Raw genomic sequence first — 144179 nt, forward strand, 5'->3', positions numbered from 1 at the left:
TTCATTGCTTATTTCCTGCAATCTGGCCCAGATGTGATAGCAACTTTAAAACAGGTTTGGGAATAAGCAATTGATATACATTTACAATGAACTTCTATTTCTACATATTATTTCTGGAGATTCCACTGTGGAATTATGAAAGTATACTGCAAATTACTATATTATTTTCTGTGGTAGGACGGGCATGCTTGTGAGTCTATTTCATTTACTGTAAGTCTTATTCACTTCTTCACTGAAAAAAATTAAGAACAAAATCTCTTTCGAAAAATTTAATGCTTTATACTCAGATTATATTATCACCTGTAACTGTTAACCATGAACAGAAGAATAAAATCAAGCGAAATGTTGATTCTAAAACGTGCAAAAAATAAATAAAAACAAGAAACAGGAAAAAAAAAAAACGCATTGGTATTTCACCACAGTGAGATATCACCTCATACCTGTTACAATGCCTATTACCAAAAAGACAGGAGATACGTGCTGGTGAGGATATGGAGAAAAGGAAACCCTCGTGCACTTTCAAAAACTTAAAATGGAATTACGTTACAATCCAACAATTCCATTTCTGAGAATCTATCTGAAGGAAATGAAAACACTATCTCAGAGATAATCTGCACTTCATGTACCTAGCTGTATTATTCACAAAATTTGAAAACAACCTGTCTCCATCCATGGATGAATTGATAAAGAAAATGTTACATCCTAAGTGAAATAAGCCAGTCACAAAAAGACAGGCACTATATGATCTTACTTGTACATGGAATCTAAAAAAAGCCACTCATAGAAATAGGGGCTCCCCAGGCTGCGCCAGTGAGAAAGAATTCGCCTGCCAATGCCGGAGACTAGGGTTTGATTGCTGAATTGGGAAGATCCCCTGGAGTAGGAAGTGGCACCCCACTCCAGTATCCTTGCCCAGAAAATTCCATGGACAGAGGAGCATGGTGGGCTCTAGTCCATGGGGATGCGGTGTCAGATACAACTAAGAGGCTGAGCACAAACACACACACAGAAATAAGACAGTAAACTTGTGGTTGCCAGGGGCTGAGGGGTGAGTGAAACAGGAGATGCTGATCTAAGTGTACAAACTTCCAATCATAAGATGACTACGTTCTAGGGATCTGATATATGGCATGGTAATTACAGTAAACAATACTGTATTGTATACTTGAAGGTTACCAAGGGAACAGATTTTAAATATTCTCACCACAAAAAAAGTCATTAAGTGAGGGATGTGTTCACTGATCTTATTATGGTAATCATTTTGCAACATACATGTATGTCAAGTCATCACACTGTACAACGTAATGATGCTACATGTCCATTATACCTCAAAAAACCTGGGAAGAGGGGAAGGTCTATGAATATCTATTAGAACTCAAAGCTCCAGGACAAAACCTATTTCCAGGGGTCACTATTAAGCCAGGAATCATGGAACAACTTAAAAATTGGCAAAACTCCCCTTAGGGGAAAGGGTAGCATGTTTATGCTACTATCTGGTCCTTTACTAATAGAAATTTCCAGAAAGAGGCATTTCTGATCCCAAAGGTGCACTCAATCTAATCATTAACACTGACCCTGAAGCTAACTTGAACTATCTCTAGGGTATAAGCTAAAGAAGACTGCATGCATACACAGTGAAGTTTACTCTTGTATAGGAAAGTAGGGAGGAGTGGAAGGGGGGTTTCAAAATCCCCACTATCAGAGTTTACATCCCTCAGCTCTTTTGCTATTACTTGACACAGATCTAAGAAAGGAACCCAAGGATGTGATGCAGAATGAGGTGGTTCTCAAATCCCAGTGAGTTTAAGAATTACCTGGAGAGGATGGTAAAAATGCACGAGCTCAGGCTACAGGGGTTGTGAACTCAACAAGGGGAGCCCAGGAATCTAAACTAAAAATCAAGCACTGGGTGCCTGGACCACACTCTGAGACAGACTGAGCAGGACACCATGACAACTCACCCACCCTCGCATCACAGATGAACAAAGCATTTGCTCTAAGACTAGCAGGTCCTCATTAGCAGGGGAGAGAGGCACTGTGGTCAATATGAATTAACTCTCTATAAGACTGGCCTGATTCAACAAGCAGCGTACAGTCAAGTACCCAGATACTTTGTCTGTGTGATGATGAGATTTAACTAGGAGTTGAATGATGCCGTTTTTCACTTTTCATCCAGATGTTGATTTTCCTGCGAAGGAGTAACTGAGTGCCCATGAGCAGAAGAGTGTTCATTTCCCTTGATTCTACACGCCACCATGGCAGGATGGTCTCAGAACAGGGCTGGAATCTAAACGGTTTTGCCGCTTTTACTAGAGGGGCCTTAGCTCTCAGAACTGCAGGAGAAGCAAAACTGAACGCAGGAAGCAGGACACAGGATCTTTACCATCGATTTCTCCCTCTGACCCCCGACTACACTTACCGCACCAAAGTAAGTTATTTCTTGCTTCAGAAGAGGATGCTGAGGATCAAACATACCTGTAGTAGCCCAGGAATGAGCTGCCTTATAGGAAATTCCATATTGCTGGCCATTGGAAAAAGAAGGCAAGGACTCTGATAATCTGTGGGCAAAATCAAACTGTCAGGATGTGGTATTTTAAGCTAAGTTTTCCTCAACCCAGGTCATTCAACCTGAAAATGTGACAGGTTTTATAGTTCTATCACCTCATATGGGATCTGTGATCACTCTTACTTGCTAGACAAATGTAGATAAACTTTTGAGATGGAGATACCTCTGAAAATCCAATTGTGTTAGGTAGGCTCTGACATTAGCCCATCACTACCATATAAAATTCCTGGACACATGTTTTTAGAATCAGGGGTTACATTATTCTCCTCTCTAGCCCTTTCTTCATTTATGTAAATAATAATATTTAAATATAACCTTAACCCAGAGGGGTAGGATGGGAAGGGGGGAGGGAGGCTCAAGAGGAAGGGGATACACACACACACACACACACACACACACACACACACACACAGAGACTGGTGTTGTGTACAGCCTAAACTAACACAATATCATAAGCCAATAATCCTCCAAATAAAAAAATAAATACAACCTTAACAACAAATCACACTTACTTCGAAACACCCTGGTATGAAATCATGTCAATTAAATACATATTAGTCCAACTAATATAAGGAGTTTTTCTCAATGATTTCTCATTCCCAAGGTGCCCAATAGAAATAAAAACGAGATTTTAAGTATCTTTTTTTCTCCTGAGACCCATGCAAGGATGGTGGGCAGGTGACCTTGGCTCCTGTTCCTCATTGAGGAAGCACCTCAGGCCAAGAGGATTTGCCCTTCTCCCTCCCAGACTGAAGATCCCTTCAAGACTTATTCTTGTTCGGGGAGCTCTCTCTCTCTGTACCCTTGTCAGGTAGAGGCTTTCATTTATTTTCTTATTTTCTTTCCCTTCCACATTCACAAGGTTCTGGTCTAACCTGGGCAGTCACCCTTCTTCTCCAGCACTCTGAAGAAAGGAAACAGTGAGAAAGCGGCTGGTGTGGGCACCGCTGTGTATGACTGTTTAAAAACTCACTTAGAAAAGTATCTGACCAGGTACAGCACCACCCAAACGCTTTTTAAATGAAGGGGGAAAGTCCTGGTTCCCACCGTTTTGTTGTGGTTATCTGCCAAACCAGAATGGCATCTTCTCTGGTGAGAATGAGGGAATTCACTTCCACAATCCTGGCTGCAAATAGGAGTATAGCCTGAACCTAAGAGGAGTAATCACTCTCCTTTACTGAGTACTTTCTCTACGTCAGGTACCACGCTATGCACTTTGCTTACTTTCCACACTGTAGATTGTTTCGTTTTTACTTTGTTTTTAATGAGATTCTCCATTATATAATCCCTGCTATCTTGGACTCGTGGGCAGATAACTTGGACAATAGTATACAAAGAGCATTCTCTTACACAGAGTAGGCACTCAGTAAGTATCTGTTGAAGAAACAAATGGATGGAGGAATTGAATTAACTCTCTTCTTGAACAATCAATTCTGTCTTTCTGAATGCAGCCTCAAAGCTTTGTCATTCATATTTCTCAAGCAGCGTCACGTTTAACTGACACCTTGATCCCTGCACTAGTAAGTAGCTTTTTTATCAAGTTTCTATTTTTAGAGATCCTCTTTTCATAGGCAGAAATGACATAAACCAAGATCATCTCCTTAGTTTATTTTTTTCTAGAGTCCTTAGCATGCTACATTAACCTGACAAAGCTTAATCTTGTGTTCTTTTCACAATATATTTCATGCAGTTCACAGCTGTGATTGGGTTTACATTGACATTACACATGTTTTGATTCAGCCATGTGGAAAGAATAATTCTTAATGGAGTCTGTCTCTGAAAACTGTCCAAGCTTAAATAAGCATGTGAGCAGTTCACTCTATTAAGTGCAGTCTCTCTTGAAAATGCAAGAAGGATTTTTACCATAGGAATATGAGGCCCCCATTTATAGTCCGTTTGCAATCAAACCACGTCTTTAGGTTTCATTATCCTGAGGAATCCTCTTTTACAGAATTGCTTTCAAGTACACTATGTTACTGAAGACTCCAGGTTGAGTCTAGGGGTGGGGCCGACCTTCGGCGTTATGTCCCCAAACACATCTTCCATGGGCCCGAGGCTTTCCCCAGACCATTCTTAGCATCAGACTCTCTCTGACAACCAACATTCAGCACTAAAGCCACAGAGCAAAGCTATTTGGCATTTTCCAGTGAAGTGCAAGAAATTAAATAAGTTACGTGTTTTATCGCTAAGGTCTAGAATCAAGCAGGGTCACTTTGTCACGCGGCAGGAGGAGGTGTGCACAGGCCGTGGCCTCTCCGCGGGGGAGGGGCGCAGGGTTCGAACGCGCAGACGACGTCACCGGGTCACCCCCCCGGGCGGCGCCTTAAGATGACGTGTTGAGTACCCGGGAGTCTGAGGAGTCAGACCTCTCGTCATAGTCGTCCTCGGCGTAAATGGGCTGCTTTGACACCATGGGACACCCGTCATCGGGGAGGGCGATCCGAGGGTCTTCGGGGGCGCGGGCGGGGAGGACGGGCGAGCTCCTGAAGACGCTGGTGGAGTTGGTGGGGAAGGGGCTGACGTACTGGGACCGCAGCTGGTACTGCTGCTGCAGCGTCATGGTGTTCCACAGCGTCACGTCGTTGGGCAAGAAGGGGCTCGACTGGTTTCTGGCCAGAGTATTCCTCAGCATCAGAGGGTACCGGGGCGGCTGGGGAAACGGGTGCTGCAGCGGCACGGCCAGGGGGTTGGCCACCACGTTGGTGGAGTCGGCAGAGAACCTCAGCGTGTCGGGGACTCTGAAGGCCGAGCCCACGGACCACTTGGACGAGGACAGGGGGTAGGAGCTCAAGGTGTGCTCGAAGAGGTGCCCGTTGGAGGGCAGCACCAGGCCCTCGGGCTCCCCGGCAGAAGTCCGCTCGGCGGCCGAGGAGGACGAGCGGCTGGACAGCAGGACCTCCACAGCGCTCACCAGGTCACCCCCGCAGCCCTTGAGGATCAACTCCAGCACCGCGGGCTTCTGGTGGGGGAATATCTTTTTCAACACTTCTAGGGGCGGTCTGTTGGCTTTCAAGCTGAAGGGCAGAGACACGGTCCCCGAGGGGCCCTCGATCAGGAGGTGGCTCTGCTCCCCGGGGTACTTGGGGCTGTCGGGCCGGCTCTCTGAGCTGGCTCCGTTCTTCTGGACCGTGAACCCCCCTTCGTCCACTGACACGATCTCGGGGCTCTCAGGTGTGAAGCAGCCCTTACTTTTGGCCACGTCTGGGGAGCTCCTCTGGTCCGTGTCTTTGTCGCTGAAAGTCTCAGCATTGTCAGCGGTGCTGCCGTCCCCAAGTCGTTCTTCTGTCAAATCTGAAAAGCAGAGAACAGCTGGTTGAATCCCCTCCTGGTGTGCAAAGAACACATGTGCTCAGGAGAGGGCCCTACCTGCCCTTTTTGCAAGGGGAACTGCTTCTCTGTGGGTTATAACATACTGCAAGCCGGAAAATTATCCAAACTACGTCAATAGCAAATGGCAAAAAATGAACAAACCCTGTAAGTAAGGATCTAGACACCAGAGTGATTTCTCAGAATGGGCTGTGCAGGAAAGCTTGCCTTCAACACAAGACAGTGAGGAAAGAACCACAACCAAAAACGATGTGGCTGTCTAGCAGTAACAGTCTAAATGCGGATCAGACTGGGGACAAACACCATCCAGGGACGAACAGAAAAATGAACTTGGGCTTGTTTTCTAGCTCCTCTTCTCTAAATGAGGGGGCTAGCGCCACCAAAGGACATCAACAGCTGCAATAGCTGGTGCATGACCCATACACCCAGGGGAAATTTTAATATTTTAAAACCATTTCCCTAGGCAGATTCTGTGTTATATGTGAACACACACACACATATATATGTGTTATATGTTATAAGTCATCAGTATGTTTCATCAGGATAGTAGAATAACAAGTCAATATGATTACCAGAGTGAAAGAAGCCTCCACACATGGAAACCTCTCTTAAAAGGCCACTCGAGGTCCCAGAAGACTTGGTTGCCTATAACCCGCACCAGAGGGGAAGCAACACCAGCTGTGAAACCTGGGTGTGGGACAAGATGCAGAGAGAGAGAAACAGAGGGCTGGAGAAGGCTTATGAAACTGCCTGGGAGGAAGACCTACCAATGAAACAGTGCATCCATAACTCCAGGACCTGGGGTGCAAGAAGACCCACCAATGAAACAGTGTGTCCATAACTCCAGGACCTGGGGTGCAAGAAGACCCACCAATGAAACAGTGTGTCCGTAACTCCAGGACCTGGGGTGCAAGAAGCATATAGGATGGACTTCAAGATACCTTCCTGAACTATATTTTTTTTTTTTAAAAAAGAGAGAAACAAAGCTTCCCAAATAAAGCAGAGCTTTGCTGTGAAGTAAACCAGTAAACCAGTTGTAAATCTAACATTTTGGTCTAAGACATCACTCACCGCCTGACGAGGGCTAGTATGACTGCTAAAGAGGCAGAAAGGAAGGAAGAAGAAAGACAGACTGGTTTGGTTGCAGAAGTAAGTTCTAAGAGACCTTTAGAATAAAGAAGCATATTCTTTATTAAGTTATATACAAGTGGATTTTTTATCTTTCTTAAAACACGTACTGGCTGTGTCTACTCAGAGCCAGCGTAACTGATCTGAAGATGGAAATTATTAATGACCCAATTGTCAGGATGTAAACAATCGGTTGGCCTGTGTTTTCCACTGCCCCTGCCTGAATAGCCTAATTGTCGCCTCCTCTCTGGGCACACCTGATGTTGTGTGGAGAGCCAACTGGTGAAATTTCATCAAAGCAGCATCTAAAATCCATCTCCTCCTATTTGTTGTTGTTTATTTTAAAAACCTTAAACAAAGACCCTTTTGTGAGCTTTTTTCTAATATGGGATGTACCTTAATTATAATTGAAAGACAAAACTTTGATTCTTTACAAACCAATAAATATGTCCTAAGCATAAATAAATAGTTCAAAAAAAATATCCTTAAACTACATCGGTGAAACGTTCAACTGTAAATCTGATACAAATTCATACCTATCCCAAATTTGCATTTAAACTGCTTCTTTTTCCAATACAAAATATCAGGTGTCAGTGTGGGGATCATCTTCAGTCAACAGGAATGAAGCCATTTTTGCTTTCTGTAACAATTCCGGGATATGCACAAGAGACCTTTTTGCAAGAGAAATATGACATATTCTCTTCAGCAGAATCCTAGGATTGGTGACCCAATTTTCATCTCCTGGGTTAATGTGGTAGTTGTCTTTGATCCCAAGGAGAAAAACAGCAACAGAAAAGCTTCCACAGGTTCATATTGTAAGCAGGTAGACTTGTCTAAAATTTCCTGACCCATGACCCTATACCTACCTCTTGGTGTTACTCTATCATTGAACACTTGACAATGAGCAGACAGTGACAGTATGTTAACTCAGCACTGAACTCAATGCACAATTGGATCTTGGCCTCTGCTCACTGAAGCTTAGGAAAACAAGTCAAATACTCTCCCGGGGGAAATATGGACATAAAGTAAGGCTTTAAACACTGTGCTTCTCTAAACAGTTTTCTTATTTAACTTTCATTATCTATTATTATCAGCATCAAGTACTTTTATCACTGTACCCTGCAAGATACCGAGGGCAGAAAACATCAGCAGATGTAAGACTGGTCCCTAACTTGTGGAATTTATTACCAAGTTGGGGAAATGAGATGCATGTGTGGGGAGAAAGCAAACACAGCCAGGGAAAAATTGCTAAGTGGCAAATATGCACACACGGAACATAAATGTTCACAGCAGCATTATCCACAAGAGACAAAAGTTGGAAGAAACCCAGCATCCATCAGTGATGGATGAACAGATAAACAAAACGTGGTCTATAGGTACAATCAAATATTATTCAGCGTCAAAAAGGAATGAAATTCTCACATATGCTACAATGTGGATGAATCACGAATATATGCTAAGTAAAATAAGGCAGACACAAAGGGAAAACCATTCTATGATACCATTTATATAACATACCTAGAACAGGCAAACTCACAGGGACAGAAAGGAAAACAGTATTGTCAGGGACTGGGGGAGGGAGTAACAGAGATATATTGTCTAAATGGTATTGAGTTTCAGTTAGGGATGATAAAAAGTTTTAAAAATGTAAAGTGGTGAGGGCTGCACAACATTATGAATGTGTTTAAAGTCACTATATTGCATCCCTAAAATGGGTTAAAATAGTAAAATTTATGTTATCTGTATTTTACTACAATGAAAAAGTGAAAGAAATATGATACACAGCGTTACAGCAATATAAGGGATGGTGAGATTGTTTTAAAGCAAGAAACAGCTGGCTCTTCTAGAAAAGAAAGGGTAACAACAAATTTTTTTAGAAAGCTCTAATTTTGATATTTCAATATTTTCAAAAGCATACTTTCAAAAGCAGTGTGTGAACCTAACTTCCCATTTTAAAAGGTAATTTTTCCCCCACCCTGGATCAGTTGCAGACACTGAAGACATTTGGAAAAATGTCTCTCAGTCTATCACCAAGTTCATTCTTCCACAGAATGCTTCAGACTACAGAAGAAGTGACTCAAACGGCAAATTTACCCAAAGGAGAACTAAGGAATAACATTCTGGCTAATTTGCCATATCTACCATTAAGAAAATATAGTAGTTTTTTCAAGACGGTAAAGGATGTACTGTTCCAAACAACTGGATATTGGATGGTAGGGTTATAAATCAGACAATACAAAATTTTATTTTTGAACCTATTTTCCTGATCTGCAGAACAGGCCACAGTGGAATCATCTCTGGTCGGCAGCTTGTCCACCAGTCATGAACCACTGGGTGGCATAAAGTCTCTTCTGCATTTTCTTGTGCCACCTTTTCTACCTGCCACTGTGACATCCCCAGTGCAGCAAGCGCTTGTGGTCACTTCTCAGAGAGTGATGTTGGATTGTACTGATTTGTCCACACTCTCTCTCTGCAGATTTCTGGGTTGATCTGCCTCTCTAAGGGGTGTGCAGGCTATGACCAAAAAGTGAGAAAATCTAACATTATGTCACAGGAATCAAATTTACAAATTCAGAACATTCCAACCAACCAAGTTCAGCCCAGTTTACACCATATCCAGTGGGAAGATAGAAGCTGTTGAAGGAAGCAGTGAGTGGAACACACCTATGCCCTCCACACACCTGAGCACCATGTAAAGTCCTGCTAAGAGGCGCTGGGTAAACAATCCCAGTCAACATCCAGGGATGCTGGGGTTTCAAAACTGGGCAAGGGAAGACTAGGCTCTCACCTTATACCAGGAATAACTCCTTACCCAGCAACAATGCCTCCAGGGCAGAATATACGATCCCTGCAAATTCATGGTATCAAGTGTTGGTGGTATTGTTATACCTAAACTACAAGTATTGTAAATTATTCCGTCATAAATACAGACTTTCACAAGTAATTATAGAGGGTGAATCTTGGGCCCAGTGATAAAGTGTAATTTAATAACAGGTGTTTCTTTATATCTCTAGATTTTTTTTTCCAAATGAACTTTATAAAATGCTCCTGTTGGTTTAAAATACAAAGACTTTCGAGATACAGAAATGTGAAACTGCCAAGTAGCTAAATGAAAAATGAAATACTCTCCAAATGTTTTAACCTCTTTCTTCTTGAAACTGACACCCTAATTTCTAGAACATTAAAGAGTAAGAATATATTTCAATTGATAATATTTTTACTCCTAATATACAGGCGCCAAAAACTGCTAGACTAAAAGTAGAAAGAAATCACTCATCTGCTATTGCAAACCGGTTATTGAAAGTGATACAATTTGCTATTTCTAAAGCTAAACATCTAGACATTTAAAAGTCTTCTAGATGTTCACACTTCAATTTCATATTTTTCATGATGCAGAAACACTCACAGCTATCCCTGAAATAAATTCTTCACAAGGGTAAAGATGTTTTTTGAAAGTAGATACTCAATTAAGAAGGAAATTTTTTCTCTGGAAAACAGTGCTACCAACTTCAACCAACTTCAAAAATATATCTGTGCCATAAGAAGCTACAAGACTTTAAGGACAGAAAATGAACACTCACACAAAAATGACTTCCAATCTAAAATTACAGTTTGCAAATTTAAACTTTCTTTAGTGGATTTTTTTTCATATGAAAATGCAACTTAAAAAAAAAAAACCCATGTATTTATTTCAGAGATTTTGAGAAAGTCTGTCACACATATGAAGCAGACACTGTGCTCAAGACACAGAAAAAATGAAAAACCCTCCTCACTGAAATGTAGGGGGTTTTAACCCATTCTATCCAATGATATCTACAAAAACAAAATATAGCATCCATCCAGAATTAAAAACAAAAAAACACTGGCATAGGGAGTGTTGCTTGCCAGTGCAGAAGTCACTGGATTTAATTTTTCTTCTGTTTGAAATCATGTCACGCATTTTGAAACATGGGATTGTGACGTCCTCATCTGTTCACTTGAGCTTTGAGGAACACACCTCTAAATAACTGTTTACTGATGGGTTGTTTTCAAAGCACACAAATCTCACAACAATGGCAGGGAAGAAGTCCTGGCTGGATGGGGCTTTCAAAAAAGACCACTGCCCAATCAGAAGTCAAACAGGAGACACGCTCTTTACATTTTCTGTTACCTTACACTAGAAGTGCTTAACCAATGGATAAGCCTAGCTTAACCAATGGATAAAAAGCCTAGCATACAGCAGGGGATGAATGTCAGTCTAAAATCTTTCCTCTTCTTCCTGAGGTGGGGGGGAAACCTATGAAAAGTAAATAGTCATGCTTTTTAAAATCATTGACAACACTGACTTAATAACATAGAAGAAATCAAGATGATTCCTGGGGACCAATACTCTGGCAGACATTGATATAGAAAGGGCTGGACTTAAGAAAGGATGATTTGCAACTGTGGACTTTGTAAATGCTGCAAAAACTTAGTTCTGACCTCTTTCTTGACTCTGAAAGGAATATTTTTCAAGAAGCAGGAGGGAAATTATCTATAAATATACAAGTATGTTTGGTACTTATAAAAATGCAGCTAGCTACTCATTCAGTTGTCTAACAAGTTTTAAATCTTTTACCATGTGCCCTTGCACTGTGCTAGGTGATTATACAGAGATGATCAAAGCGTTTACCTTGTGACCACTGAGAGGCTTACTGTTTACTAATGAACATTTTGCAAAATTTCCAAGTCACCTATGCAATGAGTCGTATTTACATTGAAACACAGCAGGTAACCCAAAGGCCAGCAGTTGGGCAGACTGCTGTATTCATGGGAGGGAATGTTGCTGTAAACAGTCATATAATGGCTACGAGTGGAACGTACACTGAACTACAACAAGTAATAATTACAGGTGGGGGGGCAGAACACTGATCTCAGCTTTGTAAAATGTATGTCTGCCTAGTCACTGGCATCAAAAGAGATTCGAGATGTGTTAGAAAACCAATGATTTGAATGCTAAGTTTTCCATAATATTGTCATTCAGCAGTTGATTGTGCTGATTTTCTTACAGTTGTTTAACTGTATAATAAGATATAAAAAATTAAAAATAAAGCCTGCCTAGTTATGGTTTAGTTTCCCCTCAGTTTCTTCAGAGGGCAGTGGTTTGCAGGGCTCAAACAAGAGGGTGACTCCCTAAAGCCACATGGGACTCTTGGACGCTATGTGACATGATCCCCAGGTGATGGGCCTGCAAGGGCCAGCGTTCCACTACTCGGGCCTCAAGCCCTGCCGGGAGAGGCCATGCAAACCCCAATGCAAGGCCCAACATGCCATCAGAGCCATATGCCACGAGACATGGTCCAGGACCTGAGTGACTACCTACTGAGGGGCCGCAACAGGTTCAAAAGCCAATGGAAGGAGAAAAGGAGGAGAGAAAGGGGAGGCAGGCAGGCAAGCAGGTTTTCACTGGATTCTGTGCAACATTTCCCAGAAGGGGCTCGGAGTCCTCCAGGCACGTTGATTTATGAAGACTTACTCCCTTTCCCTCTGTAAAGCTGTTAGCTGAAAGTGCTGACTGGCTGCAGTGAAGAATTTCTCATCAATGCTCTTTGATTGTATTTTGCAAACAAAATGCCTGTTGCTTGGTAACATTTCACTTGAGCCTGACCTTCCCCGAAAGCTATTGCTATCAGATTCGATTTACACTGTCCTCCTGTGATTACTGTAATCTTTTAAACTCCGGAGTTCATCCATCAGGGAAAAGAAAAGTTGGTTGTGTAAGTCGAGAACAGGACTATCCGCCAGATTTATAACCCAGAGGGGTGTGCTGTGTGGGGGGGAGAGGTTCTGTCCTGGAAGGCAGGGAAACTCTGGTTCTGAGATGTGGAAAATGCCCCCGGGTTCCCTCCTCCCGGTGCTCTGACCCACAAGATGGACACCAGCGCCTCTCTGAGCCTCTGGGGGGCAGTTTGGGCTCCCCGGGGAGAAAGGGGCCGGGAGACCAGCCAGAGCGAGGCCCACCCCGAGGGGCGCACAGAGGGCAATGGGGCTTGGTCCGCCTCCCAGGCTGGAGCTGCCAGATAAAATCGTCCGCAGGATGCCCAGTGGAATCTGCACTTAGGAAAAACAACAAAGAATGTTTTAGTAGAAGTTTGCCCTGTGCAGTATTTGACGTCCTATTTTTGTGTGTGTTTATTTGCAGGCTTTTTGCTAAATTTGGCACTCTACCGAAGCGGGCAGGCGGCAGGGAGGGCGCGGGGAGCGGGAGAGCAGAGAGGCGAGGCGAAGGTGAACCGGGAGGGCCAGGCGGGCCGGCGGGGCTGAGCGCCCACCGCTCCCGCAGAAGGAGCTGCGGAAGGAGGCAGCCTCGGCTGCGGTGCCCCGGACAGGGACAGGGTCCGAGGGGGAGAGGTCCAGGGCAGCCACACGCACGCGGCTGCCACGGCCGCTCTGGGGCTCCCGTCCGTCCCAGCTCCAGCCCCGGGGCCCCCACCAGTCACCCGCAGGTGCCGAGCTCAGCGCTCGGGCCGGGAGCCGAGGCGGCCGGGAGAGACGGGAGCGGAGAGCTGCCCGAAGCCGGCCACGGGTCAGGCTCGGAAGAAACCAATCAGCCTGGCGTCTTCCTTTTCGTTTGGTTGGTTTTCATGGCTTAAAACAAAACCCCTCGCCCCAAATCAAAACATATGAAGTAACCGGACCCTGTTTTAAGTTCGTAGGTACCCTTCATGAAAGACTGTGAGGTCTCCCACCACTTCTCCTGTGCTCCTGGTCACTGAGCATTTCCCACCCTGGCCTCTGCCCACACTCAGGATCCCTGCAGGTGTGTTTGTGTGTGTGTCTTTTTTTTTAATTAAAAGTAAAATTTTAAATTAGGAAGCTGACAAGACAGGACCTAATCAAGCTGGGACTGAAAAGCCCAGGGTAAGCTCCAAGATGTGAGAAAGTGCCGGCCAGGAGGTAAGATAAAATAAAGGCAGTTTTCTGAAATCTCCCAACTTCCCTCCCTACAGATCTCTTGTTCCACTTCTTTTCAGGAGAAATAAACAGGAAAGAAGATCCTACTTTCTTAACCCTGCTCTCTTACTCCTAATCAAATGTGATGCTTTCGATTTCTTTACCTTCAAGAAATTTTAAAACTTGCTCACACATTTCTTTTGATGGCAGATGTAAACCTAGCATGAGTCAATAGCCACAGACCTGTCCTCTCTAAGCCCAAGGAGACCCAGGACACTCTTCTGGAAGTAGAGGAGAACGCGGGGGGAGGGAGCCACACACAGGAATGTAACTTTAGCTTCCCACCTTGGTCGTGACCCTTAACTTTCCTGAGCTCTGGAGCCCAGTCCGAGAGGCAGGCTTGGCTGGTTGAAGCTGCTGACTCAGATACACTAAGAGCTGAAAGGTGTTCAAGCTTCCCAAGATATTTTCATGACGGGAAGGAGGAGGGGAGTGAGAAGGACTAAGAGGGAATGGGAGAGAAACGAATCAACAGGATAGATTTAAAGACGCTTAGACTAGAATTTTAGGTTTCATCAAAATCTACTAACTCCAGGCCAGTCATAGATGACAGTCAAGCAGCAGGGGAAATGTACTCTCAAAAAGGAAAAAAAAAATGCTCTAATCTATTGCTAAAAGTAATAATCTGAGAATATGAAATTTCTTCTTAAAACCATTGCCACTTTTAAAAAGATGTTAAACATGATACACCATTAGATAATATAATTCCTGTTCCTTTAAAGACTCTGAAGCATGATTTGAGAAATAAATTTCTTCCAGCTACAAAGCTGGGTTTTGGTATTAATGTTGCTCGCTGTACAAGGTGTTTTTTCTCCAGCAGTTGCCCAACAAACATTCCCTTCTCCAGGGCATGTGCTTTTCTTAAGGATCTCTGGAGAGGGGGAAAGATACCTGTGTGTCTGCACCTGCATTTGTAGCCAATAAAAAGAGACAATGTCTCCACAGCTATGTACTTGAACAAAATCTCCATAATCCCACAGAAACAAATCTCTATAAATCACCAGCAGATATTCATAGAATCCGAATGGTCTGCGGGGACTTCCCTGGTAGCTCAGCAGTAAAGAATCCACCTGCAGTACAGGAAACATGGGTCAGATCCCTGGGTCGGGAAGATCCCCTGGAGAAGGAAATGGCAACCCACTCCAGTATTCTTGCCTGGAAAATTCCATGGACAGAGGAGCCTGGTGGGCTGCAGTTCATGGGGTCGCAAGAGTCAGACAGGACTTAGCAACTAAACCACCACCACCCACCAGTGGTCTGTGAACTTACTATACATGTGGACCTACGATTCAAATAGTGCTTCACTTCCCTAGGTAGTGAGCTACTTGCCCAGGACCACATCTAACAGGCTTCTCAATACGCATGCTATGTTACATACAAATACATCCAAAAAACAACTGCAAACAAATACGTACAGCAACCAGTAGTCCCATCCAGGCAGTTTTCCCTAATTTAAATCCCAAATGGGCTTTCTCTGTATAAACCATTGCATAGAACTGATCCACTTGTACACCTTCCTTCCTAATGGAAAACAACTATCTAGTCCTTTTCTGCCCTCTCTCATCATCATCAGACTGGTGACTGGCTTTTTGTTGGTATTAAATGGAACTATGCGATCGAACCAATTGAAAGAAGAAAACAAAAGTTACATAAATAATATGTGCAAGGTACACAGCAGGACCAGTTGGAGGCTGAGCTGCTGGTCCCTGACAGTCTAGTCCCCCAAAGTCATCACTCCAACCTCTTCTTATGTCAAATCCTATTTTCCTTTGCAATTACTTGTTTTCAATTTGAAAGGCTCAGGCTCTCCTGGAACACTTGGTTCCCGGTGAAAGAGAAAGAGAGCCAGCGCAAAAAACCCAAGCTTGTATCTTTCTCCAGCTGCTGCTGCTGCTCTGCCTTTCTGCCTGCCCTCACTCCCCACCTCTCAGGGCTGTTTTTGGTTTGGAAGCTTTAGAAAAGGTGAACTTTGGCTATCCCAGAGAACAGGTGTGAAGAGCACAGGGTGTGAAAGGAACCCCCTCTTGGACAGGGACCCCAGAACCCAATGCACTATTATGGGGGTGCTGCCTGCACCATCACAAATGCTGCCTGAGTGTTGGGGGAAATGGAGACGGAGGAACTGGAAACGGGAAGGTTCAGAAAAGTCACTGGCATGGATCAACCTTGAGAACTGAGACAAAACTCACCTAGTTACCTGCCCTAATTTAACAGAGAAAAACAAAAAGAAGCTTCTCTCCCCTCCCCCCTGACTCCTCTATGGCAAACCTATAAAACATAAAGAGATCACACTGACAAAAGAGTCACCTGGAAGTGTGTGGACATACTCAGGAAAAGGCTTATATCCTACCTCGGATTAAACAGTCACAAAATCCACGTTCAGTGAACCCACTTCTGTCCTTAAAACACCCAGTTCTGCTCTTCACATGAGATGTTCTCAGAGGTCGGGTGTGCAGAGCATAACTGAGCAACAGGGCAGCAGAACTGAGCCTGCAGGGCAGCCCACCAGCTCATCCCCAAAGTGGCCTGTCCCCGGCTCCACCCAGCAGTCCAGCGCTCCAGAAAGCCTCTCTCCAGAAACCAGAAGTATTGCACTGGGGCGGGAGGGGCGCCATTAGGGGTAGGCAGAAGCTCTCCCATTAGTTCCACCCACAGGGCGGCTTTGGTCCTTCCAGGGTCTTCCACTTCTGAGTCCCAGCATACCTCTCAACCCTCTCCCTGAGAAGATGGGGATTCTTTCCTGTGCACGTCTGCCCCAGAGAAAGGGAATCACCAAACACCTGTCCACTGTATTCCAAGAGCTTAAAAACCAAAACAGCGCTTGGGCTGGGCAGGACAGTCGCAAGCTAGCAAGTCTCCAGGAGGAAAGGCCCCAGTGGGGTGTGCAAGGTTTTGGTGGCCTGAAGGAGAGAACCAGATAGAAAGGTGGGTAGGGGGATCTATGCAGCTCCAGGACTCAGGGCAGACCCCTGCTCTCTAGAACACAGCAGAGGAGGGGGAAGAGAAGAGAAGGAGGACCGGAGGAGGCCCAGCCCCCCCCCCCCCCCCCCCCCCCCCGCCCAAGAACTGGCGAAAGGGCTCTCCAGGCATGGCCTTCCTCACTGTAGGTCAGGTTTGGTCTTTCTTTAAAACCACAGACTGCAAAGGTCTGCCTGCAAAATGGTGTTACAGGACCTGAACTTCTGCAAAAGGAATTGGCTGGCTCTGGGTGCACCAGATTGAGTCCCCGCTAAAAGTTTTGGGAGTCTTTCTAGTCCCTTTCTACTATTGCTTCTAAACAGGGTTTCCTTCAACAAACTGCAAAAGGCTGGAGGCCACAGCAGACTACTAGAAAGTCTTCAGGTTCGCTCCAGTTACCGGGTGCCGAGAAAGAGAAAATAGCCCAGAGTAGGCCAAACCGTGGACCTGGGCTCCTTCTCTGCCCTCCCGTCCCAACCTCCAGATGCGAGGCCTCTCAAGCCCACAGTCGGAAAGCCTGGCGGTGTGTGCGCCCGCGTGGATTTTAATCTGGTCCTGTTTCGACATCTTTATCCACCTGTCCCCTTAAACTTAGAGAAGGCACTTGGCGAGCCCGAGGCGCCTTTCCCGAGGGCACCTGGGTTCTACCTCCTACCTCGCCGGGTCCAGACTGAACGCCGCTTCTGCCAGGGAGTAAGGACCGGCGTGGCTGGAGTTGGGGGAGAAGGTCGCGCCCAGCCCACTCCCGCCACACTCGCCTTCGGGCCTACCGGCCAAAGCCTCCAGAACTGCTTCCAAGTGTTTCCGCCCAGGCGCCAGCCCGGCCCGGCCCCGCCGCGGCTCTTACCTGGCTTGGCGAGCGGCGCCTGCAGCGCCCCGGGCGGGGGCTCGGCGGCCCAGCGCAGCGCGGCGGCCGCAGCCAACTCGGCGGCTGGGCGCGACGGCGGCTGAGACGGCTGGGAGGTCGGCGGCGGCTGCGGGGCGGCGGCCGCGTCTCCCGGCGGCGGGGGTCCCGGCAGGGCGCGCAGCGAGTCGGGGATGAGGCTCTCGAGGCTCTCGTTGGCCTGCTGCCTGCGCAGCGCCACCTGCGCCGCCATGACCCGCTGCCGCTCGATGATGAGGATGCACTTCTCGCAGGTGCAGTCTTTGAAGCGGCAGTAGCGCTTGTGGCCCTTGAGCCAGGACAGCACGCCGTGGTTGCGGCAGCGCGCGCACTTCGGCGTGCGCTGCAGGGGCGCCCGCGGCGGCTGCGACACCGGGCCGCCCATGTACAGGTAGGGGGAGCCGTAGCCGTTCATGCCCCGGGCCCCCGACAGAGCTGGCAAGCTGGCGGCGGGAGCCGGTACGGGGCCGCGGGACGGCGGGGCCGAGAGGCCCTCTCCAAAGCGGCCTCCGGGCGGCGCAGTCCTCGCTCCCGCAGTCCAGGCGGCCTCGAGCGCTTCGGAGGGGCTGGAGGGGCCGCGGCCGTCTTTACAGCTCCCGGCAGCGCTTCCCCAATCCCGAGTCGGCCGAGTCTCCGCCCGCCGCTCCTTTGGCCGGCACGTCCTCCCCGGCCGAGGCGCGGCGGCGCTGCCGGGAGCCGGCGGAAGCTCTAGCTAAGGTCTGAGGCGGCTCGTCTGCGGCTCCCGCGCGCACAGCGGCCGGCACGTCCTCCGCCGCCTCCCCCTCCTCCCTCCCCCGCCACCCCCACCTTCGGGGTCCGGGTCTCCTGGCACTCCACCCCACTCCACTCCACGCCTCCTTCCTCTCTGCCCGCGCCCCTCGAGTCCCTTGCTTCGCTCTCCTTGCTGCCTGCCGCCGGGCCACTCACGGGGGCGCTCACGGCCCCCTCCTCCAGGCTCCCCGCGCCTCCCCGACTGCACCGGAGGGACTGCAGCACTCGGGACGCGGCAGCGCCCGAGGGGCGGGGAAGGGAGGACCGGCGCGGAGGAGAGCGAGGGTGCCTCTGGGCGAGGCGGGTGGCAGCTCCCCTTCAACCCTCTTCCCTCCTCCCTCCAGGCCCGATTTGGCGGCACTCGGCCCAAGGCGGCTTTCATTCCCACACTGGGCCACAGACACACGGCCCGGGGAGAACCGGAACCTATCTGAGCGCTGCGGGTGCACTAGGGTCCCGGCGCGAGAAGGTTTTAAGTTGGGGGAAGGCAGGCCCTGCGGCCACAGGCTGGAGAAGTTAGGGGTAGGGCGTTGGAACTGGTTCGAGAAATGGGGGCTTTCTTGATTTCTTTTTGCAACATTTTTTTTTTCCTTTTGCCGCTGCAGAAGAAAATGCTTTTGAAAACTTGCTGGTCCAACGACGGCAACCCGTTTTGCAGGCTCCTCCCTCTGTGGCGCAGTTTACTTTTCTACACCTCCACGTTGGAATAAAAAATAGTCTCTGTGCTGAAAAGCCGGCAAGTGCTCTTTTGGAGTTAGTGTTTAAGCACTGGGTCTAAACTTTCAGAGAGCAACTGGAGGGGCCACGCTAGCGCCCCCAAAGTTACCGCATGTGATCTGCCCTCTGCCCAACGGCCTTTGAGAGAGCAAACGGGGGTCTCGCATCACCCCATTCAAATGCCCACGGACTCAGCAGTCTAGTTCTGAATAAGGGATGGGGCCATCCCCCCACCCCAGTGTCTTTGGGTACGGGTGGGTGGGAGAGGACCTTTGCACAAGATGACAGCATAAAACTTTGTTTAAAGTGATACTTGTGTGTATGGGTTTGGCCTAAAGCAGAATACCTCCACAAATGCACAGAGATGCTCCCCTGATGCGAGAAAACAAGAATAAAAAGCAGCGGTTCCTGCGGCGCAGGGTAGCACAATGGCTCAGAGCGAAGAGGGGAGATAGCAATCCTGGGGCCGTCAGTTGGCAGGCTACAGAGAGCGCACCCTTAATTCATCTCCTGGCGGTCTGCACGAATCCAACGCGAATCCGGAGCGTAGACCAGTCGACTGAAACGGTCAACCGGTCGGCGCCTCTCAGCTTTACTCTGCACTGCTCTGGAAGCAAACAAGCAACCCGAAAACGTCCGTGTGTGTGCTGTGAATTCAAGTACCATCAGGAGTTCCAGCAGCCAACCCTCCGCCTAAAAGGGCGATTCTGGGAGGGGAGTAGGTTAAAAAGCCAACCTGATTGTGTACGTTTCCCTTGGGGCCCTTGGCTGCCCCCCACCCTCCCCATTTCAGACCTGTGGACCTCGTGGGGCGCAGAAAGGAGCCCCCAGCAAGAGACTGCTAACCTTGGGAGGCTTGCCTCCAAAACTGCTTAGGGCACAGACTCCTTAGTCTTATTCCTAACCCCCACCATGTCATCAATGTCTCCTCCCAAACTTCCAGAAGAAAACAAGCCTTAAGGCACTAGAACTGGGAGGAACTTCCAGAAATTCTCAGGACTGGAGGCCTGGGTCACCCGCAGCGCCGTGGCCCAAGGCTTGGAAGTGGGAAGTTCACAGTGAGAGACACATAGAAGGCCTAGAATGACACTGAATCTGGGAACTTTTGCACTGAAATCTCTAAATCTCTTGGGAATGCAGAGACCACAAAGCCAGATTTCTCCCAGATTTGCTTCAAATAAATTGTCAGCAAAACCAGGAGTATAAGAAACCTGAGAGTAACGATTTTTTTTTTTTTTTTAAAGGAAAGCATCAGAGCTCAACACCAGGTTTGGGGGACATTTCCACAAGGCGACCCACTCTCCCTCAGTCACCTAGTCACCCTACCCCTTTGCCACTCAAACAGTCTTGCATTATTTGGTCCCCGGGGCCCCGTTTCACTCCAGTGCACATCGGGGGCTGAGACCTAAATACTCATTTGATATAGCGCAATAATCCTTTTCTCATATTTGATGGGAATGTTTTCCATATCCCAGTATTTGACAACATCTCCCTATAGGGACAGGTTTGTATTTATGTTGGTAAAATGTCCCCTGCCTCAAAGTCTATTGTAACCCAACACCTGACAACCCCGAGTCCCATTTCTGTTTGCAGAAAGGGTTTATTCAAGCACATAATGGGATCCCAGCAGAAAGCCTTTCAAAACAAGGGGCTATGGTAAACTTCACCACATGAACTCCGTTTCCAGGGCTATTAAGCTTTTAATTGGAAAATAGCAGAGGAAATTTCAAGGTGACTATAACGTGTTAGTAGTTAGTGTGGAGAAGAAAAGCCGGAGCGGGGATGAATGTAGAAAGCATATGGTCCGAATCACATTTAGGAGGAGCGGCCTGCCGCTTAGTAGAAGTAAGTCCCGGCGGCTTATATACTTATGGGAAAAAATCATCAAAGAAATTGGAAAGGCAGCAGGGAGGGTTACAAGTAAGTATAACCTCGCTAGACTGGATCCACTCAGTCCTGCTCTGGGTGGGTGTGGGTGCGCGCGCGCACGTGTTTAAACCACATTAACTGGGTAAAGGTGTGTGTGTGTGTGTGTGTGTGTGTGTGTGTGTGTGTGTGTGTGTGTGTGCGTGCGTGCGCGCGCAAGTGTTCAAACCACAATTAACTGGGTAACGCTGTGATAGGTATTAAAGGGTCAAAGGCTGTAAGACAAGTGTGCACGTGTGGTTCTTTCTCTTGGCGCACACACAAACTCAGGGTGTGTGTGTATCTAAAAGTTAAGAACGCAGGTGCCCGTGCTCAGAAGCTGAAGATGTCCTGACGGGAAGCTGCCCCTCACCGCGAGCAACACTTAATCAAAAGGACGGGTTCATATTGTCCCGGATGTATAAATACATCAGGAAATTTTCTGCTTTGCTGGATTCTCATGGAGAGGGAGGTCAAGGTTCTTATACAGCTGTTTAAACCTCGACCACGGTGACACTGAAGGCTGGCGCATGTAGAAAGCCTTTTTATGTTTTTATTTTTTAGGAAGCCCTTTTAAAGCAGGAAAACGAACTCCCTCTCCCCAAGCAAAAATTTTTCAGCTCTCGCCCTGTCCATGCCTCTCAGCATCCCTCATTGGCCAGCTTCAAAGGGGGGAAACAAATGTCCAGTGAGGCATTTGTTTCTAGCGGGGAAACCAGCAACCGTCTTCTTGAGGTGACACTGCTGCCCCGGTCTGCCACATTTGGGAGAAGCTCCTTTACACCCCATGGATCCCCGAAGTCACCCTCTGGGGCTCGACAGAGGGCAGAGGCCGTGCGACCAACGACTGATTGAACCTGCGCCTGACGGGCGGGGGACGCGGCTAAGCAGAAGGAAGATCCTGGACAGTCTCGTCCCACACCATTTTGGCATCAGGCTGCCTGAAGATCTCGGCGGCCAAAGCTTTTCGGAGCAAACGGGACCTAAAACGGCTTGCAACCCCGCCAGCCCCGTACGGACGCGGCTGCCTGGTCCTTCGTATTCTAGAACCCTGGAAACCAGCAGCTGCTCACGCCAAGGTCGCGCCTGCCCCCACCATCTAAGGCGGCTGTAGGGGTGTCGCTCCCGCACTGCAGCATCTGAGGCGCGGCGACACCCGCCGAGTGCTCCCCCTGGGCCAGGGCCGCGGGGCCCGAAGGCGCCCGGGGCTCCTGGGCAGAGTCGCACACACCCCGCAGGCAGCAGCAGGGCGTGTGGGGACCCGGGGCGGTCAGATCCCTACACCGTTTTAGAAGAGGGTCGCCTCAGCGGCCTGACGACCCCGTTTGCTTTCCGTGCCAAAGGAAAAGGAAAGCATGTACCCTCCGACAGAAACGAGGCAGCCCGGACTTCAACAGTTTTAAGACAGTCTTTCCTCTGCGACTCCAAAAACCAAAAAGGGTGGAGGAAATAATTTTTTAAGTAAGTTAGAGGAAACTTCAAGAAACAGGAGTTTCTTTTCCCCCGGAGTATTTGCTTTCGGGGCGCTAGTGCAATGCCCCAGGACAAGCCCCCTTTCCAGAACTCTCTGCCGACTCAGCCCCAGAAGCAAGCTCTGCGGGGTGATGCGAGAAGAGGTGAGGACTTCAGCGTTGAAGTCCCTTCTCGATTGGAGCGGCACGATAATAAACAGGGAGAAACAGCCGGCGCTGCCCGCATGTCAGGGAAAGCTGGGTACGAACGCCACGCACCGAGACCAGACCGTCAGAACAACAGCGCTGCAAGGCCGAGGCGCGGTGCGGGAACCGAAAAGCACCCCACCCCAAGCACCTAGGCCCAGACTGGCTCACCTAGCCCCCACCGAAGCCTCCAGGGCGGGGCGACTTCCGGAGCACGCGGGCCCCACCCACCTAACGCCCCGCCCACTCTCCCAGAACCCTCTCGCGCCGTCTGGGCCGCAGTTTAAAGCTGCTGCAAAGTTTGCAGGCCGTTTGGCCAGGGGTAGGGGAAGGCACTTAACGAACACTTGACTGAGTGAAGGCCTCGCTTTTCCCCGGTTGGGGGGGGGGGGGTAGGCGTCTTTAAAAGGCGAGAATAAAAGATTCACTGGCGACTGAGCTTACGCGTGTCTGGCGCGCAGCCAAGGTCTCAGGCCTTGTTCGAGTGCGTGTACGCAGAGGGAGCGAGCAGGACAGAAACCCACGCGTTTCCGGAGCAAACCTCCCAGAGGGGCGGCGGGCTGGCTGCGGCGACCCCAGCCGGCGGGGCGGATACTACCCAATGCCGGGAGCTAAGGAAAACCCTGCGCTCGACAGGCTGCCTTCTGGATTTCTTGTGACACGAAGCACGTTCTATAAAGCGTGCCAAGCGTGGTGCTAAGCGTCAGATGCGGGGTAGTCTACGTGTGCACTTGAAGCCAGTTCAGCACTGGTTTCCCGGAAGCGGGGAGAGGGCTCAATTTCTACGCCTGGGTCGGAATCTAGTTTCCACTAGGTGTCCGGGAGACGGCTATGGCTGGCTCCGTGCGTAGGCTTTGGGGGTGGGGGGGTCCCCGCTGCGGGTTCAAGCAGGGATAATGGCAGCGAGGAGGTCAGGGTCATCAAGAGCACCCTGGGCCCCGCAGGCCTCTATCCCTGAGACCCTAGTTCCGCAGCACACTAAGTGGAGTGAGAACCAGGGACACACTGGAGGGGGCGCGGGTCCCGGGAGTCGTGTGCTCCGGAAGGGAGGAAAAGTCGCTCCTCATCCCCACCCACTCGGGAGTCGCAGGCGGTCCTGAGGTGGTGCTCTGCCACCAACATTCAAAAAAGGAAGGCCTGGCAAGCCTGCCTCGGTTTCCCCGCACGGAAGACAGCGCCTGTAAGGGACAAGCACATAGCCCCCGGCACGCCCACACCTGCACACGCGGGGTTTGGGAGAGGCCGTGGCCTTGCTGTTATAGGTCTCCATTCAAGGGCGCAGAGCTGAGAAACTGATCGCCCCTCAAACGTGGTTATTAAAATACGGTTAAAATTCAGCAGCCCAGACATGCAGTCCGTCTGGGCCTGGCCCTTCTGGTGCTTTCCTCCCTAGCAGTCAAGAACAAGCCTCCAGGAGGAAACGTGAGGATCGCAGGTCCACTTCACCCTACCCGGTGCGGGAAGGAAGCCCCAGGTTCCTCTTTCATGGGGCTATCTGGGGAGAAGAGAGAAGCAGCCGAATTTCCTCGACTCCATCTGGACCCATCGCGGTCCTGGGGTGTGGTCCTCGCGCTAGGAGTGGCCCTTCCAAACCGGAGCCCGGCCCCGCAGGAGCACCCAGGTACTCAGGGCGTGCTCGACTAGGCTCTGAGCGCTGGCTAACGCGCTTATGCGGGCTCCGCCCGGCTTTTCAGAAGTGTTCGCATGTTCACCGCGAAGGGGTCTGTGATGGAAGAGGAAACACACACTCACACCCACCCACTGAGGGGGCCGTGCTGAACTTCATCAAAGTGAAGGGCGCTCAGTCGTGTCCGACTCTTTGCGACCCCATGGACTATACAGTCCATGGAATTCTCCAGGCCCGAATACTGGAGTGGGTAGCCTTTCCCTTCTCCAGGGGATCTTCCCAACCCAGGGGTCGAACCCAGGTCTCCCGCATTGCAGGCGGATTCTTTACCAGCTGAGCCATAAGGGAAGCCCATCAAAAACACCCGACAAAATAGTGTGTTGGATGGGGTCATCTATGGAGCAGACTAGATTCGCAGAAGCCAGGATTATTCAAATAAACGGAGTGGGTGTGGGCTGTGGGCAGGGAGTGCGAAGGTGAGCGAGGGATCTCCATCCCAAGAAGCCACCGTGAGCGCCGCGGAGGGGGCGCTGGGCGGCCCAGGCCTTCCCCGCGCCCCGCAGCCGCCGGCGTCGCCAATAGCTACAGCCGCAGCCGCCCCGAAGGGCACAGCCTGACAAGTGTGATAAAATGATCTTCCTTAACTAAACTCGTAAAGCACTGGGCAATAAAGCTCAATCTTCTGTAAAATCCAATTAAGTCATTATCTGACTGATTGTATCTTTAATTGAAAACAGAAGTGACAGTAAATTTCTGTGATATATCAGGATCAATCGATACCGCTGCAGGATTCGGCCCCAAGCAGTGATTTATAATGTCAACCCTATATAGGTAACTCCACATTATTCTCTCTAAAACCACTGGTGGATGAAATTAAGAGTAAGTGCATTTAATAAAAAACAAGATGGTCAGGTTATTGATTACAACAGATGGGGGTGAAATCAAATAGATGTTTTCAAAGCACAGAGCGAAGAAAATACAAGTAATTTCTTTTTTCCTGTTTAATACCGCTCGCCAAATATACACACGAGAAAATTCAGTCATCAATAACATTTTTATTTCAGGTACAGCTGCAACTACACACAACAATGAATTTTTTTTTAGACTAGTTTCATTTCAGGATGGCTTCTGTTACATAAGGAAGTACGCCACAAGCAATTTTTAACGAAATAATGAACTCAGAAGTCTGTAGTAACTTTTAAAGATGTACTTATTTTCAAGTCAGATTACAACCTAGGGTTACAAAATTATCTAGATTGCATCCATTTTTTTTGTAGTAGAATATGCATCATAAACTCAATCTAGAAGTAATATTCAAGAACTCTGCATTACTAGTTACTTTAAATTGTTCTGTTTCCAAATTATTCTTTACAGAAAAGGTAGCAATTCTTAAAAGTCACTAATTTTTTCTTCTGACTATACTTCAGTCATGTTTTGGATCTGAGGGCTTAGGGCAGGGCTAGGCTTTACCAACAGCAATATAAACACACAATATTCCTATTGACTAACCTGCAGATATCTAAAATAGTCTCTAACTCTGTCTGCTCTTTTCTTCTCACCAGTCAGGTACTTGGCTAAATTTATATTTTTTGCAACTTTATTAAAGTATTAAAATTCCAAAAAATATGTAAGGCACCTAAGATTTCATTTTAAAACTAAAAGTAGTATCTAATTTTGACACATTTAGATGCAAATGTACTGCTTAACTTGAGTGAATTACTGTATTTCTTGAAAACTACATGTAAACCAGTGTCATAAAAAAAGGAGGGATACTACTATTTAATATTTAACTGTGAGCAAAGCACTTAGTTGCTGCAGATGGTAGACACAGACCCTAAACTATTCCAAATGTGTTCCTAGTCTCTGGACTAAGCTCTAAGGAGTATGAACCAAACAACTTCTCAATCATTAAGTCTACAAGAGTAAAGACAAAATATTAACAACAAACCCTGTGTATAACGAAATAAACCTGCTACTCCAAAAGACCGGCCAAAGGCATCTCGGCTGCCGCTTACTCATCTTCCTCGATAATGGGAGTGACCGCGAAGTTGCTGGGCTCCGAGGCAGGCTCGCATTCGAGCACTCCCTTTGTGCTCTCATCACTAATGGGAGAGCTGCTGGAGAGGGAGATCAAGCCGGAATCTTGGCTGCTGGGTGGCGAGAATACTGGGAAGTGGGGGGAGAGAGAGAGAGAGAGAGAAAGGGAGAAGAGCGAGTTAGAAGTGGCTAGTCTCTACAACCAGTATACAATTAGGTTCCAACAAAGAGAAAGGTGCTCTGCAATTTCTGAGTTGGAAGTATTTATACAGACACTCATTAAAATCTCTAGCGCTTCTTTAGAATTAAAAAAATAAATAGCACTTCTGCACAGTATTATCTATGCAACTGTAGAGGTTAAGTTAGGCAGCAGAGATTAAATATTATGTTCATTAAAAACAAAAAACAGGCGGCTCACCCCTCTTTAGGGACACTGTTTCCAACCTACACAGAGCCCCTTCCCTTTATGTAAAGGATGCTAATAGAACTGGAGCCTTGTCAAATGATCCACCTAACAAATCTCCCCAAGCAAGACCCCACCCACGTATTCCACCATTTGACAGGTAACCCTAGTTTCTCAATGTATAGCAAGTGAAAGAGACAGCTTCTGAGAACTTTCCTATTATTTCTCTTGGATGGGGGGAGATAAGCACTCAGGGTAGGGTCAGCATACATAACTTTTAAAAAATAAAAAATAGTAAATGGGAAGGAAACTTTTTAGAAAAACATAAAAAGTAAAAGAAATTGAATTATACAACACTATACAGTAGTCAGGTAAAGATTTTAACAGCAAACCTATAAACATAAAGCCCCACAAGGAAACCAACATTAAATATGAAGGATGCTAAAGTAATAATGTGTTGAACAATTTTTGCAACCTTACAAGTCACAGTAGATACAAAATTTAAGCAAAAGGGTCTCTGACCTTCTTAACCTTATCTGAGCTTAGATCCACCCCCAGAACTCCCTTCCTGCCTGGTGTGAATGTAATTAAGGGGAAGCTGCAGTGGTAATTTCTCTCCTCATTAACTTCCTGATTGGTTTCAGCCTCAGGATTCTGCCGGGCAGTAGTTTGTCACCAATTCCAAATGGCCAATCGTTAATACTAATGTTTGTGTAACTAACTGCCAGCATCTGCCACGGCTTCTTGTACAACAATAATGGTGAAAGGGTACATTAGTGCTCCTGTGTTAATTCAGCTTGTGTTCATCAATAGGGAAATCTATGATGTAATTAGCAAAATGCATTGGGAGCTGAGTGCTGAAGTCATTTGTAGAGAACTAAATCATAGTAGAAGCTGTACTGGGTCCTGATGTGTTTGCCATCAATACTTATTATGTTTGGAATTTAATAAGGTATATTACCATGCTGAAAAGAGACCTTTTTACAAGAGAACACTATTTATGCTTGTTATGGGTTTGGAGAAGGTTTGCTGCAGCTAGTGGAACCACACAGAAATAAAAGAACAGAGCTGGGATTTAAGAAGTAGATCTTTTAACCACTGCACTGGACCAAATTATTTCAGAAAGTCCCATTCTTCTAATGTGACATATGGACAGACAGACAGATGGATAGTTTGGGATAGTTATGTCAATATCCAGTTACAAAACGAATGATCTGAAAACTTAATGAGTTAATAAATTTGAAAAACAAAGTAGGTAACTTCCTGACAAGCAATTTACTTTTGATAATGAGAGTATTTGTTTAGATTTAGTAAGTTAAATAAAAAGCAAGGGTATGAATCTGTTTTTTTTTAAAGAAAGCATTGATTGTTAAGGAGTACTTTACAGATGTCCACAAAAGTGTCCACATGCATATATAAATATATAATAGCAACCAAAAGAACTTGGAACTTAGGAAACCTGAAGTTTTCTTTTCTTGTTTTGCTATTCATAAAGGCTTCTTACTAAATTTGAACTGTTATATGGATTTAAATTTCCGTGCAAATCCAAGATAATCTCTGAATTGTGTTACATGCCCAAGGATGCTGTATCTACAGACAGCAGACTTTGCTCTGACATCCTGTCACTACACCCAGCCCTGGAGAGCCAGCTAAGGGCCAAGCAGAGTCTGTGAGTTAACCCGCCCACCCCCATCCTCACCTCAAGCCAGGAACAGAAGGCCCTCTGTATAAAGAGATGGGGAAGGGAATGAATGTTTTCTGACCACTTGTGCGTCACCTACTTCAACGAGTATGTAAATTTAACCCTCAACCCATCCACTCAGAGAAGTAGTCTGCCATTTACAAAGGGGCCCCTGTGGAAGCTGCCGTGGGCAGCCAACGCTGGTCAGCCCCACCTTCTGGCTTGTTCTCATCCATGCACCAGCCCACGCTTGGGTGCCATGTTTAGTCAGTGGCCACTGAAACTTCCTAATGTCTGTGTGAATTTGAGGAGGCAAAATAACTGACCCTTGTCAACTTAATTCAGAGGCTATAAAGAAACAGGTGAGCGTTCTCCAGACAAGTTCTGAGCCCTGCGACTGCCTTCCGCTACAGGTAACAGCAGCTCACCTAGGGATGCCTCCCACACCCTGACTCCCCAGTTCAGCCAACTTGGGCCTGGAAAAGGGAAGGGCGGGAATTCTGCAAAAGAAAGGGATTTGAGGATAGCCCCCTTTTGCTCTCACTTGCCCTGTGGATATTTTCTTGGAAAGCAGTCCTCTGACCTGGGGTTGTGAACATGTGCAGAATGTGTCACCTGTATAGACCAGGGAGGTTCCAAGTCTACTTAATGCGTGACTGCACTCCAGAGAAGATGCAAATAAATGAACTCAACCTGTTTTGGGAAATGTCTATATTTTTAAAGCTTTTCTCCTCTCAAACTTTAAATCCATGTTCATTTTACTTTTGTTGAAAGACTTAGCACTGTCTTTCAATGTTGAAGTTAAGGACAGTATCTGTTTGACTCATTTTGTATAGCACCTCATAAAAGTAGTTCCAAGTGCATCAAAGACTTATTAAGTATTTACCCTAGTGACTAATGTCCAAAATTTATTTTACTATCACCCTTAAATATAGTCCCTCAGGTACCCTCTTCATTTAAATGCCGCTTCATTAAACTTCATTGGGGCAAAGAACAATTGATCATTTTAAATCATTTTATACCAATTAAAAATTAAAAAGTCAACATTCTTTTTTGTGTGTTGATTCTAATGAGCCCTAAAGGTGGCTAATTTCAATTTAAAAGAAAAATGCTAATGCCTAGTGTCCATGTGACTGTGGGGAAGGCTATGCGGTTGGTAGCACTAGAAATTGGTTCAATCTTTCTGGACAGCAATCTAGTGACATGTAATAAGAACCGTAAAACTGTTCATACCCTCTGACCTGGTAATTCCACTCTGGGGAATAAACCCAAAGAAAGAAATAATTTGCCGGAGATGCTCAACACACCACTATTTGCATGAGTGAAGACGGGAGTGCTTTGCTTTGGGGGTGGGGATGGGGGTGGGGATGGGAGCAGGAAGCTCTCACAGGCAATAGACAAATCAGGATTGCACTACTCTGTAATCATCAGTGGGCTCCCAGCGTTTACAGAAACGGAAGAAACGACTTCTGGAGGCCAAAGTAGAGACTGAAAAGTAAGAAAACGGGCAAAGTGCCCATCTGATCTATTTTTCATGTCACAATGAAAGGTGGGTAAACCTCCGAGGCTGACCCTGGTATGAACCAGCAAGCCCAGTATCTGTTTTCTCTCAAGTAGCCTATTTGTCTACAAAAGCTAAACGGTCTTTCTTTATTACTTCAAAACAAACCTTACACATAATCACTCGCATCAATGCTGAGGGGGAAAAACAGATGATTTCCGTGATGTCACCTAATCACAGATATTCTTCTTGGAACATATTATAGACTACCCCCCCAAACCCACCTCTCTACAACAAAACCCAGTCTAACTGCTAAATCTTTTGACATTGCAAAGACCCTTGACTTTTAACTTGAATGATCTGTTGGGAATCAGTGGACTGGAATGAATAATTCTCTTCCAGTGAGGTGAAAAAACAGGACATTCATGCTAGAGGAAAAAAAAATTGTTCTTTCTCTATATGCTAAATACTAGTAAGCTCCCAGTAAGAAACCATTTTAAAAATAAAAATGCAAGTGGCATTCTTCAACTGTTAGTAACTCTTCACCTAGATGCTGACAGAAAAAAAACAAAAGTGCTGCCTCTTTGGTTTCCTCAAGTTTGCAGGCCTAAGAGTCTGATGAAAAGCTGATGAAAATGTCTTCAACAATGAATTCTTCCACTTCATGATAACCATGGTGTTTGGAAATAAAATCATGTCCAATCAATACCACTTAGCAGACATTTCATGTTTCACAAGAGGACTCTATTCCAGAGTAGAACTGCTGCCCTTCTCACTAACATTTAAAATAATTAGGATTATCTTAGCTGTCCGAAGCTTGGCAGGTTCAGCTTGTACTTTCAAACAGCATTAATTCTTGGCACTCAGAACAAGGGATAAAAGGTAAAGATATGAATAGAGATCTTTATTCCACCTGATCTATCAAGGATTAGCTCATTCTTTTCCAGTCCATGCCTGCACTCCAGTGAAGAGGAAGGCTAAGCTGTAACTGATGTAATTAGAAACCACAAGCTGAGAATAAAATAGCCCTTTATTAATCTCCCCCATTTACTATAAACTTACTAAAAAAATCATAATTGTACAGACAATTAAACGTGTTTTTTTTTCCTTCCAACTGTGTGTAATCAAAGAGTAGTGAGTGGTTATAGAGAGGGTGTTTTTAGGATGACCCTTTCCCTGAAAACATCATCTTAATTGTCCGTTCTAAAATCTAGCACCAGTGTTGAGAGGGGCCAGCTGGTCACGGTGCACAGTGCAGAGAGAAGTCAAGCATCGTAAAGGAAGCTCTGGTGGATGAATCAAGTGCATGACCACTGCTTCTCCTGGGTCCTGCTACCACTGCCTTGGCAAGCTCTAGAGAAAGCCATCTTTACAAATAAGGGAAGTGATAACAGAAAACACATATTTAACCATTATCAACACAGCCCCCTTACCAGCTACAGAGTTCAACTGAAATGCTCTGATTCTGTCTGTAAGTGAAAATCACTCAGTCGTGTCCAACTTTTTATGATCCCATGGACTATACAGTCCATGGAATTCTCCAGGCCAGAATACTGGAGTAGGCAGCCTTTCCCTTCTCCAGGGAATCTTCCCAACCCAGGGATCAAACTCAGGTCTCCCGCATCTCTGGCCCAGGGGAATCTCGCAAGGAGGGCAGCAGTGGGGGCAGGGGAGGAAGGCCTGGACCAGAGACGGTTCTGCCTGGGTCCCAAGTGAGCGGGATGGCTGTACCACATCCCTTCTCTTTTCCCTTTCCCCCTGTCCCCCCCATTTTTTGTCTGTAAGATAGCACACAAAAAGGGAAAAGAGAAGGGATGTGGTTCAGCCATCCTGCTGACCTGGGACCCAGGCAGAACCATCTCTGGTCCAGGCCTTCCTCCCCTGCCCCCACTGCTGCCCTCCTTGCGAGATCCCCCTGGACCAGTGCGGCAGCTGCCAGGACCCCACACTCCCTGTGTATTTCACAGAGGGGTCACCAAACCTACTCGAGTCTCAAAGCAAGCCCGTAAAAAAGCGCCATGTCTGTGCCAGTGGCCCTGCCCTGAGAGGGACTCACCCCTTAAGTACCTCCTCGATCGTCGCCTCCCCAGAAACCCCTTGCCCATGGCTGTGGTGACGCTCCTGGCTGCTCCCTCACCCCCAAAGTGGCACCGTGAATCATGGAGACTCTTCTCTCACGGACATTTCTTCCTGTGAGAGGTTAACTCACTATGGCTCGTGCAGCGGATGTGTCTCATCCAGGGAGGCAGTGACTGGGTGACACAAACAGTCCAAAGATTCAAAGATGCTCTGATTCACTGTGTTTTAACCAAAATACACTCTATTTCAAAACCTAAACAGAGTGTGGCTTCTTCTTCCCCTTCATGACAACATTCTGAGGTAAATCCTCACACAGGCTAATTCTGCTCTATTTTCCTCATCACTGAAATAAAGCCAACTTTGATGAAATCCCCTAAACTATTTGGACGATGGACTCAAACCTCAGTTTCCGCATCTCTAAGATGAGGCTAGTGACAGGTCGCTGTGGTAATGACTGAGTACACAGTAGTCTCCTTACTTCCTCCGTCTGCAGTCTCAGTCTCTGCGAACTAGATGACTCTTGCTTTTGAAGGAGCCACAATCCAATCAGGATTTAGTACAAGGTCTATTCCCTCCAGGCCACACTTAATGTCCCTTGAGAGAGCCAGGAACCAGTGATACAGTTACTTCATTTGGGGCCTACATGAAAGCCAGGGTCAAATCCAGGAGGCACACAACCTGGTCCTCCTTTGTCCAAAAGGTCCCTCATGATGTAAGTTCTGCCTTTTTCATTTTGAGCAGGGGTGAGAAGACAGCTGGTGTCAACTTAAAAACAAGCAGCAGAATGCCTGTGGACATGCTTTATAAACCATACCAAAACAGAGTCATTATTCAATAATCAAGTGAACCATTCCTTCAGAGAGCAGTATTTGAAGCAGGAAGAGTCTTCTTTCTGAGCTTACATTTGTCCTAAAAGATGAAAACCCCGGGAAGTAGTAGGCACAGGCATCAGTGCCCCAGAAGAAGTAGAGTTCTCACTGCCCCTCATCGACACCTGCTGGGAACCTGGAGCCCTGACCAGATGAGGCTTGCCGGGACCAGAAGCTTACCCTCGGTCACAAGGCAATACAGCAGGGCAGGGGGATGTGTGCGGGCTTGGGAGAGGGCCCATCTCTTACTAACTGAAAACCTGGGCCACGCGCCTTACCCTCTCTGGGCCTCTGTCTCCTCATCTGCAAAATGGGGACAGAGAAGAACACTTAGGAGGGTTCCACACCACACCACGCTGGGGCTCCACGAGGCCCACGTCACCACTGCACACCGCCGGACCAGAGTCATCCACACACGTGGCCCGCAGACGGCAGCACCTCCGCACTGGCTGCAGTCCGGATTAAGCCCTGTGCCTGGTGTCACTGCCCCGCCCTTGTCCTCCCCTCGCTGACCCATCGACACCCACCCGCCCTGCCCAGTCTTCCTTGAGAGCCTGTCGGTTCTGGTCCAGCTTCTCCTCTCTGAGGAAGCAGACTATTTCCCTGGCACAGATGTGGACTGAAAAGGCAGAGGGCTGAGGGGGTCCTTGCCCCCGGGCCCAGTCTTATTCATTCCAGAGGATCTGTTAGGCTGGGCTCAGCCCAGCTCCCAACGGTGGCCCCCTGAGAACCAGCGTGGAAGACCACAAGCTCCGCCATCAGACGTGGTGCCTCAGTAAACACTGCTGAGCCTCAATTTTTCACTGTAAAAGGAGGGTAACAGTATAGCTCAGAAAGTTGCTTTGAGGATCACAGAGATGAAAAATGACAAAATCATTTGTAAACGTGAAGGCTCTGCGCCCTGGCATGAGTCTGAGCACTTCCCTAAAGAAGGAGTGTGATTCAGTCTCCATCCTCCACTGCCGAAGACAGGACCAGCAAATTAGTAAGGTTTTATTAAACACCAGTTAGGAAAGAAAAAAAAAAAAGAAATAGTGTTAACGCAACTCAAACCTCCCTAGATGTTTTCAGACAAGTTGCAGTTTTAATGTTCAGAGAAGAATGACTTTTTACTTTATTAAGTAAAGTGAAGTCCTTATTTCATTCATCCTTCTTTACACACCAGAAGGCTGAAAGTGAGATGAATTCCAACTGAAACCTGAGCCTGTTAATTTGGGTTTTCCAGGGACTTCAGGTACACATTTCCTGAAGGAAGGAGACTTGACTGAACCAAGAGCAGGGGCAGGAGCCGGGGGAACCCCCTCTCAAGGCAAGAAAAAGTCTATGAGGCAGAACACTGGAACCCGCTCAGCTGAAATTCAGCCAAGAACAAGTCCGGTGCACTGCTTACAGCGCAGTGCACCCAGCAGGTGTTTAACAGCGGGTGAGTGAGTGAGAAAGACCACGGAATCTGGTCTTCACAAGGCACGCTGCCACCTTAAAACAGTGCTAACCACACACTGGCAGAGAGTGACGCAAGTCTGAAAACACTTTTGAAGATTTTACAGGACAAAGGCTTCGATTCTGTCCATATTTGCTGGACAGAGTCTGGGCACAGAGGTAGAGAAAAGCCGCAGCAAACACCCTGAGGCACAGTCTCAGCCAAGAGCCTGGCTCTCGGTGAGCCAGGACCTGATCCTTGCGGACTGAGAAATGCCTAGTCTACAGGAGACTGGGGCCACGATTGGGTGTTCATTCGAGCAATTGCATTTGAAAACAGAGTTTAAATATGTGTGTGACCTTCTCAGGGAGCAAGGCAGACCAGGTTAAAAGAGCCTCCACAAGTCATCTCTGGAGACTTCCCATTTGATTCCGGGAAAGCTGTTTACTCTGATAGAAAAGGCATCAAACCCACAAAGCAGGCTGCGGCGTTTGCCAGCCTAGAAACGAGGTCGGCTCTGTCCAGATATTGTGCAACAAGAAACATTTTTAAAGTAGCCTTGCTGAGAGCTTCCTTCACACCGACAAGAAAGAATCTCAGGTGCTTCAACCTTAGAAGGTAATAGATGATGGAAAAGTCAACCTTCATGGAACTCCTGTTAAGACTAAGAAAAAGGATGAAATTTTGGAGTCAACATCACTGTGAGGAGAGCCAAGCTTTGGTTGTATGGCTTTTAGGAACACTTTCATTTAAAAATATCTGGATATTTTGTGATTAAATGAATAGAGGAGAAAATTCATGAGCCATTTTTCAAGTAGAACTCTGCAGCTTATAATTTGAAAATAAATACTCTTTTCCAAATGACAGGCTAGTAGCAGGATAGAAGACTATGTCCAGTAAATACCTTCTTAAAAAAAAACAACAAATATAAAACTTCATCAACATTGGCTATTAATACTATGCCAACTTTCCCCTCCTCTTTCTAACTAGCATTATAGGAAATTTAAGATGAGTTATTATTAATACTTTTCTCTGATACAGAAGGAGGAAGCAAACATAAGGACACATTTAAACAAAACATACACCAGATGAAATCAATCAGGATAGAAAATTCCAGGCATTTTCAGACAGGAGGACACATGCCTACTCAGTCACACAGGTTATTTTACCTCCTAAAAAAAACAGAGCCACCATGGATGGATAAGGTAGTTCAGATTACAGGCTGAAGAAAACACTCTTTGAGAAAGGTTTGTGCTAAGGGTGAAGAGAAATAAGAACATATTAATAGTACAAGCTATGCTTCTCCTCAAGAGTATTGATACACTTTGCATAAGACCGCCATTGCTTAAAAAAAAGTTCATATATGTTCTTCTTAAAACTCTTCTCTGTTTGTTTAAAATACCTGTCAATTAGACCCCAAGAAAGGACTTCACCCCCTCAAGAGGTTTGATCTGTGAGTGATATAAGGCACTCAGGGAATGTGACTGTGCCCTCCCTTCTTCGATGCTTTATGATATTTTTGTTTCAGGAGAGAACAACTCACATTTTGACAAGTATTTTCCTTTTCCCCCTAACCACATCCTTTCTGAAGCCAAACTTGAGTATCGCCTTTTTTTCAGGGATTTCTCAGACTAACTCATGATCTCTGTGGGGGGAGAAGCTTCACTTAGGGCCTGCTGGCCCTGGTCAACCAAGCTCACTCTGAACCAAATGAAGGAAATAAAGGCGGCAGGTATTGATCAAAGCGTAAGACAACTTTTATTTAATTCTCCCTCCCACTAGTCAAAAAACTGGCCTTCCAGGATTTTGCTTTCTGTTTAAGAAAAGTATTTTTATGGTGATAAAATACACAACCATAAAACTTATCGTTTTAACCACTTGTAAGTGTACAGTTCAGTGGTATTAACTGTATTCACACTGTTGTACAACCAGCACCACCCTGCCACCTCCAGACTCTGTCATCTTTCCAGACTGAAACTCTCTGGCCATTACACAAGAGCTCCGCAATGCCTCTGCCCAGTCGCTGGTAACCACCTGGTAACTTTCCAGCGCTCTAAATCTGACTATTCTAGATACCTGTCTTTTGTCCCTGGCTTATTAAACTGAGCATAATGTCTCCAAGGTTCATGTACAGGCTGAATAATATTCCAGCCCAGGTACATGAATGGGATGAACAACCCATTCTTTGTTTACTTGAGCATTTCTCAGGGGATACTGGACTGTGTCTGCCTCTGGGCTCTTGTGGATAATCCTGGTGTGAACACTGCGTGTGTGCTCGGCTGTGTTTGACTCTACAATCCTACAGACTGTAGCCCACGAGGTTCCTGTCCATGGGATTTTCCTGGCAAGAATACGGGAGTGTGTTACCAGGGAATCTTCCCAACCCAGGGATGGGAACCCGTGTCTCCTGCACTGGCAGGTGGATTTTTTTTATCATTGTGCCACCTGGGAAACTGATGTTCAAATATCCGCTCAAGTCCCTCTTTTCACTTTGTTTGTAGATATGCCCAGAACTGGAATGGCTGGATCACATGTTAATTCTGTTTTTAAGTTTTTCAGGAACCACCAGACAGCTATCCGCAGCAGGGGCACCTTCGAGCAATGTATACAAGGGTTCCAATTCTCTACATCTTCAAGTCTTCAACAACATGGTATTTTTTTTTCTTTCTAAAATAATAGCCATCCGAATGGGTATAAAGTGTGCGGTTTTATATTTTTATCCTTTTATATTAATCCTTTACTCCATTTCTTCGCTCTTCTCCAACCCTGACCTACCACTCAGTCTCTGTTTTATTATCTCTGCCCACTACCCACCGGGTTACGCCTGGCCAACTGGTGGCTGCTTCATCCCCAGAAACACTCTGTCAAGGTCCCCCACAGCCTGCTGGCCCCACAGCCCATGGCTTGCTCCCCTCTTCGCCCAGGAGCCTGACATGCCTCTCCCCGCCGCCCCCCTCAGCTGTCCTGCAGGCTCTCTCCCCTCCCGGGCATCCTCCTCTCCAAGCCTGACCCTACATACACTCTCCAAGCTACTCCATTCGGTCCTCTGATCCACACAAGCTTTAAATATCACCTCCTTGCAAATGACTTCACAATTCATATCTCTTGCCTGTATTTCTCACTCAGAATTACTTCTGTATTTAAAATATTGTCTGAACATCTCTGCCTGGATTAGCTTCCTGCCATGTAAACTCACCTGTTTAGAGCTGAACCCACCATCCTGTCCTCTCTTGGGTCCTGAGCTGGCCCGCATCCTTGCAGCTCAGGTCCTATCTCAGAACCACCCCCGTCCATCTAAGCCACTGCTCGGTCCCGCTGCCGTGAACGGCACAGAGCCGTCCTGCCATCTCCCTCCCTCCCAGTCACCCTCACCTGCGGACATCTGTTTGCCCCGTCCACTCTCCTCTACTTCATTTTAATCCACCTGGGATGGCCAGTTAGTTATTCTTCCAGAAGCATGTCTCTCACCAGATGTTTTTTTACTGAATAAACACACTGGGAAGCTTCTGAGAAACTCAAACTCATTGGCCTGGCATTTGGGGAGCAACTTAATTTCTCAGTTCTCCCTGCAGGTAAGCCATGTCTCAGACTCGGCCCTGCTCTCAACCCTTGCAGACCTGGGTTCCCCACCTCAGACGCTCAGCTCACGGGGGCCCCACCACCTCCCCAGGCTCCACAGGTCAAAAGCCAACCTTCCCCGATCTCTCTGCACAGAAACAACTCCTTCCCCTAACACCCAGCAGGTTTTGCCTGAACCTCACTTGTGTCTGTCACTTTCACCTTCCTATCCTTTTCCGCCACTGACCTAACTCCTCCAAAGAACAGGGAAGAACATCATTATTTGTGGTCGAGGCCCTTTGACAGTCACCAGGTAAGAAGTCTTACCCCAGGTCAGTACTTAACAGTGTTGAGGAATGCAAGTCTCACTGGCCAAAGTCAGCTAAGCTGCTTCCTACACCCCAACCATCACAGCCAGCATGACAGATGAGTTTGTATAGAAAGAACTCTGGGGAGGCAGCTACAGGACAAGACAGAAGTGACAGGTGCCAGCCTGTGTCAAGGAAGAAGTGAGAGAAACCCAAAAGCAGGTGGGGAACCAGGAGAGCTGGGAGTAACAAAAATAGATCTCCGTGACAATGAACCTGAACCCTCAAGAAAGATTCAGCATCCTGAAGGTGAGAAAGAAGAGAATTTATTTTGTAAAAGTCCCTGTCATCAAAGGTTGAGAGGCAGAGAACTTTGGCAATCACAGGAGAAGTTATCAGTTGTTTGGAAAGTTCATTTATGCAAAACAGATCCTTTCTCAGTGATGGTGAGTTAATGTGACATTGTGAATCTATTCTAATACCCAGTCCTTGGACAGATGTAACTTTACTCTGGACACTAAGGACAGAAGCTGGAAGACTGAAAGGTATACAGACGTTTTATTTCCTCCATAACAAAAGCAGCTTATAAAAAACTATTACCTTAAAAATACGTAATACGGTGCCAATGGATAGATTTTGCATAGATTGCTTTCATTATTGTTGAGTGACTGATGACTGACTGAAGATGTGAGAACACAATAAAAAAGCTTGATTCAACAAACTGATACAGAACTCTGGCCCCAACAATAAGCCAATCCACATTCTTCTCAAGCATACCTGAAACATTAAAACAAAATGACCATGTACTGATCTACAAAGCCAAGTCTCCACAAATTTCAAAGATGTATATCTTTCAAACCTTCAAAGTCTCGGAGATTTAAGCCTGCAGTCTATCAGAGTAACTACTAAGAAAAAAAAAACCTTTCAGCTTTAAAAAATGATAAAGAAGAATATAAATTTCACTGACTCTGACTAACCAACAGGCCAGCATTTGGCCACAAAATAATTGATTTCACCCTTAATGCTACTGTTGAAGTATTTAAGTGCCTGGGCACTCACTCCAACCCCCACACTCCTCCTAGATCCCACATTCCAGTAGATCAGGTATTTTCACACTTGGTTCATCTTCAGTGGAGACTGTAATTAAATCTTTAATTTGAAAACAAGAGCGGAAGTCCAGCACTCACTGCATTATTGGCTGCCCTCAAAGCTTAGAGCAAAAAGCAATCAAATAACAAATGGTGATCTCAGCTCCTTCAAGTTCAAGGTACCAGCTTCAAGGTGCAAGCTTCAAGGTACCAGATCATCACAAAACTGACCAATTTACATGTGAAAATACCTTCCACAGTTATCTGCAAGCTTCCTGGGAATCAGAAACATTATTTAAATTATGCAAACTGTCAAGTTTATGTGCAGCCTAACCTTTTGATTACACCATAATTTTAAAGCATAAATTTCAGGACACGCTTTATTTCATATTCAAGGTGTAGGAAGAGACCTCTCAGGGAGCTGAGAACTCAGGAACACAGTGGCTACTGCTGGTCCTCTTTATGTCTTCATCTACCTCCAGAACTAGCTACCACTCTTCTTAAGCATTAAAGAAGGCAGTGTGGTGCTAACCAGTTATTTAATTCATGGAATATTTACTGAGCATCTGCTCTGTGCTACAGCCAGGAATAAAACAAGTCTCTGTTCTCATAAGAAAAAAACAGGGACACCTGTAATCAGAGACACTTGGGACCAGGTTCTGCTGGGTCACTTACTAGTGATGTGCCTATGGGTAATAATTTAACACTCTCAGTTTCAATTCTGGACATTCGTTAATATTAAAGGCTGTAGTAATTAAAACTATAATATATTCAATCTACACTATTCCTTTCTCTGCTTGTTGTCCCTTTCCATAATAAGGGAGCAGTTAATCAGTAAGTGCTTCACAGGTACAGCAGGGACCACCTGAAGCAAAATCAGGAAGAAGGTAAATTTTCTCTCAGTTGTTTTTGCCTGATCCTTCGTGCCTCCCTCACCTCTGATCACTTTTTCTTCTGTGCTTAGGTATCCGGGGCTCCCTGACCCTCTCCCCTGGTCTCCCTTTGGCCGACTGATACCCAACACCTCCCCCAGCTCCCTCCAGACACAGTTCTACTCTCTCAGTTTACTCCTTGGGGCTCTTGATGAAAGGCAAATGGCTAAACTAATTCACCCAAAAGGCGAACTCAGACTTCAGGCCCCAAGCTCCTGTTGGTATTCTCATTTCAAGGAGGTGGCTTCTAGACACTGCAGAGATGTCACCTTTTGGGGTAGAGCAAATTTCTAAAGTGTTGCCTATACCGCTCAGCATACAAAAGGTACTACTATTATGTGGGAGAATCCCACAATTTTACTTTTCCTATGTCAGGCTTCTACAATTTACAGAAAAGACGTATTCTTGCTGAGTAAGATTCTGGACCCACATTGGTCTGGGTCCCCATCCTATAATGAACTCACAGCTTTTCAAAGCATCTACCCATAAGAGAATCTCAAGCTAATAATCAGCTTCCCCTTCACTTGGTTCCCAGGAACTTAATTAGAATGGAGCCCTGTGGCTAACCAGAAAATAACTGGTATTTAAAGAACTGACATTACAAGATGATTATTTTCAGTTAACAGTAAGTCTCATGTTTTCTAGTGCTTCAGTGAGGCTCCAGAATTGTTCATGTTGGAGGAGAGGATAAAATGAACTTTTAATTATTTTCACTAGGAAATAATGCTAGTTGTAACACTGAACCTGATAAAATTGAAAGAAAAGAAAAATATACAAATATTAGCATTAGCTAATGAATGAGTCTGGTAGTTAAGGGAGAAATTTTTTATAGTGCTAAACCAAGGTCATCCATTTATTCAGAAAGTCCTTAGAACTGTCTGTGAAAAAGCAAACACTATCAGCTGCCACAGGCTCTAATTTGTTTTAATAAACACAGATTTGCTTTTATAGTCATAAAAAGTGATATGAAAAGACAAAAAGCAAAGATAAAAGGAAATCAAAGAAAACAGAGGCCCCTGCTGGGAGCATGGCTCTCTGCTCTTTCACTGTAGGAGTGAACTGCTTCCTCTAATGAGCGCAGGCTGGCGGACGCTGGGGTGATGAGACAGGACTCCGGAGGAAGGCTGGACTACCAGCCCCAGGCAGGAGCTGCTAAGTGCTGACTTAGGTGAGATGAGGCTCAGCCCACATTATTTATTAGCATAATTATTAATAATCATCACCATCATTCATTGAGCCCCTATCACGTTGCAGGCATCTTCACAAAAACCCTTTGGGGAGGTGGGTATTAACATCCTCATTTGACAGATTATAAACACTGAGGCTCAGAAAGGGCGATTAACATCCAAGGTCACACAAGCGCTGAGAGTCAGGGCCAGATTCTGTACTCAGGACTTGAACCTGCGTCTGTCCACCACGAGGCCACAGTCTGACAGGTGTGCTGGTTCGATTTTTCACTCAGCCCACTCTGCTGACATGACCCAGAGAGCCATGAGCCCTCCTCTTCACATTCACCAAGTTGCTGCCCAAGCTCCCCTCCAGAAAGCCAAGATTTTGCTGAAAAAGACAGTTTTGAAGCCCAAGCATCACCTGAGTTGCATGCTTGCCTTTTGCAGATGAATCCAGGAAAGCAGCTAACTAGTGGATCTTAGTGCCCACATCTTTTAAATCTACATTCCATCAAAAGAGGCTTCAGGGATCCAACTGTGCCTCAGTGAAGTCATGACTGGAGAAAGGTATCCATCTGCTATCAGATTCCAGGTGCTTCAGACAGTATAGTGGGTGTCACTGGGCAGAATCCTATATTCTCTTCAGAAGCAACCCCCTGCTGAAGAACCTTCTGAGCCCCGAAACGGCAGAGCACATAGGAGGGGTAGTCTCTCCTGGGTGAGCAGGGAGGCTGCCAGGGGCTGTGGAAGAGATGCTGACCCCTACCCAGAATCCCGAGCCCCTGGAAGGAGAGTAGGAAATGGAACCAGAGCATCTGCGAATGTCAGGGCAACCAGACACCAAGGTAGCAAAAAAAGGGGTATCAAAAAGTTCAGTCATGTCCGACAAAAGGGGGTCTGATTTTTCCCAGTTACATCGGCCTGAGGAGAAGAGAGGAGGCGGCCACGGGAGCCCCCGCCTAATGTAGAAATGATGCTTCCCTTCACTGATCTAACATAATGACGACGTGTTCTGCAAAGCCCACGTCTGGGGATGAAGTGCGGGGTGGGCATCAAGATGGACCCATCCCACAGGCCTCACCAAACACAAATGGACACGAGAGGGCGGACTTCCTGGCTGATCCGTGCAGGTGAGCTTTCAGAGTGCTAAGTAATTACCCAATTCCACCTCCTGTGACTTTCCATGAAAGCAGGATGGAGACAATAAAAAATGAACCAGTCAACCCAGCAGGCTCCCATACCTCCCGGTCAGCAGTATCAAGGGCTCCTGATACATCTAACAGAAATGCCGTGGGGCCTGACCAGGGCCACGAGCAGGAAAACCTATCCATCAGCAAGGCTAACACAGTCCAGTTTAGACTCAAATCTAAAACCAGAGTGTTAGGGGACAGTTTGCAGTAAGTACCGTAACACATTCTGTAGAATCGCTTGGATTCTACAGAATTTGTCTCTAAGACCACACCATCCCTTAGGCAAGTCGCACATGGGGCCTCAGTTTCCACATCTATAAAGTGAGGGAGTTGAGCTCAATGGCTTCAAAATGCTCTCTCAGAGCTAAAATTCTTTTGTTTTACAACTCCTGAAATCTTCATTTCTTTTAAGCTCTAAAAGTTTAAGTGCCTACTTAAAGTCAAAATTAATCAAGTACAAACCAGAACTAACTCAGCATCAAGTGATTACTCTTGAGAGAAGATGTGAAGACCTTCCTCTTCCTAGTAGAGACATTAACGTTTTCTCTGTCAATGTCACACTGAGCTTGTCCCAGTCCCCTGGATTCAGGCATTAAATAGGAGGCTCAAATTCTCTGTCTTCATGCTGCTGTAGAAGAGGGCTTCAGGTGGCACGTGACAACCTCTGCCTCACAGTCAATGGCTGACTGTGTTGGAAGACTTGGTGGAAATCAGATCATTTATCTAACTCTTCACAACGACTTTCCTAACACTATAATTTCATTGGTATCTCGACTGGCTTGGTCTATGAATCCAGTCCTTGGGAGACTGTCACTCACTGCTTTTTCGTGTAAATCTCAATAGTTGCCGGTATGATCACAGACCTGGACACATGCCCATTACGTGGTGAGGCCACATCTTCAATTCTTCCTACAATGAAGACTGCACAGCACATTTTTAGCCCCAGTGGAAATATAACTGTTCCCCAGGCTACGTCAACAAGAAAACAGGTGGAATTGCTTTCTCCTTTCTGTGTTGTGGCCTGTATTCTATCAGACTAGATCCTCTGGTAAGGAGAACACAGCTACAAGAGATGAAAATGCCTAGTCTGTCTGTCTATATAGGAGCTGTTTTCTAAAGTTATTTTTGAGTACTCTCTTTTAAATCTCTGACTTGAGTACTTTTTAGATGAACACAGTACAAAACATAGCCATATAGCAGGTCTAATCTTGATGGAAGTATAAACGGCTGATGGCAAACTAGTATGAAAGAAAAAAACTAGCTGTAGTGTAGTTATACTGTTCATATAAACCAATTTAAACTATTTTGATTTTTGAAAATCCTACTTTGCAAAAGATCTAAGTCACTGAAGAAATATGCTGTGGATGTCATTATTATTCCTTACTGGTTAAACACAGAGGGTCTTTATCAGAGGTCAGGACAATTCCTTAGGTTAAGTTAGCCATTTTTGGGTGTGTACTTTAGGCAAACAGTTTACTAAATTATCCTGTTCATGAGTAGTCATGCGCCTTCCAAAGTAAACAACTGACAACTAGAAAAAAATATACTACAACATCTATGTTTGAAACATAAAATAACAATATTTTATGACACATAGCTTGTTATTAAAAGTGTGTGATATTACAATAGAGGCACAAATATAGTATTTGGGATAAAGCCAAATTTAAAGCACTTCAACCACCAACATGCTTGAGTCAGGCTTGGCTCCCTGTATGCAAAAGAGGTGGTTACATATAAAAGAGTGACTTAAAAATCAGGGGACAAGAGTCTGTCCTTAAAATATGCCTGCCACCCAAGGACCAAAATATCTGAAATTCTACCATTAAATTGCATTCCTTCAGAATAAACCCTGATGTCCTTTTAAAATTCAAATACTCTGGAGGACTAAGACATAAAATCAATAATATTTTACCATGTTATTTATCAAATTCTTTTTTCTCAAAAAAGCAATGGATAAGAGTGGAGCAGGCTACCAGAAGTAAGAAAAAGTCCCACGTAAGTATGTGTACTTATCGTGAGGATACTGAAGGGGAAATGACAGAAGTCCAACATGACATCATTCTGTTTCTCTCCTGGAATTGGTCCTGCCTAGCGCACTTTCAACTGTAACCTTTCTAAGAATTTCAGCATGCTCAAACTCAATCATGCATGCCTGCTAAGCAGCTTCAGTTGTGTCCAACTCTCTGCGACCCTTTGGACTATAGCCAGCCAGGCTCCTCTGTCCATGGGATTCTCCAGGCAAGAATACTGGAGTGGGTTGCCATGCCCTCCTCCAAGGGATGGAGAGGCTCCTTACAGCTCCTGCATTGGCAAGCAAGTTCTTTACCACCAGCACCACCTGGGACAAACCCCTTTATACCTCATGTACAAGGGGGTGGGAGGAAGTGATAGATCTGAGTGTGAATCCTATGTATTTATTACACTATTTAGGGGAGTAACTTCTCTTAAGCCAGCTGGCTCTATTACCACAAATATCTACTTTTTCTGTGGGCCATGAAACAAACATGTAGAAATAAAGATTTTCAAAAATCTCTTTAAGAGCAGATTAAGTTATGTCAATCAAAATCTACACAGGAACAAATAAACTCATATGATGGTGATATGAAAGGAACAATAAAACAAACCAACCTTTAGAAAATCTAACCACGAAGACAAGAAAATAAGCATATAAAGAGAAAAGTATAACTATGAGAAAGTGGATATAACCACTAATAGAAGATGAGCAGAGGCGAGGTCAGGACTCAGGCGTCATGTAGTTCTTAGAGGAATGGGGTATCCCTGGGACCCTGGAGGTAGCCCTCGAATGCCGTGGCTTTCACCCAGTGAAGGGCAGAGTGGGTTAGAAGGGCCACCTGGAGTTGACAACTCCGCTACCCTAGCACCTCCCAGATCAGTAGTTGTCTTCAGGTCTAGAGTAACCTGAGATGGTTGCATGACATTGTGAATGCCCTTAATGCCACTGAATCCTACATTGTAAAATGTTTAAAGTGGCAAGCTTTGTTATTTGTGTTTAGCATAAAGGAAAAGTATAATAAAAATAAAAATTATGAGTGAGTCACTGAGACAGACATGATTAATGTGCCTGGCAAGCCCCATGGGAAAGGGAAGTCAAAGAAGACAAGAGCCCAACCAAAAAAAAAACAAAGAAAAGAAAATCCTGAGATAGTTCTTCCAACCAGTGTTAAAGGTGAAACAGATTTCATAATAGAGCCACCATGATCAAACCCAGTAACATCTGCATCCCAAGCACAGACTCTCAGACCTCTGGTCACTTTTAAGGTGCAGAAGCAATGAATACAGCCATGTCCACCATTTTCTCTCAGCTATCAGAACATATAAGTACCATGCAGCACAACTCCTTCATAAAGAAGCAGAGCCAAGGACTTCCCTGGTGGTCCAGCGGTTGAGACTCCACCTGCCAATGCAGGGGACACAGGTTCGATCCCTGGTTCAGGAACTAAGATCCCACATGCTGCAGAGCAACCATGCCCATGCACCACAAGCAACTGAAGCCCCGGCGCCTAAAGCCTGTGCTCCATAAAGAGAGTAGACTCCGCTCTCCGAAACTACAGAAGATCTATGTGCAGCTTCAAAGACCCAGTGGAGTCATAAGGAAAGAAGGAAGGAAGGAAGGAAGAAGAAAGAAGCAGAGCCAAGGAATTCAAAGAGACAAATACATGTTCCCAAATTTAGTTTCTTTGCTTAGAAACTTCTGGGGCAAGAAACCACACTCTCTTTTCAGAGCTCACTGCCTTTCTGGCACATTTTAAGTAGTGGTTGGAGACAACGTTAACACCCAGAGTTGGTCTGGAAAATAACTATGGAATAATTTCATTTATTGCATGCGGAGACTTCCTTAACTAACTATATACGGAATTTCTTCTCTGGTATGAATAACAGCAGCAAAATGTAATCCACAGGATTAAAAAATAAGCAAATCATTTGCCTCCATTTCCTAGAGACAATATTTGGTTTGATAAGTAAACAAAAAGTCATTTATACTCAGAAGACCACTTGGATGGATATAAGCAGTTCTGATTTACTCCACTGGGTCTGGAGGGGGTGCAATTTATTACACTCCACTTAGCGCTGTAACAACTGCTTTTCAAAAATCGACAGTGATTCATGAAAATGAACAGACGGACTCTCTTTGCAGCATAAACCCCAACAGCCTCAGGCAAGTGCTGAGAGAAATGTAGTACAAGGCGTGGTGGACCAATATGCGGAAGCGAGCAATTATGTCTGTATTTAACCCAATCTATTGCTCATCAGAAAAGCACTCAGCACGGGAATCAGACCCAGACAAACTGACAAGGCACACAGCCACTTAACTGTCCCCTCCAGCAATTACACTCTCTCAACCCAAGAGTGTGTCAAATTAAAACAACTACACATTGACTTTTTGCTTCTGTAAACATTAAGGGGTGATTGACAACTCCGGGCTGCAGCCAGCCAGTCTGGCATTCTCATTTGCCGTCTTTGCTTATTTATCTGCTCACAGCTCCAGAAGTGTTGCCTTAGGAATATTCCTATAGGACACAAAAGGATTCCATGGCTTTGCCACTGGGGCTCACTCAAAGAGGTTCTGCCATCTCTCACTGACAAGCAGCTTCAGAGGACCCCTTAAAACGGAGTATTTTAAAAATTAACATTTGTCTGTTCCTTTCTATTAGAAAAACTTTACTACCAAGCAGAAAAATGGAAAACCAGCCAGTTTTACGTGCATTTCTGCTCTCACAGCTTTACCCACTAGGGTCCTGATTGTGGAAGGATTCCCTTCCCTTGTTTTCCTATTCTTTATTTCAGCACTTTAAGGAGTGGGGGAAAAAGACAGTAGAAATAGGAGGGAGCGATAAGTAAACAAAAGTAAAAAATAACCCTAGGAAATCTGCTTACCACAGAGATCCACCCCCTGCCAAGGCAGGAGATGTCAGAGATGCTGTTTCGATCTCTGGGTCAGGAAGATCCCCTGAAGGAAGGCACAGTAACCCACTCCAGTATTCTTGCCTGGAGAATCTCACAGACAGAGGAGCTTGGCAAACGGACATGACTGAAGCAACTCTGCACACAGGCACGCGCAGAGATCCAGGTGGATCATCAACTGCCAACTGGAGGCCTGTGCTGTGCACTCATTATTCAATGCCTGCTCTTCTCTGATGATCACAGGAAAAAAGCCACAGGCAAGTGTCAAACTTTGACTCTTTCACCATTTTCCCCTTCTGCCTGGTTCAATGAGGAAAGGGCAAGCTTTTCGATAAATGGGGTTGGGACATCCACATGCAAAAGAATGAAGCTGGGCCCTTATCTTACACCATATATAAAAACTAACTCAAAGCAGGTCAAAACCCAGCTCTTAGAAGAAAACATCGTGGGAAAGCCTCATGACATTGGATTTGACAATGATTTACTGGTCATGACACTAAAAACACAGGCAACAAAAGGAAAAGTATGCAAACTGGACTTCGTCACAGTTACAAATCTGTGCATCAGAGTACATGAACAACAGAGAAAAAAGGCACCCCAAGAAATGGGAAACAGTATCTGAAAATGCTGTATCTGAGAAGGGATCAATGCCACTTTACCCTCCTGGTTTTAATGTAAGCAATCGTTGGCAAGGACCAAGCCTCACATGCTGCCCCATGACCGTGAGACAAGTTTTCCACCCTGGGCAAGTACTATCATTCCTGGTCTAAGACCAATCAGGTTCTAGTTTACTTCCAAGTTATTTAAAACAAAACAAAAAAAGCATGCACCACAATTAGACCCAAAGAACAACTAACACTTGATCAGAGTTCAGTCAGTCCCAGTCAATTATTTCCCCTCAACCTGACAGGCCACTTGAATAAGCACTGATGCGCCCACAAAAAGACTTCTAAAGTGTGTCTGATGAACTTGTGGTAGCTGTGTCACTATTCTATCTCAGGTTTAAAGGCTATGTCACCCCACCTCATCACTCTAAAAGTCCTAACAAAACAGCTTTCACCTGTCTGAGACAGCGTTGCCCAAGAGAACTCAGGATGAAACCGCTCTACTTCTGCCCTACCCAGCACGGCAGTCACCAGCCCCAGGGGGCTACTGAGCACCTGAGATGTGGCCGTGTGAGACAGGAAGCAGACTTTTAATTGATTTAAACACGAATAGGCCTAGGTGCCCAGGAGCTCCTGCATGAGCTGTGGCAGGTCTAAAGCGGCGGGCTGAAGACATGGGTTGCAATCCTGTGGGACAGTGTAAGGTTGAAAGTGAACCAGAGAGACACTGAGTCAGAGAGAAGACCTCCCAGCTTCACGGTCGGCTGCCACCTATGCTGTCTACACAGTGAGTCCTCTTCCCTAAAACAGGGTCACTGATATCTGCTCTACCAACTTGTGTTATCACAGAACGATATTTGGACTTGGTTCCTGTTGCCAGCACAGAGCCCGGAAAGTGAGAGTGAAAGCCAAAGTCACTCAGTTGTGTCCAACTCTTTGTGACCCCAGGGACTATACAGACCATGGAATTCTCCAGGCCAGAATATTGGAGTGGGTAGTCTTTCCCTTCTCCAGGGGATCTTCCCAACCCCGGGATTGAACCCGGGTCTCCTGCACTGCAGGTGTATTCTTAACCAGCTGAGCCACAAGGGAAGCCCAGGGATACTGGAGTGGGTAGCCTACCTCTTCTCCAGCGGATCTTGCTGACACAGGAATTGAACCTGGGTCTCCTGCACTGCAGGTGGATTCTTTACCAACTGAGCAAGCAGGGAAGCCCATAGAGCTCCAAAAACCCATGGAATTTCTGGAGTACCTAGGGTGATAGGGGCCTCTGTGTTCTAATGCGGTGACTCTTGGTGGGCTAGATGGTTTTAGGGTGGGGGCTACTCATAGACGCAGGGTGGGGGTTGAGCACCAGGAAGACCCAGCCCTGATGAGAAGCTTGGAATGTCCAGCCCTATCCCCCAACCTCCAGGGAGAGAGAGGGGCTGGAGATTGAGCTAATCGCTGATGGCCAATGATCTAACCACTCATTTGTAGTAATGAACCCTATTTCTAAAAAGCCCTCAGTGATTGGGCTTCTCAGAGCTTCCTGGCTAGTGAGCACATCAGGGTGCTGGGAGGGCTTAGAAGCTCCCCACCCTCTCCTCATATCTTACCTTAGGCATCCCTTCCACTGGCCATTCCTGAGTTATATCCTTTATAATAAACTCGTAATAGTAACAGTAAGTAAAGCATCCTCCAGAGTTCTGTGAGTCATTCTAGTGAATTATCAAATCCAAGGAGAGGTCGTGGGAACCCCCAGATTTGTAATGGCCCAGGCAGAACTGTGTGTAGCCTCAGCACCCCCTTTATGGCTGGCATCTGAAGTGGGGGCAGTCTTGTGAGACTGAGCCCGTAACCCATGGGGTCTCAGATAACTCCAGATACTCAGTATTAAAACTGGACTGAACGGTAGGACACCGAGTTTGTGTTAGAACTGGTGTCAAGGGAAAAAAGTCCTCTTATTACCTAAGAAGATTGTTGTTGAAATTAAACAAGATGATGTACATCAAAGTGCTTCATAAAGTAAGAGATTATTTTCTCTATTTGGCTGATCTGTAAGGGACATTAACTAAATCACAAATACTAACCTCAAGTTTACCATGAAGCAACCTTTGAACTGGTTCATAATAACATCAGGAAACAATGCAATACTTTCTCTTTCATTTCACTAGGCGGAAAGGCCCTAATTCTTATCCGCCTTATTTGCCAGGAAAAGTGGCAAAGAGTCTTATTTGTAGCTGTACATCAGGGTTTAATTGTTTAAAGTTACAGACCACTTCAAGGGCAAAAATTGCAAGGACTCACAAACTCTTTCCCCAAATTCAGAGGGAGAGAGAAAGAAGAAACAAGTAGGGAGGGATGAGGAAAGAAAAGCAACAATCTGGAAAAGAAGTGCTTTGGGGGAGTGGGGTGTGCCTGACTGTGGCATTTTACATCTCTAAAAACCTCTGTGCTTTGTGGACCCAGCTTGCAGATGAGGGCCTGCTACCAGCTGGGGTCAGCATGCTGGACAGCTTGGGAAGCTAGTGAACAGGCAGCCGATGCTGGACAGTCGGCAGTAAGACCAGACACGATCCTCTACTCAGTCTATACACACTGGCCCACCTGACGTCAGCATCGTTCTACTTCCCAGGAACCTCATCAAGAAGAGGAAGACGTTCAGAGACATTAAACCCTTCAACAGCGTTATGGACTGAACTTCGTGTCCCACCTCTTTATTAATAAGCTGAAGCCCTAGCATCCAATGTGACTGTATTTAGAGACAGGACCTTTAGGAACACAAATGCAGCTACACAGTAAGGCCTTAAGGGCAGGGCCCTAGCCTGACAGGACTAGTGTCCCTGTAAGAAGAGGACAAGAAGTCCGAGCTTGCTCTCTCTGTACACACAGAGGGAAGACCCAAGAAGAGGGGCCTCACCAGAAACCACCCTGAAGACACCCTGGCCTCAGACTTCCAAATCTCAGAACTGTGAATTTCCGTTTCTTAAGCCATCCAGTCCCATATCTTCTGTGTCAGCGACCCTAGCAGACTAGCGTAAATAGTATTAATACAAAACAGGAAAATCACACGACCTGGTGGGTTGGGTATGGGGAACCTAGGCACGCCAGTTACAGGTGTCATTTCATTTCATACACTAGGTTCTACTCATTATAGACATTCATGTGGTGAGTTGAAAGATGTTTAACAGAATGAGATAAACAGTTTAACAGAGTGATATAAAACAAGTATTTCCCCTTGAGAATCTTAGGGTTTAACAGTCTTGTCAGGACCTGCAATACTTTTGGAACTCAAAACAAACTAAGACTTTCCATATATTGAAACGTTATTTGGCTAGAAAAAGGAATGAAGCCTTGTTAAATGCCTCACTTTGAATGAACCTCAGAAACATTATGCCAAGTGAAAAAAGTCAAAGATAATAAGGCTACATATTATATAATTCCATTCATAAGAAATGTTCAGAAATAGGCAGATCTGTAGAGACAGAAAGTAGAATAATAGTATCAAGGGGCTGAGAGGGAAGTGGAAATGAGGAGTGACTCTATATGGAGATTCTTTGGAGGATGATGGAAATACTTAGGAATTAGACAGCGATGAGGGTTGTACAACTTCGTCAGTACTAAAGGTTACAGTGGAGTACAATATATTTAGTTCAGTTCAGCTGCTCAGCTGTGTCTGACTCTTTTCGACCCCATGGACTGCAGCATGCCAGGCTTCCCTGTCCATCACCAACTCCCGGAGTCTGCACAAACTCATGTCCAAAGAATTGGTGATGCCATCCAACCATCTCATCCTCTGCTGTCTCCTTCTCCTGCCTTCAATCTTTCCCAGCATCAGGGTCTTTTCCAGTGAGTCAGTTCTTCTCATCAGGTGGCCAAAGTATTGGAGCTTCAGCATCAGTCCTTCCAAAGAATATTCAGGACTGATTTCCTTTAGGATTGACTAGTTTGATCTCTTTGCAGTTCAAGGGACTCTCACAAGTCTTCTCCAACACCAAAGTTCAAAAGCATCAATTCTTTGGTGCTCAGCTTTCTCTATAGTCCAACTCTCACATTCATACATGACTACTGGAAAAACCATAGCTTTGATTAGACAGACCTTTGTCGGCAAAGTAATATCTCTGCTTTTTAATATGCTCTCTAGGTTGGTCATAGCTTTTTTTCCAAGGAGCAAGTTTTAATTTCATGACTGCAGCCACCATCTGCAGTGATTTTGGAGCTCAAGAATATGGCCTGTCACTGTTTCCACTGTTTCCCCATCTATTTGCCGTGAAGTAATGGGACCAGATGCCATGATCTTAGTTTTCTGAATGTTGAGTTTCAAGCCAGCTTTTTCACTCTCCTCTTTCACTTTCATCAAAAGGCTCTAAATTTAGTCCTTCTTCGCTTTCTGCCGTAAGGGTGGTATCATCTGCATATCTGAGGTTATTGATATTTCTCCTGGTAATCTTGATTCCAGCTTCTGCTTCATCCAGCCTGGCATTTCACATGATGTACTCTGCATATGTTAAATAAACAGGGTGACAATATACAGCCTTGACGTACTCCTTTTCCAATTTGGAACCAGTCTGTTGTTCCATGTCCAGTTCTAACTGTTGTTTCTTGACCTGCATACAGATTTCTCAGGAGGCAGGTCAGGTGGTCTGCTATTCCCATCTCGAAGAACTTTCCATACTTTGTTGTGATCCACACAGTCAAAGGCTTTGGGATAAGTCAATACAGCAGAAGTAGATGTTTTTCTGGAACTCTCTTGCTTTTTCTATGATCCAATGGATGTTGGCAATTTGATCTCTGGTTCCTCTGCCTTTTCTAAATTCATCTTGAACATCTGAAAGTTCTTGGTTCACGTACTGTTGAAGCCTGGCTTAGAGAATTTTGAGCATTATTTAGCTGGCATGTGAGATGAGTACAATTGTGCGGTAGTTTGAACATTCTTTTGCACTGCCTTTCTTTGGGACTGGAATGAAAACTGACCTTTTCCAGTCCTGTGGCCACTGCTGAGTTTTCCAAATTTGTTGGCATGTTGAGTGCAGCACTTTCACAGCATCATATTTTAGGATTTAAAATAACTCAGCTGGAATTCCATCACCTCCACTAGCTTTGTTTGTAGTGATGCTTCCTAAGGCCAACTTAACTTCACATTCCAGGATGTCTGGCTCTAGGTGAGTGATCACACCATCTTGGTTATCTGGGTCATTGATATCTTTTTTGTATAGTTTTCTGTGTATTCTTGCCACCTCTTCTTAATATCTTCTGCTTCTGTTAGATCCATATGGTTTCTGTCCTTTATTGTGCCCACCTCTGCATGAAATGTTCCTTGGTATCTCTTAATTTTCCTGAAAAGATCTCTAGTCTTTCTCATTCTGTTGTGTTCCTCTATTTCTTTGCATTGCTCACTTAAGGCTTTTTTATCTCCTTGCTATTCTTTGGAACTCTGCATTCAGACGGGCATATCTTTCATTTTCTCCTTTGCCATCCCACCTCTACAGTCACATAAGAAACAGGAAGCATGCCTGGCAAGGGCTGTGTACCTAGCACACCTATCCAGAGTCTGGTTGTGATCCTGGCTTCTTTAACTGGAGAAGGAAACGTTCTCTTAGGTTCACGGCAAAGTCATCAACCAAGTCTGGAAAATGCTCAACAGAGCATGGCACATGGCTTCTCCTTTGCACACCCTGCAGAGGCTCAGAGGCAAGACCGTTCTACTTTGGACACAAAGGCAAGGGCCTGTGTCCCCAAGATATGGGGACACTTAGGCATCACTGCAGCATGTTCTGGGCCATAGTTCATCTCCCGGGCATAATGCTAGGGCCACAAACACATAACTGGCACTCCATGAATCTACCACTTGATTACTGACTTGAGTCATTGGTTCACATCCTGGTGTGGTATGGGGAGGTCTCAATAAAAAGACAGGAGCTGGTTTTGTTCAAAACTCACTGCAATGTCCGGTAAAGATACAAGGGGCGAACTGAACCACATTCACAAAAACTATACATCTCCATCTTGAGTCTAAGCAGCAGTGGGCTCATTTTTATTTCCTCTTATATTAATGGAGCTAGCCTATGAAATATGATAGAAGAAACATCCAGACCTACAAATTAACTACACAGAGGAAGATACAATACAGTTAACATATGCAAAGAGAATTTATAATCCAGAAACTTTTCATGGAGAAACCAATAAAGAGCTTCAACCAAAATGGGAAAGCCTTCTGAGCATGATCAGCACTGCCTCTTGTACTATTTTTGTAGAGATGTAAATGAAACAACTCTTAAAACTGCTGAATATGCTTAGTGAAGTTACTGCTCTCCTCCGTCCACCATTCATTTCTGCCTTTTACCCCAGTGCTGGAAAATGGTGGTTCAGAGGGACTCAGGAGAAGCCCGAGATTGCCAGATTCAGACACAAATAATTTTTAGCATAATAAAATACTGCGGACATTTAATGAACATTAAAATAAACCACAGACATTACGTGACATTTCAGCTTAACTGGACACCTGTGTTAATCTTACAACCCTAATGACGCAAAGGCGTTGGGCTGACAAGCAACTGCGCTCTCCTTCCTCAGGCACCCTGGTCACTGGGGGGCTTCGGTCCCACCCCTCCCTCCAACAGCGTCCTGTGCCACTTCGGGAGGCTCAGATGGGGCACCGTTAATCCATCTCAAGTAAGACCCTGCAACCCAGAGGGAACACAGCCAGGAAGACGAGCGGAGGACACTGGTGGGAGGGCTACATTCACCTCTGCAGCCAGAATGGGGGGACCCCTGCCCTAAATCTGGGAAGTAGAAGGGGAGGCCCTGGATTCAGTGCAGTGCCAGGTGTGTGAAGGCCGCGCAATGGCTCTCCTGACAACCCTGCTACACTGAAGAGCAAAGTTAAAAATATGCGAGTTAAGAAGATGATCGTGGGACTGCAGGGCCTGCTGTTATCTCTGAATATTATTTTTTTATGGAGCTCATTTTTAATATTGGCGCTTTTAGGGTGAATGTAAATAAACCTGATCATGCCATAAATTCAGTGTGCTCTTTTATTTTGCTGATTTCAGCTAAAACACCATAAATCTCCTGGAAGCAGCATCTTTCAAGATAACAGAGGCAGCACTAGGATTTTGATACCCACTAAAAAATAATAAACAAGAAGCGGACTTCAGAGCCCTCCTCCAAGTGCATGTGCTCAGAGCGACAGGCTGGTCCTGTGTCGTTTCCTCTCTTCACCCCCTGCCAAGGGATCATTCCAGTGCCACCATAATCCCGGGAAAGAGGGGCCTTTTGTGTGTGTGTAAGAGAGAATGGAAAATATGACCACTTTACACACAGCAAAATGAAACCACCTCTATCATGAAATAACCATCTACTCTAGTTTCCCCCAAAGATTCTGCTGATGCCAATTTCAGTGAACAACAGTTGGAAGGGACATAAAAGCCGGTCACCATTCTTTATAGCAGAAGCCCAGTCGGAACCTGACCCCAGCATATACTGTATACCCATGTATACGTGCAAGATGGGAAGTATATGCCTATATATAAATATAAATACATATAAAGCTAACTTTCAGTGTTCGGAAAACAAAAGCTATCCCCATATAACAGCCAAATTCTGACATAACTCAATTTGGACACCTCATCTGGTGTGCACTGCACTCATTCGCAGTGTAAACCCCGCCGCGCCGGGCAATGATATACTGTAATGTCACATCGCAATCTGGATTTACTATAAAGGGCCGCTGACGAGCTTCAGAGCAGTAAACACTGCAGCGAGGTGTATTTCACAGTGAGCTGGTTTTTATGAAGAACACTTCACCGCCCAGGCACGGCACCTGGATGATGAATGGTGAAAGATGCATGACAAGCTTCATCATTGTTTGTAAATCTTAACTGTTCCTGCTCACTAACTCTGGAGGCAATTTTCAAAGACAGCGGCCGACAGAAGGACAGCACAGCTTTCCTGAAGGTTATTCAAGTTGTACTTGGCCTGGGCTGGGCCTCTGAGGAGCTGAGGAGGGAACATAAACTCCGGAGTTACTCCACACTGTGCCGGAGAAAAATTGCTGAGGCCCAGTGGAGTCAAATCAGATTCAAGTGAGGACATCTCACGCATGATCATGTAGGACACTCTGCCCAGAGCAGCTACTGTCCATCCAAGCTCACACCCATGTTAGCTCTGCTCTTCGGGATTTTTAAAGACAAGCGGTCACTGAATGAGTAACAGAATCAGCAAACTTGATGGGGTGTGATGTGCCCACAGATGGACGGGGTTCCCTGTACTGAGCAGGCAGGTAGGGGCCTGACGTCACATCTGCAGCCCATCAAGATAAAATGAGCCCTGAAAACATGGGCCAGCAGTGTCTAGTCATGTGTTCAATCTGCGGACATTTGGGAGTTCCTAAAACTGTGCCTTCCAGAGCTCTGCTCTGTGTTCCCTACTGACTGCAATCTTTAGCCCAGGAAGACCTCAGCAAAAGTGCCCTGTATTTAAAAGACAAACCAAAAATGTAAAATCCACTTAATGATAAGCCACTGACCGACTATGCAGAATATAAAGTACTGTTTCTCTCAAAAGTTATCTAAGGATGGGACTCCCTTGGCAGTCCAGTGGTTAAGGCACCTCACTTCCACTGCAGGGGCCATGGGTTTGACCCCTGGCCAGAGAACTAAGATCCCATTTGCCACGGGCACAGCCAAAGGGAAAAAAATTACCTGGGGAAAATCAACAAGCCTCTTATTCACACTAATTTTAAAATAATCATGTCCACGGAGGGGGGGGGGGGCGGACTTCTAAAAAGTCGTTTTCTATTTGCACTTTAAATTTTGAAGCTAATAACTAGCTATTTAATTTGGTAATGTTTGCCTTTTCAAATACTGCACTTTACTCTCTCCTGTTAAATAAAAAAACTCAAATATCACCACAAAAATCAAACATTGACTTTACCATGTTAGTCAAGAGATAAACATGTTTTGAAGTTTACAGTCGGCTTTAGAAATAGTAATGTAAATACCACACCTGATACCCTGTGAGTTTTCTAAGGCTGTTTTGGGGGTTTCTGACCAGCTCAGTCATCACTTTTCTCGGCTCTTCCACCTGCGGCGTGGAAATGAGGACCCCTTCTCCTCCCTACTTCACAGGCACTGACTCCATGTCTCGATGTCCTCATCTGCTGAATGGGGGTACGACGACGACCATGAGACTTAAACGCGTTATGCCCACAACACACACAGGGCATGGTGTCACAGACAGTGTGAGAGTTACATGCTTGTGAGCAAAGGAAAGAGGGAAGGAGAAACTACAGGATTCACCACCAGAAAGTGACCACGGAAGTGGGTCCGGGGGCTGAGCTCCTGTGTCTGCACCTCTTCCTCAGCACGGCAGACTGGCTCAGAGGTGACCCAGCACCCTGCCTGCAATTCCACCAGGCCTCTCTTAGCCTCGAGAGAGATGAAGCTTCCCTTGACATCTCACGCAGGGCTGTTATTAATCAAAAATCCATCATATTCAAAGATTAAAGTCTTCAAGATTCAAGCTTTCCAAAGGGAAGATTTTACATGATATAAGCCCAGGATATGTTGCAGCCTGGGGGGTTGCACCCCTTGTTTTTCCATGACCTATTTATTTCAGCAAGTGCTTTATCAGAATCCCCAACTCTGGGTCAGGGAGACACCTGCAGAAAGGACCCAGAGATCTGTTTCTCATTCATACAAGAAACCATGAAATTCCCGGGAGTTCTGAGAGCATGGCACTTTGGGAAGCACCTGGAGAAATACAAAGATGAATGAATTCACTCGCTCCCTGCCCGCCATGTGTGAGAATACATCCTGATAATTCCTGCTGAAGTGCTGCAGTGAGTGAACATCTTCCTTCATGAGCAAGTCTGACGCTCCTCAGTCTGACGTTGGGCCCTGGGAACTGCCTGCTATTTCTAGACTGGGGGTGGCCTTGTCAAAAGGAAGGAGGCTACACAGAATACACGGCAACATCCCGTCAGCGCTCTCTTGTCTCATGGAGGAAGGAAAAGAAGTCAGAAAAGACAGAAGGGAACTTGCTGGCTGCTCAGAGGTTAGGACTCTGCCCTCTCACTGAGAGCCTGCACAAGCCGTGCAGCCAAAGAAAAAAAAAGACAGAAGCCTGTGTGTCCCCTGACTGTTCTCACCTGCAAAACAGGGAGGCTCAACCTCATCATCTTTTGCTGAAATCCAACTCTGATGCGCAACATCAAGAAAGTCCGTCCTATGGAATGAAAGTTCAACCACTTCACGTTTAGTCACGACGACTTGTGGGGAAGGTAGCACATGCCATCAATGAAATCAGGCACTTCTAGATCTGGCCTACAAAACCGTCCGTGCTGAATGCACTCAGAAAATCCTAGTGGGGGACACGGAGGCCTCTGTGAGCTGTCCAGATACCACAAAGGAACATGAGGCCTTTACTCAGGAGGCCTTCTGTTGACCTTGGCCTTCTGACCTTTGGGTGAACTGTAAACGCTCTGCCCCTGTCCTCACAGAGCTGCTCATGTCCTATGTGTGTCCGAGGACTTTTACATAAACAGCTCGTTATAGAAAATAAGCACCTCAACTGTGTTTCTGTCTCCTAAAAAAAGCAGAGTTTGAATGTAAGGAAGGGTGGGTTTGCATAGGAGCCTGTCACTTCTTTGAACTGGGAGAGGCCAAAGACCCAGAAGAAATAGGATGCAACAATTCTGACTTTCAAACTTAGACTGTAAGATAAATAGACAAACATATCTAAGTATTTTCACCTTTACCATTTTAAATCTAAACCTCTTTGAAAATGCTGGCCAGCCACATATACTCTAAGAACTTATTCAAGCAGTCAATATGTAGAGAAAAATGCCAGTTTACAGATATGAAGGGGCTTCTCTGGTAAAGAACCTGCCTGCAATGCAGAAGACCTGGGTTCGATCCCTGGAGAAGGGAATGGCTACCCACTCCGGTATTCTGGCCTGGAGAATTCCATGGACAGAGGAGCCTGGCAGGCTATGGTCCATGGGGTCACAAAGAGTCAGACAGGACTGAGGACTAACACTTTCACATCTATGAAATGCCACCTACCTGCAGACATGTGTGCATCTATTAACACAGGAGTATTACTGTGGAAACTGCCTCTTTAGTCCAAGTTGAGAAAGGATCATTTCCAGAATGCTCCTACCACCACTTTCTAAACAACTTGCAGTTGTTACTCTGACCTGGCTACACTCATACATAAACAAACCAGCCCTACACCTGGACACTAGGTCAGTATTTTTCAAATTATCTACAAGGAGGGACCTGTTCTGTTGAAATCCTTTTTTCAGTTTCCAGTCTGCCACAATCTGATGCTTTTATAAAATACAATTAAAGTGAATTTCTAGAATCATAATGCAAAAAATGGAAAATAGTGTGTTATTTAGCTAGAGAAACTGGAACCCTCATATACTGTGGTGGGAATGTGAAGTGGTATTGCCACTGTAGCGAACAGTATGGAGGCTCTTCAAAAAATTAAACACAGAATTACCATATGATCCAGCAATGCCACTCCTGGGAATATATGCCCAAAAGAACTAAAAACAAATCTTCAAAGACTTGTATTGAATACTCATAGCGGTACTATTAACAACAGCCAAAAAAGGGTGGAAACAACTCAAATATCCATTAACAGATAAACAAAATACAGTATATCCATACATGTAATTAGGTTATACTAAGGAATGAAGTATTGATACATGCTACAACTTGTATGAGCTTTGAAAAAATTATGCTAAGTGAAAGAAGACAGTCCATAAGGCCACATATTACACGTCCATCTACACAAAACATCTAGAATAGGTAAATCCATTGAAACAAGAAAGCAGACTAGTGGTTAACAGGGACAGTGGAAGGGAGAAGACAGAGTGATGGCTTCACGGGTATGGGGTTTCCCTGTTGGGTGATTGAAATGACTTGAAACTAGACAGGAGAATATGGCCAATCCTGTGACCTACTAAATGCCACTGAAGTGTACGCTTTAAGATGGTTAGAGGTTAATTTTACGTCAGGAGGATTTTTCTTCAATGTAAAAATGAATTACTAGAAAAGTGAAAGGCAAAAACTGCCAGCCCCAGTTTTTTATTGTTCAATAGATAGAACAATTTGATTTGTCAAGCTGCTGTAAAGGTTTTGTTTACTCTTAATTCCTTCGCTGATCTCCTCTTAGACCAGTGACAAAACACGCCCAGCCCCTACCTTGGGACCGCTGCCCTACGACGGGGTGTCCTTGGGGATCCCCCCCAACCTTGCTTACTCAAGAGTCACTGCTATCATCCTGGACAGTTGTGGGGCCCCCCCACACACCCTACACCAGCTTATCTTTATAATAACCTCCTTCTTTAAAAAAGAAGAAAGGACTTTCCTTGAACGCACCACCTTCTCCAGGTACTGCTCCCCTCCCAGTAAGACTCCTTCCAGAGCGGTTTACACTCACTGCCCAGACGCTTCTCTCCCGTGTGTCCTTGAACACACAGTCAGGCTTTGGTCCCCACCTCCACAGCACACTGGCCACTTGTCAAGCCACTGATCATCCTGATCATTTCTACCTTTCAACAGCCCATGGTCAATTCCAGTCCTCCTCTCAACTTATCTACCATCATTATTTAGCTGGTTCACTGAAATGCTTTCTTTCCCTGCCTCCCAAGATACCTTCATCCTAACTCATGGTAGGAGAAGGTACCTACCTGACTCTACCCTCTACTGGTCCTGTTCATCTACTAAACCTCTCAATGTTGGGAGGCCTCAGAGCTCAATCCTCGGTCCTCTATTCTTTGTCTACACTCACTTCTCCAGGTGATCCTACCATATTAACTTCAAATACACCTACACACTGAACTCTCAAGTTTTATTTCCAGCAGTGATACCTGCCCTCGACCTCAGACTTCATTCATCCAACCCCTAACTTGATGATCCACTTGGATGAGTTACGTACATCTCACACTTGAGTGAAAGTCGCTCAGCTGTGTCCAACTCTTTTCGACCCCATGGAGCCTCCCAGGCTCCTCTTTCTGAGGGATTCTCTAGGCAAGAACACTGGAGTGGGTAGGCACTCCCTTCTCCAAGGGATCTTCCCGACCCAGGGATTAAACCCAGGTTTCCTGCACTGCAGGCAGATTTTTTTTTTTACCGTCTGAGCCACCAGGGAAATGCACTTAACATGTGCACAATTAACCTCCTAATTCCTGCAAATTTGTTTTTCCCATGAACTTCTTTACCTGAGTAAGTGGAAACCTCAAGTTCCTACTTGATCAGATCAAAAATTACAGAGTCATCCTTCACTTCTCCCTTTATGTCACATCCCAAATACATCACCAAATCTTTTGTTTCTATCTTCAAACTGTACCTAGAATTCAACCCTCCCACACTTCCACCCCAACTAAGCCACTGCCGACTTTTGCAAGAATTACTGCAAGAGCCTCCCAGCTGGTCTCCCTGCCTTTACCATGCATCCCTACAGTCTGTTCTTAAACAAGAGCCAGAGTGTTCTTTAAAAACCACAAGCAGACATGTCACCCCTTTGCTGCAAACCCTCCAGGGGCTTCCCATCTACTTGATATAAGCCCTGCAATGGCTCACGAAGGCTTACACACCAAGGCCTCACCATTTCTGACCTATGTCCTCATACCTCTCAGGACACAGAAGCAGACAGAATGGATCCTAGCTTTTGGCAAAGAAAAACATTAAACAGAAGCAACACAGCAAAAGTAAAACTTCCCCTGTAATTCCTTCCCTCTCTACCTTTCATTTTCATGTTACAATCATCAACACAAACCAAAAGAAAACCTTGAACTTGGACACATTTCTTTAGCTAGCAAAGAGAGGTTTAAACTTACCTTTAAAGAAACCAAAGAAAAATGGAGTTAGTGGATAAATTTATACTTAAGACTTTACAAACAAAACGTTAAATCTACTGAAAAAGCTGTTTTTCAAATTACTTATAAGTCCCCACATAGGATAACTGATATACTATTTACAAATCATCATTTGTTAATGCAACCCACCATAGGACCTCAACTCAAACCTGGTAGAACTGATAAATGTAACTGGTAATCAGCCAGCCTCTACCACCTTCTCACAAATGACTATCTTGCTGCCCCATCCCTGTCCCCACATCCTGTCACCAGCCTCACCCCACTCACCAGAGGGCATAAATGGCCCCGACTTGTACCTGTGCCGATGATAAAACTGATACCCCAGGAGATGATCCTGGGGTGTTTCTATTGATCCATGACTTTCTCCTTCCCCGCCCCTTCCCACGAGCTCTGTAAAAGTGTCACACAATGTAGAAACCCAAGACACCATATATTTGGAAGTTATAAAGCCATTATTTCTTTACAAAATAATCTGAGACTTGGATTTCCTATTAATTCATATTCTCCTTCTTCATGGCAATTTCAAAGCAGACATTGCTGAGATCCCACTGCATTTCTTCCTGGCTATTTCCCTCATGTCTGAAGCTTGCCCCTCTGATTAATTATCAGTGAGTTAGAGAAGGACCAGAAGGTTATGCCTGAGGTATCCTCACACCAGACTTTCAAATACACATATCGCCAGAAAAGTTCTAGGAAATTTTAGGTGTTATTGACCCAGTCTCTCACTATGGACACTAGGGTGGCTGATATTTTTTTTCCTTTTTTCCCCTGTAACCTCTCTCCTTCTGAGTCTCTTCCTTTTCTGTCATAAATTCAAATGTCTACTGTGCCTCTCCAAATTCCATCCTCTCTGCTCTAATAAATTTCCTCTTATCTTTTTGTCTTACTGCCTTGCTCTGAATTTACACCTCTGTCTCCAGAATGTCAGTGCTTCTAAAAATATTCCATTATTCCTAGAGCAAAGAGCTTGGGCAATTTCTTCTCGAAAGTAAGTTTCAGTCCTAATTTGCTATATGAACAAACATTTCTTTTAACTGCTTCATCCCGAAATTGTGCCCTGGCTTCTTGAGACAATGAATTAGGAATCTGACCTTTTGTTTTTGGATGGTGTCTTCTTAAAGACCAAGCTTACTTACAAATCATACTTACTACAAATCATATCCCTTTGTACACTCATTCCCTCAAACTTATGAATAACAAACAGACATCACAGCAGCTAAAAAGGTATGTAAGATGTTCCCTGTCCTTAAGGATCTTATAATTCAAATTACAGAATCAAACACAGTGTAAAAAGGACCACATGGGCAAATATTAAATAGCCTGAATATTTAAAAAACAGAATTGTGCTTGTTCACTCCTGAAAAAAAGTGACTATTAATAAACGTCAAAGAGTAATCAACAAAATGTGATTCAGTCTCTCCACAGTTCACACTGTCAGTCCCCCCAAACTATGTACTCCATACTAACAAAACCCTTTATTTTAGTATGGAAAATAAAGAGTAACTTTTCCAGTTTTTCTAGACTTCACTGTTCTGAATTTAGAAATCAAAGCATGGTTCTAATTTTCATTCTCTAAACACTCATTTAACAAAGAAGCCAGTTCTTAATAGAGAATCAAGCTATCCAGAAAACCAGCTTCTTTTGTCCAGTACAGAGTTAAGTTCTAATAGTGGGTTTCTCTCCCAATTCACTATTGCCCTGATTTCCTGAATTGTGACTGCTCCTTACTTTTCTAGATCAAAACATGATGCTGAAATACAAAGAACTTAAAAATAGGACCTGAACACAACAGCCATAAAAGATTTACCTATCATCACAATGTAAACACTGGGGAGAAAGTTAAAATTGAAGTTGAGGAATTGTGTATTTCAAAGTGCTCTGTCAGTTAAGCAGTCATTTTTTATTTCCAACCCATTATATCAGAGTTATTTGCATTGCTACTGCATAAACTCTGAGATCTATTGTATTCAAAAATGTTTTATTATGTTATTTCCTCCTGCAAAAGATGAATATACCTTCAACTTCACACTGGAAAAGTTTTGGAAAACTAGTCTTCAATACACAGAGATTCATTCCACCAAAAATATCAGGACTTAACCAAATTTAAAGGGCCTCTGATATTACATACTGATCCTCCAGAAAATATATTTGTGGCTTCTGATCGGAGTCTCTATATCTTATTCCTACCGCTCTGTATCCAGAAGAGAGAAACATGATACTGAGAATCAACCAAAGCAAAAATCATTCCATAACTAAGTACTTTAAAGCATACTTGTACAACCTTTCCAACTGCTGCTAATTGGTAAGCTGTCTGAGAGGACCAGAGACCCCGTGCTAGCAGGTATCCCCTCCACCTCAAATCCAGACCGTGTAACCAGGAACCTACCGCTCGCTTTGGCTTCCGAGTAAGACGGGCTGTCCTCAAAAGTGAAGATCTGGGACATGCTCTGGCCCAGGTAGGAAGGAGGCGGGTAGTAAGAATGCATCCTGTACTGGGAACTCATTGCGTGGCGGTTCTCCGGGTTTTTCATCTGCTTAAGAAAAAAAGAGGGAATATATTGAGACCACAGTTACATGTTACAAGAATTACCCAATTCTTTAAATTAACAGAATGATCTCTTAAAGTTAGAAGTGTCCTCACCCATGAATAAGTATGCTCCTCCAGTGCACAGACTCCAGTGCACTATTTCTAGTATCTAGAAATACTGGAATTGTGCAGCCTGAAGTGCCTTTTCTATCCCAGGGTCCCCTCAAAAGTACCCCTCTAATGCCAACTGGTCACAGGATGCTCCACTACTAAGTGCAAAAGAGAGCAGGGCAGTAAAGATCAGAGAGTGCTGTTTATGAACCAAGACAACCGCCTGTAACACTGACCGGCACGTCTGATCAGGAACAAGTTATTTAAAATGTGAAATAGTATTTCACTCCCTCACATGTCTCTTCGTGTGTAAAACTGGCATCTTACCCTTGATTAATCTTTCAGTGTTCACATCAAGAGAATTTAAAAAAAAAAACAAAAAACATGCACACCCCGTGTGAGAGTCAGCTGGTATCTTCAACATGAGGCCACACTGGACGCTGTCGCTCAGAGCCCATTCCCGCCTCCTCCTGTGCTCTCCTGTAGCAAAGAACCAAGTCTGGGATCTGAGGCTCTCAGGCTCTCCTGTCTCCAGGCTTCTGGAGGTGATCTGGATTCCACTAACAGGACATGAAATGAGATCTGGAAGGCAGAAGGGAGCCACATGCTGCTCTTCCGGCAGGAGTGGCAGCTGACACTCAGCTGACCCAATTTTTGCTGGCAATCAGACTATGCCTTGGGGACCTCAAGTAGCTTTTAGGTAAGGAGCAGTGCCTGTAGCATCCTGACCACTCATTCAAATCTAAGGAGATGGAACCGCCAGGCTTAACCAGGGTTCCCGCTCCCGCTTTTCTAGCTCTTCCTGGCCACTTTCACAAACACTAGAATTATTCTGAATCCTGCACGAACCTGGCTGGTACAGACAGTGAGCACTAACCGTGGGATCAGATCTACAGAGCAAGAACAGCCAGACCAATAGCTAGACTCTTATTACTTAGATTGCCTTTAAAAAACTAAATTCAGATGGCATTAACTTTATTTAAAAAGTCAACAATTTGCGACTGTTCAAGGATAGGCCAATTCTGTTTAAGAATTAAAAACTAATTTCAAAAATCATGTTTTTCAATCAGATCTTTATAAAGACAGATGATAAAGAAAATACTACTAACTTGACAGAACCTGGTAGGATAAAAGTAGGTACTGGGCTTCCTCAAGATTGTCTATGAATATCTAAATTCTGGACAATTTCCTATGTGATATAGGGCTATGTGTACGGCTGAACATTATGGCTTTGCTTGGTGGAAAGGCCTAACTCCCTGTGCTAATCTGAGAAATTTCAGGCATTCATTTTTGAGCCTCTCTACTGCTCCCCAGAGGATGTTGGCTCTAATATGGGTGGATTATTTCTTCTTGCAGAAGCAAAGACTCCACTCCACTTGATTATTTCCTCACAAGTGGAGTTCATCTGGCAAGTTCCCTTTATCCTTTCTAGTTTGCTTTTCTAATACACATAAAATGCCATTTCTTCCAACTCTATCACCTCATTTTCATTTTCTACCATTATATAAATCTTTCCTAAATAAGAGGACGGGCAAGCTGTACTTGGACTCAGTCATTAAAGGCAGACAGACAGTTTTTTCCCCTTTGGCTATTTCCAAGTCAGAAACCATTAAGGAGCCATGAAATAATTTAAAGTGAGGATCAATGGTCAGTTGACTGCACCGACACAGTTATCAATTAAGACTAGTGCTTCCCAGGGCGCTCTTAATGTGTATTCAAACAGCCTGGGGATTCTGTTAAAAAGTAGACTCTGACTCAGTAAGTGTGGGGTGGGGCCTCCCAGAGTGACGTGCTCTCAATCAGCATCTCAATCAGGAGATGCCAATTCTGCTCAAGGAACTAAAATAAAGGATCCTTTCTCTCCTGCTTGTAGCCCATAGGGGCTGTGACCAAAGGAAGACCAATGGTTTACAGCCATCAGCTTTCTACCTGAACTGAGGAAAGGCAGGATGATGTAAAAAGCATTTAAATTTTTTCATTCTTTTTCTTTTTATATATGAAATTCTCCAGAGCTAAAGGATGTCCTTCAGGGGTCTGCTGTCATCTACAATTGCTGCAGTGGGAGTAACAAACTCCAACACACCTTACATTAAAGAGCCACCTTTGCCTCTATAGCCCTCTGTCAAGTCACACACAGAGTCTAAGTAACGAACGCTGAGTTAGAAACAAGAGCAGACTCTTAAGTTCAGTGCCCTCATGTAACCCCTGCAGTCTCCCACTCTGGGTGGTGAGTCGGGCACCAGTTTCACAATATCTTACAGTCAGTTCTTCAGGGAAAATGATTTTCTGTTTTTCCCATGTACAAGAGAACTGACAGGGCTTCCCTGGTGGCTCAGTGGTAGAGAACCCGCCTGCCAATGCAGGAGACACGAGTTTGCTCCCTGATCGGGGGTGATCCCACAGGCGCTGGAGCAACCAAGCCGGTGCACAACTATTGAGCCTGTACTGTAGCGCCCACCTGCCACAAATGCTGAAGCCCCAGGGCCCATCCTCTGCAAGAAAAGCAGCCACCCGCAGTGAGAAGCCCAAGCACCACAACTAGAGAAAAGCCGAAGTGCAGCAACAAAGACCCAGCATAGCCAAAAAATAATAAATAAAATTATATATTAAAAAAACCCTGATGGGATTTGACCCTGAAGGCTCTGCAAAGTACCAAATCTTGTTCTTTTACTATGAATTTTATTGTAAAGCTTTTTTAAAAAGTTTTCACTAGAGCAGGAGTCAGCAAGTGTTTTCTGGTAAATGGCCAAAGAGTAAATATCTTCAGGCTTTGCAAGTTATGGGGGTCTCTAGAAAATCAGTAAATGAATGGGCATGGCTATGTTCCAGTAAAACTTTATTTACAGAAATGCACCCTAGTCCTCAACCTTCACTCCCACTAGAATTCAGGGAGGCTGAAGACCCAGCATCTAAGCCTTGGTTCCACCCCTAGAGCATCAGATTTCAATGGTCTGGGATGTGGCCTGGGCCCTGGGTTTTTTCAAAGCTCTCCAGGTAAATCCACTGTGACACCTGTGTTCTGGGATTACCTACGTATTTCCCCCACCCAGAGAAGTGTGAAATCCCCAGTATCAAGTAAAAACTACAAAAGGTTAAATCTGACAAACAGACTGACCAACTGCTGCCAATCCCAATGTCTATAATATTTGAAAAGAGATTCAGATAAACCATGGATTCTTTTTTTTTCCTTTCAACTAAATCTTTCCAGGAAACAAACACAATTTCAAAATCCATTCAGATGTCTGTTTTTCCTTAATTCCTTTTCTATGTTTTCAGAAAGCATCATATATATTACCATATGTAAAACACAAAGCTACTGGGAAGTTACTGTATAACATAGGGAGCTCAACTCAGTACTCGGTGACAACCTAGAGGGGTGGAATGGGACACAGGGGGTTCGGCGTGAACATGTGTACACTTAGGGCTGATTCATGATGCTGAAGGGCTGATTCATGATGCTGAATGGCAGAAGCCAACACAACACTGCAAAGCAATTATCTTTTGATTAAAAATAACTTTCAATGTAAAAAAACAAAAAAAGAAAGCATCAAATAACAAGGATTATTTGGAAATAGGTTTTGAACTCAGACTTTTGATTTTTCCAGTGAATTCCCAGAAAACTGAGCTATGAAAGACCTCAGCAAAAGAAGGAAAAGATACAAAGGGTCAGACTCCACCTGAGGTTATTAAAATGTGAACTTACTGAGGTCCCCAGTCACTTCACCTGCTCCTAGAGGAATAATCTACAAATAACCACCCACAAGCAAGAGAGCCGGTTCGATGCATTTTTAACTGCACACGTAAACCTCTGCAACATGAAATTAAAACTGAGTCGTGATTCACCCAGGAAGTCCAGAAAACAGCATGGAAAAATGCGATTTTAAACTCAAGATCACTTATTTCCTTCTTACTCCTTTAAAAAAAAAAAAATCACAGTGTGCAACTCTAAGTGAGAGACAAAAACAGGCAAATGAGGAAACCTCTGAAACGTCCTGTTTGACTTTAAACCCGCAGTACTCAGGTGGGGGCAACGTGTCCCCTGGGGACATTTAGCAACTTCTGGAGACACTCCTAATCGTCACACTGCGGGGAGGGTTGCCACTGGCCTCCAGTGAGCAGAGACCATCCTCTCGTGCACAGGGCAGCCTCACAGCACAGAACTGTCCAGCCACGTCGATAGCGCCAAGCTTGAGAAAACTTGTTTTAAACTAACCTAATACTACCCCCTTGTGCACAGATCCTCACCTCCAGCTAAAACAGCAAAGTTCTTCTCAAGGACACAAGGTGCTCACAAACAAAAGGCACTGTTCAGCTCTGCTGAAAGGATGCAATTTTTCTTTCGTTTATGCAATGACCCCTTGTTTCTCCTCAAGATTTTATTTTTTTATTCCTTTAAACAGACAAGCCAAGTAAAACCTAAAAGTCCTGGATTCCAGTGAATTATGGCTACTATTATTATTAGCATGTGGTAGCTGGCAAGCAACAGGCATGTTTTATAATCTTATTACCCACCCCAGGTCTCTGAACCAGAGTATGACCTACGGATAGGAGCTGGGCTGGTGGAGAACGTGCACGGTATTAGTATTAACCCGGAGGAAAACCTAAGAGCTTTGGGTTTTATTTTATTAAACTGTTGAGAACATACAGTTCAGTAAATCAGAACCATAGGTTTCCTTCTTATATACCTCAGTCACCCTTTTTCTAAATAATAACAATAAAACCCCAACAGAATGTAAAAATGTTAGACCCCACTTCCTTTAAAAAAAAATCCTAAATACTACTCACTGGTGGTCACTTCAAATAGGAAGAGTCTAGTCACACACTGAACCAAACACTCCATCCAGGGAATGACTAAAAGAGGTTCCTCGAGACCAAGTACTGGTCCAATTTATACCAAGCAGGGCTGAGCTGCATAGAATGAGTTGGTGAAGAAAGGGCATGGTCTTCGTAAGAAGAGGGACTATATAGGTTAATAATCCTAACAACTGCAAGGAGGGGGGTTCAAGATGGTGGGATATATGTACAGCCATGGATGAGTCATGTCAATGTATGACAAAAACCACCACAATATTGTAAAGTAATTAGCCTCCAATTAAAATAAATAAATTAATTCTAAAAAAAGAAAACAGGATTTTTATAGCATACAAAACTAAGATCCCAGCTCTGTAATTTTAAGATGCACAAATATGACCATATTTGCTTTAGTACTTTAATAGTCTCAAAGTGTTTATATAACATTTTAATTGTATGTGATCATCATTTTCCATTTAATGTGATATAGTAAATAAATAAATAAAAAGGATAATCCTAATTGCAAAACCTTTGCTTTTAAGACTAGAAAAATTCCTACAAAAGAAAGCTTCACACGCTGGAATTATAGGTCTTCTGGTGAGGTTAAGAGTGGAGGTTAGGGCTGACTTTTGCCCCCATTAAAGGATTTATTTTCTTTTAAGTAATCATTTATTTTTGGCTGTGTTGAGTCTTCATTGCTGTAAGGGCTCTTCTCTAGGTGCAGCTAATGGGGCCACTCTTTGTTGTAGGGCTTCTCATTGTGGCGGCTTCTCTTATTACAGAGCACAGGCTCTAGGGTGTGCGGGCTTCAGGCTGCAGAACGTGGCTCAGCAGGTGCAGTCCGTGGGCTCTAGAGAACAGACTCAATAGTTGTGATACACGTGCTCAGGTGCTCGTGGGGTCTTCCCGGATCCGAGACTGACCTGTGTCTCCTGCAATGGCAGGTGGATTCTATACTACTGAGCACCAGGGAAGCCCGGATTCCTTTAGTTTTAACAGAAGCTTCTTTTCAAACTATTTGAATGGGATGCCTGATCACACACTGAGTGTCCTCCTAGTCCAGGGACCTTACCTAGGCCAGGTGCTTCCCCTGAGAGGCAACTGCCCATCCACCTTCTTAAATAGGCACCTGATTTATCCTCTCGGACCCCACACATCATATCTGGAAGAAGTTATTTTTATATGATTGCTGTTATACACACAGTTCAGAGATTACTGAAATATCAACCAGCCCAGTGCTGAGTCAGCGCCACAAGCAGACTCCCCACAGCTACACTCTGTTCCTCCCTTCTTGCTTCCCTGGAGGTTAGTTCTCTCTCCTGACTTTATTAGGAGTTAACCTCCTCTGCAGGGCCCACCTCGCTTTCCCTAAGGTGCTACATTATGGAGTGCCTGGCACTTTCCTCCCTAAAGCCAGGAAGAGAAAAGCACAGGGAGACTGGCCTGTGAGGACTCAGGCCCCTGGCCTGGTGCACTTCTTCAAAGGGGGAAGGAGCTGTGTTTGAGGGTCAGCGCTTAGATACTGGACAACATAAGTACGGTTGTCCAGAAATGGAAGAGATGCTCTTCCTCCTGAGAGGAGATGGGAGGGGGAAAACGCAGAGAGGAAGCATGTGTATGGAGTATAGTAGAGAGGACAAATATGAAATGATAAATCTAAGGTGTTGAAAATATTGCCCAAAGTTTCAGACTTGCTAAAGCACATGACACATGACACATAGCTAAAGCTATGACACATGCTAAAACAAAACAAAACTTAAGTGGGTGAGCTCTTCAAAAAGGACAGATGAAAAGCAGCTAAATTCCAGGCAGGACTAATAACAGAGATTTTAAAACACTGTGTTGCTCAGTGGTTGTTTTCCCATCAGCATCAGTGGTACAGACAGAGCAGCTTACTCCCTTACACAGTGACCTTTCATGCGTGCGTGCTTAGTTGCTCAGTCGTGTCTGACTCTTTGCAACCCACGGACTGTAGCCCACCTGTAGCCACTGTCCGTGGGATTCTCCAGGCAAGAATACTGAAGGGGGTTGCCATGCCCTCCTCCAGCGGACCTTCCTGACCAAAGGATCAAACCCGCATCTCTCGCGCTTCCTGCACTGGCAGATGGGTTCTTTACCACTAGCGCAATGGGCCCCAAATAATTCAGCCGCTGCAATCAGCATATATATATTTTTGTATGTATTTGAAATTTAATGAAAATTAATGAAATAAAACAAAGTTAAACAAATGTGAGAATTCACTGCATACAATATGGAAAGAGCTATTTTATGAAATTTTAATTTTTGTGCTTGTATGTAGGTACAAATATATACTGGATCACAAGATAAAACATTTCTTACTGTGGATCTTGGTCTAAAATGTCTGAAAGACATTGGTGTAAGAATTAGGTGAAGGGAAATAAGGACCTTTAAAAACAGGTACATAGTAAGAAAAAACAAAACTCTGAAAACGGCTCCTTTTCCTGGAAACTGGAAGGGTTTTATGCATTTCCAGGGTTAACAAAAGAGAAGGGGGTTCATTTGGAACCAGCCTCTGGGACCAGCCCAGTGCTTTCCTCACTTTTCCTAAACCACAAACTTACACAGGATTTTCTAGCTCCTTTAGAGCTAGAAAACTTATATTTGTCTCATTCACAAATCGAAAACCACAAACCCTGACTTTCCAACCAAAGTCATACGGAGCCAGGCAGAAATGCAAGCATCGTTCACATAAAAGCCAACAGGAAACAGCTTCAGTGAAAGAGCTGGTTTGTATTTTTTAATTTCAGTTAATAACCATCAAGACACAGTACTCTCCACTTTCTCTAACATGCAAAAATCTGAGAGAATTACGTACGCCTCTGTAGACAGGCGGAGGGGCCTTAGGAATGGTGACATCCTTAATGAAACCTTCCAGAGAAATGTAACTGACCATATCTCACAGCTGGGGGGATGGGGTGGGATGGAAACCAGATACTTGAGTCCTCATAATGTAATCATCATGAACGCAGGAAAAAACTGCTCAGAGACATCAACAAACCTGGTTCCACTCACAAAGGGATTAGGCAGAGAAAGCAGCATGCAAGGCAAGTCGGCCTCGGAAGCATCTCTCTGCTAAACTAGGCCACCATTCCCAATCTAAACGAAGGCCTATTATAATATATAATCTATTATATATTTAAATATATTTAAGTTAGATATATATAATATACAATTATATAAACATTAAATTTTAAACACATATTAAATATACATTCAATATATTATATAATATGTAATTATAATTATATATCTATTAAATATATAACATATATAACATGTAATTATAATATATAATAGGCCTATAATATAATATATAATCTGCCTATTATAAAGGCCTACTCGCTGCCCTTGGCTTTTAATAATTCTTCATGTTTTCACTGCTCTAAGATCAAATATGAAACATTTTAAGAGGGAGTCAGTCTGAAAATGAGAAGAAAAAATTCCTGTAACCACAACATTTGGGAACTTTGATTTTAGAACCAGAAATATCAGAGACATCCATTTCTGTCCCCATCTTGATGGACAAATTTAATTAACCTTTGCTACTCTGTTCCAACCTACTGTTTTAGACAAAACTAGTGACCCACAGACAATATGTTACCATCAGAATTTCAATGGCGGCGACACCAAGAGATATAGCCCTATCAGCAGTATCGGGAAATAAGCCACTTGGATTAGCCGCGCCAAGAAATATGGATTATATTCACGTCACACATGAGCTGTCAGAAACATTAGGATACTTTTAGCATAAATCAGCAGTGTGAAGGGTATCTTATGAGCGCTGAACATGATAGACTGCTTGTAGGGCAAGGAGAGCCTGTCTGGGGCCACCTTCCAAGGGTGAGCACACGTGTGCCTGTCCTTAACCCGAACTGGCATAAAAAACTGGGACACAGGCTGGTGACCGCTGATGGGCACACCCGACTCATGGCGGGTCAGGGGTGCAGAAAGGCGCTTCCCACTCCAGACCCATGCTGGAAGCCCACCTCAGAGTGACCAAGAGTGTGTGTGAGAGAGAGTTAAACGTGGTTAATACTCTGAGTACTGGGATTCTCCTATAATCTAACGTGCCAAGTCTTTGGAAACATTACATAAGATGTTATATCTTATAATAGCTTACATCGTAAGATGTAATATAACCCCTCACGGTTTCATACCAGGAAAACCAAGCAATGTGCGCTGCCCCATGAGGAGGGTAGAGATATGAGGGCACATGTGCACTCAAGCCAGGCAAACCAGGGTTCCAACTCCAGCCCCCCACCTGCCAGCCTGTGACATGGCAGGTGACTTCACCTCCCTGAGCCTCTGTTTCTCCACCCACAAAGGGGGTGCCAGTCCCCGACTAGGCTGGGTCTCAGGGCCGAGTGCAGCAGCAGGGAAGAAGGGTCCGGCGCCTGGCCGGCCAGTCCAGTAACTGACCTGTCACACCCCCACCCACAGGCCTCCCGCTTTGGGGGCCTCAATGCAGGGCAGCGGTAAGATCCAAGGACCCCTTGTTTGGACCTTTTAGCACATAACTGACCCCTTCACAGGTAGGTCAGGGACCTAGTAAAAGAGAAGGAGACAGAAAATTCTGCCCATACATACTTCAAAAGTTACTTTAACTATATAAATGTTTGATATTTGAAAGAAAAATGTATTGTCTGAAATGTTTCTACTATTTTTAAATAGTATTTTAAAATATTTTACATTTTTTAAAGCTGAAAAACCAACAAGAAACTACACTGACACTATTAAATGGGGAGAGAGATAGAGACAGAGAAAACACGCCTTCCTATTTTTTAGTTGCATACCATTACCCAAGACGCAAAATTATTACATCTGCCTTCCCTCTCTCAACATTGGCTAAGAATCACCAAAAAGAGTGTTTTTGAAAAGAACTGTGATGAAAAAAGGAAGAAAAATGAAAACATAAAATGAAGAGATAATCCCTTGGTCTTTCTATGAAGCCTGCTCCCAGAAGGTTGTGCATCTCAAGGGAATGCCTCAGGGTCAGGGTCTCCCAAGGAGGGGGTGCTGAGAGCCACCTGTCCTGGGTACAGGCCGTAAGGGGGTACACTCTCTGCAGGGCACTTTTTACAACAGAACTAAGTCAACCTGCTTGGAATTATCATCAGGCAGGGGCATTTCTAAACAAGAGCAGGGATAAAGCACTTGTCCTCAGGCCGCCTCGCCCCACCACGGGCACAGCGCTGCACAGAGCCCACCTTTCCACAGGGCGGCACAGCCCCTGGGGATCTCCAGACTCTGACCACACAGTGACCAGAGGGTTGTGCGCATCCTTGCTCTCATCTACCCCCCGGGAGATGCATGGAAGGGACATGCAGTCAGGGTGGCATGGAGCCGGCACTCAACCAACCAATGATTGACACACAGAGGAATTCCTTATACACTCTCTGTAACAGGATGGAGATCTCTCATGACTATATTCCTTCTGTGTTCCTGATACTATATTCCTAATGTAGCTCCAAAAAGTAGGGCAAATCAGCCTCTATCATGCATTCCCTTGATTTTGGTCTTTATCCAACTGATGAGGGCCACTTACCAGGACACAGAAATATGGACTCCCAAAAAACAGAGGAGACTCACTCATGCACATATTAAAACTTTTTGAAAAGCACCTAATTTTATATCTTATTGACATCTACTTAGAAAAAAAGTAAGCTAAAAAGGCAAATGTAAATAGACGAGGTTTTGGCCACGAGCTCAACTAAATCAAATCTGAAAGCTTTTTAAAAACTGTGATCTAATTATATAATTTTCAAACAGATTACAGAATTCCCAAATGACTGTATTATTTACTAACCCAATGCTATTGTGTCAGAGATCAGACATAATCTCACAACAGACAGATGATGTCTTTCTTTCTGCCTCTAGTAAACTGTGGAGTAGTCCCTGGAATAGATGAGCCCTTTCCAGGGTTTTCCAACTCAGTTCAAATCAAACTGGACTCAAGTCAGAATGGAAGTGAAGCCGCAGGACGGCCCAGGATTTTCTGAGGTCTCTCAAAGGTTTCTAAGAATCCAAGGTCACCCTCCATCTGGATAACCTAGGATGCTACTGGACCGCCTCAGCCAGGCTGAGAAACAATCCCGTAAGCATGGCTAGGGCCCAGCTCCTCCCCGAGATCCTCTCTGACTCAGCGCTGCCTTGGAAAAGTGCCTGCCGTTTCCAGAGGCCAGTTCCATTTTCCTCTGTAATCCAGATGTTTTTAACCAAATACTCTGCGAAATAACTTTCCTGCTGCCGTGCTGCAGTGAGGGAACATTCTTCAGATCCATCTCTCACCATGAATGAGCTCAGCTTCTAAAATACCCACCAACCTCCCTCAGCTTTGGTTCCCGACCAAGAGCCAGCAGAAATACTGTCATCACCGACATCAGTTCTTACAACACTGGCCTTTCCAAAAAGCAAAAGCAAAGAACATCGTTCAACTTTCAAAACCTCTGCAAGAGAACCACCATTCCTTTCAGGAGAAGTGTGATGAAGACCAGGTGGTGCCTGTCATGATCATGCCTGGTACCTATCTAGAACGAGACAACACAGCAATTCCTCCGTGAAAACACACGTCAGCGAGAAGGTGGTTTAGAAACAGAAAGAGGACCGTTTCCAGACGTACGGGCCTGCTGCTGCCCGACACACGCCCTGGTTGACAGAAGGTCTTCTCTTGCAGGAGCAGGAACATGACGTCATAAAGGCCCAAGAAAGCTGGGTTTACTGTTTCTCCCTGAATGAGAAGAAATCTAATGAGGAATTGTTTCAGAAGAGAAAATAACAAATGTGGCTAAGACTAGACAGTCACTGAAGGGAAAGTTCATAGTAGAGGCAATGTGACCCCAAACTTGGGGAAGCCTGACATCGCCTCTTCACTAGCTTTATGCTTCCAGTGGTCTGAAATGACTTTTATGTTCAAACAGAAGATTCTCCAAGGCTGGTCTTCTGAACTAGGAAGCCCAAGCCCTGTGTCCCCAGGGTCCCAGAAAGCAGGATCTACTTGAGGTGCACGTGAGGAGAGTCTGACAAAATGCTGGACTAAGATGAGGGCACTCACAGGGCCGAGATAGAGAGACAGGACAAGGTCTGGAAGGAGGCTGAGACAACCGCCACAGACAGCATGCGGAAGGCCCTGAAGAACTCTGCTGCTGTCGTGACACAATGCCGGTACACGGCTTCCAGACTCTCTCTGGACTTCAGACCAGCACAACTTTTTAAAACGGGGGTGGCAAAGGCAGGGGTAGAGCCTCCAGTTTCTTATATTGCTGAGGAAGGACATTTACAGGGGGGAAAAAAAAGGAATCCTTATTACATTTAAAAAAAAAAGTTGGAATGTGAGGGTCTCAATAACAACAATTGAAATAATTTAGCTGTTAGAGAAACCCCCGTTGTCTCAGTTTTCCTCATTTCTTTGTAAACCAGCAAAGGCAACAGCCTCCATTCAAGACAGTGAACCACAAAATACATTTCCAGTAAAATAAAGAACAAGCTGACATCAGTTGTCCACCAATGGTGTCTAAACTGAATAATGCACTAAGAACATAAATTACATCTGGAGGTATTTAGCGGGAAGAAAAATGCCAGTACCAATATTTTTCTACAAAATGACTGTCTAATCTAGAAATCCTAAAATAAGCACCTATAAAATTATTAGAATTACAGAGTTCACACAAGTGGCCTGATACAAACTAAACACACCACATCAGCAGAGTATCAACAGAAATGTATGTCTCTGTAATCCCCCTTTAAGAATCAAATTAGGGTAGTTAGCTCTAATAGCCCAAGGCAAATACCACATCTAATTCCCTTTTCCTGAGGAAAGAAATTACATGCTTTAACTGAAAGTGGTCGTACGGATTCCTCTTCCGTGTGCTTGAAAACTGTGTTTTCTTTCCAGAAGAAAAAGACTGTGAGTGTCTGCTCACCAACAAATAGTGGCCAAATCCCGCTTCGCTCTAAGAAGAGAAGCCAGGGAAGTGGGTGATGTGACTGGAGTGGAAGCCCAGAGGATCACAGGCGTGTCTGCAGAGAGAGCACCTCACCCAGAGCAAGAAGGTCCAGGATTGAGGTTGTGTTCCTCAGGGAGCCAATTCCTCTTTCTTAGCCAGTCAACCAGGAGTCTGATGTGACCAGATGCACATTATCCCGGGGGCCTGATAGTGCAACTTATAGGTCTGAGGTGGGCATACAACTGATCTGAATTCTCCTATTTCATCTTCACAAATGAAGTAGATTTTGCATTCTACTACCTTCTCCTTGATATACTGTTGTTGTAAGTTTAGAAATTTCAAAAAATAATGGCTTAATTAATGGCTAATTATAATTGTCTCCTTGGGAACGGGAGCCAGGTTTAAGCCTTGGCTTGCTATCCCTCACCCCCACCTCTGGCCCTCCTGGGGGACCCCGAGGGCACAGAAGTGGAGGTGCTGCAACTGTGCCCACAATGCACATGCTCCAGAAGCATTCTTTGAGCCGACAGGTTGTTCTAATGTTGAACCACACTAATAAAAAGGGGAGGCAGTGTGAAAACCAGGGCCCCCCGGCAGGCTGCTGGGTACAGGATGGCGAACACAGCAGGCGGGCAGCAGTCAAAAAAGGCGCCTTTTCTATTGAACAGTCTTTCAGACTCTGTGGGAGAGGGTGAGGGCCGGATGATATGGGAGAATGGCATTGAAACATGTGTATTATCATATGTGAAATGAATCACCAGTCCAGGTTCGATGCATGACACAGGGTGTTCGGGGCTGGTGCGCTGGGATGACCCAGAGGGATGGGATGGCGGGGGGGGGGGAGGGGGGGTCAGGATGGGGACACATGTACACCCATGGCAGATTCAAGTCAGTGTATGGCAAAACCAGTACAATGTTGTAAAGTAAAATTTAAAAAAAAAAAAAAAAAAAGTGCCTTTTACAAGTGCCCTGCTGGGTCCTCCGGCCCATAGCAGGCAAGTGCTGAAGGGCCATCCCGGTAAAGCCCACAAAGGGGCGCCTTTCTCTGTGCACCAAGGCCTAGCCGTCCGCTTGATCTCCTGTCTGCCTGTATCTGTTTCAAACTCAGGGCTACAGAGATGATTCCCCATTCTCATATACCAGGTGGTAACAGCCTTTCCCCAAGACTTACTTTTCGACTTTTTGTCCACTTGGTTCAGCAGTAGATCCCTGACAAAGAGTGGGACCTCAATACATCATTATTTCATAATCGAATGCATTCCGGTGAGGAGGATAATCATAAACAGATGATCGCATCTTAAGACTGAGCCCCAAAGAACCACCAGAAGGAAGGAGTCACCTCTGCTGCCATGTGACCACACCCCAACTGTTCCTGGAACCGGAGTCTCCACCTCTGGTGGTACAAGCTTCTGAAAAGCTAATCCAGCGGGTGCTGGCCATGGGGACTGGAAGGAGAGCCCAGATACAGCTCAGAGTCCTCCCATATTTATTTCTGCTCCCGTGATATGCACCTCTCCTTTGTCAACCTGGTACAACATGTTTATTTAAAAGGTAATGTTGCCGTGGAGGAGTGCACCAGGCAATAAACAGCTTTTGCAGGCAATTAAATGCAGCAGTGAAATTGAGCTGCTGGTCAGTGGAACCAGCCATTCATCGTGAGTTTGTTCCAGTGTCACAAATGTTATTCCTGTTTCACAAGAGGACAGGAACCCGTGATTGGGCCACAAATCTCCAGAGGCTGGAGGCAGACCCGAAGAGATTAAAGCAGCTCTCGGTATGAGTGCAGGGCATCATCAGGGAAGAGTCCTGGGATGTTGGCCCCGGAGAATGCTCCAGCTTTTTTTAAAATAGGCTTTTCACTGAGTAGGTGTTCAATAATTACTTGTGACTTGCATGACTTTATAGGGAGACTTATAGGAAGTCTCAGCTCTACAATGAAAAGTCAATGATTTCTTTTCATAAACAATTCAGGACCCTCCCCACTAATTTCTAAGTCTGGCTTTAGAAAATTATGACAATCTCCACTAGAATCGATCTTTTCTAGGAACCAGAAAGGAGCTCTTTGTTCTGAAAACATTTCACACTGTTCCCAACAAACACACTGATACACAAAGGAGCAAGGGAAGGAAGATGACATCAAAGTTACCGCTGCGGTGAAGAGTGAGGAGGGAAGTCTGATCTTAGCAAGAGTCAAGACAGTATATGGTGGAGATGTTGCTGAAGCTTCAGGCCCTTCAGGTGGAGCCAGGGTCAGACCAAGGGGGAAGGTCCAGTGAGGGAGACCGGCTCAGTGCCCTCCCGGCGCAGCTGCGGGACGCCTTCCACAAGGGAGACAGGAAAGCATGGCTGCAGAGACGGGAGGACCGCTGCGCCCTCTCTCCTCCGGGGAAGCTTCCGCCAGGAACGGGCAAGGCACTGTCCACGGAGCAGAGCCAGGGCGCCCTCCTGACGCCCTCCTCTGCCAGCCAGGTGGGCAGAGGCCCTGCCCCAGATCACCGTTCCCCATGCCCCTGCCATAGTGGCTTGGTGAACAAGTGAGCGGTTCACTTCCGAGCCCTTAAACATTGGCTGTAAGTATTATTGCTAGGTGTTTCTATTCAATTACTGCTTCCTTATAATATATGTGGGGCTTCGCTGGCGGCTCAGCAGTGAAGAACTGGCCTACAGTGCAAGAGACCACCTGCAATGCAGGAGATGCAGGTTTGATCCCTCAGTCGAGAAGATGCCCTGGAGAAGGAAGTGGCAACCCACTCCAGTATTTTTGCCTGGAGAATCCCATGGACAGAGGAGTCTGGAGGGCTACAGTCCATGGTGTCGTAAAGAGTCAGACACGATTTAACGACTAAACAACAAACAAATCTGTTTAGAAACTAAACAAATAAGATACTTCTTTCTCCTTTCTTAGAACAGCATCTCTAACAGAAATCAACCTAAAACGTGTCCCAAATCATAAAACCCAACTGGCACTTTGAAAGGCCTGCAGGACTCCAGCCTGCGGATTATAAATCACTGAATTTCCTTTACACTCACATCAGCTGTAAATTCCAATACCTTTTTTAAAAGTATGATGCTAAAAGTAAAACTCATGAAAAACTTACAAAAATGAGTAGCCCAAAGGATTAAAGCTGACGCATGACTATTATAAGGAAGTCAGATCCATAAAGCCAGTGGGAGAGCCCAAAAAAGAGGTGAAGTGAGTATCAACTTCTCCACACCAACGTGCATTTTTTAGAAGTGGGAATAAAAAGGTCAAAGACTTCCCCTCAACTCCCCAAATACGTATACCTGAGTGTGCTGGAATCAATGTGGAAACCCACACACAGCAAACGCGCCCAAAATGAGAACAATTCTCGCACAATTGGTATTCTACAAGTGGAGGGGATTTGGAGGCACTGATTCTAAGTGCTTATGCGTGCACATTCTCACAACATGCTAATCCAGCCTGGGAATGCTATGCTTTCCAGGCCTTGAATGTGCCGCTGACAAACCAGCATGAGAGAAGTGGTGAAAACTGAGAAGCGGAACAGCGCTGAATAAATGTCCCCTGATAATGCAAAATGCTTTGTTTTACCCCAAATACTGAAAGCTCTTGATTGCACACTATTTCAGAAACACATACGTAGTGTATGAAAGACTGACTTCCATTCCCAGATACAAATGCTCTCCAGGTGGCCCAGCACAGCAGGGACCTAGTTCTTCTCTCAGCTTTCTTCCGTGCAAACACACAGATCACTTTGCATCTCCCTTCCAGGGTGCAAACGCCACCTCGGTTACTCCACCCAGAAGGCTGAGTCCAGCATTCTCTAAGCTGCTCTCCACAGTGAGGGCGAGGCTGGAGGAGGTGAGGCCTCACACACAAGCCACTTCCGAAACTGATTCTGGCCCCTGGGTGTTTACACAAAGTGACACTCAAGTATGAGAAAGTAAAATTTCAAAATGCAATCAAATATATGCATATCTTTTTTTTACAATTCCTTTCAGTCAATGTCTGCGGTTAAATGGTGTAATGGGTAGAGTGAAAACTTTCTACACGTTTTGCATAATGGCGCACACGTGTGCTGGTTTGGGTATATGTGCATGTGTGCGGTTTCAAACATCCAGTAACCTCTCTGGGTAACAACCTACCTGCCACTGGTTTCCTGCCTGGCCAGGCATATAGGGCGCCGGGAGGCTCCGGAGGCTGTTCTTCACAGGGGAGCCCCCAAGGGGGTTTCCCACGTCCCCGGCAGAGGAGTCAGCAGCCAAGGCCACGGAGTACTGCGGGTAGTTGTAGAGATTGTTGTAGTAGGGAAACAGAGACGGCTGGTAGAAGCTGCCGTAGTAGGTGGGGTCGGAAACGAGCTCAGGTGTGTTCTCCACATGCCCTCTGCTGGTGACAGCAGGAATATCCTGGATGACCATCCGTCCCTCTGGAAAGAACGAACACGACGACATGGTATCAGTTTCAGGACCACAAAATTCTACCTGTACACCTTGACAACATACGGCCTCCGTCCTCAAGATCCACAGAGCTTCAGAGCAAGGCTCCGGAATGTGCTGAGTGCCCTGTGGCCAGAAAAGAGCAGAGTTTCGAAGGCTGGAGTAATGGGGGCAGCACAGCCGACAGACACTGGTGATTATTTTTACAGAGAACGTCAAAAATATTTTAGGCAGGGGTCATTTTAATTACGTAAAGCCTGACCACGTTTAACTTCTACAGAGAAATCTCCTACCCTAATGTCAAGAAATCAGAGATCAAATCTAGCTAAGTTGGCTATCTGCAAGTCTTAGAGCAAAATTAATTGTACATAACTTTAAATAATAATAAAATCTAGATGCCTTTTCTATGTGTCTGTCCACGCCAGTATGTCTGAAGGCAAAGCAAGAGGCTAAGAGTTTAAGCAAACATTGGTTTCTTTCATCTCCTTCCAACTGATCATTCTTTATCCTTCCTGAGTCTGGATAATGGTATAGACCTGGGAGACAAACTTCTGTAAAAGGTCAGTTAGCGTCTATATTAGACCTTGTGGACATTCTGTTGTGGAACATACAGGCTGCTGGGTGCTTGCATTGCAATAAAATTTTATTCACAAATACAGGGAACAGGCCCAAGTGACCCACAGGTTGAAGTTTGCAGCACAGGGTCTAGATGTTAAACCGTCAACTCCAATCAACAACTGAATGGACTCCTAAGTCATCTTTCCAACGACTTTTTGTTAAACAATGTTCTAAGAGTTGGCCAGGTGCCTTAGATGGCTACAGGGAATTAGGATGCCCCTGCCCACATGGAATCCACAGTTTAGGATAAATGATGGGATTACAAACTATAACAAGGACTCTCATGCAGAAATACCTATGAACATTTATGCAATCTCAAAGGCTAGAAAGATGACACACAGCCTAGAAAGGAATTATAGAGACTGCCATTAAATAAAAACATAAGTTGCACCTGAGTTTCACTTTAAAAGAGGAGCGGGGGACTTCCCTGGGTGGCCCAGTGGCTAAGATCCACACTCGCAATGCAGGGGACATGGGTTTGATCCCTGGTCAGGGAACAAGATCCCACATGCCACAACTAAGAGTTTGAATGCCATAACTAAAGATTTCATATGCTGCAAATAAAAGATTCCATGTGTCATAACTATTATCTGGCTGCTACTGCTACTGCCAAGTCTCTTTAGACGTGTCTGACTCTGTGCGACCCCAAAGACGGCAGCCCACCAGGTTCTGCCGTCCCTGGGATTCTCCAGGCAAGAACACTGGAGTGGGTTGCCATTTCCTTCTCCAATGCATGAAAATGAAAAGAGAAAGTGAAGTCACTCAGTTGTGTCCAACTCTTAGCGACCCCATGGACTGCAGCCTACCAGGCTTCTCTGTCCATGGGATTTTCCAGGCAAGAGTACTAGAGTGGGGTGCCATTGCCTTCTCATCTGGCACATCCAAATAAATAAACAGAGGAGCAGAAAATAGGTGAAAATGAGAAAAACAGGCTTTCCTGGTGGCTCAGTGATAAAGAATTACCTGCCAATGCAGAAGACATGGGTTTGATCGCTGGGTCGGGAAGATCCCCTGGAGGAGGAACTGGCAACCTGATTCAGTATTCTTGCCTGGGAAATCCCATGGACAGAGGAGCCTGGCGGCTACAGTCCATGGTGTCTCTGAGCCGGACATGACTGAGCATGAGCAGAAGAAAAAGAGAAAACCTAAGACAGGGCAGCGAGGACGCAGGGATGGACGCAGGGAACTGGGGGACTCTGCGGTGATGGACCGGCCCTTGGGGTGAAGAATTGGGTGAGAAAAGATCAATAGAGGGCCAGGGTGACAGGCGGGCTGTAGACAGGCGAGGGGGAACCTGAGGTGGCTCACTCAGCTCTCGCCAGGGTGCGGTGGAAACCACTGAGGGCTTCTGAGCAAAGGAGCACACAGCTGCACCTTGGGGTGATTCAGCTGGGGAGCAGTTCTCAAGACAAGTGAGGGAAGGCAGGTCAGAGGCAGGAGAGCCAGCAGGGAGCCGCTGAAGCAGTCAGGGAGAGACACAGCCGTCTGCAAATAACAGCGGGGAAGGCTGTGCCAGGGACACGGGGCAGGGGGGCGGGGAACGCAACAGAACTCAGGACCCAGGGGCGTCAGGAACTGAGACGCAGGAGAAGAGGAAGAGCAGGAGACCTAGGCGGCAGCGGAGACCAAGGGTAAGTTCTGCTTCATCACGGGGCCCAAAGGGCACACACATGGGGAGATGAGTGAGGCTGAGAAACTTGGCACTTGGCACTCACGGGGAGAGGTTGAGATTCGGGAGTCACCGCCCTGAGATGCGGACTGCATCTGGGGAGAGCAGGAGGAAGGTGTAGGGAAGAGTATGTTACAAAAGGAGAAAAGAGCACCCAGGCCAGAAGCCCGAAGACAGAGCAGAGAATGTAATGTCACAGATGACAAAGTCGACAGGGACCAGAGAGGGCAGGCCACAGCGTCCACCGCTGCTAAGAGATCAAGCAAAATTAGTTCTGGAAAAGATCCACAGACGGCTGGGCCTTTAGGGCCTTGCGGTTTTAGCACAGTGAGAGAAGATGCCTGCGAGAGATAAAGAGCAAGTAGGCTCTGTGAATGTGGTGACGAGCCTTCGCTCTGGTGAGAAGGGATACCCAGCGAGCGGCACCCCCCACCACCCCTCGCTCGCCGTGCATCCTCGAACTGAGCACACGGCCAGATACATGAGGGTAAGAATCTGCAGCAAGGATCAATGAACAGGTTTTTCTCCAAGTAGCCTAGCATCAAAACAAATATGAGAAAAGACCAGAAGCTCCAAGGAGTAGTAAGCTGTTATTTCATTTTTAAAACAGAGAGAAGGGTTGAGCACATGCCGGCAGGGGGAAGCTCATGAAGAGAAATTCCCAAGACTAGTAATACATGGTCCACAGCAGGTGCTCAGAGCGGGTCGTCCGGCTGAACGTGGGGAAGGCATGACTAAACGTGCACTCTCTGGAAGGTTCGGGAGAGAGCTACAACAAAATGTATTTTTACAGCCTCAATTTACAGTTAGCACTGAAGTCTCTTCTCTGCTAGGACACCAAACTTGTCCACTGCAGGCTCCTGGCGATGCCTCGTCAGGGCTACCATCTTACAACATCTATTGCCTTCCTCCTGCTTCATCCTCCCAACTAAGGAGATGAGAGGCTCCAATCCCATTATTCTACTCCATTCTGGAGAAGGCACGTGCCCTTCCCACCTCCTGAACTTCCCTCGGTCCTTTCTCTTACTTTAAACACAGTTTAGTGGCAAATATGTGGTTTTCAGTATCTAGTTCTTCTGCTTTCAATGTCACGTCTTTACTGTTGAACTTCATTGTTAAAATCAATACAAGTTTGGCCAAAAATGGTCAACTATATGGTTACTTTAAAAAAAGGAATGAATGACCTTCTTACTATCCAGTCATAAGCATTAGTGGGATACTCATACACAATTTCATAGGATTTAGGAAGGCGTTTCAGATGCTCATCCCTGTCTCTGGAGTTAAAAGCACTGGGTACCCCCCGGGCCTGCCCTTGAAAACTAAAGCTTCTTCATAAAGAAAACAAAATATAACAGGAAGTAAAGAATTAAACAGAAATCCAAAGACACCAGCATTCTCGAATCAGGGCACAGGTTCAAGAGTTTCTACATCATAACCCTACTCAGGACCTTTAATCAGGCCTCAGTTTATCCAGCAACAAAATGTTGTCAGTAATAATCCTCAAGGTAACAAGAATGGCTTCAATAAACTTCAGACAAAACCTCAAATAAAATGCTACATCAGATCAAAGAAAGGATTTGTTTTGCTACAGACAACAGTAATTCATTGAAACGCCATCACCTTTCCACTTACCATATTTTATTCCCTCTCGCAAAGTATATTGAGCTTTAAGAATAAATTAAGACATACGTTGGAAAACTTTTGATTCATACCAATATTCACATAATAAAAATGACTTGAGCTTTATAAGAGTAAATGCCTAAAAATTTTAGACTTAAAATGTTTAAATGCTCCTAAAAAGTGACCTTTTAAAAAGCACTGGGAAAGGGCACCCACCCCAGGGACATGAGGAACTACCAAATTCTGTGTTTTATAAACCCCCAAATTGTACTTTAAAGATTCAAATTAAAACTTTACTTTAAACAACAGCTTCATGCTTCTCAGCCTTGATGTGCCCATTACCAGTAGGTGGGCATTTCCCAGGGCTGCAATAAACACCCAGGAAACTCCAAGTGTCTAATCCAGTGGTGCTCAGCGGCACAGGCACCACCTGGGAACTTATAGAGAACATTCTCAGAACCACCCTAGACCCACAGAATCAGAAATACTGAGGGCTGGCCAAGCACCTGAGTTTTAACAAAGACTTCAATAGGTTCTGATACACTCAAAAGCTCAAGAACCACTGGTCTCACGATTCAAAGCAACTGCTCCATAAATTATCCTAAAAAAACCAGTGACTCCTGACTGAATTATTTTGACAGTGCTGACTGGCTATCAAATGAGAGCAATTAATTCCACTGAACGGAGAAGTTGGGCTACTACAGAAATCACTGCAGAGCTTGGATCACAAGCTGTAGGTGCTCTGTGGATACTGCTGCCAGATGGGTCTAACTTTCATGGCCCACACCAGGGCTTTGACAAACTATACTATTCTTCATCAGGCTTCTGGATTATCAAGAGGAGCAGGTAGTGCAGAAATCATTTATTTTTGACCTTAAGGTGTAGGCTGGTACTTAATTTGATTTTTTTCATTAGTCATCACATAACCACCATGTCCAGGTGTTGCAAAAGGCACAAAGAAATACTCAAAATGCTTCATTTCTTCTTAAGAGTGAGTTATCTATTTGGGAAAGTTATGTGTTAAGACCAACAATCCTACAAACCAATAATCCAATGGCCACAATGACAGTATAGGCAGACGTCACCATCAGCAAAGATGGAGGTGATTCAGAGATGGTGGGGGCAGGGAGGCAATCAAGAGAGAACAGTGTCAACATGATCATGAAAGAGGAAAAGGACAAGACATGTCCTTTTCCAGGGACACTGAGCAGATAAGCCTGGCTGGAGCGCAGAGTTCATGTCAGGGGACAAGAGATGCTGAGGCTGGAAAGTTACTTAGGGACAAACTGTGGAAGGCCTTGTCTGTGAATCCAGACAAGGGCTTCTGATCGCCCCTCAAGTTCCAGGGAGTCGATGAGTTTTCAGAGCAAGCTGTGCTTAGTCGTTCAGTCCTGTCTAACTCTTTGCAACCCCATGGGCTGGAGGCCACCAGGCTCCTCTGTCCATGAAATTCTCCATGCAAGAATACTTCCATGGGTTGCCTCTAAGGAGTGGGTTGCCATGCCCTCCTCCAGGGGATCTTCCCAACACAGGGATCAGAACCCAGGTCTCCTGCATTGCGGGTGGATACTTTACCATCAGAGCCACAAGGGAAGCCCTTTTAGAGCAAGGGAGTAACATAAAAATGTTTTAGGAAAGTTACTCTGGTCCAAGAACCAAAGATGAATTCAAAACAAGGAGGTAAAAGAACAGACTAGGCTAGAACAGTCTCCTCTGTGTATGTATGTGTACATGGTCTATAGACCAAAATGGCTAAGACTCTTTAAACACTGCAGACTTGAAGAGGTAACTAAAAGGCTGCAGAGGGAAGCTGCAGTAACAGGAAAAAGGAACCACATGAAGAACACTGGCACGTCTGCTGTTGTGGGAACACCCTTCAAACCACCCTGTCACACTACTAACCACCTGTCACCCAGGGACCAGAGATGCCCCCAGATCCCCTTTCAGATCCTCGCTCCACTGCGGAGTGGTCATGCTTTACTCACTCCAGCCCAAGGAGGAACGTGCAGCCCTCACCCAGGGTAAGGATGCAAACAGGATATGCCATCTCTCCAACCTGGGTTACAGCAGAGTTCTCCAGAGTTACCGGAAACAGCCCTTCACCACTGAGGTGTCTTCCAAGTCACACTAGTGAGTCAGGCTAAGTGTCATTAGTAATTGATGATAAACATGAAAGACCTCCAATTCATAAGCCACAAAATGCATAAATGAAGCATACAAAATTTGAAATGGTACATATGTGTACAAATGTATGTGTATATATATTCAAAAAGCGGTGTTCCTTGCACAAACTCCCAACAGGCTACTCCTATTTTCCAAATCTCAGAAAGAAATAAAAAGAGCAGTAAACGTTGACAGCTGGCTCCATACACCTGAGCTGAATGCACTCATCTGTATCAAGCCCCCTGACTGCACTGGAAGCTGCATGGCCACTATGACTAACTGGGAAGACCAGAGCAGTATACTGAGAAGGAAACACCTGAGTCTGCTGAAAACTCTTAAGCTGGATCTCCCTCTTCGTTATTCTAGAATACAAACTGGCCAAGGTGACTTACCAAGTATATTCATAATAGAGAACACAGTGGCCTTGCTCCAAGCAAACAGGGTCGTTTCCTTAACCAGTCGTGCTTTATAGGAATTATCAACCCCTATGTCTTCTGCCAAGATGCAAACAGAAGCATGAAGCCAGTTGTCTTAAGTGCTGTTACTTATGACTGGGAGAGTACTCATGTGTGCTGTAACGAAGAAAGATCAGGAGGTGTGGATTCTACAGCTAGAAAAGCAAGCAGGCCTGGTGAAGCATGTCTTCTGGAAAAATGACCAGCAGCAATCGGCCAACAGAGACGCTGCAGACACGCCGCCTACAGACCTGATGTCTTCTCACTGCAGTGCTCCGATTTACAGCGCTGTATATTTATCTACCATCCACACATCCAGTTCTTTGATAAGGCTTCCCATTCCCACTGCTACTTTTTTTTTTTTTTGCACTAACATATGCAGCGTGAAATATGATTCACTCCTTCCTGAAAGATCAATACCTACACATGATAAATACCCTTATCGATCCTGCAGTATTATATGCTGGTCTCCGGGCCCATGGCATATTAATGGTAGTTAACCAGTAATTCATTTTAAGGTGTGTGAAGGCTTTCTCTCCCGCTCTTGGCTAGTGTCGAGATTCCCAGAGTTGTTGCACTTTGAGTCCTTTATGTTCAAATCTGGAGCCATACTCCCTTTTCAATGACAAAACCAAACCCCACCGTTTTCTATATGAAAGATCACACAGGAAACTAAAATTTATGATTCATAGCCATCTCACATAAGCAGTGGATTTATGTACCCTGGGTTTTATTTTTCTTTACAATCCCACCCCTTGTGTGGTGCTTGTCCTACTGAGCGTCTGGTTTTAAGAGCTACCAGCCAGGCAGAATTGTACACTGCCAAGTCTGAGATTTCAAAATTATCTGCCAGCCACTATCATGTGCTAAATGGTAGGAAGGTGCAGCAGAAGTACAAGCTGTTGCTCCATTTTTTTTTCTTTTTAAGGAACATTAGGTCTTAAGAAAAGACAAAGCTGTTTGATGACATGTCATAGGATCTGGAGGAGACAGCGGGGTGCCACTTGCTGGAACGTGGAACAACTGTGCAGCCCCATTAACTGTAGCCCTCCAGGCTCCTCTGTCCATGATATTTTCCAGGCAGGAATACTGGAGTGGGTAGCCATTTCCTCCTCCAGGGGATCTTCCCAACCCAGGGATCAAACCTATGTCTCCTGCATCTCCTGTACTGATAAGTGGATTCTTTACCACTGAGCCACCTGGGTCCTCAGCTCCCTGTTTTAGCAGTCTTTTCCACAAGGCAACCCAATGTCCACACTAATCAGCTCCTAACATTGCTATACAGGGAAGAAAAGTCAGTGAGCTGATGCCTGGGCCCTCCGAAAGTGAAAGTTGCTCAGTCGTGTCAGACTCTTTGCAACCCCTTGGACTAACCAGTCCATGGAATTCTCCAGGCCAAAGTACTGGAGTGGGTAGCCTTTCCCTTCTCCAGGGGATCTTTCCAACCCAGGGATCGAACCCTGGTCTTCAGCATTGCAGGCGGATTCTCTACCAGCTGAGCCACAAGAGAAGGCCTGGGGCCTCTGAGCACTCATCCAACTCCAAGAAAGAAAGCTCACAACCCAATCAAGGGAATGGGTGGGTTTTCTGAGCTAAAGCAGAGCTGGTGCAGAAGCCTGATGACTGAGACGGCAGTAGGCCTACTGTTCACACTATTTAGTGGTGACCGTGACGGTGGACAAGGGGCATCACCACACCCGGCACCTTCCCCAGCCACTCATGTTCAGAGCAGTAAATTTACTGAGCACCTGTGTGTGTGAGGCAACCTGCCCAGTGCTTTGAGAGACAAAGGATCTAGTCTTTGATGCTGCGGAGCCCTGCCGTAAGAGGAGGTTCCAAGACACACACACAGGAGAGACTGACCAAGGCTCTGGGAAGGCACCACAACTGTGTGGCCAGGAGGGCGAGATGAAATCCAGCCTTCAAAACACAAGTTCTGCCGATGCTGGCTCACTAACAGCACTCTTGTCCACAGGACAGGGAAGATGCTACAGCCCACTTCTCTCCCAAGGAATTTTTCTTTTTTTTTGGTCATTTGGTCCTGGAGTAATCTGTCAAGGTCACTTTTCTTTGTAGGGTGAAGGCGTTGCATAATAAAGTGAACCTGAAGTTGGTCTTTGAAGCCAGGAGCAGGCTTGGTTCAAAGGCCTGTGAAATGTCAATGTCAATGTGGGATGCAAAGGTGCAAAGGGATCTGTGGGGGAAAACCGGGAGGGGACTGTTGGTCAGGATCAGATCAAAGGAGCCAAGGGGGAGAGTGGGGAGAGAGAGGCTACAAAGGAGGGGGGGATTCTGCTTCCAAGAGGGCGAACACATGTGAAACACGCCTGAGGCCGCTGGGGCCACCGAGAAGCTCTGTGAGGAGCACGCACATCCACTGTGTGCAGGAGCTCTCGGAGTGCTGGGCGGGGAGGCCCAGAACCTAAGCAACAGCCCACCCTGTCCTCCGGGAGTTTCCTCTCTGTGTGCAGAAGAGTGCAAGGCAGAGCTTCAGAGATCAGAGGTTTCCATGGTAGAAGGCACTTTTAAACAAAGGAGGAGTGTGTGAAGGTCAGAGAAAGGAAACACGGCCCCGAAAGCGTCTGGGGTGTCAGGGCAGTCTGAGGAGCACAGGGTCCCAACAGGACAAGAACGAGGGTGCTGCCGGAACAGCACAGACTCCTGTAACTGAACACTCAGCGGAGCTCAGATTCTCCTCCCAGGAAACGTCCTAACTGGATCTGAAAAGACGGACACGTCGAGTGTGGGCCTCTGTGGTCCTCGGGAGCAGCTGCTGGCGCGGCGGCAGCCCCCACCTCTCACTCCGGCACCTGCCAGCTCTCCCAGTCACGGTTTCTGCTCCCTGTTCCCTGCCTCCGCCCCTCTGCGGGGTGCTGCAGGAGCCCCTGGACGCCCCGGGAGATGGTTCACCCTGCAGGGGAGTCAGATATGGAGGAAATGCCATGTCTCTGGGACAAATGTCCTCTGGCCATGAAAATGTCTCCTGGCCATGACAGCCTATGTCACGGCCAAGAAAGAGGTGGTCTCTCTGCAGGCCAGACAGCCTGAGGCTCTGTCCGCACCACCGGACACACCAGAGGTGGCGGTAGGACCACAAACGGGCCAGCGGCAGGGCTCCTGCGGGAGTGGAGGAGGGAGGAAGAGGGAAGATGCCCAGTGAGTTTCCTCTCCACCCAGGTCTCTATTCTTAGAGCTATCTTACAAGGAATCCCTTTCTCCAGTCTTTTTAATATTTCTCACACTGAGAAAATTTTGAATCAGGAGGGTTTTTGACTGACCATGTCTGCATATTTAGGTCTCCACAGAAGAGGTCTGCTCTGAACTGTATCCCAACAGTTTAAAATGCAGGAGCTTCACAAATCAGGGTCTTTTTTTCGGTAGGAAAGGTGCGCAACAGCGGGGTATCAGTTTTTCAGTTTGCTCAAGGTCAGTCTCTTTCAGATTTGGGATTCAGACTCTGCTCTTATAACTTTTCTTTAAAAATAAGACTGTATATGCTTGTCTGTGCTCCTGTAGGTCCCCGGTGGCAGTCGGAAGGGACAACCTGGACTCTTAGGCAAATATGAAGAAACACAAAGCCAGGTTATGTCTGCTATCGTGTCACACAGCTTTCAGTCAACCCCAGACTTTACCCAGGGTCAATTCATCATCCCTGGTTTTCAGTCAGGTACTTGTCCTACAGAATGTTTCAAGTCATCAGAAACAGCGCCTTAACCAATTGCTAAGAAGAACTGGGCCCCAGGAACAGAATCTGCCTCCAAACCAGCAGCTCTTACCTGGGGCTGCACAGGGCAGGTGGAAGGGTAAAAACCTCAGGACCAGGCCACACCCCCAGGCCGGGCACCCAGGCATCAGAGCCCCAAGCTGACGGCAGCACCGGCAGGCGGTAACTGCCTTCAAACCCATCGGGGGTGGCTGTTTTAGTGCCAAGGGTTCCCATCCTCACACCTACAGTGGCAGCTTCAAAAACACAGTTGAGGTGCCCTGCCCACGCCTCCTTTTCAAGGATCCATGACGTCAAAAGTATTTCCACAATAATGTAAAGCTATTACTGGCCTTTTTTACCGTGCTGACAGTTGCACTGATGATGCAGAAGCAACGGTGGGGAAAACCCTGGTTTATTAGCAGTAATCAAGGTAGTCCCACCAAGCTGTGCTGAGTCACTGTAAAGTACTTTAAAATTATTATGTCAATTTTGCTTAAGATGCCCTTGATGAAGCAGGAAAAAACTGATTAAATCTCTACCTTTGAGGGCATCTTCTTCATGTAGTGTGACCAGGTGGGAAGGACTCATAAAGCACTTCTCCTGTTTGGCAATGATGCTGTCCTTGGAAAAGGGTCTGTGCAGATGTTTGAAAGAAGAGCCATGCTCACTGCTTTTTTTTTTTTAATGAAACATCATTTACTTGGAAGAAGGACTGAAGACAAACTACGGTTCCTGAGACTTGGGTATTTGGCAGAGATTTTCTTTAAAATGGAAAAAAGTGAGCCTATCACTTCAAGGAAAACAACTGGCAGTATTTACTGCCAAAATGTTGAGTTTTCAAGTAAAACTCAGAACTTTGGAACACTTATATCCAACATTTTCCACTGACAGCTTCCCAAACTTAAAGGCTCTTTTGACAAAAATCAACAGTAATATTTAATGAGTGGGATTTTCTGATACTTTGCAAGAAAAATGTCAACATTTGGGAGAGCTGTATAATTCAGTGAACTAATATTTTCCAAATGACCAATGCATGACACTACAAAATAATGCATGGTTGACATATCCATTTACAGTGTAAGATGGATTTTAATTTAACTGAGTACAGAAAACTCATTAGCATGGCTTCAGATCTACTACACTGCAACTAATCTTTTAAGAAACTGTCACTTGTCAAGTTTTGGTCTAGTATCAAAGAATAGTCACAGTCTTCTTAAAAGGTTATTCAAACACTTTTCTCCCTTTTCCAACTATTTATCTATGTGAAGCTGAACTGTCCTAATGTATTTCGATCAAAACAACAGATTGAACTAAATACATATGGCAATCCAGCTGTGTTCTATTAATAAGCCAGACACATAAAAGATATTTGTAAAAATGTGAACAAGACCACCCTCCCTCACTAATCTGCTTTGAAAAATAGTTATTTTTCATTAAAATGTTACTTACATTAATTTTAAAAGAATTAACAAATGTATTCTTGGTTTTTCAGTTTTAGTTTCTAATTCAATAAATATCAATAGATATAATCCACATAAACAAAACCTCTTTGAATGTCCTTGAGAATTTGTTAAGAGTCTAAGAATTTTGAGAACCTCCATATCACAGGAGGCTGGATTTCAGAGCAACTGGAATCAGTGTCTCCTCCTGAGCGGCTTAGTTAGCAGTCAGGAGGCAGGAAAGGCCCGACTGGGCACACCTGACTTTACACCTTCACAGGGGATATTTCTCTGAGTGACAGCCGTTCACCACCACGCGGGGCAGCGGGCAGCAGGGCTTTGGACTGAGAGCACCAAACCAGGCTCTCGGGTCCAACTCTTGATCAGATCTGGAATCCACAACCTGGGACCCTGGATCAGTTATTTAGTCTATACGAAACACATAACGTGGGTGAACACTGCTACTTACACCACAGAGTGCAGAGAAAGGCTCAGTGCTTGATGAATGTTGACTGCTGTTGTTACCACAATCACAACACACGGAGAGCATCTCTCGGCCACCAAGCAAGAGAGTCAGGACGTAGTCTGCCCGAGAAAAGCACCCTTGCTCTCAACGCTCACCTTCAGGGACCCCAGGAGGGCCGGGCTGCACCCAGCGGGGCTTCCTGAGCGCGAATGAACTTGGAAAGGAGCAGAGTCCTGGGCTCCCGGCCCTTCCTGAGGTCAGACAGTAGCCTTGAGTGCAGTCAGTGTGGTATCACTCCCCTGAGTCATAATCAGGAAACGTGGGACAGCCTGTTTCTCCCACAAGGCAGTCATGACAGGGCTATATCACACGTCAGACACAAACCTGGCACCTGGAAAGCAAACAACCCCTCCACTTGTGTACCTGCCACAAGCGGGCAGCATCTCTACTGGATGAGACAGAATCAGCAGGTGCAGAACTGCTGACCTGCCTTCCCTTCTGCCAGTCCCCATCTCCTCGTTATCGAATTCTGCTTTTGAGAAGCTTAGTAACTACCTTGCTTCCCTTAAATGAGACGGGGATTTTATTTCTTTGGGGGGGACTGCTGCTGTTCCGGGGCTGAACTTTTAGCTCGCTATAAAGTTAATGTGCTATTCAATGTTCATTCCAGGCAAGGCTGTGGGGCTGTGTATTCTCTGCCACCCCCAGAAGGCCATTATCTGTAATTGCCCATTACCATAAGTAATTATTTCTTCTGGCATGGTCTACGACCTCCAGGGCGGCATGCGGGTAGAGTTAACTGCTCCCTCTTACCAAATCTGTGAAGGAACCTTTACTGACCCTCCGTACACTGAATGGTATACTTCAAAGCTGACATAAGACCCTTTTACAGGCAACTTATCTCAAATCACGAACATTCAGATCCCCTCCAGATGTCCCTTTCCCACCTCCAAGGAGTTTTCCTTCCCCTCAAATAACAAGAAAATAAAGCACAATCAACTCTTCATTATGTGGGGGCTGATAACCCAAACTGGGAATTATCTAGAGTCCTTTATCCTCCCTTCTTTTGGATTTGGCTGCTTAATTGTACCATGCTTTTTAAAGACTACTGGGAGAAGGTGAAGATAGTGGAGGGGAGAGAGAGAGAGAGTGAAACCTAAAATTTTAATTCAATATATATGTCCCCACTTCTAGTGATTTTTGAGTAGGAGGAGGAACTATGTTCAAATCAGTGATTAAGACAAGATTTGGGGATTCCAGGTGCATTTAAAGTATTAATTCTAGAACTGACATTTGGTGACACAGCCCAAAATGTCACCTTATATTTACCTCACTTTTCAACATTAGCAGGGAAAGAGGAGAGGGGTGGGGTACTACTGACTGTCCACGCAGATGCCAAAATACTCAGCCATCCCTGGCATTTCTGTGTCTTTGCTGCTGCATCACTCAGGTGTGAGAGTGTGAGATGTACTCTCAGCTGTTATAACTTTCATGCACAAAAAGCTAGGAAGGAAGCCACCCCATCTTTGTATGGTCACTAACTGCAACTGCATCCAAAACCATCCACAGAATCTCCATAACAGATACAACCCTTCACGTGTGCTGTTCTGATTTTCATTCTGTCTTTCCTTCCTTTTGAATAAAACTCCTCTGAAATAGAAAGAGACTCTAAAAATAAACATTTGTCCAACCTTTCAGCCATGAGTTTTACCAAAGCCAGGTAGGGGAACCACAGAGAATTAAACCTAACATTTTGCAGCAAATCCGACACCAGGGAAGGTATAGAAAGGAAATGTTATCCTCCATTTTGATCCCTGGAGAAGCTTAAGTGGCAAGTCTAAGGATGTGTATGTAGTTGACAGCAGGACTCCATCTGACACCTCATAATTCACCACCAGGCTGTGTCACTGAGGGAAAAGGAAGCCATTTAGATGTGACCAATGAATACCTTCAGCTAAGACATCTGTTGCTACTGACCATTTCCTGAAGAAAAATACAAAGGACCACTAACTATTCACATGCTGGTCTGAAGGTGCAGCAAACACCAAAGTCAAGACAGACTCCACAGACAGAGGTCAGGGAGAGGTCAGGCCGGGCAGGGGCCGAGACTGATGACTTGGTCCAAGGGCACGTCACAGCCCAAACCCCTGACCTGTGGCTCTTCTGACTCATCCCTAGAGCAGCCTGCGCCAGCCCTGGGTCCTGGTTCAGCTCTACTGCTGTGGCCTCGTGGCCAGCTGCTGCCAACACAACCGTGTGGAGCTGATCTCAAACCACGTACGCAAGTTACTACATACCGAGTAAAGTGACTGCCCCCAAGCTCTGCCGTCTCTTCACAGTTAACTGCTCCACCAAACACGTTATGGCCACAGGGATAAGAAGGCACAGCAAAGTGTCACACTTGTGATGGCTCCTGGTCCTCGTGTAGGGACCAGGACCCGAGTCCCCAGGCTCTGTATAGTCAGAGAAAACTCTGCCAACCGGTCTCCCAAGTGAGACTTCAACTCTGACAGTGCCTTTCCTTTCTGAGCAGTGACAGTCAGAAACCCGTGGCTTTTGAGACTGGTAGAAGCAACAGCTGAAGGGCCATGAGGGCTCTGAAAACTTGGGATATATACATACGTGTGTGCCATACATAGTATATATACATGTGTGTGTCCACATACACGTGTACATCTATGTTTCAACCAACATCCTAACTGCAAAGAAAATCAAATCTCAGCTGAAATAAATGATTACTAATAGCCAATCTGGGCCTGTCAACTAAAATGTTATCATGACGACTAAGAGACAGGGTGACTAAACCGGCTGTATCAGTGACCAGCTTCGTACAACTACAGTCACCCTGGCGTCATGCACATCTTCACCTTCCAGACCCAGGACCTGTGTTGTGCAGATTTTGTCCCTCTGGGTCTCTGGAACTCTAACATGCTCTCAGAAACTGCATTACATAGAAAGGTCACCAGTATCAAAACCATTTGGCAACTCTCCAAATAAACACAGAAGCAGGAACTCTCTGCGTGGGTACAGCCTATGGCATGGTAGGAGGACTACATAAACTCTAAAACAGGGGGCCCGTATCTGCAGCAAAGCAGCCAACTCTGTGGGCGGCACCGGGTATCATCGGAGGCTGCATCAACCATCAGCCTCACTCGTGCCTCTCAAGGCTTATTCCATCACAAAAACAATACCAGACTGACAAGCCAGGGAATAAAGATGTCTTCTACTCAACAATAAAGCAAGAGCAATTATCTGAACCCAGCCAACAAAAAGCACATACTCCTGTGCACACACCAGTTTTGAGATGAAATTGTCTGCCCCCACTCCCCACACCCAGAAAGGAGACAACAACACAGGCAGAGCCTGGAGACTCACCTGAGGCTTGTCTTCTGTCCCTGGACTAGACCCAGCCCAGAAGTGGCAGTAAAGCTGACCTGAGCAGGAACTACAGGGCTGGCACTGAAAGGATTTGAAAGCTAAAGAGCTGAACTTACTGAAAAGACCACTGCGGATGCTGTCATGGAAAGGACTCACCAAAACATCAACCCCAGGGGAGACAACAGAGCTGCTCTTTCATACAAATTGAGCAGTCACAGTCATTTGTTCCAGAGGCCAACTTGTGAGGGAAAGCTCTCAAAAACTCCAAAGTGGCATGCATTCATTCTATACCAACTGGGTGCTTTTTGTCATAACATTACCATATCCAGGTAACTCACCTTAGGTTCAGGTGAGTCTGAAACAAGGAAGCCCAACAACTACTCAAAATGTGTAGGACTTCATTTATTGCAAGTCAAAATACAGACTGCAGATATGCATTAATAACGAAAATAAAAAATATGTAGACAAGGGGGGAAGACAAATAGTACAACAGGAATACGACACCCTAAGAAAAACTAAGAAAATAATAAGCGACAGATTATTAAATTTGCAGGGACTGAAAACACCAAAATAGGGAGGAGAAACAAAGTCACTGCAGATTAAATATGGAGAGCTTTAAGCCAATTATAAAAGATCAAAGAGAACAAGAGAGGGGAGGAGTAGCTTTACAAGTAACCGAGATAGGAGACCTTGGGAGAAATATGACCAGGGTAAAATCATTACAGTTTACAGTGAAAGTCATCTAGGGATGGCTCCAGAGAGAAATTCACTAGAGGCACTCCTGCGAGAACAGCATGGGGACAGCAAGCAAAGAGCTCTTTATTTTCCTAAGGCACGCAACTCCAGAGGCTTGTTTCTTTCTGTGCAGACCATGACCAGGTCTGGCAAGGTGAAGAATGCCACTGAAAAATGCTGTTGACTTGAGCCGTATCCTGGATTCCACACCATCCATCTGTGGCTAGGAGCCTCTGTGTGGTCTGCAGTCCATGGCCCCATGGGCCGAACAGAGGCAACTGCTGTGGAATTAGCAGAAAGTGTATCTCTGAAACTCACTTGACACTTTATCACCCGCCAAAAAATCTGATCTGCCCCCTTTGAATAAGGTCAACTTCTCCCAAAGTCTCAACGCTTATTAATTATCCTAGATTTTAACCAAGAACAGCAGAGTCAAGAAAAGAGCTGCTAACGCCAATGATGTTATTTTTAACTGTAAAGTCTCACTGGTGGAATAATCTGTCATTTACATACATTTTCAGTGGTTACCAGCAAAAACTCGATGAGGCTGCCACCTGGAAAGAGTTGCCTATGCTGAGAAAGGTGCCCTATACACGGAGGAACACGGAGTCCCGAGTAAACGCAGGTCTTCAGTCCAGGTCTAGTGTCTTCTTGCACTGATGGGAAAAACTAGCTCTTCACCCTGATTCTGAGTAGTTGATTCTGTGTATTTTTGTTTGTTTGTTTAGCAAATATACTAGATGCTATATAATATCACAGTCAGAAAGCCAAGAACATACACAGTACTGACAAGGAATGACCACTACGACTCGCATTTAAGATCAGGGGTAATGCCCGATTTATCAAATTTTCTTTCTTACCAGAGATTCCACACATTACCATATAATTGTGAGGTTGGTTAAAGCCTATGGTATAACTAAAAATACAAAATGAGAAAATGTAGTATATTAATAATGTAGCACTTACTGAGAAAATAAATCTCAAGACAAATAAAAAGAGAAGAGAGAAGCTCTGGACATCAACTATTTTGCTTACCATTGTACCTGGATATAAACTACTCACCTAGCTTAGTAAACTGGCTTCCTAGTGGGTCCCAAACTACTATCATGACCAGAGTAAGGGAGCTCAGTACAGGCCATGAGCATAGGCTGCGAGTCAGACTCAGGCTGGAATCCCAACTCCACTACTTAAAATATGTGTGATCTTAAGCATGGTATTGAATCTGTTTCTTTATAAGTAGAAAAAATAGTTCCTATTTTACACAGTTGTTGTAGAGATTAAATGAGAATATAAATAACAAAGCAGCTAAGACCATACCTGGCATGAGGCAGACACTCAGTAAATGAGGGCTCATAGTACTGTAATCATTATTGTCTCCTTTGAAAACATGATGCCAAAGAGTTGGGAATTCAACAGATTACACACCCAGGCGGCAAAGGATAAAGCACTGCCCGTTCTCTCCCTTTAGACTCAGGAATCAGAACACATTATTCACAGTCGTGAACGGATCCTCAGTTTGAGAAACACCCCTTATTCCTGCCATGCCAGCTCCTGGCAACACAAACTAATGTGACAATTACATCTCTTTGCATAATCACCCTTTCTACGCTCTGCTTCTTCAGTCCTACCCAATTCTCCCCTGCTCCTAGATGCAAGCTTTTGCTGCCTGTCAAACTCCTCTCCGTTGCTGTAAATAATCTCGCTCCCTCTTTTATATTACCTTTCAAATATTTATAGACTGTTATTCTCCTTCTCTCCAAGCCATACATCATTTTTGTTGCCCTTCCCCTGGATTCTCTCTAGTTTATCTACATCTTTTAGGAAAAAAAACAAACCCCAGGTGCTTCATGATGCAAACAGCACACCCGAAGCTAACTACCCTGAGCCAATAAGGCCCCTTTTCAAAAGTCACCAGAAAATTCTTTGATGTGCTTCTTCTTCCTTTTCCCCTGCAACTCCTGATTCCATCTCTCAGATAAAAACATGGGGGCGCGCGACAGGGAGGGGACTACCACCCTCATCCGGTGGATGTCGGGGCTCCACGAGGCAACAGCGACAGGGTGGGGTGCCCTAGGACAGCTGCAGACACACGCAAACTTGTCAACGAGAAATCATGCATAGTACATGTCGCTCCTACTTGTGAATTCCTTCCTCATCCACTGCGTTAGAAATGAAGGTGTCAGAATCCTGTCCTTGGGACTCCTCTTCCCTCCCCGGCCAGGTCTGTACCAACGTGCCTGCTTCTTCCTTCGACAGGCAGGGTCCAAGGTCTGAATCATGTTACTTCTGTCCAAACTGAGAGGGGCTGCAAGACAGAGAAGGTGCTCTACCTGCTTTGCTGAAGGCAACTTCCTTCCACTCAAGTCCTGGGTAACGGTGTGGTTCTCCAACACTCCCTGCTCCCTTTAAAAAGGGTGAGAGATGGCTAACACTAAAGACATGTGTCAGTACAACTAAGAAGACAAAAAGAAAAAGGCAAAGCCAAGAAAAGGAGGGGAACGCTTACTCACACTTCACTGTGTGAGCATTAAGATGGATGAGTCTCAGAGACTCCGGGTTGCTGGTGTACGGGCTGGGCTGGAGGAACTGTGAGGGTTTATATACGCCTCACCCAGAGACACAACTGGCATGTCAGCTCATGGAGCTAGGTTTTTGAAGGAAAACACACACACACACACACACACACACACACACACACACCAGTTTATGGCACACACACACACCAGTTTATGGCACACACACACACACACACACACACACACACACACACACACACACACACACACACACACACACACACACACACACACACACACCAGTTTATGGCTATGGGGTGGATCATATCCGGCCTCATTCCTCTGCTCCTCATTCTAGTATCTGAAACTTGGGTTTGATGGCCTGTTTCTGTACTCTGTTGTGGTTTACAAAGTTTTACATTAAAATCTTAGTTGAGCACCACACTGATTCTGTGAGATAAACTGGGAGGCATTATTATTAATATTTTATCTATTTCACAAATGAGAAAACAGACTACTCTGAGAAATAAATGAACTGCTCAAAATCAAAAAAGGTTGTGTAACAGGCAAGTCTTTGAACCCCAGATCTTATGTTCTTTCTCAATATAGAGCTTCCTCCCCAGGTATCAATATAATTATCCAGATAAAAGCAAAACTCTGTTTCTAGGTATCTTCTTCTTGAAGACCTTTGATCAAGCCTCTACTACCACATACCATTCTCTTAGAGGGAAATTTGACACTAACAGACTGGTTAATCTATTAACTAATCTGACACTAATCTGGAAATTGGTAAGTAACAATCAGCCCTCACCCTGGGAGAAGCACAACCCCGAACATATATCAATCAAATAAGCAGTAAAATCATTTTGAAAGAGTCTATGGGTAACATGGACTCTAATTTCATGTAACATTGGTAAGGATAAGATTAGTCTCCAGCAGCCTGGATTATCTGACTAGACAAGTGTATCCCATTCCGCAGTCATGGCTGTGCTGCCTTATTATACACCGGACAGTAATATTGGAATCTGTAGACCACAGCTCCAGACATGAATGTAAAATGGTTTAATCACTGGACCCCTTAGCTTAACTTGAGCTCTGCCCATGCTTACACTGAAATGAGGGTATTAACAGAAGTTGGAAGAGTGTGAAGAACATGTCAAATGAATCTGCTCCACCATGAGGACATTTCTATTTGGCTCTGGTCTGCTGATGGGGAACCAGACCGAGCCACAGGCTCCTCCACTCGTCCACAGAGTGAAGTGACCAGGGCCAATCCTCAGGCTCCTGGCCTCTTTGGCCTGCCCCTAGCCGTCTCAGCTAGTCTTCTGGCTTGAAACACCAAATAGTGTGTGTGGGAGGAGGGATTGCAACTGATAGCACAAAGGGCCAATTCCATAATAAATGAGGAACTCTCAGATAAGAAATTCAATACAGAAATGGACAAAGGACACACAGATGGCTCACAGAAAAAATACAAATGATCTTGTAACATACGGAAAAATGTTCAGTCTCACTAACAAAGGAAAGGGGAAATATAGACTATATCAACTATATTCGTTTTCTATTGCTGTGTGACAAACTGCCTCAAATTTAGCAGCTTAAAACAATGCAAATGCATTATTCTTACAGTTTTCTGGGACCATAGTTTGACCCAGGTCTCTCCAGGCTGAAATCAAGGTGTTAACAGGTCTGTATTTGTTTTTGTATGCACGAGTCAGAATGCTGGAAGAATTCAGTTCCCTGTGGTTGCAGGACTGAAGTCCTGTTTTCTACCCTGGCTGTCAGCTAAGGGCTGTTCCAAGATTCAAGAGAACTCCTGAAATCTTTGCCAGCAACACTGGTCAAGTCTTTTCCTGACTTTGAAACCTCCTGGCATCCTCCGTTGTGGCATCTCTGGTGCAGCCAGGAAAGGTTCTCCACTTCCAAGGATTCAGGCATTAGAATGGGCCCACCTGGAATCTTGGGGTCACCACCCCACTTGCAGACCCATGAATTAATCATATCTGCAAAGTCCCTTTTGCTCTGAAGGTAACATCTTCACCAGCCCCCGGGACAAGGGTGAGGACCTCTCTGGGGGGCCACTATTCTTCTGACCACCCCACGTGTACCAAACTTTCAGACTAGTAAAACCCCATGGGACCTAGCACCGCCAATGCCATGGCAGCTACTCTCTGGAGGGACTGCTGTGGGCGACATCTACCAAAATTAGATGTAAACTTGCCCTCAAAACAGTCCTCCTGTCATTTCTTTCCGGCTCCACGGTCACCACCTGGTGCAAGCGGCACCCCTTTGCCTGGGTAACTGCACAATCTTCGTGTGCTCCCCCTTCAAACTACACTCCGCACGGCAGCAGAGACCTCTGCAGAGAGTAAACCAGATCACAGTACTCATGGCTGCAACACTCCCATGACTTCCCATGGCACTCACCGTAAAATCTCAACTCCTTCTGTGGCCTCCAAGGGCTGGCGAGTTGTGGCCCCCGGCTACATCGCCCTGGCTCTCAGCACTGAGCACACCAGCCTGCATCCTGCTCTAGGAGCCGCCTCACCCTGCAGTGCCTCCTGCCTGGAGGGCTCCTCCTCCGAACCTTGACCACAGAGGCTCACTGTCACTCAGGAGGAGCTCAGATTTAATCTCCTTCGGGGGGCCCTCTTTCCCTAACCACCCTGTCAATGCCATGACCCCTGCAGACACATGCATCCCATCACTCTGTCTGTCTCCACAGTGCTCACACTTTCTGAAAGCATCTTGCCCACTCACTGGTGTACTTGTTTATCCACTATCTCCCCTGCTAGACGTGCAAGATCCCCAAGAGACAGATGTTTTAGGCACTGATGTATACCCCGGGCCTAGAAAAGGGTCTGACCCAATGCAGTCACATAATGAATATTTGTTGAATAAATGAAAAATGAAACAGGTGGAAGAAAAGGAAAAAGGGAGGGAAGGACTCTGGCCTAAACAGTCGATTTATCAGCAAAGATGAATTCAACTCAGTTTAGCAAACATTCACTAGTGTTAGATGGATCCAATCTGCTTCCCAGAATTACTGCGTATACTGTATTCTGGATAAACCCTCAACTGCAGGACCAGAGCAAAGGGTGATGCAAAAATAGGGAGTAGCTTTATAAATGCTGAAATCAATACCAAGTCAGCTGGGAGCATATACCGGACTGAGCTGACTCTGGGTGTCTGAAGCATATTTGAGAACTCTCACTGCCAATAAACATCAGAAAATATGCTATTACTTGAATACTGAATTGGCACTTCCTTCTGACAACAAACCAGATACTTATAGCTTATTTTAAGAGTTTCTTGTGCATTTTTTTCTGAAAAGTATGCTCAGTGGTATTGTACACTAAGACAGGATGTGATTGTAAACTCCACCAACAGACATAAGAGACCAGAGGAGACTGTTTGAAATACAATTTGGTTCAGCAAATTTGGTCATCACATTGAATTTTTTTATAAGTTGAAAAGTCACTTTTAGATTGAGACAGAAATTCAGACACACACTTACAGAGTTGCTTGGGACCATTGCCAAAGGAACCATGACTAGTCAAGAACCAGTGAGACAGCAGCCAGAGACCCCAGGGGCCCACGGGCTTCACAGCACTTCACGGAGCATTTCTAGGCTCAGAGTCCAGATCACCTTGCAGAGGTACAGAATTCACAGTATCGCGCATCAGGCCTTTCTCTAGTTCCCCTTCCCTACTGGCCTCAGCCCTCTGAGAAACTTTCCTAGAGTTTAAAAGTCTTCATTACCCCCAGAGGCACAGATTAGACTGGTGTATGGACTTCCCCGGTGGCTCAGCTGGTAAAGAATCCACCTGCAATGCAGAAGACCCCGGTTCGATCCCTGGGTTGGGAAGATCCCTTGGAGGAGGGCATGGCAACCCACTCCAGTATTCTCGCCTGGAAAATCCCCATGGACAGAGGAGCCTGGTGGGCTACAACCCATGGAATTGCAAACAGTCGGACACCACTGAGCAATTAAGCGTAGCATATGAACAGGGACAGAAGTCAGCAATAAAGCAAAAACTGCAGACCTGGGAGGAGGGAGAAAGGAAAGAACAGATTTTGACAAGATAAAAGCAATCATCTCATATGAGTCTACAGGTGATTCCAAAGGCCAAGAAAGCCAAGCTAACAAAAGAGGCTGTGTTCAGCAAAAAGGCCATGAGAGAGAGAACACGGAGCTCTCACTCTGAAGATTTAGACTTTCAGTTTGGGAAGATAAATCCTAGAGAAGGATGGCGAGGATGGCTGCATAACAATGTGAATACACTTAATGCCACTGAACTGTACACTTAAAAACAGTTAAAATGGTCAATGTTATGTTACGTATATTTTGCCACAATAAAATCTTTCAAAAATAAATTAGCTAGTAAAACAATAGATGAGACAGAAAGGCATTCACAAGATCCAAAGAGCAGCATGTGGCTGAGGGGGTGGTCAATGGACAGGATCCCTGAACCAGCAAATAACCAGGAACCCAAGAGTCAAGGACTCGGGGGGACACTGTGGAGCAGACAGGAGAAAGAGCTGACACAGATGAGCTTTCTGACATTCCAAAAGTCTCCTATGGGAGCAAATGCAAGGCTGCACTGCACTACAGCAATACCTTGCGTTACCCCTTATGAAAGTTTTCCAACGCTATCAACAGCTATGACAACCTATGAACGACCCTCTTCTCATTGGTAACGTGCAGAACAGCTCTCTGTTCTCCCCAGCTCTCGGATTTCTCTTCTGCTTTCCACAGGAGTGATGGCAATCTTCCACTTTTAGAAACCCAAAGATAAAAATTATTCTTGCTAAGTTTCTAGGGCAATAGAATTCCCTCTCCCTTGTTCTGGGGAAATGCTTGTCACCCAAGGTCTAGAAAGTTGCTTAAACCCTTCAGAAACAAACCAATGTTTCTATCAGCCGATAATACAACAAAGAAAACCTGTCACTGGGTTCTTCTGTGGTTTAATCCCTCAAACACTATTCCTTTCACTATAAAATATATGTGATAATGAGGGAAGAGGAAATTTTTTAAAGGCAATATTAACATATTAATATTTCTAGTGATAATAAGATGCAATCCCAGAGAATCCTCCATGATCTAAACTTCTGGTCACCAAAGACCCATTGACTGGGTTTTGTATCTTTGTAGTTTCTGCCAGGATGAAGGCATGCTACCTTTTCATTTTAAAAAACTTTAGCATGAATTTTCTGAGGCTCTCACACACTGCTGGTGGGAATGTAGTACAACAGTGCAGCCTCTTTGGAAAACACTCTGACAATCCCTCAAAAGGTTAAACATAGTGTTACCGTGTGTGTGTGTGTGCTAAGTCACTTCAGTCGTGTCTGACTCTTTGTGACCCTATGGACTGTAGCCTGACAGGCACCTCTGTCCATGGGATTCTCCAGGCCAGAATATTGGAGTGGGTTGCCATTTCCTCCTCCAGGGGATCTTCCCGACCCAGGGATCGAACCCACTTCTCTTATGTATCCTGCACTGGCAGGCAGATTCTGTACCACTAGCACCACTTGGGAAGTGTTACCATATGCCTCAGAAAACTGTGCTCTTTTGAATATACTCAAGAGAATGAAATATATATTAATACAAAACTGACACCAAAATGTTATGGAAGCATTGCTCATAATAGCCAAAAAGTGTAAGCAACCCAAAAGTCCATCATCTGATGAATTTAAAAACTCACCATATCCATACAGTGGAATATTACTGAGTTTTTAAAAAGGAATAATAAATAATAATACAGGCCACAATAGGGGTAAATCTTGCAAACATCAGGCTAAGTGAAAAAAGTCCCCTATGACCCCAATGTAGGAGCAGATGGAGATGACTACTAATGGGTAGAGTTTCTTTTAGGAGATGAAAATGCTCCACAATTAGATTACAGGGATGGTTGCACAGCTCTGTGAATTTACTTAAAAAAAAAAAAAAGAACCGAATTTTACACTTTAAACAGACAAAGTGTACAGAATATGAATTATACCTTAGGCTGTTAAACTAATTTGAATTTTTAGGCATTTAAAAAATCAGAAACACTTAAAAATATCACCAAAATTGCAGATTGATCAGTGATTTTACTCTGTATCTGTAGGTGGGTTCATCACTAACACAGTGTTTTAAAACAAAATTTCAAATTTAACTGTCATTATTAATTTATTCAGCAAAACTTTACTAATCATGTACTACAAAGCCAGGTACTGTAATATGCATATAAGTTACATGATAAATAAAATGCAATCCCTGCCCTTAAGATTACACTTTCACTATGGAGACAGAAGTGCAAACCAGTCACACGCTTCTTTTGACTTTTACATATGCTATTATAAAACTAATTTGTTAAAAAATTAAAAAAAACTAATTTGTTATTGTATTGTTATTGTACAGGAAAATATAGTCATTATTTTACAATAACTTTAAATGGAGTATGATCTATTAAAATATTGAATCACCATGTTGTACACCTGAAACTAGTAATACTGTTAAGTCAACTATACTTCGATTAAAACTAATTTATAACTTTAAACCCTGTATTTACCTTTTTTGATGGCTCCAAATTTTCATTCTAGCCAAGGTAGACCAGTAGGCTACTTCCTATGTATTTTGTTATCAATTTCTTTATAGAAATACTGTCTATGGAGAATTTCTATCAGGTCAATTAACTGCTATATTTGACATGTAAATAGAGACTGCCCTTAGAATGAATAAAACTGATTGAGATGCTATTTAAAACACTAGGCTATCAAAATGATCAGTACAATTAATCTTCAGGGTTTTCTTTCATTCAAGTCTCCTATTCTTACTTCAGTTTGAGGAGATTCATTTCATTAAACATCCTGGGAATTTCTTTGACTCTGAAAATAAAATTGGGGAATACTTTTATCTGAAGGCCTTTTTAAACCCAATTTCCACATCTTCCATTCTACTTGAAATTGAGTTCTGTCTAAAATCAAATGGAGCTCATCTCATGTAAGTGGCCAGAATCCTAGAAATATTGGCTCTCAAGCTAATTTGGGTAAAATGTTTTGGTTTTTCATATGAAATGCTTCTTTCTGTGCAACATGGAAAAGTGTGAAGAGAAAAACTGAAATAGTTTAAATAACTCCATAGAAGATTTTTAGAGCAGCAAAACTGCTTGGTATGATACTATAATAATGGATACACACCATCATGTATTCACAGAATGTACAACATCAAAAGTTAACCCTACTGTACACTATGGACTCTGGGTGATGGTGGCATGTCTGTGTCGGTCATCAGTCATAACAAATGTACTTCTGGTGGGGGATGCTGATAATGGGGGCAGGGGATCTCTGGGCAATCTCCATACCGTCCTCTAAATTTTGTTGTAAATCTGTAACTTCTCTAATGAATAAAGTTTATTTTTAAAGAAACTTAAATAACTCAACATCTTTAATTGTTAGTTCATGAGTCCTTTCTCACTGGCAAAAACCTGCATGGGGACATTATTCCATTTTAAAACTACCACACTGCATGTCTGTACAGCATTTGAGCCCTTAGAAAGTACACAACCAGGAAGGCCTGTGCTGCCTACCGAATGAGTTCTTTCTCTGTGCTGAAGTGGAATTACTCCTAGCTAAGGAAGAGCAGTGAAGGAGGGTGTCCCGTCATTATCAGACGCAGACCTGGCTGACCTAACAGGGGAAAGGCGAGTGAAAGCCACAGGTCACAGGCCCTGGGCAGTGGGGGAAGGCCTGACATGCAGGAGGTGGCTCAATACGGGGGAGTGTGAATGCGAGTGTGTGTGCAAGCCCAGGGTGCTCCAGAAGGGAGGGCCCCAGGAGATAACATTCAGGTTCTCACTTACAAAGGACACGTGTGCCAAACCAAATTCTCCACAATGCAGCCCTTCATCTGACAGCTCTGCACAGAAGAGCCGAGAATTATGGAGACTTTAGCATGAGCTCTAGGTGAAATGGCTTTCTACTTGCTGCACAGGAGGCTAAGGAAAAGCAAAATACAGTTATGAAATAAAACAGGAAGGAGCCCACATGTCAAAGAAGGGGAATGCTTACAAGATTTTTTTTCAAGTCAGCTGATAACTTTCAAAATATATATATTAACATATATTATGCTCATGAGATATTTTTCAAGTCAGTTGAACTTTATATATATATATAAACTTTATCTACAAAGTTGATAACTTTATATATATATATGTGTGTGTATGTATATATATAGCTAAAATTTAAAAAGTAAAACCATAGAAATAATGCTGAAGTTGTTATTAACTCATGGTCATTTATAACCAAAATTGCTCACCTTTTTTTCTGGATACCTCCAAAATGGCTGGGAAGAATCATTTGTTAACTGATAGTACACCTATTAGCATATCTGATCCTGTTAATATAAAAGATAGCAAGAACAGTGCATTTCTTCAAAACGTTGTTCCTTCACCGTGTTACCCACAATCATAGAATATTTTATATCCATTGATGGAGGAATCATCCAGCAGTGTTTTGATCTAGCTTAGCCAATCTTCAGCTAAGGATCGCAGAAACTGTGCTAAGTTAACTTACTCAGGGGGATCAGCTCTCCAATAGATGAAACGACAATTCAGCAAATTCAATTTCCTTCACAGTGGCCTCAGGATTCAGCCAATAATCTTGGCAATAATTCTTGGGCACTTTCAGGAGCCAAAAGGAGATAACTAAGAAGCCTCAAGGACATAAACATCTACTGGATTTCACTAAGCCACTGCCCCTGCAGACACTCAACATCATGTATTAGAAAGAGAAAGTGAGCAACTTGCCCCCTCGTGGGAGCCAGTTGGAGGGCTGCACTGTTCCATGACAACTACAACTTTCACCTTCCACAAAATAACTGCAAACCCTAGCCTTCCACATTGATATAATGGAATACCAGGCCATTAAAAAGTTACATGGTTTTAAATAAAAAAAAGAAAAAAACTACACACGAGCGGGAGCAATATACTCCCGCTATATTAAATATAAACATTATATATATATACACACACACACGAAGACAATAAACAGACAAATAAAGCTTACACATGTAATTCTGGGGTAACAAACAGAAGACCCACAAGTTGGGGATTGGAACGTAGTCGTTGAGTGTGTTTTTGTACTCGATAAATGTTTACCAACTCCTGCATAAAGTTAAATGCTATTTTAAAGAAATTCTTACCTCTAGAGATGTAATACTAGTTACATGTTTGTCAGTAGCACACTGGGGTAGGAAGTGGGACACCCCACGTGCTACATAAAACTTAAGGAACATCCTTCAACCTGTCTCATCTGCTTCACTCTCTCCCCCTCTCTTCCCCCTTCCCTCCCTCCCTTCACTGCCTTGTCTCTCTCTATATATATAGTTTAATTCTACTGGCATTTCTGCTTTTCTCTTGCTCATGTTCCAGTTCAGAAGTTCACAATCCCAACTCAAGGGCTTTGGTGGAAGTCCTGTGAGTGATGATGATGGATGAGGCTCCTGCCCTGCCAGGATGAGCTAGGCTGGTTTGGGAGGGCCCATCTTCCCAGACGGGCAAAGCCTCCTGCCCTCAGCTGAGCCCGGGGCACCACACACCACTGGCTTCCACACACCCTCCCTTGGAGCGTTGGTTCAAGACTCTGAAATGACTCCAAGGTCCATCAGCTCCAGGAGTGAAGAAGGGAATCTGGTCACATCCTCCTTGACCCTGAACCTTCTGTCATGCTCCTCTGCTGCTCGTATTTGTAACTTTCCCTATCACCGCTCTGAAATCCCCTGCAAGAACTTCTTGGTCATTGTGAACTCCATCTAGCCTGAAATCCTTCAAGGCTTCACCATGTTGGCATGTAAAATCAAACTCTGATGCCCCTTTCCATTAAGTGCAATGTGGGATACAGCAGGGAAAGCCAAGTTCACCCCTGGTTCCCAGCGAAAGGCCCAGGACTGATGCTGATCCATCACGGGCCTGTCCCTGTGTCTCTCCCCGTGAACACCACTGGCTGCAGCTTTCTGTGCCAGCCAAGAATGGTGCTGCCTCTGACATGCTTCCATTTACCCATAAGCTCTAAATCCCGTCTGAGGATTAAACCATAAACTCTAATCACAACTGTCCGTTTTCCAAGAAAACACAGCAGCTATTCCCACAGCCTCCCCTTCACAGGCAGGAGGCAAATCCATGGACTCTGAGATGGGACAGACCTGGACTGAATCCCAGCTCAGCTCAGCTTTATTCTGGGGCAGTTTCCTTACCACCGGTTTCCCTTATCTGTAAATAGGAATAATAATTCCTACTTCATAAGATGTTTCTGAACATCAAATGAGCTACTCCCCTCTCTACTCCTCTGGCACCCCCACCACCATCCCCGTAACAGACCTCCAGCTGAATCCACCAGGTCTGCCCTGACCTGATATTATCTTCTGGTAATTAGATACAGCTTAAAATCCCAAAGTGCGAGAATCATATTTCTGATAGATATACCCCTTCCTTCTTATGAAAAGTAAAGTTCTGAAACTGCTATAAATGTATTTTATGCACGACCAAGCTAATACAAGAAAATAATACCATTCCCTTTGTTAGCTAGAGATTCTGTAGCCCCAGGCACACACCCAGGGACAGGGACGCAGACACACCTACCTGCAGCAGGTAACGTAACTGTCTCTCACCTGTCTTCTTTGGTGCCCTCTAATCTTCTTCCTTATAATAATCAAGACTCTGAGGATCTTAAAAGGCCTCAAAGAGCTCATCCCTCATTTCGGGGAAGAGGAAACAAGACCACCAGAGGGCTTAAGTGACTTGTCCAAAGCTGCACAGCCAGTTAATGACAACTAGGCAGCTGACAACTTTAGCCCAGTGATTAAGCACAGCAAACTAACTCATGAAAAGCTTACTTAAAACTTACTCCAAGGTTACATTTCATGGTGCCTTAGAAGGCTCAAGATTCTGTGAATCTCAACGTGTATGTTTAGTCTTATATATGTCTTAATATTTGCCAAAGGGATGTCACAGATCCTAGTTTGGGGAGTTTCTTAGAGCCCCTGTATTCTAGACCAATGCCATTAAATGGAACTTAGTGAGAAATGGAAGCGCACACTATCCAATATGGCCTGCTTTAACTACATATGTGCCAGTTGAACATCTGAAATATGACTAACGCAACGGAGGAACTAACTGTTTAAAATTTTTAATTTTATTTTCACTGTGTAAAATACATGCAACATAAAAACAAACATCTCAACCACCTTTAAGAGCACAGTTCAGTGATACTAACTACATTCATGATGTATTGCGACCATCACCATCATCCATCTCCATAGCTCTTCCCATCTCCTAAAACTGAAACCCTATACTCATTAAACAATAACCCTCTATTCCTCTTTCCCCCCAGCCTACGACAGCCACCAATCCACCTTCTGTCTCTATTATTTTGACTACTTCAAGTATATAAATGGAATCATACAGTATTTGTCTTTTTGTGACTGGTTTATTTCACCTAGCATAAAGTCCTCAAGGTTCATCCGTGCTGTAGCATGTGTCAAAATTTCCTTCCTTTTCAGGCTAGTTTTTTTTTTTTTAACCACATTTTGCTCTTCCATTCATCTGTGAGTGGACACCTGAGGTGCTTCCACATCTTAGCTATTATGCATAACGCTGCTATAAACATGGATGTAGAAATACCTCTTTAAGATGCTGTTTTCAATTCTTTTCAGTATACATTCAGAAGTGGACTTGCTGGATCATGTGATAATTCTGTTTTTAACTTCTGAGAAACCACCATACTGTTTTCCATAGCAGCTGTACCGTTTTACAGTCCTACGAACTGTGCACAAAAGTTCCAATTTTTCCACATCTTCACCAATACTGTTATTTTCTGGTTTTTTGATGGCAAGCATCCTAACTGGTGTGAGGTGGTATCTCACTATAATTTCGATTTGCATTTCCCTAATGACTAATTCTATCAAGCAACTTTCCTTGAGCTTTCTACCACTTGTATATCTTCTCTGGATAAAAGTTTTAATTTTACTTTACTGTAATTAAATTTAAGTAGCCCAATGAGGCTAGGGGCTTCCATGTCGGACAGTGCAGCTCTAGAGCACCATGATTCTCGAGGTCACTTACACATCCAGTGCAGTAAGCACCGTGAGATTTGGAGGTAGATGGATCAGTTCAGATACTTTCTAGTTTGACAGATATAGCCAGTCACTAAAACTTTTTATACCTCAATTTTCACAAAGTATAAAACAGAATTAACACCTCCTTCTCCTAAGAATGAAATGAATCAGCATACATCTATAGCCCCTGATACAATCTTAGCGCATGACAGAGAATTTAAGCCAATGAGACATGTCTTGCCTCAATTCCAGTGTCCACTGAAACTCAGAACTTAGAATCTGGTTTTTTTAGATATGCTCCCCAAGTGGACTGCAATCCTTCCCAGAGAAAGGACTTTCAAGCTTTAGGAAACAAGGATCTTTGGCTCCCACCAGGAGGATCCCGTGAATGGAAGGGCTGACTGAGATGAATTCTGGACTAACTTCTCTGGCATTCTGTGATTTTTGACTCTGTCCATATTCAGCCTTGGCAAAAAAACAACAGCAAAGTGACGCTGTCTAACTTCTGGTTCTAGGATTCGGACCCACCTTCTTTGTGAGGCAGCCAAAACAGACCTTCAGAGGGAGGATCTTTTCAGAAACTCTCTAAGCTCTGCATGCGCTTTGGGGCTCAGAACCAGCCCAAGTCTCTGTCTTTGTGGCCACACCCTTCCTCCCTCCAGCTGGCCCACAGGCTTACCTGAAGCTGCCGTGGTGGGGGTGCTGGCCGGAGGCGGCTGCGAGGAGCTGCTGCTCTCAGTCATCAGGCACGGGTTGCTGCCGCTGTTCTCTCTCTTGACCATCAGCTCAGCCGAGCTGGGCAGCGGGATGGGGTGACTGATCCCCAGTTCCTCTTCCTGGGCCTGCTGCCGTCTCAGGGCCACCTGGAAGCAAAGGGCAATGGGTCACCCTCCAGCACCCCAGAATCACTCCTACAGCTTTGCCAAAACCACTAAAGCCCCACCCATCCCAAACAGCTCTATCCATTACCTCCAGGGAGAAGGTCTGAGAATCCCTCATTTCTTTTTTTTTTCCCCCTCATTTCTTTTCATAGCCACCCAGGTAACTCTGATGTGCAGCCAAAGCTGAAAAATGGTTGAGAATCAGAGGTCCTTTAGAGCTTTGAGTGAGTGCTCAAAAATCTTTCAATAAACAAATGTGTATGTAGACTAGAAGGAAAGATTGGAGGAGAAAGAGCTGCAGAGTCAGCAGAGGAATTCAACGTGAAGAGCAGAAGTCAGCACTGACAGATTAGGAAGGAAGGAGAATGGGATCACTTCCACAAAAACGTAAAAGGCCGCTCTATTAGGAACCACGAGCAGACCAGCGAGATACAGTTAAGATTAGGTTAGACTAGATCCCAAGGTGCTCACTGTTTAAAAGGAGAGACAGGAAGCAAACACGCAACTACAACTCAAGACAAACCATGACCCACCACGGGACAGGCACAGAAGGGCTCTGAGTGCGAGGATGGGCGGAGGTGGTCCTGCAACAGGGCGGTGAAGAGCAGCACGAGTGAAGCCTGACAGGCAAGGATGAAGAGGCAGAACTCCCTGCAACATGGGAGCAGGGTGGACTGTGACGGCAGGGGCTGCTCAGGAAACCCACAGAGCCCTGTTCTGTGGGGTGGGGGGATCGTGGAGGGAAGGAACGGGGGCAAGGCGGCTGCAATATGGTGTTGAAGTCCCTGGAAAAAGAGGTGGAGGTGGAGATGGAGAGAAAAGGAGAAAGCAGGTGTGATATTCCCCCGTGGGGGCTGGAAAGGACCCAGCATACCTAAAACACTCCTCATGGTCCCTCTTCTTTTAAATAATAGGGAAAGGTTGAAAAGTTGTGTACAAAAAAAAAAATTGCATTTTTGTTTACAAGTAACAAAAAAAAAGAGGTGGACTTTCTGTTGAAACTGACCACTGGTGATAATGGAACAAGAAAGGGCAGCACCTGTACCTCAGAGGCTGAAATAGAAGCCAAAAAGTTGAGATCAAAATCGTGAACCAGAAGCATAACTACAATTTACAGGCTGTTTTAGGAAAACTGTAATCTAAATTTAGAAACATGATTAACTTGGAAGTAATTTTACTCCTAACAAGAGGAGTCTTCAACACTTAAAAAAAAAATATTTGAATAATCAATTAAGATTAAATAATTAAGTTTAATTCTTGAATTTTCTATTATTAACCAACAAAGTATTAGAAACAGAAATATTAGAATATCAGAAACAGAATATTTAGAAACAGAATATTAAGGATTTGACCACAAATGTTTAAAATACCCATGGACTTGTGAAGTATGTCAATGCAACAAAAAAGTGCACTTCAGGCCCTGGTTTACACAAATCTCACATATGCACACAACATACAGACTATTATATAGTCCATAAACTAAAAACACTTTTACAAAGACCTCTCCAGGGCTCTTAGGAAATACTATTTAAATAGGGAATGTGAGGCAATTGATTTAAAATGCAATTATTTTAGGGTCTTATTTACGATCAATTTCAAGTTATTTTAGAATGACTAAAAATGGCTGTTACATGGTTGTTTAAAGGATTTCACTCAGCACAGCACAAACCTTCTGGTGTGGAAAATACTGAAGTTTTATACTATTAAAATAATTTTGAGTTCCTTTTGTTTTTAACATAGTGAACAGCCTCCTTACAAATTAGCACTCCTACTAATACAGCTTATTCAAACTTAATGGCCCTTCTTGGATGCATATTTTTCTTACATTTTGAGAAAAATCCCCCTCCCAAGCATACTCTCCACACTAAATATTAAAGCCAGCAGCTAAATATTCAGAAAAAAATTTCTACCTACAAAAACAATTAAATGTCATAGGTTTTTTTTTTCCAGTAAGTTCACTGTGATGCATTTAAATGCTATATTCAGAGTATTCTTTTCATCCACTATAGATTAAGCTAAAAACCAATTAAAAAAACAAGTAAAACAACCTGTATTTCCATGACTACCCTCACAGTCTGTTAAGACCGAATCTATTTTTAAACTTTTTTTTTAAAAATGGGTGTATATAAAAAGTATAATCTCCAAGAATGTGAAGTCCTGTTCAAGGCTCTTACTGATATCATTTTCAGTGGAGGATATTTACCCGTTCCTAACCAAAAGGAGCAAGTCGTTAGTAAACATTTCTTTGTAATATTTCATTGTAAATAACCTGTTGTAAAAAGGATGGAACAACTTTTAGCTGGAAAGAATTTGTATTATTCTCTTCTAAAAATTCTTTTAGGATACCAACGATTTTATTTCTGTTAAGGTACTAAAGTACTGCCCTGCTTGGGACGCTTTTTAAAAAACCAACACACCAGGAACAGCAGACAAAACCTCAAATGCTTGCATTTTCTCCTCTCCGTGGATGTTTAAAATTCTTAAGTGTGTTTTAAAACACACTCAAAGTAACCTGTACTTGAATATCTTCGGGCGAGACAGCGAACTTTAAAGCGCAAATGAAATTTCCCTAGTGCTCAAAATGGCTGAGCCAGGATGCGCCGCCGCGAGTATGAAAAAGAGCGCGAAGCGCACAGCCGGGACCACGCCGCGCCGGCGTCCGTTAGGGAGACTTTTCCAGAAAAGCGGAGTCTCCCGCCGCGACGCTTTATCCGCAGACGCTGCGGCCGGCCGGGTCTCTGCTTCCCCCGAACCCAGCACCCCGAGAAGGCACCGTCCAACACCCCCCGCCCCCAATTATAAGGGCGCCTCCCTGCTCGGGGCGGAGTCAGGGACCCGAGGGGGAAAGCCCCCAACTCCGCTCAGAGTGAGGTCGGATGCCCACGGCTCCCCGAAGGGGCGAACACCGCAACTCGCTGCTGGAGGCGGGGTCAGAAATCCCGGGGACCCTTTCCCCAGCAGCGCGAACCCCGCAGCTCCCTGCTGGAGGATGAGTTTAGGGGTCCCGGGGACTCCCAAGCAGAGCGAACCCTGCAACTCTCAGCTAGCTCTGAAAGAGGAAGTCAGAGGATCCCCGAAGGGGCGAACCCCACAATTCCCGCTGGGTCAAGGATCCGGAGCTTCGGGAGCCGAGTGAACCCCGCACCTCCCCGGCTCCGCCTGCGGCATCGGAGACGAGTCCAGGCCCTCGGAGCGCGCCGTCGGCGGGTGACTAGGACCCCCGGCCCCGAGTGCGCAGTGGCTGTCGGCAAGAACCGCCACCTTCCTTCCGAACCCGCGCCCCACGTGGCGCCCCCGGGACCCGAGGGGCTTTACTCGAAAAATTCGGGGCTGAAGCCCGGTTCCGGACGCCCGCACTCACCTGCGCGGCCATCACGCGTTGTCTCTCTGCGATCAGGTTGCATTTCTTGCACTGGCAGTCCCGCCACATGCAGAAACGCTTGTGGCCCTTGAGCGGCGACGCGTAGCCGTGGTTGCGGCACCGCGCGCACTTGGGCAGCCGCGGAGACTTCTTGCTCGAGACGGCGCCCGCGCCCGACGCTCCGGAGCCGGAGCCGCCGCCGCCACCGCCACCGCCGCCGCCGCCAGCGGTCCCGGGCGGCGTCCCGGCCGCTTTGCCGAAGCCCCCGGGCTTGCCCTGCGGTGGTGCCCCCGGGGTGTGCGGGGCCTCCGACGGTGCGGCATCATCGTTGGGCATGGTGCCCCAAGGAGTAGCGCAGACTCTCTGGTAGCTGCAAGGGGGGCACCCGGCCGACGGCGAGGCTGGCGAGGAGGCGGCGCAGGACGCGTACGTTCTGCAGCGGGAGGTGCAGCTGGACTGGCGAGGTCTGGACTCGCAACGCCCAGAGAGGTGGGGGGTTGTGCCCTCTTTTTACGCGCTCGCGCGCGCGCGGTACAGAACTTTTAGATACTTTTCAGAACGTTCCCGGGACTGCCTGGGCGGGAGAGAGCGCTAGGGAGCGCCGTCACGCCCACCCACCCTCAATTCTCGCCCCTGTGTTCCCTCTGCGTGCAAGCTTGCAGAGGCTGCAAACACCGAGGGCATTGCTGGAGGGCTGCTGTGAGCGCACACCTGGAGCAGAGGCGCTCCCCGGGGCGCCCGGGCCGGCTGCCAGAACACGCTGCACGAGGGAGCTGGGCTCCAGCTCGGCAAGGTAGCTGTGCAGGCTGATGGGAGGAGGTGCAGACCCCGCTCTGGGATCCTCCCGCTCCCTTCCCCCCAGTGACGCCCTTCTGCAAGTTCCATAGGACCGACTTTGGCAGAGGCCAGCTCAGAAAGCAGTTTCTTCCTCATTTAAGATAAGTCTGAGGCTGAAGGCCTGAACAAAGAGAAGCCTCTGCCCTTATATCAGCAAATAAGACCCACAGTGGGAGAGTGGGTCCATGGGCACCCCAGATTGGACCTGTTCTCCAGTTGCCTCTTCCTGCACCTGTGTTCACTTGCTCAAGAGATTTCCACCTGCTGGCTGCATATGACTTTCAAATCTAGAGTTCTAGTCCTTACTTTTCTCTTCAGTGGCTTACAGCTTCTTGCCTTTGAAGCAGCTTCACTTAGGATCTGCAGGCACTGGAAATTCGGTCTTTTAATAACCTCTGTTGGGGTTGCAGGGGACAGAGATGAACACATTTGTCAAAATTCATTCCACACTTAAGATCTGTGCATTTTAATTATACCTCCAAAAAACCCAAATCCTCTTACAGCCTTCCCCTCACTGCCACTCCGCACCATTCTTGTCTTCCTCTCTGCACTTGCACAGCAAATCCAACTCATTCTTCCTGCACACCCAAGTGTCCCTCTCAGGCCAGCCCTCCTCATGTCTGAATCTCTGCAGTAGCATCTAGCTGGTCTCACTGTTTCTTAGTCTTCCAGTATATTCCATATTCCAGGCACACAGCAGTTGGCTCCTGAAATGGTTTTGTATTGTTCTCCACATGAAAAAAGAAGCTAAGGACCCGAGGCTGCATCTTAAAGGACTTCGAAAGATCTCCCTCTGCATTTTTCAGCCTCATATATTGAGTAGTTTACCTGTCAACTTAGAGGAGTTTTTTGTTGATTTTTACGCACCCTTTTTGTTCAGTGCCATGTCTCTAACCTTGGGATGGCCATTGTCCAGTCAGGGGTTGGGGTGGGAATTGGGGGCTGCGCTTATATCTCTCCCCTGCTTGCCTTGCTTTTCCCCAGTGTTAGTACTCTAGTTCCAAATTCTTGGCCGTAACAGTAGGAGTTAGGTCCCCAAAGGATCCTGCCATCCCACATGACTTCTCATCAAAATGTTTGTCTATTGACCCCCTCTTTTAGCAGATTAGGCTTCCCTGATAGCTCAGTTGGTAAAGAATCTGCCTATAATGCAGGAGACCCCCGTTAGATTCCTGGGTCGGGAAGATCCCCTGGAGAAGGGATAGGTTACCCACTCCAGTATTCTTGGGCTTCCCTTGTGGCTCAGCTGCAAGAATCTGCCTGCAATGTGGGAGACCTGGGTTTGATCCCTGGGTTGGGAAGGTCCTCTGGAGAAGGGAAAGGCTACCCACTCCAGTATTCTGTCCTGAAGAATTCCATGGACTATATAGTCCATGGGGTCGCAAGGCATTGGACTCGACTAAGCAACTTTCACTTTTTAGCAGATTAGCATTTTCAGCCCTGAGCTCTGAAATCTAGCCTGCCTTTCCCATACTTATTCTGAGGCCCCTCTCACAGGCTCTTTCCCTCAGCCTGGATTTTCTCCATTAGTTTCCTCACTCTGAAAATTATTTCCTAAAGAAGCATCTAGCTTTACACGATACCTCATATCCTACCCATCAAGCCAGCAAAACTTTACTTAGGACAGGGGCCAGGATGCAACCATTCGTCTCAATCTGGAGCTTGTTAAATGATAACCACTATTTTGTTCAGGAATATCCATCAGACTTTCATTAAAACACACATACCAATTACTGTTATCTACTATTTACTTTTCTTTTTCCATATTTCCATTTTAATACATTACCCAAAGCTGCATCACTCTCAAGGCCAAGTCCAGTTCCAGAGAATGAAGTCAATGCCAGAAGCAGCAGCTGTCAAATCCCAAATTACAGGGGAACACATGTTTCTTTCTTCTTTTTTTTTTTTTTCACATGTTTCTTACGAGCATCCCCTCACTAGAGTCTGTGGTGGAGGGACTTAAGCCTCCTACAGGAAATTTGGGGCTAGGAAACTGTGTGACCAAGATATTAAACATAAAATGTGGTGATGAAGTTAATAACCTAATAAAGTTTCTATTCACAAACCACAGAGAAGGTACCAGACAAAAGACAATACAAAAGGACAATGGGAAGACCTCAAGGATGAACAGAGTTGTCCTGAATATTTTGAATAGTTTGGCCCTGTTGTCTCCTTTCTTCCTTCTCTTCTTTCCAAAACAAAACTCTGAAGTATAATGGTGCAGGTCTGTACCCATCTGCAGATTTACTGAAGTGCAGATTTACTGAGGTAGAAAGACGTCCAGGGCATACTGATAAGTGGGAGGAAGAAGGGAGTTCAATTCTAAAACATGGCAGGGTTAGGCAAAGACTTCTTAGATATGATGCCAAAAACACAAGCAATGAAAGAACAAAAATTGATAAATTGACTTCATCAAAATTCAAAACCTTTGTGCTTCTAAAGATATCATTAAGAAAGTGAAAATATAGGACATATCTGATGAATGACTTATACCTAGAATACATAAAGAACTTTTGTGATATAATAATAAAAAGATAAACCAACTGAAGAATGGGCAAATTTTTGAATGGATATTTCACCAAAGAAAATACTTGAATGACCAATAAGCACATGGAAAGATGTATGATATCATTAGTCATTAGGAAAATGCAAATCAAAACAATGAGATATCACGTCACACCCACTAGGATGGCTATAATCAAAAGCATAGACAGTAGCAAATATTGGCTACGATGTCGAGAAACTAGAATTCTCATGTATGGCTAGTAGGAATGCAAAATGGCACAACAATTTTGGAAAATTTTACTAAAAGACCCAACAGTTTCATTCCTAAATATCTTACCACAGAGAAATGAAAACATGTCCATACAAAGACTTGTATGTGAATATCATAGCAGCATTATTCATTTGAAACAATCCAAATGTCCACTAACAGGTGACTGAATAAAAAACTGGTATATTCACACAATGGAATATCAGTCATCAAAAAGGATGGTGTGTACTGACACATGCTACAGTAAGGATGAACCTTGAGAACATTATGATAAATAAAAGAACCCAAATTCTTTTGTATGTCGCCAATTATACAGACTGTCCAGAATAGGCAAATCAATACAGAAAGAGCAGCAGTTCCAAAGCTGGAGTGGGAATGAAGAGTAAGTACCAATGTGTAATCTTTGGGGGGTGATACAATGGTCTAAAATTGGATCACGATAATGGTTGCAAAACCCTGTAAATTTACTAAAATAGTTGTATGGTTAAAACAAGAGAATTTTATGGTTTATATATTATACTTCAATGAAGCTATTTAAAATTTTAACTAAAAAAAAAAAAAAACTCAGCTCTCTGGTTCCTTTTACCTCGTTGCAGCCAAGAAAGCAACATGGGTCACCAACAGCTCTACTGGAGCCATCCGAGAAAATTCGGCCAGGGTTCTCGCTCTTGCCGGGTCTGCTCAAACCGGCACGGTCTGATCCGGAAATACGGCCTCAACATGTGCCGCCAGTGTTTCCGCCAGTATGCTAAGGACATCGGCTTCATTAAGTTGGACTAACTGAACTTCCTTAGATGGCTCATCCAGCACATCAACTTTAGGCGGAAATAATACTAGCTCTTTGTATATAAAATAAAAGTTTTCAAAACTTAAAAAAAAAAAAACCTCAGGATGTACAATATGGTTCCATTTCTGCAATAGGACCCAATGTGTATTAATATCTGCTTTAGTAGTTTATTTAATTCTCCATGAGTTATAGGACTATGGGTGATAGTCTCCTTATACTTTTTGTGTTTCTTTGAGAGCAGACCCATGTTCTGGTGTCCTCCCTCCTGTCTCTTCCCTTGTAGCCAGGTGATAAGAAATGACATCTGAGCTTGGGCCTTGCAGACTCTGTCAGCCCTGTGGTCAACCCCAGATCACCAGCATTCTTAGCATTAGAATTTGGAACCCAAGCTGGTCTCACAATGAATTATCATATGTTTTGCTTTCCAGTTATCACAGTTCTGTAATACATCTACTTTGTTTATTATCTGATTTTTTTAAAAACAGGCATTACTGTCGCCATCAGAAACAATACATTATTTTCTTGGTGAGGCAGGACAGCATCATATTAAATGTTTGGCTTTGAATACCAACTATGTGATACTAGGCAAGTTTCTTAACCACTCTGTGACTCAGTCAGCTCATCTGTAAAAGGGGAGTAATGCTAACAACTACCTCAAAGGATTTTTAGGCTTAGCTAAGTTAATACTCGCAATGTGCTTAGAAAAGCTTGTAGCACACAGTAATATGTATGCCATTACTATTATCATTCACATATTTGAAATCTTCAAAGAGTAGTGAAAAAGCACAGGGACATAGCCTTCACCTACTAGAATAACTTAGGAGGAAGGGAAGCTGTATTAGAAAACACCAATGATAAATTTCATCTAGTTTGCACTGTGTCCACGCAAAGTTTTTGCCCCAGTTCTTGGTACAGCAGCTCACAGGGAAAATTCTCTGTGATGCTTCTAACTATACATACAAAGAAAGACAAAATATTCAGCTAAAGGGTCTGCCATGTGTGGAGCCTGGCCTCGCGAGTCAGCTGACCTTAACAAAGGATCTGGTACCTGGGGCTGGTCTGAGCAGGAGGCATCAAGGGGGAAGTGAGATTCCTGGGGCTTGGGGCATTTCGTGAAGGAGAACCCTGTGTGAGAGGGAAGGCTGAACAGGACTTGAGTAGGCACAAAGGTTAAAAAAAAAAAAAAAAAAGATATTCTAGGTCGTGGGAACCAGGGCTAGATGGCGGGGCTCTGGGAGCAAGTTGTGGGTTGGGGGAGAGGGCACAGACATGCCAGTCTGGAACAGTGGAGTCAAGCTAGAGCCCAGTGGGAGATAAGCCTGGAAAGATAATAAGGCACCTTGCCTGCCAGGGAGGAATTTGGCTTCTATCCTATAGGCAAATGGAGAATGATGGAGGTTTTTGTCCTTGAGGTGTCTAAAGAATGAAAATGGTGGGTCTGCCAATCTCTGTGTGACTCGAACAAGCCACTAAGGTCTCTGAGCCTTCCTTCTATAATTATGAGGAGATGACAGTTTCTTAGGGATCCAAGCTATTAGAAGATGCCTGGAACCATGTCTGCCACACAGAAGATACTGGATCATTGCTCATAGCTGATTCTAACTGCAGTTTGGATTGGAGGAGGGGAGAAATCTGAAAGCAGATAATACTTGCAGGGACCTAGTTGTTCAGAAAGATGGCTGTGCCTGAGGCTACAACAGTGAAACCTCATTACCATTCAATCCTCCTCTATGCATTCAGTTCCCGCCAACATCAACAGAGATGGATGACAGCAGTCAGAATCCTGGAAAGGGTGGGACAAACGAATGCAGGCCTTGCAGTCGGGTTGCCTGGGTAGAGCCCCAACTTTTCCACTTACCAGCTGAGTGCCTGTAGGCAAGTCACTTGCCATCTCTGTGCCTTCCTTTCTTCATCTGGAAATTGCAAATAAGCTGAGAAGTCTTGTAAAGCTGCAATGATTGACGTATGTAAAGGGTTTTGGTGAGTGCCTGCGAGAGAATAAGCACCATCTAAGTGTGAACCATTGTTGATTTGGAATTCTCTGGGAGGAATTTTGAAGCATACATAGAAGATGAGGGGAACAAGGAGGAAGGTATTAGGATCCCGGCAGTTTGCTATTTCCTCTCAAGAAAGCTGTTCCGAACAAGGTCAGTAACTAGGAGCTCAGCCCAGAACCTGGAAATAAGTGACAGGGCCTCTGAACAGCAAATATCTGTCACAAAGCATACCATCCTCACACGATCAGAGTATCTGGAGCCAGTCTCCAGCTCTTAGGAAGACAATAGGGGACACTTCAAAAGCAGCACGTGGGCAGAACAGCAGGGGTTAGAGCTGATGGGAGGGAGGATACAGCACAGCCATCGGGAGGGAAGGCTGGTCTGTGTTCCTCCAGATGGAGGTCTACTGCCTGCAGTTGACCCTGGGAATATTACTGCTTAATGACTATATAGTGATTGATTTTCACAAGTAATGCTCAGTGAGTTATCAATAAAGATTAAATCATGTTCAGTTCCTTACCCTCTGTTTAATAAGAGTAAAAATAGTTTTCCCCAATAAAAATAGTTAAAATGTAAGTTTTGACATTTAAATAAAAAAGCTTAAGTTATTTAGAAAATCACTGAACATGATACAAGTGAAATGAAGTGATCCAGAGTGATTTATCAATAGTAGCACAGAAATATATAAATGAATATAATTACTTGTTTTGTCATTTTATAGTTAAAGGCGGTTTTCAAATAATTTATGTCAGTAATTGCTGTGATTGTTCATTGTTGTGTTCATTGCTGTTCAGTCGCTCAGTCATGTCTTACTCTTTGCGACCCCATGGACTGCTGCACGCCAGGCTTCCCCTGTCCTTCACTATCTCCCAGAGTTTGCTCAAACTCCTGTCCATTGAGTGTATGATGCCATCCAATCACCTCATCCTCTGTCACCGCCTTCCCTCCTGCCCTCAATCTTTCCAAGCATCGCTCTTCTCCAATGAGTTGGCCCTTCACATCAGGTGGCCACAAGATTGGAGTTCCAGCTTCAGCCTCAGTCCTTGCAAGAATATTCACGGTTTATTTCCTTTAGGATCGACTGGTTTGATCTTGCTGTCCAAGGGACTCTCAAGAACCTTCTCCAGCACCACAATTCAAAAACATCAATTGTTTGGCGCTCAGCCTTCTTTATGGTCCAACTCTCACATCCGTACATGACAACTGGAAAAACCATAGCTTTGACTATACAGACCTTTCTCTGCAGAGTGATGTCTCTGCTTTACAATATGCTATCTGAGTTAGTCATAGCTTTTCTTCCAAGAAGCAAGCCTCTTTTAATTTCATGGCTACAGTCACCATCACAATGATTTTGGAGCCTAAGAAAACAAAGTCTGTCACTCTTTCTATTGCTTCCCCATCTATTTGCCATGAAGTGATGGGACTGGATGCCATGATCTTAGTTTTCTGAATGCTGAGTTTTGAGTCAGCGTCTTTCACCTTCATCAAGAGGGTCTTTAGTTTCTTTTTGCTTTCTGCCATTAGATATCATCTGTATATCTGTGTGTTAGTTACTCAGTCGTGTCTGACTCTTTGTGACCCCATGGACTGTAGCCCAAAAGCCAGGCTCCTCTGTCCATGGAATTTTCCAGACAAGAATACTGGAGCAGGTTGCTATTTCCTTCTCCAGGGGATCTTCCCAACCCAGGGATTGAACGTGGGTTTCCCGAATTACAGGCATATTCTTTAGATAATGAAGGACAGGGGAAGCCTGGCGTGCTGCAGTCCATGGGGTCGCAAAGAGTAGGACACGACTGAGCGACTGAACAACAATGAACAATCACAGCAATTACTGACACAAATTATTTGAAAACCACCTTTAACTATAAAATGACAAAATAATTATATTCATTTATATACTTCTCCAGTATTCTTGCCTGGATACTGCTACTACTGATAAATACTGCTTCCAGTTGGTAATATGGTTATTGCTAGAGTTGGCTGCTGTGACCTGAAGGGCCAAAATACCCTTAACCAACCATGAAGTCAGGAACACTTTAAGAACATGTGTCTGGTGCCAGGAAAACAAGACAAAGCAGTGAAATATACCATCATAGGAAACATCAGTAAAAATTCAGTTCAAGAGATGTCTCCAGTTACTGCAGGATCCATTTCCAATTGAGAGGTGACACTAAGAGTTTAGAAGAGAGTGGGGAGGGTGGCTTCCTGGAAGAAGCAAGCTTTCAGGAGAGCAGTATTTGGATTAATGAACCAAATCATGAAAGGGTGGTAAACTGATATAAACTAGAAATAAATCCCCCAAGAGAGGGCTGGGACTGTCTAAAGATGGGGACACTCTTACAGCCTCGACTCTGTCCTTAATTGTTCATTCCTGGAATGCTCATCTCCTCCATCCCTAACATTCCTCCCTGCCCTATGCTGTCCTTGGTGAAAGCATTCCTCCTGCTTTCCAGAGTTCCGAAGCCCAAATGAAGCCCTTCTTTGCTTCCAGGAAACTTACTGAGAGGAGGCTGGAGCATTTTTATTTATTACTACTTACAAACCCCAATAAAAGCTGGGAAAAACAAGGAAATGATCAGAGTGCCAACCTACACACTCTGGCTTGTAAAATGTAATCATTTATCTCTCTTTCTGAACACCCCAAGGAAAAGGATCCTTGTCTGGGGCCCTCCCAGTAGGTTTGCCTCAAGTTATGTGTGCCATCTTGCATTTTTACACCGCTGGGAGGGACCCTGGGTCCAGCTAGAAGTCTCCGCGCCCATTTCACACCCCATTTCCTGTCCGGAAACCCTGGGGCTTCCCCAGTGATTGGCAGGCATTGTCAGTGCTCTCCCGTGCAAGTGGTGAGCTCAAAAGGATCTCCATGTGGGAATGTGCAAACTCTTGGCTGATCCTGCAGGAAGGGGGTGGGGGGAGCACGTGGTAGAGGGTGGGATGGCTATTCTTGAACCTAGAGAGTACTGTTGGACCTCTGTGTGTGGGTTTCACAGCCGGGTATTCGAAGGGCCTCCTGTGTTCACCGGACTGCATCATTTTATACAAGGGACTTGAGCATCCTTGGATATTGGTATCCGCAGGGGCTCCTGAAACCAATGCCCTGGGGATACTTCCCCAAGTTCCCCAGTTGTACGATTTACTCTTTGAAGTAGGGGTGCCAGATAAAATACACATAGAACATCTTACATTAAAAAAGATTATTCTTTATCTGAAATTCAAATTTAAGTAGATGCTTTGTATTTTAATTTGCTAAAAATGGTTACCTTAATTGTATGGGTCCTTGGAAACACCATTTCCCCAAATTCTCTTAGAAAGAAAAACCTCTGCACCAGAAGTCCTCCAGCTAACAGGCCTGAAGGCCAAATTCAGCTGACCACGTATTTTTGTATGGTCTGTACGCTAACAATGGGTTTTACATTTTTTAAGGGTTAAAAATAAATGGAAAGGCAAATGTACAATTTTTGCGACATGTGAAATTTGCATGACCTACACATTTCAGTGCCCATAAATAACGTTTTATTGGAGCACATCTACTCCCAGTGTTGTGATGTGCTATTACGATTCCTGCCCATAGCGTTTAGAACAGAACGTGTGATTTGTTAGAAACCGGGAAAGAAAAGATGGAGTCACAGCGGCCCGTGTGGCGCCCGTCTTGATTGTCTGTAAATGTCCGACGTCAGACTTGGAATCTGTAATTTAGAATAAACTGTGAGATTAGGTAGGTAAGTTGTTTTGAAAGGTCCGCGGAAAGACTTGGGGTTCAGACTGTGCGCTTTGCTGGGGTGTAACGCTACCCCCTGGGGGCGGTACCTCGCTGGAGATGGGGTCAGAGTGCACTCGCTGGGAAGAACTCCTCCCAGTGCAAGTCCTGCGCGCGAGATGGGGTCAGAGTGCACTCGCTGGGGAGGAGTCTCCTCCCAGTGCAAGTCCTGCGCGCGGACTCTGCCCGCTTTGGGAGCTTCCGGTGGCACGCGCGGAGCCCAGGCTGATCATTCCGAGAGCCGGCCCCCACGCTCCTTGCTGAACCGCAGGCGCGGTATGCCTGCCTGGAGGACGCCTCCCTGCCCTCGCCACTCCTCGGGGCTGTTCGTGAACTCCTTTATCCTCTTTAATATTGGGTGTGATTAATCTGAATATTCTGAGTGCAATAAACCAAGCAGTTCGAGCCTTTTCTGCAACTGGCTCCGGTCGTGTTTTGTGACCTCGCCGTCCCCGGGCTCTTACCTGTCTCGCTGCTTTGCCTGGAGGCACCGGTCCTTTCTGCACTGTTTGTAGCTGCCCTGCCTGCCTTTGGAGACAGAAGGGCAGGAGTTGCCCCAGAGGCCATAAGGCTCAGGGACCCTAAAACAGTTACTGCATGGTCCTTTACCTAAAAAGTATGTGGAAAACAAATCTATGGTTACCAAAGGGGAAGGGGAGGAGGAGGACTAAATTATGAGTATGGGATTAACAGATACACACCACTATATATAAAATAAACAACAAGAATTTACTGTATAGCACAGGGAGCTATATTCAATATCTCGTGATAAACTCTAGTGGAAAAGAATCTGACAAATACATGTATATGTATAGCTGAATCACTTTATTGTACATTTGAAACTAACACAATACTATAAAGCAACCATAATTCAATTTTTTTTTTTAAAGTATGTGGATCCATGCTGTAAGCTTTCTTTTTCTTTTCTTTTTTTTTTTTTTTGAGGCCCTGGTAGTTTTCTTTTTTAAATGAAAATATTCAAAATGGGGCAATGCATTTGGAGGTATACACAAGGTCTTTTATGAATGAAAGGCTTGGTGTAAAATGGTGGTCCTGCCTTCGCCTTTCAGACCTTCCCCTACCGACACCCCTAGGCCCTTACTGGCTGATGGGTTAAAGGATAAACAAGGTGACATAGATCCTTTCTTGGCAGAGCTCATGATTACAAGGAGAGATAGCCGTGTAAGTGAAGTGTTCTTCTGGAAGTGTCTTAAGACCTGGGGAGGAGAGGAGAGCTATGTGACAGCCTAGCCTTACTAGGCAGGAAGGAAAAGCAAGAGCATCTAGTTCAGACCAGCCTGAGCATAAAGGTTGGTTGGGCATGTATAGTATATTCCAGAAATGAAGGAGTTAAGATTGGCTGAATCTGAGGGGCAGGGGATGACAGGTGGTGAACAAATGACTAAAGATAATAAAGCAATGTTTAACAAAATTCAGATAGAGCTTTCTATGTACCTAACGCTGTTGTAAGTGTTTTCCATATCAATTCATTTAATTATCACAACAGCCCTTGATATAGTCCTGTCATTGCTGCACTTCGTAGATGAGAAATCTGAGGTACATACCCAGGTTAAGTGATTTGCCTGATCTGGGGAAAAATCAACAATGACAAGGAGAAGAGCAGAAGGTAGTTGCAGGTTCACTTTCTTAACCATGCTAGGAGGGGTGGGGTTGCTCTTCTCTTGTTCCCCCAGTAGTGGCCGTGGGGACAAGTGGGTGACGGGAATGGAGAGGTGGGATATTCGCGAGTTCCAGGACAATCCTGGATAACTGTGCGAACGGATGATAACAACTGAATTAGGGTGATCATCACTGAGCAGTCTTGAAGAAACATCGAGCAAAACAAAGGGGCAGGAGATTCCTTGTTAAGTGTGATACAGACTAAATGCTGAAGAAAATCAGAGAGGGAGATTCCTGCCTATGAAGGAGTTATGACTGTTGTCAGAGGAGTTGGCCTTTGCACTCATTCTTCAGACACTTGGAAACAAGGAGGTATGAGTCTTGGAGAGCATTTTCCACCTTTTTGTTTGTTTGTTCATCACAGCTGTATTTCCTGCACCTAGACTAGTACCTGTTATGCCCTGAAGTGTTAGTCATTCGGTTGTGTCCAATTCTTTGCGGCCCCATGAACTGTAGCCCGCTAAGTTCCTCTTTCCACAGAGTTCTCCAGGCAGGAATACTGGAGTGGGTTGCCATGCCCTTCTCCGGGGGATCTTTCTGACCCAGGGATTGAACCTGGGTCTCCTGCATTGCAGGCAGTTTCTGTACTGTCTGAGCCACCAGGGAAGCCCAGTGTCATGCTCTAATGTCTTATTAATATGTTTTGAATGCAGGAGTGGATTTTAAAATATATATGTATGCTTGCGTAAGTATTATGGTCACATGGTTCAAAAGTTAAAAGATTCAAAAAGCTCAAGAAGGAAGTCTCTTTTCATCACTGGCCCCAGCCACACAGTTCCCTTCCACACAGGCAACCAGGTTTTATATTTTTTTTGGATTTCTGGCAAATAGATGTGTGTGTGTGTCTGCTTATGTTTATTCTACACTCCCTCCCACACACATACTTTTCATACAAATGGTAGCATAATATACACACTGTCCTCCTGCACATGGCTTTTGTTCACTGTGTGTATCTGGAGACTATTCCCTGATAGTCCATTTTCCATAGCAATGGCATCAGCACGCCACACTTTCTGCAGTCGCCTACACTGCACATGCAGGTCTTTTTCTTCCGTTGCTCTTAGAGGTAGCGCTGCACTGAGGAATGTGTGAGTGTTGAATGGGGAACCTCTGGGCTAAGGAAGTGAAGTGACTCAAGAGCACTTTTTCAACAACTTTAAAAAGTGCCCACCATTTTTTAAAGATTGGCTGGAAGTGACCCACCACCATGGTTGTGAAATCCCCACTTTTGGAATCTGACAGCTCCATTAGGGATCTGGAGTATCGAGTGAAAGATAGTGGGCTGGCTCTGCTCCTTATGACTCGCATTCCTTTGGAAAAGCTACTGAAATCCTCTTCAGTTTTCACGTCTGAACTGTGGATAGTGATGCTCTCAGGCTACGAAGGTTAAATGAGATGAGGTAAAGCACAGATGCAGCCTGCCCCCGTGTGTGGTACTCAGGAGAGATTCTCACCTTCGTTTCGTTGTGCTGCCGTGCTGTGATCCTCCGAATTCTCTTTCCTGTTCTTCCTTCTGCCTCCTTATTCCACCTGCTGTGACCAGAACAACTCGGTGATCTGGAGGGCTACAACAAGGATGAGCCTTTCAAGCCTAAGTGAAAGAAGCCAGTCACAAAAAAACACCTGTTGTAGGAATCCATTTATATGAGATGTGCAGAAAAAGGTAGATCTAGATTGATGGTTTCCTAGGGCTGGGGAATTGGGGGGAATGGGGAGTGACTGCTAATGGGTCCAGGATTTCCTTTTGGGGGTGATAAAATATTTTGAAATTGATGTGGTTGCACAACTCTCAACATACCAAAAACATTGAATTGTGTACTTTAAATGGGCCAGTGTTTTGATATGTGAATTATACCTCAATAAAGTTGCTGTTTAAAAATGCCCTGGCAGAAAAGTGAAATAGAGGAGGAAAGAGGGACAGAGGGCTCTGAAGCAACATAGGGAGAGGGCTGCATTCGAGGGGCACAGCAGCTACAGCAACGGGCCTCAACAGACCTGAACTTTAGTCCCGGCTCAGCCTCCAGCCGGCTGTGTGACCCAGGAAAAGGCCCTTCGCGTCTCTGTGCTTTCTCATTAAAACACAAAATGATTCAAAATGAGGAGGTGGAACTTGATGACCTAGGGTCTCTTTCTCATCTAAAAGTTTACAGCTGGCCTCCTGCCTGGGGCTGGGGGAGGAGAGGTGAGGGGAAGCCAGAGATAGGAGGACTGCGGAGATACTGGCGGGCCTCTCCCTCCTCTCTTCGCCCTGCTCTGCACCCTGCCCTGGCCTTGAACCTGAGGCCTCAGCTTCCCCCACCCTGGAAGTTCCTGCCTGCAGAGGAGAGTATGAGGGTGGGGTCAGGCCAGAGTCAGAAGGAGGCCCAGACAGGAGCCACACTTGCAGATATTACCCCATTTTCTACTCAAAGCTATAGTCTTTGAGAAGGAGGGAATTTGGGAAAATGAACGCAGAGTCAAGGTAAATTCTCCAAGCAAAGAGGTGGCAAAGATAACTTTGCCATCACTGAGGCTGATTACCATCCTTTAATATATGACGCTGAACTGCACTAAATTAAATATGTGCATTCTAATTGTGGTAAAATGCACCCAAAAGGTAGCGTTTTAAATGTTTTTTAAGTGTGCGGTTAGGTGGCATTAAGTACCTTCACAGTGCTGTTTAACCATCGCCACCACCCACCTCTATTTTTAAACTTTTATGTTGAAAGACCTAAAACATAAAGTGCAAGAATCCTAAGTGTTCCCCCGTGGTTCAGATCAAGATACAGACCGGTGAGCGCACTCCAGGGGGCTCCCTCTTGCCCCCTCCTGTGGATTATATTTTAAGTTTGCTTTTGCTAAATTTAGCTCTTTGCTTGGAAGAGAAAAAAAAAGTCCTTTGCAAACAACTTAGGTGGTTTTGCAAATTGCACAGTCAGTATCTCAATGTTTCATTCCTAGAGGTTCAAGTCCCAGTGTATTGGGGCAGGAAGGCACTGTGTTAGGACCTGGAACATGTTGTTCCTCCAGCAGTGTGAACTCCTGTATCCCATAGCCCAGGGCCCCCTCAGGGGTTGAAAAATTCTTATTGGAATGAGCTCTTAATTCTCACTGCAGATAATGATAACCTTTCTGTTAAACAAAATGTAGAGATATTTTCTACTCGCTGTCAGGTAATTTGTTGGTTAAGGCAGGCAAACCTACATCCCATCAGGGACATCAAAATTCTGCTGATTCTGTAACTGAACTAAAAATAACATAATCCAGCCCACTTTTCTATTCTATAGATTATGATTTTTTTTCCTTCAGATTTAAAAATTAATTTAAATTTTTTTAGATATAGCTGACATATATTAGTTTCAGGTATGCAACATAATGATCTGTTATATGTATATTTTGCAAAATGATCACTACAATAAGTCTAGTTAATATCCATCACTCCAACTTGTTTTCTTGTGATAAGAACTTTTAAGATCTATTCTCTTGGCAACTTTAAAATATACAATACAGTTTTGTTAACTATACTCAGCATGCTGTGCATACCCAGGACTTATTTATCTTATGACTGGAAGTTTGTCTCTTTTGAACACTTTCACACATTTTTTTTTTTTTTCAGTATTTAAATCTGGGCTGTTTGTGGGTGAAGTAAGAAGCAGGAAATTAGAGTATAATTCATCAGACTAAAAACAAAGAAGGAAGCCAATAGGAGATTAACAAAAACAGATAATGAAGGAAACTTAAAGAAGGAAGATATTGGAAAAGGATCATATCAACCTCAGAGAGAGAAAGAGATTTCACAGTTCTACTGAGGAAATCTAGAAGAAGGCAAAAACAAACAATCCCCCCACCACTGAACTTCATCTCTAACATTTTTACCTGTCAATTTTGTTCTCTACAATTTTTACCTTAACCAAAGCCCTTCAAAAGCCCGTGTGTTATTCACCACCATGTCTCCAAAGCTCATCACAGGTATCTGGCATGTGATAAACAGTTAAGAACCAGGAAGCAAAGGACAGAGGAACCAGTTGGTAAGGCCCTTTTCTATCTGGAGAAGATGGCATGGCTGGGAGAGATGGAGACAGGAAGCAAGTGTCATGAGGGAAGTGATTACCTACTCATTGTGACAGCTATTGTGCTGGTACTTCCCAGGGTAGGTATGTGGAAAAGATGGACACAACTCTTAGCGGAACTTTTCATTTTAATAAAACACATACAAATGTGTAACCATGTGTGGTGATGGATATTAACTAGATCTATTGTGGTGATAATTTTGCAATATAAACATATACTGGTTCATTGTATTGTATACATGAAACTAACGTTATATGTTAATTATATGCTCCTTAAAAAAAAAAAAAAAAACAGGTAAATCAACATTTGGAAGGAACAGGGCAGAATTGCCCAGGGAATACAAGGAAAAGTCTTTCCTTTAAGTCAACACTAGTGACTATGAAGTGTTTCTCATTGTGATTTTATTTTGCATTTCCCTATGACTAATGCCATTAAGCATCTTTTCATGTGTATATTAATTACACCTACACCATCTTTAGTGAAATAGCTATTCAAATAATTGGCTCATTTTTTAAGGATGTACTTTTTTTTTTTTAATTTCTTTTCGGTTGTGCTGCAGTTTGCAGAATCCCGAGCTCTATGCAGAAACCGCATGGAGTCCTAACCACTGGACCACCACGGAATTTCTGATGAGGTTGTTTTTTAATGGGGTTGTTTGTCTTCTTGAGTCTTGAGAGTTCTTATTCTGGATACAAGTCCTTTATCAAACACATGATATATAAATGTTTTCTCCCAGGGTGTGACTTGTCTTTTCATTTTCTTAATGGTGTTTTTGGAAGCTTAAAAGTTTTGAATTTTGATCAAGTACAAATTCTCAACTTTTTCCCAATACAGACTGTGTTTTTGATTGTTACAGCTAAGAATTCTGTCTAGCCCAAGGGAAGACCTGGTTCATCCTGTTGGAGAGGGGAAGATAAATTGCTCCTATAGGAGACAATGTACCTGAATTGATTTGACTTTAGAATTTACTTTCTGAATACTTTTTCATGTGAGTATTTGAGTGCATCCCTGATGAGAAATCATTTAGATTTGGTAAGCAGTTTATAATGAGAATAATAATAGCTAACGCTCATTGAACACAGTACCAGGAGCTTGGCTGACTTCTTGAAATGAATGAGCCTCAATCCTCTCATCACACCTGTGAAGTCAGCCCTGTGACTCCCATGGTTTTTAAAATGGGGACACGGAGGCACGGAGTGATAAGTGAAGTGGTAAAGCAGAGGCTGTAACCCCAGTGGTCTGGTTGAAAGCCCCCAGTGGGCTCTCAACTCCACAGTGGGCAATATTTAAACATCTAGTTCCCGAATTCCAGCAAGCCTTGTCTGATTGTGCAAGTACAAGCCTCCTGGTTCTCAGGCGCTTGCTAAGAGCTAGCTGTGGGATCTACAAGTCATAGGTGACTTTTAGGGGCATAGAAAAGGTCTTGCAACACAAAAGTTTTCTTCTTTAGCATCTATATGGTACCTGAGAGATTTGCCTTTGAGAAATTCTGGGTTAAAGCAACAGCTCTGCAAAGTCTGTGGTGAAATTGATCTCAGCATAGCATTTTGTTGAATGTGTGCCTTGTCTTTCTAAGTGATTGTAAACTCCCAAGATGGATGAAATCATGTTTTGTTTTTGCATGTGTTTTGGGATTTGTGTTTCTGGGCACAAGGTCTGTGGGGCTCTCTCTGTGGGAAAGGCAACCTGGGTTGAGAGTGTTCTCCCAGAAATATTTGCCTTTGCTTCTGCCAGACACCCCCAAGGCTGTTACCAGCCCCAAACCACTTTTTGATATTAATGACACTGCAGAGGGGTTCCCAGACAGGTAGTGTGAAATCCAAAACTCTGTGAGGACAGCTTTGCGGTTACAAATTCTCATGGACAATCTCCTCCCCACACTCTACCTGCTGCATCCAGAGCCAAGACCCAGGCAGACAAGCTTCCTTATCTTCTAGGCCAAGGACTGTGATTTTCTAGTCTTCTCTTTCATTCAAGGCGTACCCCTCTGACAACCCCAGTTTTGTACTGGGGTATCAATTCCAATACAGTTTTAGGGGGAGCCACAGTCCTTGTCTCCTGGCCCTGTAAGGGTCTTAAAAGCCAAGGCTCTCAGCCACTAAAATAGGCGCAGGTACTTTCCCAGGAATCCAGTGGTTAAGACTCTGAGCTTTCACTGCAGGGTACATGAGTTTGATCCCTGGCTGGGGAACTAAGATTCCACATGCCAAGTGACATGGCCAAAAAGAATAAATAAAAAATGTTAATAAAAAAATGATAAAATAAAATAGGTGCATCCCATAGATGGGCACCCATAGTGTCTGTTCTCTCCTCCTTCCCTCAGTTTTTTAGGTTTTTCTTTTTGACCTTAGGGGATTTCCTTTATTTTCTTGTCACTTATTAATTTATAGGACATTTATATTATTTGATCCAGAATTTGTCTTTTGTTGCAGGAATTTGTTCAAAATATCTATTCCCCCATATTATTTGGAAGTGGAAGACAGCCAACAACCATGTTTTTGATCATTTTCCTTAGTACCCAACACAGTACTGTACAGAGGCCAGATGCTTAATCATAGATAACAGCTGTGTGATCGTCCACACTAATCCCAAGGGAAAGCAAATGAAAACGGATCTGTGTATCATATTTTAGTTTTCGGCTGATGCCAAATTCATTCTCCTAAGGGATCAGTGCCTGACAGGGGCCTGGGAATGGGGAATAGGGAAGAAAAGGAGGACCAGGAAGACTCCAGAACAAGGCGAGCTGCCCAGGAAAACCATGCCCACCCTGAGTAAGGGATGGGCTTGTCACGAGACTGGTCACCAAGTTCAAGGTCACTGTAGTTCAAGAGAAAGGCTTCTGTCAGCCCTGTCCCAACTTTTGCAGATAATTATAAGGAAGACAGTTTCTTAAGATTTACTTTTCCACTTATGAAGTCTCTAAATGTATAGTAAGAAGATTTAACAATGTCTCAACCAAAGTTAAGCTCTCGTTTCTTTCTTTTTCTTTCTTTCTTCTTCTTCTTTTTTTTTTTTTTTTTCTTTTTAAGAAGAAAAGGGTCAGGTTCTTTGGGGAAAGTTAGGAAGAGAAGATAAACCCCAGATTTTCCCTTCAAATTTTGGGAAAGGGAGTTTTCAATGGGACAGTCATGTTTATTCACTTTTTTAAAAAAAATTTGGCCTCACATCATGAGGGATCCTGGTTCCCCAATCAGGGATAGAACATGTGTCCCCCACAGTGGAAGCACAAATCCCTAACCCCTGGACTGCCATGGAATTCCCAAGTTTATTCACTTTTAATAAATATTTGTTGAATGCCCACTAAGGGCTGGGCCCTGTGCAGGACACTAAGGCAAGAGCTGTGAACACGGCCGATGAAGAACTTGCTCTCTGGAACTTCTGTTCCAGGAATGCAGACAGACACTTTATACGTAATCACAGAAATAAATGTATGTGCATGGATGGTGAGCAGTGTTATAAATGGAAGTGCACTGAAGGGTGCTGTGAAGGATTATAACCAGGGGCTGCCTCGACTGGGGGTCAAGGAGGGTCTCTGGAGGTAACTCTCTGCAGAGATCTAGAGGATGGGCCCAAGTAGTCAGGTTAAGAGTATGTGGAAGAACAGACAGCTGGATGGAACAGAGTGAGTACAGCTTGTCATTAGTAATAAATCTATTTACAGAAAATACTGAGGCTTCTGCTTCATCATGATAAGAAAAAGCTCATCATTTGGTACCACTTTGTGGTTTACTGTTTCCTGGGGTGGGGCAGGCTGACATCATTATTCCCACTTTCAAGATGAAGGAACCATGAAGGAAATCTGAGTGTCCATAACAGATGAATGGATGAAGAAAATGTGGTATATACATTCAATGGAATATTAGTAAGCCATAAAAAAGAAGGAAACCTTGCTATTTGTGACAATGTAAACTTGAGCACATTTTGCTAAGTGAAATACATCAGACAGAGAAAGACAAATACCACATGATCTCACTTATATGCAGGATCTAAACAACAACAACAAAATCCCAAACTAACCAAGCAAGCAAACAAGCAAAAAAGCTCGTGGATGCCAGAGGCAGATGGTGGTGGGGTGGGAAAAAGAGAAGAGGGTTAAAAAGTACAAACTACCAGCTATAAAATAAATAAGTCATGGAGATATAATGTACAGCATGGGGACTATAGTTAATAGTACTGCATTGTTTATTGGAAAGTCGCTAAGAGAATGGATCTTAAAAGGTTTTCATCACACAAAACAATTTTGTAAATATGTTTGGTGATGGATGTTAACTAAACTTACTGTAGTGACCATTTTGCTATATTGAGAAATATATATTGTGATAAATAGAAATATTAAATCATCATGGCAACCCACTGCAGTATTCCTGCCTGGAGAATTCCATAAATAGAGGAGCATGGCAGGCTACTGTCCATGGGGTCACAAAGAGCTGGACATGACCAAGAAAAAAACTAATATAATATTGTATATCAAATATGTATACATATAAGAATGAAGGAACCAAGGCTCGGAGTTGTCAGGTTACCGGCCCAAGTCACACATTTTAAAGAGGGATGGAGTTGCAGATTGTGCTCTGGTTGTTTAAGTACCTCACATTTAAAGGAAACTTTGAAAGGTCCTCAGAAACAAGCAGTTTTATTTTAGGCAGCAGGCTGACAGCTCATTTGATGCTCAACAGAATTAACTAGAGGTTTCTCGAAATAAATGGCATTTTGAACAGGACAAAGGCTCAGAAGGAAGAGGTCTTGGCTATAGATTTAACTGCAAGTCATCATCATAAATATAACTTGTTTCATCAGGCCTGTAATAAGGTTCTTCTGGGCTGTGGGAATGAAGGCACTGCTGTGGAGTGTTCAGGTTCTGCTGTCAGAAACTGAGTAATGCTGCCTTAATGCCACAGCTATTGACAATAGGACAAATTTCTATGAAAATTACTTTTAATATTGAGTTACTACAACTTAATAGCCACATTTTTTTAAAAAGATTGGCTAAATCAAAGAACACAAGCTCCTCTCATCACTCATAAAATTAAAGATGGAACAGCAACAAAATGCACAGTTTTTTGTGCCCTTCCTTTCTTTGCTAGAGATATTTAAACATGTTCTGCAGAAGGGCCTATAGTAGTGTCTACCTTTTTTGTTCGTCATTACCCCCTCAGGAAAATATTTTAATTTAATATATTTAAACCAGTTAACCAAACCTAAATATATTAAGTTAAATTCTATAATATGACATGTACAATACATAATTTAATTTAATTTCTTCCTAATGAAAAAAGTTAAATCCTAAGGAATAAGATTATGTCAGATAGAGTTTGACTTTGGAGAGCTCACAGACCATTGTAAAATATAGATTTATTTTTGTCCCTTCAGGATCAATTTTTACCTCTCCTCCTGTTGATGATTCATGACTTAACTGAGAAGCAGAGAAAACACACACACATCTTGGAAATAAGTCATCTTATGATCTTAAGGGGCTTCCCTGGTGACTCAGCAGTAAAGAATCTGCCTGCAATGCAGGAGCTGCAGGAGACACAGTTTGGATCCCTGGGTTGGGAAGATTCCCTGGAGGAGCATGTGGCAAGCCACTCCAGTATTCTTGCCTGAAAAACCCCATGGACGAGGAGCTGCTTGGGTTACAGTCCAAGGTGTCGCCATGAGTCAGACACAGCTGGAGTGACTTAGCATGCACATGATCTTTAAAGGCTTGTACTGAATGGAACTGAAACAATCATTGTGTTGGTTGATTTTGTGGCAACTTGGCTAGGCTATGGTGGCCAGCTGTTTGGTCAAACACTAGTCTAGATGTTGCTCTGAAGGTATTTTGCAGATGTGATTAATATTTACAGTTAGTTGACTTTGAGATTACCCTCTTTAATGTAGGTGGGTCTCATCCAATCAGTTGAAGGCCATAAGAGCAAACAGGTTTTCCCAAGAAGACATTCTACTGAAAGGCTGTAACAGAGAAATCCTGTGGAAGTGCCAGACTGCTGGCCTACCCTACAGATTTCAGACTCAGCACCCTCCATAGTTGTGTTAGCCACTTCCTTATAATAAATCTATTTATGCTTGGAATTCCCCAGGGTCCAGCTCAGGCTCTGTGCTTTCACTGCCGAGGGTTCATGTTCAATTCCTAGACAAGAAACTAAGACCCCACAAGATGGGTGGCCAAAAACAAAATGAATCTATCTCACCCTCTCTCTTCCTCTCTCTCCTTCAGTGACATTTATATTTATATCTCCACAATCATCTTGGTTTAAAAGGAAGAAGTTAAAATTTGAGTATTTCTTGTGACAGTCATTCTGCTATCATGTAACCCTCATAGTAATGCTGTTAGGTAAGTATAATCACCTCCATTTCACAGATGAGAGAACTGAGACACAGAAAGTTTAAGTAAAACTTGCCCAAGGTCAGGAAACTATGGATTGACAAGATCAACATTTGAATCCAGGATTTCCTGACTTCAGAGCTCTCTGCTTTCCAGATGGCACTTGCGTAGATCCCCTCAGTAGATCCCCTGTAGCTCACTGATGACTTAGATCCCCTCAGTAGATCCCCTGTCGCTCACTGATGACTAAGTGAGTGGTTTCACCCAAGCCTCACAAACCGCTGGGAACACCAGATGCTTCTGTAATAGAGCCCATAACTGCTAATATTTACAGAACACTTGGCTGATGTTGCAGTGTTTTCCTTGTGTTATTCATCTAATCCTCATAACAACCTTATGAAGCATATACTGTTGCCGCTCGTGTTTTATAAATTAAGAGGCTCTGAGAGGTTAGGTGCTCCCAGCTTTGAGGCAACAGACCCGTGACTCCTGCTGTACTCATCCCCTCCGGTGTCTGGCTGTGACCACTGCAGGGGACAGCCTTCTCTGACGTTGTCCTTAGAACCTGGGCAGAGCTTATCCTTGGGACCATGTCATCTCCCTTTCCCCTTCTCTCCCCCTCCTCTTCCCAGCTCCTGTGTTCTTCCTCCTCACTTCAAAACATTTAAATCCTGGGCCAGGGCTGGGGAGCAATCTGACAAATAGTCATTATTGGTTTGGGAGTCCTAGTGTTTGCCCATTAACAAAGACATCTGGAAACATAAAGCCTTAACTTGTAAGACTGAATGGTGGATTCAGAGGGTGGGAAGAATCTCAGTGAGTGGAGATGATGTTTGGAAGCTGAATTAGTCAGGGTACCTATAGGAAGTGGATGGCACCCTCAGGTGGGGAGTGAGGGAGAATTGAATAAAAGGATAGTTTTTAGATGTGTGTGATTATGGCATCTAATTCCATCACTTCTTGCCAAATAGATGTGGAAAGAGGCAGATTTTATTTTCTTGGGCTCCAAAATTACTGTGGACAGTGGCTGCAGCCATGAGATGAAAAGATGCTTGCTCCGTGGAAGAGAAGCTATGACATAGACAATATATTAAAAAGCAGAGACATCACTTTACCAACAAAGATCTGTATAGTCAAAGCTATGGTCTTTCCAGTAGTCATGTATGGATGTGAAAATTGAACCATAAAGAAGGCTGAGCACTGAAGAATTCATGCTTTCAAATTGTGGTGCTCGAGAAGATTCTTGAGAGTCCCTTGGACAGCAAGGAAATCAGACCAGTCAATCCTAAAGGAAGTCATTAGAAGAACTGACAATAAAGCTGAATATCCAATACTTTGGCCACCTGATGCGAACAGCCAGCTCACTGAAAAACACCCTGATGCTGGGAAAAACTGAGGGCAGGAGGAGAAGGGGGTGACAGAAGGTAAGATGGTAGCATCGCTGACTCAGTGGACATGAGTTTGAGCAAACTCTGGCAGAAAGTGAAGGACAGGGAAGCCCGGCACACCACAGTTCATGGGGTCACAAAGAGTCGGACATGACTTAGTGACTACAGAGGAGGATTAAAAGAAGCCAACGTGGGACAGTGTAGCACCACATGGCTGGCATCAGCAGGAGACATTTCCACCCTGGCCTGAAGGGGCAAGGGGAGGAGTGGTCCTGGGAACCTGAGAGGCCTGCTACAGCTTCAGAGAGGGACCCTGCCCTGGGAGAGATTGGAAGCCAGCCCCTGCCACCCAACAGGGCGAAAACTGAGGAAAGAAGTACTCTTTGCCCTTTTTCTGGGAGGCCACGTTATGCAAGTGCTTCCCATTGACCACACCCAAACTGCAGGCAGATGTTAGAGGAGGTACATTCTACTGAGAAGGCCAGCAGAAGTCAAATGTAAACTGTTACGTACATGAGGGACTTCCCTGGCAGTCCAGTGGTTAAGACTCAATGTTTCCAACTCAGGGGGTGTGGGTTCAATCATTGGTCAAGGAACTATGCCCCCATATGTCACAGCTAAGATTCTGCATGCCACAACTTAAGATCCTACATACCGCAACGAAGATCAAAGATCCCGATGCCGCAGCTAAGACCTGGCACAGCCAAGTAAAGAGATCAATGCGTAAAAATTACAAATAAGACCTCACCACACAAGCCCTCAAGGTGAGTCTTCATTTTAAAAAGAACTGCATAAAAAAACACAAAACCACATGCATGAGATAATTTCAGGAAGTCACGTTATGAAGAAAACAAAAGGAGGGAAGAATCTAGAAATGGAGCAGCATTATTTTGCTGAGAGTGTTTAGGGAAAGTGGTTTGGGGGCAATGTCATCGCTGAAGAGACTCAGAGGAAAGTCCACAGAGGCCAGAATCCCAGGCACAGAGTGGAGTGGGGATGCAAGGAGGGGCCCTGGAGGGCAGTGCTGACCCCAGCACAGTGGTCCTGTGTGCCAGGTCAACACAGGGCCAGTTTCACAGATGAAACAGACAAGACACCTCAGTCTTGTCTGAGTGGCGGACAGAAGAGCAAAGACGGGCACCGGCCGTGGAGTCACTGCCTGCCACTTCCTCCCTGGGTGGACAAGTTACTTAGCCTCTCTGTGCCTTAGTTTTCTGTGTATGATACAGATAACAGTGTCCACTCACAGGGTGGTAATGAGGATGAAATGAGCGTATTCTTGAACAAACTCTGCCTCAGTTAGCACATGCTTATCACTCTCCAGGTGGGAGGAAGCAGTGTGGCCCCAGGGACCACACACTGGGGGGGACAGACACACCTGCCTCACAATACAAGGCAAGGTGAGCTGTCTGCCAGCAGGAGGGGCTACACCTGGCTTTGCAGAGCAGGAGCCTTGAGCAAAGTTCTTGCAGGGGAGTCCATTTTCAGAAAGCCCTTTTCACTAATATAGCCAGAACTCAGGTCGAGTGAACATCAGTTGACAGTCTCAGGGCTTTACAGAAGGAAGGAAATCAAATAGGGGATTTAAAAGATTAGAGGTTTCCTAGGTGGTCAGAGGACAAGAAGAATCAACCGACTTTGAAATCAGGGCATGACTAAGCAGTGCACCAAGAATCCAGTAGGTGGCGTAAATGGGCCATTCACTGGGAGAACTTCCATTCCTCGTTGTCTATGAGATCTGGGGGTTCTTTTTCCTCTCACTTACACCTCTCCTCCGCTTCCCCTTGCCCTCATTCCCCGTCCCCACCCCCACCACCTTACTCAACTACAGAAACAGGAAAATCCTTATTGGAAGACCTACTGAACAATTCAAATAAATAAATAAAATATATATTTTGATCCCCTCTCCCTCAAAATTTTCTGGTCAAAATTCATGGTTTCCAGACTTATTATGTTCATCTACCATCCATTTTAACCAAATATATGTTGCCATTTCACCATGTTAGTTGTTCAGTCGTATCTGACTCTGTGATCCCATGGACTGTAGCCTACCAGGTGGTAAGTGACTCAGATGGTTAAGAATCCGCCAGCAATGCAGGAGACCTGGATTGGATCCCTGGGTCAGGAAAATCCCCTGGAGAAGGGAATGGCTACCCACTCCATTATTCTTACTTGGAGAATTCCATGGACAGAGGAGCCTGGCAGGCTATGGGGTCGCAAACAGTCAGACATGACTAAGCAACTAACACTTTTACTTTTTTTAAGCTTTCATTTCACCATAGTGATTAGACAGGAATCGGGTGGAGAGGGAGGTGGGATGGGAGACCGGGATGGGGAATTCTTGTAACTCTATGGCTGATTCATATCAATGTATGACAAAACTCACTGAAAAATAGAAGGAAAAAAAAAAAAAATGATCTTTACTTAATGAGGTTAGTTTTAAAAAAATTAAGACAAGCTACTTATAATTAATATAACTAAGCACTTTCCAGAAAGCTGAATGCAAGTATGAGCCTATAGCATATACAGAAAGGTTGGTTTATGTTGAGGTCAACTTTCTAAACACAATTTTGATTATACAGTTTTCTAGAAGAAAGACAAAAAATAGAATGCTTCTGAATGAGTTAATGGGATCAGTTTCTCTGTGAGTTAGATCTAAATTTTCTGAAAACAGATGCAAATGTTCTTATTTTTTTGTGGATCTATGGAGTTGGTTTACTAAGGGAAAAAATTATGCATTTATCATCCTTTGGAGTATACCATATCTTTTCTACATTCATGTGGGCAATTTGGAAGATAAATAACTTCTTTTTGATCATAAAATAGAATAATATTACATAAAATATAAAAAATGTAAGAATAAAAGGGAAAAGAAATCACCCATAATCTCAGTAGTTTTTTGAAAGTGCTGGGCAGTTTGATGTATTACTGTACTTTTTCTCATGCATATTTTCATTCATTCATAGAACAGACATTAATGGACCAATTTCTATTCTGGGATCTAGGGACCTAATTGTAAACAATAAGCTAAGCTCCTGACATCATAGAATAAAAAGAAAAATAATTAGTGACTAAGAGAAAGAAGGATAATCTCAGTCCATCGCCTGCACTATGGAGAAAATGGAACAGGATAATAAGGAAATATGAGGTGTCGTCATTAGATCAAGTGCTCAGGAAGAGCCTCACAAGAAGGTGATGGTGAGCTGTGACTTGAATTACTAGGAAGGAGCTAGCATGTGAAGAAACGGAAAGGAGCATTCCAGGCAAAGAGCATGTGCAAAGGCCCTGTGGTACAGAAACACTGATGCATGAGGACCCAGAATAGGTGCTGGGTTATTGTAGCACAGCACAGGACCAGAGCTGAAAGAGGAGATGTGGTCAGAGAGCTGGTCTGGCAGCCAGATCATGCTGGCTTGGTAAGCACAGGGAACTTCATTCTGTTAATCATTGTATATGCATTTGTCATCCTGATTTTTTCCTGTGACATTATTAACATACTTTTCCTCATGTCATTGCATAGACTT

General features: G+C 44.8%; 3 protein-coding genes across 4 annotated transcripts; 1 reads left to right on the top strand and 2 right to left on the bottom strand.

Moving 5' to 3' along the window:
• Positions 1-4889: 4889 nt before the first annotated feature.
• On the bottom strand, positions 4890-18249 carry DMRT3 (doublesex and mab-3 related transcription factor 3). The gene is made up of 2 exons (XM_065907763.1): positions 17799-18249; positions 4890-5857 (listed from the first exon to the last, which is right to left on the bottom strand). Exons 1-2 carry the CDS (start codon positions 18247-18249, stop codon positions 4890-4892), a joined length of 1419 nt encoding a protein of 472 aa, XP_065763835.1.
• An 8274-nt stretch (positions 18250-26523) lies between these two features.
• DMRT1 (doublesex and mab-3 related transcription factor 1) lies at positions 26524-117397 on the bottom strand. 2 transcript variants are annotated; one of them, XM_065908437.1, is made up of 5 exons: positions 117062-117397; positions 113499-113682; positions 81667-81950; positions 64535-64679; positions 26524-26678 (listed from the first exon to the last, which is right to left on the bottom strand). In XM_065908437.1, the coding sequence occupies exons 1-5, from the start codon at positions 117395-117397 to the stop codon at positions 26524-26526; spliced, it is 1104 nt and encodes a 367-aa protein (XP_065764509.1). The 2 variants fall into 2 exon arrangements, with proteins under 2 accessions (XP_065764509.1, XP_065764508.1); XM_065908436.1 differs by having other exon boundaries at positions 81667-81948; positions 113491-113682.
• A 3879-nt stretch (positions 117398-121276) lies between these two features.
• On the top strand, positions 121277-121555 carry LOC136148664 (small ribosomal subunit protein uS14). The gene has a single exon (XM_065908335.1). It carries the CDS (start codon positions 121281-121283, stop codon positions 121449-121451), a length of 171 nt encoding a protein of 56 aa, XP_065764407.1. The 5' UTR covers positions 121277-121280; the 3' UTR covers positions 121452-121555.
• The last annotated feature ends 22624 nt before the right edge of the window (positions 121556-144179 follow it).

Source organism: Muntiacus reevesi, chromosome 17 (genome assembly GCF_963930625.1).
Source record: "Muntiacus reevesi chromosome 17, mMunRee1.1, whole genome shotgun sequence".
In the NCBI taxonomy this organism is placed as follows: domain Eukaryota; kingdom Metazoa; phylum Chordata; class Mammalia; order Artiodactyla; family Cervidae; genus Muntiacus; species Muntiacus reevesi.

Excerpts from the sequence above, each read along its gene's own strand:
- DMRT3 (XM_065907763.1), bottom strand. The coding sequence starts at position 18,249 with ATGAACGGCTACGGCTCCCCCTACCTGTACATGGGCGGCCCGGTGTCG. Across the intron at positions 5,858-17,798 it reads GGCGCCGCTCGCCAAGCCAG|ATTTGACAGAAGAACGACTT; the intron begins GTAAGAGCCGCG and ends TCTGCTTTTCAG.
- DMRT1 (XM_065908436.1), bottom strand. The coding sequence starts at position 117,397 with ATGCCCAACGATGATGCCGCACCGTCGGAGGCCCCGCACACCCCGGGG. Across the intron at positions 113,683-117,061 it reads AACGCGTGATGGCCGCGCAG|GTGGCCCTGAGACGGCAGCA; the intron begins GTGAGTGCGGGC and ends CTTTGCTTCCAG. Across the intron at positions 64,680-81,666 it reads AGGCAGGAAACCAGTGGCAG|ATGAAAAACCCGGAGAACCG; the intron begins GTAGGTTGTTAC and ends TTTCTTAAGCAG.
- LOC136148664 (XM_065908335.1), top strand. The coding sequence starts at position 121,281 with ATGGGTCACCAACAGCTCTACTGGAGCCATCCGAGAAAATTCGGCCAG.